General features: G+C 47.4%; 5 protein-coding genes across 6 annotated transcripts; 3 read left to right on the top strand and 2 right to left on the bottom strand.

The window, feature by feature from the left end:
- Positions 1 to 6097: 6097 nt before the first annotated feature.
- LOC115650608 (inner centromere protein-like) lies at positions 6098 to 36169 on the bottom strand. Its single transcript, XM_030560802.1, has 17 exons — positions 35794 to 36169; positions 34947 to 35057; positions 29746 to 30527; positions 23038 to 23089; positions 21183 to 21216; positions 19198 to 19294; positions 18439 to 18490; positions 16761 to 16878; positions 16538 to 16672; positions 12502 to 12611; positions 12301 to 12421; positions 11161 to 11283; positions 10204 to 10379; positions 9797 to 9905; positions 9428 to 9526; positions 7302 to 7461; positions 6098 to 6443 (listed from the first exon to the last, which is right to left on the bottom strand). The coding sequence occupies exons 1-17, from the start codon at positions 35928 to 35930 to the stop codon at positions 6229 to 6231; spliced, it is 2631 nt and encodes an 876-aa protein (XP_030416662.1). The 5' UTR covers positions 35931 to 36169; the 3' UTR covers positions 6098 to 6228.
- A 571-nt stretch (positions 36170 to 36740) lies between these two features.
- On the top strand, positions 36741 to 54714 carry LOC115650609 (inner centromere protein-like). Of its 2 annotated transcripts, XM_030560803.1 has the most exons (14): positions 36744 to 36893; positions 37220 to 37358; positions 38089 to 38202; positions 41828 to 42603; positions 43610 to 43661; positions 44603 to 44636; positions 46045 to 46162; positions 47095 to 47188; positions 48302 to 48440; positions 48516 to 48650; positions 50549 to 50560; positions 51689 to 51798; positions 52138 to 52258; positions 54628 to 54714. In XM_030560803.1, the coding sequence occupies exons 1-14, from the start codon at positions 36824 to 36826 to the stop codon at positions 54664 to 54666; spliced, it is 1953 nt and encodes a 650-aa protein (XP_030416663.1). In that variant the 5' UTR covers positions 36744 to 36823; the 3' UTR covers positions 54667 to 54714. The 2 variants fall into 2 exon arrangements, with proteins under 2 accessions (XP_030416664.1, XP_030416663.1); XM_030560804.1 differs by lacking the exons at positions 50549 to 50560; positions 52138 to 52258; positions 54628 to 54714 and having other exon boundaries at positions 36741 to 36893; positions 51550 to 51780.
- Positions 54710 to 66110, top strand: LOC115650610 (inner centromere protein-like). The gene is made up of 7 exons (XM_030560805.1): positions 54710 to 54816; positions 54890 to 54985; positions 55750 to 55913; positions 56125 to 56212; positions 56534 to 56635; positions 64678 to 64837; positions 65491 to 66110. Exons 1-7 carry the CDS (start codon positions 54763 to 54765, stop codon positions 65703 to 65705), a joined length of 879 nt encoding a protein of 292 aa, XP_030416665.1. The 5' UTR covers positions 54710 to 54762; the 3' UTR covers positions 65706 to 66110.
- Positions 66111 to 101445: 35335 nt separating this feature from the next.
- FTH1 (ferritin heavy chain 1) lies at positions 101446 to 107561 on the top strand. Its single transcript, XM_030560808.1, has 4 exons — positions 101446 to 101726; positions 103982 to 104128; positions 105437 to 105562; positions 107237 to 107561. The coding sequence occupies exons 1-4, from the start codon at positions 101616 to 101618 to the stop codon at positions 107399 to 107401; spliced, it is 549 nt and encodes a 182-aa protein (XP_030416668.1). The 5' UTR covers positions 101446 to 101615; the 3' UTR covers positions 107402 to 107561.
- A 1322-nt stretch (positions 107562 to 108883) lies between these two features.
- BEST1 (bestrophin 1) lies at positions 108884 to 128314 on the bottom strand. The gene is made up of 10 exons (XM_030560806.1): positions 128115 to 128314; positions 122798 to 122957; positions 120963 to 121057; positions 120561 to 120794; positions 117591 to 117745; positions 116833 to 116910; positions 113847 to 113999; positions 112822 to 112902; positions 111338 to 111489; positions 108884 to 110764 (listed from the first exon to the last, which is right to left on the bottom strand). Exons 2-10 carry the CDS (start codon positions 122947 to 122949, stop codon positions 109549 to 109551), a joined length of 2316 nt encoding a protein of 771 aa, XP_030416666.1. The 5' UTR covers positions 122950 to 122957; positions 128115 to 128314; the 3' UTR covers positions 108884 to 109548.
- Positions 128315 to 141532: the final 13218 nt, after the last annotated feature.

Raw genomic sequence — 141532 nt, forward strand, 5'->3', positions numbered from 1 at the left:
AGCCACGCTCCACAGTTCCAACGACGATCACGGGCGGTAAGAAGGAACTGAAAGGCCGTTGGGTCGGCAGGTGTATATATCCGGTGCCATAAGGGCGCCACTCCAGGGGGCGACCCAGCCGCCCCACCAAGTGTTGCTAGGGTAAAAATCTTCTGACGATCATGCATGCGGTGCACGCACACCTAATTGGAATCGATATGAGCAAGCATTCGAATAAGAATGTCATTTTCTTAAACTATCCTATTAAAATCTCCTGGTTTGCTTTCAGTTGTCCTCGGGAGCCCGATGCTGATTCCAGGAGTCTCCAGGCCAGTCCCAGAAGGTTGGTGACCCTAGCCATAGGAGGTGCATTAGAACATTCGAGACCATTCCCTTATAGTAGATGGGAGGTGTAGTGCAGGTGTGGTCTTGGGGTTTCAGTCTCTGTCTGGAGCCTATTTAGATTTAATCCATTCCAGCTCAAAACAATTCCAAACACTGGTGTGCTGTGTTAAACCTTGTTAGGGGTTGAATTAAAACCTTGTTCGAGCTGATGTGTGAATACACTCTTTACTTAAGATAGTTCTAAGACATGCTTACAGGGCCCATATACCCATAACAAAGCCGGACAGTCTCCCCAGAAACTAGCACCATGTGGACAGGGGAGTTCCACTGCATCTTGTGACCTGGTAGAGTGGGAAAGAACAAACAGAACTGGGGACAGACAATAACAGAGAGCAGGGCAAAAGCTGAGCAGTAGCTTGTGAGCACAGTGTGACCCTGGCAAAAGTGTGAGAGCTTTTGGATCTGTTGGCTAATGAGGTTTGGGGCTGTAAGCTAATAAGCTTCTGCTTTTGTTCTTGGTTCCTCTCCCATTGGGGGTAGCAGGACTTTGTACATTCCTTGTAAGCTTGTTTATTTACATCAAAGAAAATAGCAGAGTCCATCAATTCCAATGTGAACATCCTCAGGGCCCTGAACCTTGACTGGCTGCTTGGGTTGAAAAGGGGCAACAATATCATCCCTTCCATCTTTAGTGTCCAAAACCAGATGGGGAAGCATCACCGTGTGGACATTTACCTATGTGATTTTTGTGAAGGTTTTGCCTGTAATGTGTTTGATATTCTCAATGACAGAGTTTACTTTGTTTGAACTCTAGGTCCATTATCTTTGCCTATAGTTAATGTGTCCTGGCCATTCACAAGTGGTCACTGTTTCTCTCTCTTGTCCAATTAACATAGGGCAGGTCTCATTTTCCTTTACCAGAGGGTTACAGTATGATTTAGGTAACAAAAAGGATTATTTCAAATCCTAAGGCTATTCTAAATCTTTGACTGCTGCAGATTGTCTACTGCAAACACACAACTGCTAGTGTGGGGATCTCTCCTCTGTTCTTAGAACCAGCTAGACTCAGAGAGCTGGATCTGGAGAGAAACAAACTGGGATACTCAGGGGCAAATGACTTTGTGAAGGAGTGAAACATGCAAACTGCATTAAATGCTTGCTTACCTTTTACAATGGTTGTATTTCAAGATGTATTGCATATATCCATTACACTGCAACCTCAACTCTGCCGCAGTAGGGAGGCTAGCCTTCCAATACTCCATCCTCGGCTCCCCATCGAGAGACTCAGACCAGCTTCCCCACTCTCACCTATCCCTATTCCTTCTGTGCAGTTCTGGAAAGTCACACTTATTAATGTTTGGGAAATAGGTGCCTGGAAGGCTGCCATCCTCACTAGGGCTGAGCTAAAGCTTTGTGTGTGTGTTTTCTGTGGCTCTGTCTGGAACGTACGTCCTGTCAAATGCCTTAGCTTTTCATTTCCTTGCTTTTCTGCTTATTATGTTGTGTACAGTGCAACCTGAACCCATACCGGCCAATGCAGTGGTTGTGGATTCATGTCCCAGTGTTTGTAGCTTCAAAAAGGTTCTCCAGCCTACATGTGGTTACTTTCACAAAAACTGAGATCTTTGTGAAGCCCCGCAGCTGGCAGCAGAGCTCATCTTTCAGGGCAGGGCACTTTCATAAAGATACTGTTCTTCATGAGACCAGACACTGCTTTGTCAAAGGCCTTCCTCTATGATACAACATAAATGCTGCCCTTATAGAAAAACTTGAAGAAAAGACTAGAGGATTTTTGTGCACAAGATAACTATTTTTAAGGTGTATTAACCTCCATAAAGGGGAAGAGACATTAGTCAATAACGTTCTTCTCTCTTCTCTAGGTTGAGGAGCTGCTATTTCAAAGACGCTTGTATGAGAGACTTATCACTTGCTCTTAGTATAAACCACTCCCTGAATGAGCTGGATCTACAGTTTAACCTCCTGGCCTTTCCTTTCGTTACTTATCTTTATAAGGAGCTGAAATGTCGCAGAAGCAATCTAAAGATAATAATGTAAAACTCATATGTTCTAATCCATTTGCGGATTGTGGGATGGCTATTCATTTAAGCAAATGCCATTAACATTTGGTGTCATGACAAACAGGCAGAGTGAATAAAATCAATGACTCTATTTAAATCCATGTTTAGGAAATATATGTTTATAGTTTCAGAGGTGTAGCCGTGTTAGTCTGTTTCAGCAGAAACATTGAGGAGTCCTGTGGCACCTTAAAGACTAACAAATATATTTGGGCCTAAGCTTTCATGGGCTGGAACCCACTTTGTCAGTTTTAGTTGGTGTTTGGTCCTGCTTTGAGCAGGGCATTGGACCAGATGACCTCCTGAGGTCTCTTCCAACTCTAATCTTCTATGATTCTAAGACCTTGTCTACACCACAAAGTTGCAGCGCTGGTGAGGGAGTTATAGCGCTGCAACTTAGGAGGTGTACACATCTGCAGGGCATCACCAGCGCTGCAACTCCCTGTTTGCAGCGCTGGCCGTACACCCGTTGAAACTCGGGTGTAGAGGATCCAGCGCTGGTGATCCAGCGCTGGTCATCAGGTGTAAACACTCACCAGCGTTTTTCTTGACCTCCGTGGAATAAACAGGTATCCCAGCATACCAGAGGAAGCCTCTCTGGTAATCAAGCAGGTCTCCTTCCCCGCGGTTTGCAGGGGGGTTCGGGGAACGCGAGAGCAAACCGCGGGGAAGCAGGTCTCCTTCCCCGTGTTTTGCTCTCGCGTTCCCCTAACCCCCGTGCAAGCAGATCTCCTTCCCCGCGGTTTGCAGGGGGGTTCGGGGAACGCGACAGCACACCGCGGGGAAGGAGATCTGCTTGCACGGGGGTTCAAAAAACACCGGAGCAAACCGCTGGGAAGGAGACCTGCTTGCAGGGGGGTTCGGGGAACACCGGAGCAAACTGCTGGGAAGGAGACCTGCTTGCACAGGGGTTCGGGGAACGCGACAGCACACCGCGGGGAAGGAGATCTGCTTGCACGGGGGTTCAAAAAACACCGGAGTAAACTGCTGGGAAGGAGACCTGCTTGCAGGGGGGTTCGGGGAACACCGGAGCAAACCGCTGGGAAGGAGACCTGCTTGCAGGGGGGTTCGGGGGACACCGGAGCAAACCGCTGGGAAGGAGACCTGCTTGCATGGGAGTTCGGGGAACGCGACAGCACACTGCGGGGAAGGAGACCTGCTTGGGGGGGGAGGTCGGGGAACACTGGAGCAAACCGCGGGGAAGGAGACCTGCTTCCCCGCGGTTTGCTCTCGCATTCCCCTAACCCCCCTTGAAGCCGCCCAACAGCGCTGCAGTGTGGCCACATCTAACACCACTTGCAGCGCTGGTTGCTGTAAGTGTGACCACTCTGCAGCGCTGGCCCTATACAGCTGTATTAATACAGCTGTAACAACCAGCGCTGCAAAACTGTAGATGTAGACATACCCTGAGTGGGTTCCAGCCCACAAAAGCTTATTCCCAAACAAACTTGTTAGTCGTTAAGATGCCACAGGACTCCTTGTTGTTTACATTTATAGTGAAATTTTAAATGATGCCAGCTTATATTAAGGGCTAAACTGATTACCTTAATAAAACAGTATGATGTACTGCTTGAATGTTGTTTTGTTAGTGTTTTTCAATTTGCAGCCTGTGGGCCAGATCTGGCCCATGAGGGCCTTCTGGACATTAGCTGTTGAACCTGCTCCCCTTGGGGGCCCTGCTGCCTGGCTCCAGGTCTGCTGGGGACTCTGCCCTTGGCAGCTGCAGCATCCCCATGCTGCCTCTCCTGAGCAACCCCCTTCCCTCCCTCCATCTAGCACAGAGGATGCTCTGCAGCTGGGGAGTGAAAGGGACCAGTTCGTATGGGAGCACAGGAACAAACTGGAGCCAGGTAGTTGGGCTGCTCAGTGCCCTTATAATAGAGCCACTAATAGGGAGGAAACCAGCTAATGTCTAGCATGCCCTCAGAGGCAGCTCCAGCCTGTGTGCTCCCCTGCCAGGCAGCCCTTTCCCCTTTGGCTGCAGAGCATCCTGTGAGCCTGCAGGGTGGCATGCTCAGAGGCAGGTTAGCATAGAGGTGCTGCAACCGGGGCGCACAGGAAGTCAGAGCTGAGTGGCTGGGCCATCCTTACAGCAGAGTCTCCAACTGGGAGCAGGAGCAAGCCCAGGCAGGGATGAGCTCTTGGGAGTTGCTCCTGCTCCTCTGGGTCTCCCCCAACTCAAGCAGCATGGAGGCTTCTGTTGCTGCTGCTACTCCTTCTCCCCCCTCTGGGGACCAAAAATCCCAATTACCCAACTGAGCAGGGGAAGCACACTGCTCATTTGGATAATCAGGATTTTCAGTTCATTGAAAATTGGATAAATGGCCTGTATAAAATGTGCTCAATTGGATTAGCAGTCTGTGCCACTCAGAAACCAACCCACCATCTTTGACACATGCCATAGGTTGCCAATCCCTGCCAGTTAAGTGAAGAATTAGTGTACCTGCACAAGAGAGAAAACACCTGAACAGCCCTCTGGTCCACCATTTGAACATTGTCTTATCCAGACCCCCCGAATTTGTAACTGAATACCACAGCAGTACATGTTTGCAGACAACATTTTAAAGTCAAACCACTGAACTTCTCTAGCTAAGCATGTGGAAACAGTTTGAGGTGCTAAACCTTTTGTCAGCATTAGCTTCTTCTGCAAGTGCAGAGAGAACTAAACAAAGTATTAAATCAATTTTAAAATGCATGTTTTGATAAATTTTTCTATATTTTATCCAGCCTATTTAAGGAAGTTTTGTTTAATGAATAGTTTTACAATTCCAAGTGCCATCTAAATGCAGTGCAAAATAAATCATGCTTTAAAAATTAACTAGTAAATAAATGCATAATTCATCACTTCAACATAAAATTAATCTGAATGTATGTATATAGTGTATCTTCCTAGTCTGTAAACATGTACTACCTAATTATACTACTCAATGTGCATTAGCCTCTCTTTGGTAAAGACTAAGGCATACCAGTGCAAATTCAATCCACCTTACATGCAGGGTGGTTTGTCAAACTTGCTTTTCCTGGGGGGCAATGGTTTTGGTAAGGAGCTGTGCTTCCATTAAGAAAAGTGTCAACTCTTTTGGTTATTAAACTGCTGAATGTAAATTAAGTTTGTACACTACAACATCTTTTTTCCTGAAACACTGAAGAGGATCCTGGGATGGGGGAGTCACAGGTTAAAAACGTCTGTTCTACCCTATGATGAGGCATGGAATTAGTTTTAGATAGATACATTTATCTACTAGACAAAGCTGTGTTCATTTTCAGTTCCTGTCTTGTGGACCTTGTGTGCGGTCATCAGTTCATTCCACTAAGAACTCTTTCAGGCTCTATTGCAAAATCTTGCATTTGGTTTTTTAAAAATGACTTTTATTAAAATTACAGTAGTCCTTTGTGTTGAAGTATTTCCATAGTAGAGGGTCTGCTGGAAAGTGCGGAAGAAAATTAGCCTAATGCATATACCTGTATCTTTGCAAAATTCTGTAAGGAGAGAGCTAAATCGGTGTTTCCTGCAGTTTAGTTAAGGATACACCTTGATCTCTCCAATGACTGAACATGCAGTGAGTCAAAGGTGTGCAAAAGAAGCTAGTAGTGTGCACCAGAGGGAATATCCCCTGTAGGTTTGGGTCTCTCCCCCACGTCCCCACTAGAGAAAATTCAACAAAAATCCCATGTGCGAAAAACATGAAAAGCCCCAGTAACAATCTGACCTTTATTCATCTACAAACATTAAGAGATTTACAGAGATTGAATATTATAAAATCCTTTTTCTTCCATAGACAAAAAGACTAAACCCCCACTGCTCCATAGGAGATACATTCCTCCATCCTCAGTATTTTTTCAGGCTGTAGGGCAGGCCTAGCACAGCTTTGGCACCTGGAAAAGGTGGGGAATTCCAGACAGCAGAGCTGGTGCGCTTAAAGTATCGCGGCTTGTTCTTGTAGAAAATGTTCTCCAGCTTAGGGCTTATGATGGCCCCAAAGAGCGTGGTGACATCAGGAGGGTTATAGTACTGGTGGATGACAGCTTGACTAAGCTGAGTCCCTGGAGAAGTAAGAGTGAACAGTTTATTAGACTGATTGAACTGGCCTATAATTCCTTCACTGAAACTTAGGTGCGTTCAGACTGCTCTGGAAGCTGTACATCCCCATCCCCCTATCGCCTCCAAGACTGCAGATCCCTGGGGAGGAGCACCTTTGCCTCGGCCCACTAGGAAATCAGAACCCTGGCATGGACTTCGGTAGCACAGAGGGTGAACATGCTAAGCATTAAATTGTGCTTAACAAAAGGATCTGCAGTAAATCGGGGAAGGTGGAGAGAAGACTTTGCCTATCTCTCAGGAGAACCCCACACCTTCTCTGAGAGAGAAAATTAGGGTTTCTATTTATTTAGTCCTGTTCCAGGTATCCCAAAAGGGGGTTAATAAGGTAACTGAGTGAGATAACAGAAGTGTAAGAACAGTAGCCAGCATGGAGCTCAGCTGCAGAGCACAACCTTAGAAAGCTGCACTCAGAGGGAATGGTGGCCTGGACATTGGTATTACCCCTACAAAGGAGCACAAGGTCTTTAAAAATAGTCACCGGCAAGCAGGTTTAGGCCCAAAATGTAGGTTTCAAAAACGTACATGAAAATTCATCCTTTCGCTATGTGCTAAGGCTCCTAGTTCAAAGGAAGTGATTTGTTATCTTGATGCTGTCCCATGCGCCTCCAGAGAGCCTCAGTACATCTCGGTATAACATTCCATCGGCACAGCTCTAGGCTGGCATCTTTAACAGCACAACATCTCATCTCCCTATGCCACAGGCAGAGAAAGCTACCACCAAGTCTCATTAAACAGTCCAAGGGACCCAGCAGGGGTTTCTGAATGGTCAAGGATAGATTTCACAGTGAGCTGGCACATACCATTGGCCCAGGCAGGGATGGGCTTGCGGGGCTGGCTCTCATCGTCCGTAGAGTCGTCGCTGTTCAGATCCATCCCGTAATTATTTGGATTGATGGTGGGGGGCTTAGGCCCTTTTGGGCCCTGCGGGGTCATTTGATAGGAGTTACAGACAGGGGAATTCTAGAAACAGAAAGTAGATAAGCAGCCCTAAGCGATCATAACAGCACCACACTGAAGAGTTCTAGTGACACGCTGAGCCCCAGGAACCCCTAACATTGCATCTTGGGTGGTAGACCAGACTATCTGTAAGGCTCTGTCACTTGTGCATTGGCCAAGGCAGCTGGCCCAGGAGCTGCCCTGGGGCAGTCTCGGGCCACTCCACCCCCCAGCAACAGGAGTTTGGGTGTGGAGGGGCTCAGAGCTGGGGATTGGGGTGTGCTTACCTGGTGGGGGGACTCCCTAGAGGGCAACAGAAACTCCTCTCCCTCAGCTCCTAGCTCCACATGTTGCCTCTGGCCCACAGGCACTGCCCCCATAGCTCCCATTGGCCTCAGTTCCCAGCCAATGGGAGCTGCAGAGTCAGGGCTTGAGACGGAGGCAGCACACAGAGCTAGGAGCTGGAGGTTACTACTTCCCAGGAGCCAGGTAGGAAACCTGCCCCAGCCACAGCAACCCCCCAGACCCCTGCAGTGCCCCCCAGGCTACGCCCTCAGGGATTCTCCCCCAAGCTGCCCCCCTCTCAGTTTTAGTCAGAGGTCTATAGTAAAAGTCATGGACAATGAATTTTTGTTTACTTCCCGTGACCTGTCCATGACTTTTACTAAAAATACCCGTGACTAAAACGTAGCCTTAGTTATTTGTATTAAAATGATAGGATCCTAATGTGAGTGTTTTGGTACAAACAAGGTTTCATGTTCCCTTCTCTAACTTAGGTGAGCGTCATATTGGTAAGATAAAGCTAGAGTGTCTAATAGATGGCTGCAGCAATTCTACACAGTAAATAAGGTTTAAATCACAGATGACTGCTCTCCTCTCAAAGCTAGGGGTGATTTTAGGGTGCAGACTATTTAAACTGAATATTCATTCTTCTTCTCCTGTAAGACTGAAGTTGAAGTCTTGTTTGATTATGTTTAAAACTACACATACTTAATCACAACCACATATGCAACGTTTATAGTAGGGGATTTATGTAAAGACAGTTACTGGAATGCGGATAGAGACAACTAAACTGGGGAAGGTGTAGCTAAGAGGAAGAAGCCTTAATTTAACCTTTAAAAAAAATAAAAAGGTACTAACCCATTGACAAACATTTTTGTCAGTCCTTTCCTAGGAGAATTAAAACCTCCTGTTTCAATCAAAATTCCCACCCCAAGCAAGTGGGGAAAGAAAATTTGTTCCTTACTTGAAGCCTCAACTTCATTAACTTTTGTGCATTTAAAATTTGTTTTAAAAAAGAGCCCCACTCTAGAAAAACAAGCATGTACTTCAACAGTCTGTGTGCTCATTTTAATGTTTCAGCCACAATCATTCCCCTCCAGGATCAGACCAGGAGGGAAGCACTTGAGGAAAGGTCAGCAACTCACATGAGTTTTCAGGGGCAGTTTCTCAGCCACATAGTTGCAGATGCTACACTATAGGACAGACACCCAGCACCATCCTATGGCTATTTCTCTTATTTAAAGCTTCCGTGCTTCACCCTTATTTGATAACATTCCTGCTCTCTGTGGGGCTCAGTCTCCTTCAAATGGAAGAATTCAGGGAAGAGTGAGAACATCAAGAGACTCCTCCCTCCCTGCATCCATCATGGGCTGAAGGTCCATGACAAACACTGATATTTTTCCTTAAGGCCTTTTCATTGAGAACCTCAAAGCAATTTACAGAGAGGTGAGATGGTGCTCAGGTACCACGGTGATGAGCATGGCATACAAATCTAGCTCATCCCCACGTTAATGATGGGAGGACAGAGATTAAATGACTTGCTGTGTGATCTTGGGCAGGTCAGTACTGGCATCAGGAACAGAAGCCAGATCCCCTGCTGTAACCACTACCCAGCACCTCCCTTATGAAAACAAATGGAGACAGCAGGACAGCCCCATTCCTCTGAGTGCTGTGCTCAGGCTTGCATCTCACTGATGTCCCCTCTCACCTCCATGTCCATGGTTACATTCAGATGGTTACTGGCAGCAGCTGCAGCTTTCTTCTCTTGCTCCTGCCGTTCCAGCTCTGCTAGACGCTGCTCCTCTTGCTAAAGCAGAAATCACCAGTGCGTAAATATTAAGATTTTAGGAGTAACTAACCCCCTCTGTGGCATGGGTGGGCTGCCAGCTGCTATAGGGAACAAGCAGCACTGCCTGTAATGGACAGGAGAGCTAGGACTCTCCCAGAGATTAAACTCTATGACAATTTATTCCAGGAGCACCACAGCCCACCTGCGGCTGGTGGCCAAGTTGCTGCTGCTGGAGACAGCACTTGTTATAATGACTGCTTAAGCCAGATACATGTTGAGTCTCCTTACCCGTTTCTTCTCGTTTTCTTCCATCTCCTTTTGGAGCCGCTCCTCTCTAGCTGCCATCAGCTCCCTCTGTAGGCGAGCCGCCTTCTCCTTCTCTTGCCGCTCACGTTCTCTGGGAACCAATGAAACACACCAGGTCACGCTCAGAAAGAACAAGTGTGCAGACTGCATCTCCCCCATGATGCCTATTGCACTTCCTCCTTCGCCCCAGTGTCCAGGGCCTTCACCAGCTGCCAATCCCACTACAGGGCCCAGAACTTCTTCCTGGCTGCTCATCGCTCATCCTTCACTCCAGGGCTGTGCTGACAGAATATAGGGCTTTGCCAGGCCCTTTGACTGGGCCATTTAGCCCCTGCTCTTCTCTGCAGAGTCATGGCAGAAGCTTCAGGACATGGAGGGTCATGTTTCACCTCTCTGCCTGAATCCTCTCCTGTTCCTTCTTCTTCTCAAGCTCTCTCTCTGCTGCCAGCTGCTTCTCCCTCTCTTGTTCCGCCTGTCTCTGCTCTGCAATTTTCCTCGCTCGCTCTTGCTCTTCCTCCTCCCTCTTCTTCTGCATTCGCTCCTTGTGTCGGCGTTCCTCCTCCTCCTGACAAGCAAAAGGAAGCAGTTATCTCCACCTTGCAAGGGAAGAGGGGGACATGCAGAAAAGCACGAGGGTCAGCCTGCCTGATGTTTTTCTGCAGCTCATCACTACAGCATTGATGGACTGAAGCTTTCAGAGTAGTTTCTGCTTCCATTTCTGAGATGCACAGTCACTTACTTAGCTCTCCCCATCCCACTGGCACCGGAGAGTGATAAACGACTAGGTCTCAGCTCTGTCACCCTGAATGCCGATGGCCCTAAGCCCCAGGATCACAGTGGTTCCTGAGTTCTGATCCTCTGTTAATTGCAGTTGAGATTCTTTATAGTTTATCTATGTCTGAGATCTCCTCATTTACATCCTGCCCACCCCAGGAACCGGGGAAGATGGATTAACAAGCACTGAGCTCCCCAAAACACTATGACTTTTGAGGATGTGGAGAAGAATGAAGCAGCTCATGGACCATGTGGAAGAAATGGTTAGAAACTCATGAAAAGCACAGAAACTGGTCTGTAGTGAAGGGAAGGATGGGGTGGCAACAAGGAGTCCCAAAGAGACCCGAGGGACCTTGGGGGACAGAAGACTGTACTTTTCCCTCCTGTAGGCCAATTCTCCCTCAGCTACTCACTGTATAGTCCTGCCCTCCTCCCCATGTATAAGGACTGTGACAGATCAGTGTTACTCTGGCTGCTCCCCTGCCATGTATAGGGCAGAGTGCAGCATTGTCACCACACCCATTCCCCCAGCCCACCTTCCTTCCTGCATACAGGACCCCAGCACAGCTCACCAGCTGCAGCGCTTTCTGTTTTCTGGCCTCCTCCTCTTGTCTACGCCGGGCCTCAACATCTCCCATCTTCTTGGCAGCTACCTTCTTCTTCATCTTTTCCTCTGCCAGCCGTTCCTCTCGCACCTGAGACAGTCACACATACATCGGGTCTGGACCTTGCTGTTGCACATGGGACAACTCCCCAGTATGTATTACATCCTCTCTGGCACATCAAGCTCATCGGGGAGCCAGGGACATCTCTCCCCAAAGGGTAAAAGATGCCCTTCCCTGTACCAGAGTCTAGAGGCCCAGTGGGTTCTGTGCATATTTCTTGGAGCATAAGCTCGTTGGGGCAGTGACCTTGTCTTCCCCTGGGTCTGCTCAATGGGATTCCAATCCCAACTGGAGCCTCTGGGTGCTACCTTATCTTAAAGGCAGGCAGCACCCAGTGCTGTGAGTCCAGCAGCACCTGGGACAGTTCACATGAGGAGAAGCTCTGCAGAACACACAGAGCATATGTGAAATAGAATGAGTGTCACTTAGCAGAGACTCTGGCAGCTGCATTGCAAACCAAAGGCCAAGGGTAAACCAGTTTCCATCTGGTTCAAATTAAAGGTTTCCTAAGAGGGAACATGGCCCATGGTGGCAAAGGGGACAGAAGAGAGCAGGCTCCACAGACAAGGCTGCTCTGGTGCTTCATATCTATCTGAATGGCCCTGCCCTATTTGTAATAGCCTAAGACCCTCAGACACAGGAGGCTAACGGGGGAGATGGTTTATCTGCGCACATTCTTTGGCTATTAACCAGACTGGGTATTAATTGACAAGACTGGGTATTAATTGACAAAGGAGTCTCTGCTGACCTAAATGCACCTTCCCCTGTATTCTCCCTCATCATTCCAGCCAACAGAGACTCCTATCAGGATTAGTTATAATCCCAAAACAAAGCAGGAACTCAAACCCCCTTAGCCCCAAAGTTCAAGTCAGACCTTTAATGAAAGATTTCCCCATTGGTTTCCTGGGTCTGAGCAACCTCAGTCCCCTTTGCCCCTATACAAGAGAGGACATGACCCAAAGTGAGGTGACCCCTTCTCCACCCTACCCACTCCCATGAGAAAACCATTGTCTCAAGAGGCTCCATGGTCAGATTGAGCCCACTCACCTTCTCACTCTTCTCATCAAATTGAGCAAGTTTCTGCTCAATCCGCCTTTTCTTCTCCTCCTCCATCTGCTCCACCCGCTCCCGAGCCTGCAGCACCTTGCGCAGACGCGCTTCCCGTTTCCTGTAGGATACACAGAGAGCCAGTTAGAAGCAATTCTGAGATGAGCCAGAGATGGAGCAGCTGGAGGGACAGTTACTCACAGTTTCATCTCCTCCAGGCGCTGTCTCTTTTCCTCCTCCAGCTTTTGTTTTCGCTGTTGCTCGGCCTCCTGTTTCTTCCTCAGGCTCTCCAGCCGCTGCCGCTCCTTCTCCTGCAATGGATGGGAAGCTCAGATTATACCCACCTGCTGGGGCTCATTTCTGGTGCAGTCTGGGTGGCCAAAGGCAGCCAAAAACAACACACCAGGGAACTTGCAGTTGCAGCCAGAGCCAATACAAACCTCCCTGGAAGGGGGCACAAAGGGCCCCAGTACCACAGTGGGTCAGCAAGCTGGTCAGCCCAGCTGCAATGGGAGAGACAAAGCAGCAGTGCTAATTCAGCCACCTCATTTTATAGGAGCAGGAGAGTAACTGTGAGGCACTTCTTGTGTGTCAGAAGCACTACCCCAAGATCAGTATGTTACTGCATAGGGTGCATTTGGGCAAGCAACACTGTCTGATTTCTATGCTGCATTCACCACAGAAGTTCAACTGTCACTAGCCAGCGTCAGTGCTAGACTTCAGCATGAGATAAGAGAACAGGTGATGTATGAGGTAATCCTCTGCTCAGGGCCGGCGCTTCCATTTAGGCGTCAGGATTTGGGAGGGCGGCAGAGTGCTCCGGTGGACCTCCTGCAGGCGTTCCTGCGGACGGTTCGCTGGTCTCGTGGCTCCGGTGGAGCATCCGCAGGCACGCCTGCTGCAGGTCCACCAGAGCTGCGGGACCAGCAGACCGTCCGCAGGAGCGCCTGCAGGAGGTCCACCGGAGCCACGGGACCAGCGAGCCAGCCCTGCACCTAGGGCACCAAAAACCTTGGCGCCGCTCCTGCCTCTGCTCACGTCACACCCCAAGATTCCCCATTGCCCCTACTTTCCACCCAAAGGTTCTCTCAAAGATTTGAATTGTGGCCTCCATGCTTCCTGTTGAGGCAGACTACAATGGACTCCCAATTATAGCAGTGAGCTCCCTACAGCAAATGAATAAATCAACGCAGAGCACTCAGTTCCCCTCACACACATCCCACGTGACCCATGCTGAATGTGCTGCCAGGATGAGGGAAATGGAGGCCACTAGCAAGGCCGTCCCTAAGGTGCTGCAGGGCCTGGGACAAATCAGCCTCCCCACCCCCCACATATTCCTCCCCATTGCTCACCTCCCCACTAAGTCTCTTCACCATCTGTCCAGCACCTCTCCTCCCTCTCTTCCTTGATATTCGCTTGCCACCTGCCTCATCCCCCTCCTTCCCCCCCTGCTCTCCTCCTTGCTGTCCACCCACCCACCTCCTTGCTAGTCTCCTTGCTGTCTGCACCCTCGTCCACCTGCTTCCTCAACCCCTCCCACCTGCCACTCACCTCCCCACCCCACTCGCCCCCCCGCCTCCTCACCTGAATATCAGAACAAATGGCATCCCGATTGTACATCAGTTGGGATGTGGGACAAAGGGCTAAATATCAGGACAGTCCGATTTTGTCAAAGTGCGGAGCCCAGGGCAGTCACCCTGATTCACTCTACTCAAGGGACGGCTCTGGCCACTAGTTCCACAAGAGTCTTCTCATTGTATTAGTGTCACAGTCCATCCCAGGATGCTTAGGTAACGCCTCTGACCCCTCCCTGCTCTGACCCCTCCCTGCTCTTGTGCCAAACCATCTGATAAAAGGGAGGACTCTCTGGACAGGCAACCTGCCCTGTGGGGGCATTGTTTAGACTTGGGGAATCCTGCATCACCTTTGGCTGTGACTGGAGTGAAGCACAAAGTAGCATAGCCCAGGCAGGAATGACAAAGCATTCACCAAGTAGGTGAGTCATAGATTCCCAGAAGGGACTATTGCGATCACGGGTCCGACTTCCTGTATAACACAGGCCAGAGAACTTCCCCAAAATATTTCCTACATCGGAAAAATGGGCAATCCACCACAACCCATGGTAAATGGTTCCAATGGTTAGTTACCCTCACTGTTAAAAATGTACACCTTCTTGTCTGAATCTGCATATCTTCGACTTCGAGCCATTGAATTGTGTTCTAACTTTCTCTGTTAGATAGGAGAACTAGCACCCCCACAGAGGTACTTCTAGACTGTAATCAAGCCACCCTTTAACCTTCTCTTTGTTACGTTAAATAGATTATAAATCACTGTTATGGCTCTTCTCTGAACCCTCTCCAATTTATCCTTCTTAAATTGTGGACACCAGAGCCGGACAGTATTCCAGCAGTGGTCACACAAGTGCCAAATACAGAGGTAAAATAATCTGTATTCTCCTGCTCAAAATTCCCTTTCATGCATCCAAGGATTGCATTAACCTTTTTGACCCTTTGTCACACTCAGAGCTCATGTTCAGCTGATTATCAATCACAATCTCCAAATCTTTTTCAGAGCTTCTCAGGACAGAATCCCCCCACCCTGCAAGTCTAACCTATATTCTCTGTTCCTAAATGTATATTATTTCATAAATACCGAGTGATAAATTGTTCTCCTTAACCACTGAGGCCAGGACAAGAAGCTTAAATTGCAGCAAGGGAGTTTCAGGCTAGACATTAGGAAAAACTTCCGAACTGAAGGGTAGTTAAGCACTGGAACAAGTTACCTAGGAAGGTTGTGGAATCTAGTTAAGTACCTCCAATAATGAACAAGTTAGACAAACATCTGTCAGGGATGTCTAGAAAATACTTAATCCTGCCTCAGTGTAGGGGACTGGGCTAGATAACTTAAGTCCCTTCCAATCCTTTGTTTCTATGGTTCTATTGTTTGCCTGCCCCTAGTTCGCCAAGCAATCCAGATCACTCTATATCATCGATCTGTCCTCTTCATTATTTATCATTCCCTCAATTTTTGAGTCAGCTACAAACTTTATTAGTGATGATTTTGTGTTTTTTATCAGTGACCTGGAAGAAAATGACAACTACCATAGGGCCAAGAACAGATCTCTGCAGGATCCCCCTAGATACACAACAGCTCGATGATTGTTCCACATTTATAATTACATTTTGAGTTCTACTGGTTAGCCATCTTTTAATCCATTTAGTGTGTGCCAGGTTAATTTTATATCATTCTAGTTTTTTAATCAAAATGTCGGGTGGCACCACCATCTGTGGAGTAAGCTTGTGTGTGTCATTAGCAGTACACCAGGGAGATTAAATCCTTCACTACTTGTGTGGAGAAGAGAAGTTCACCTTCAGAGTACAGCAGAACCTACTAACTGGTGCAGGCCCAAAGATTCCCAGCAACGCACTAGCAGCTCTGCTATCTGTTACTGGAAACAGGATGTAGATGACAGACAGGATTCAGTGGTCTAGGTTTCTGGAAGCAAGACCTGATTTCATACAATTTAAATTTTAGTACTTTCAATTAATTTTCGGACAATGGAACAAGTGACCATCCCAAGCAGACCTCCTGTTTATTTTTAAGTCACCCTGTATTAGCGAGCATAAGCAGAAGGCATGCATCCATGGCACCCTTGCCTCTACTGGGCATTCCTGTGAACCTGATCCCTTTGTACTTTACTGATGTTCTAAACAGCTGTGACTTTGGCTGGTTCCTGCTGCCCTTTGAATGAGGACCTCTCTTCTCACTGTTGTAAAGCAAAAATATTAGGACTGTGTGCAGGTAGTGAGCAAACTAAAAAGCACCCACTGCCTATTAGTGATGTGAAACGTGCACCTACTGTAAGCCCAATCTATGATTAAGGAGATTCATTACTTACGACAAATTCACCCTATGTAAACAGAACATTGAGAAAAACAACAGTTACTCCCTTTGGAAATCACAATATAAACCTAGAACCAGGCCTTCTTGGCTCATTTAGGTGGCTGCAGGGGTCTGCCTCCAGAATGCCATTGACTTCGAAGGTGGAGGGCAGTAAGTGGCCCCACCTGGATTTAACTATCCATTTGCATGGAGCAGTTTGCAGAATCAGGACCCCAGTCCCATCATTGCCAGTAGCTGGTTACAGTTACCACACTGCATTGAGACCCACCCAGGCCTTTGCAGCCACTCTGGCTTTCTCCCCTCCTATCCCACTAACAGAGGGAAAGGGCTTTACCTTGGGATCAGTTCGGAGTGGAGTGTTGTGTTTGATGAAGGATTTCTTTATACTACTTCGCCCCACTGAACATGGGGTCATCAGCAGCTGGTTCTTCTGCACAGTATGTAAAAATGTCTTAAATGGACGCACAACCTGTGAAGAGAGCACAGAGAGTACTGGTAGCTCAAGGAAAAGGGAAGAGTCCTAGAGGAAGTATGCTGGGGCTGGGACTCTGTCTCACTTTGCTGGCTGGACAGAGTGGTGATGGAGTCTTTTTTCTTGGAGGGGAGAGCCCGCCTTCTTCTGCTTGCTGCCCATCATACAGCTCATCCACGGCTTTCTTGTAACTTGGCTTTCTCCTGCAAAAGTTAATACATATCTATTACACAGCGACCCAGAGGAAATTCTTCTCCTGATCTTAGCAGCACTCATGATTCACACTGTCACAGTTCCAGGGTTAACTGCACCTCAGTATCCTTTGTGGTCTCAAGAGCACCCCCCTGAGGACTCAGACCTCTCTCGTGAAGGGAACATGCATGGCTCTTCCTCCAGACCAGACTTTTAGGGCTGCAGTTCCCTTGCAATCTGCTATGTTTATCCCACCAGATCTGACTTTCATTTAGCACTTGCAGTTCTCTCTCAGGAATAATGACAGTTAATCAGTGACCAGACAGCTTTCCCAAAGCACAAAATGTTTATTAGGGTAAAACAGGGATGGGCAAACTACGTTTTAAGCTGGCCCACAAGCTCCTCCTGGGGAGAGGGGTGCCAGGTTGGGGGCCACACCACACGGCTCGGCCCCCTCTAGCGCTCCAGCCAGGGGCCGCTCCACACGGCTCCCAGAAGCCACGGCACGTCCCCGCTACAGCTTCTACACACTCCGATGGCCCCCTCCGGCGCTCCAATGAGAGCTTCAGAGGCAGTGCCTGCAGATGGGGCAGCGTGCTGAGCTGCCTGCCCAAGTCCCAGCATAGGAGCCAGAGAAGGGACATGCCACTGCTTTCGGAAGTCGCTTGAGGTAAGTGCTGCTCAGATCCTGCACCCCTGAGCCTCTTCCCACACCCCAACCATCCACCCCAGCCCTGATCCCCAAGTCCCTTGATCCCAGCCCAGAGCACCCTCCTGCACACCAAACCTCTCATCCCCAGCCCCACCCCAGAGCCCACACCCCCAGCTAGAGCCTGCACCCCTTCCCGTACACCTACCCCAATTTTGTAAAAATTCATGACCTACCACACAATTTCTATTCCCAGATGTGGCCCTCAGGCCAAAAAGTTTGCCACCCCAGGATAAAAGCATTACTCAGAAAACAAATTAACAGTTTACATGCATGCTAAGCTCTACCAGGTATTACCCATCAGCCACAGAAAAGTTTGTCAGTTCCGTGTTCCACAGCGAGTCTGTCGGAGTCAGACCATGCTGACTCTTTATACAGTTTTGGAGGCTCTGTCTCCAGGCCTCCTGATCCAGGTTTGAAAGAAATCAGTCAAGCGCACTTCCTCCAGAAAGCAAAGCGTCAAAGGGATGAGTACCTGCATAACTAGCACTGGACATCTGCATTAATTCCCTGAGTCATTCCAGATTCCATGGGAAACTCTCCCAATGAGGCAGGAACAAAAAGCTACCTAGAGACTAGTGTATCAATAACGCTATGAATATCCCATAGGCAAAGCAACATATTTTAAATCTTTCAAAAATACATAGCCACAAAACTGTGTGTATCAGAGCTTTTAAAAGCAATTGTCTGCTGATCTGGTACAATTACCTGGCTAATGAGGTATTATAACACCATGCTAGGAGATGTGGATTAAAACCCTTCTTCAGAGATACAGACAAGCTTTCATTGAAACCCTATAATGTTGAATGAAATCAGTCCAGCCCACCCAGACAATTTCCCCTTCCCTCTGATGAGAATGTACCTGACACTCTGGGGCTGTTCCTGAGCCTCATCACTCTTATCGGAATGGCTCTCTGCAGAGAAAGAGTTACAGTTAATTCCATCTAAAAGGTTCCCTTTAGGAGAGTCCAAAGCCAGAGTCATCAGGCCTAGCAACTCACCCACTAAGTACGTTGCTGGGAACCTCTTCTGCTGTTGCCATGAACTTAACAGAAAGTGAGTTAGCCATCTCTAAACCCCAGCATTCTGACCAATACAAAGTGTTATCTTTACAAAACACTGTAGGGAACAGCCCACGAATGTTGTCTGTGGTACGCACTATGCTCTGGCCTTCTGCATGTAGATCCACTGAGATAACAGCCTCCATCAAACCATAAGAGGTTTCAGATCCTCCTTCCCTACCCATGTAAGATATAACAATCCTCCAACCTTCTAATGGGAAAGCACATTTACCATATTGCCTGAAGGAAAAACTATAACAAAAGAGTCCAGCACGGCCAAATGTCACTTGGTTTGAGACGGGGCAGTGAACTGGCAGACCGTAGGCCACATCTGGACAACCAGACACTTTTGAATCGACCACATCATTTTATTTATTTATCATCATTATTGTTTTTGCCATGTGAAAACTGTTTCTGACTACTCCCAGTTTGAGAGATCAGACAGTTTCTTGCACAAGGAACCTGGTTAATAGAATGTGAGACAAATTAACCAACCCTCAAAGCAGAGTCTTGCCCTTTCCTGAACCTCATTCAGCAATGGGGGTCTGGAAGAGAGTTACCTGTACTGTTCCCCTCCTGCTGCTCTGCCTGGACAAGGTTGCCAACAGCTGTCTTGGCATTCCTAGGACGAAGGGACATCCCGGGGCCTTGGGGATCCTGCAGAAAAGGCAACTGGATTTCAGTGTGATGCCCACAGAGAGAAATAAAAACTCTGTCAGCATTTTAAAGTATTCTGTGTCCTACTGGCACTGGGAATACAACAGGTACAGACCCTTTGAGTGAAGTCCCACCCTGCAACTGTGAGAGAGAAACCAAGCCCCACCTGAGTAACAAGCTGCAGCACTGAAGTAAATAGCAGCTGTTCGCATGGAACACAAGAGTGGCCACAACATGCAGGGATTTTTTTGCTCATATTGAGCTGGCTGAACATAGGCCATCTGACACCCAAGACAGTCAAGGCTGGATAACTGCTGATTGCAGCCTTGTCCAGGCAAGGGCAGATCAACATTCCATGTGGTGATTGTGTGCCTGTTACTTCAGATATCTAATTCCATGCTAAGAGGTTGGAGGAACATAGAAGAGCTCTATTTTATTAATATGACGTGTATCTTGCTGTCTGCTACATGGGTATGTGTCACAGGGTGTCCTGGGGCCTTTAAGAGGGAACTGGGTCAGTTCACCTGTGTTTCATTAACAGGCTCACAATGGAGCCTGACAGAGGGCAGCTGGTATCTACAAAGAGCCAGGAAGGAAGCTGCAGAGTGTTAGCAGGCTCCAGCAGCAGCATCTGACACACCAGGGAACAAGACTGCAGCCAGACAGAGCTGGGAGCAGGGAATTGAGTTGGCCTGGTAATTCTGTGAGCATCCAGTGGATGAGGAACTGCTTACAGGAGTTTGGGATTATTATGTACAGGTTTGCTATAGGCACATAGAGTGTGAGCTCTGGAAGACAGTGCTTATGCTGTCAGAATGCTGCTTGTTTCAGGGAGCCCATCTACAGCAGGCACAGATGAGATCTCCTCAGACTAAACTAAGCGTAGGTGGTGGTGAGGTGCCTCACGTCCTTGGATAACTCTGGGAAATGTCCCAGGGAGGCAGGTCTGCAGAGAAACAGACTAACCTGGTCCTCAGAAGAGCAGGAGCATGAGGGATAAGTCAGACCTCCCTAACAGTTAACATTTCCCTCAGGCTTTAGTTAAGACAATATGCCTGTAGGATTTTTTTTTTAATTGTTTTAATCCTTCTGATTCCTATATTCCTACGGCAATTGGAGAAAAATACTTCGCTTTGAAGAGATTGTTCAGAATCACTACATTTTCATACTGACCACAGGCCACCAAAGGGAAATCTCTGGCAGGTACCAAACACTGTTGGTAAAGGGGGATGCTGTAACCCCACGATCCAGTCTAAAAATGGGGTGAATCACAGGATTCTACTCTGAGAAAAGAGCTGGTGCTGGGCCATGAATTTAACGAATTGAAGACGGCTGAGGAAAGAGCAAGTGATTCTGAAACAAGCGCTCACACAATCTTGAAGCTTTTCCTCATAAGACCAACTGAAGGGAGCACAAATCAGGGAGGGAGTGGTTTCAGCCTACATGGTAGTTACAATATTCAGTAGTTCTCTAATATGCAGAAATGGACAAGCCCTTCAATTAGACCTAAATATTATTTAAAGGTCAACCAGAAAGTTCTGAAAGCTGCACTCTGTTTAAGTTCTCAATTTAGTAATCGTGTACAGACTGAATAACAGTTCAGTAAAAACACTTTCCACTACCATGAAAAGTCATTTGTTTGCCTGCTGAGGCAAGGGCTGAAGATTCTGAGTTTTCCCACCAAGTTTCTGATCACCATCAGCACATAAAACTGAACCAGGAAACAGGAGCCAAAAGTCTCCCCCTGCCCCAATCCGTGCTGTGCTCTGGAACAGTTATGCCATCAATTTGTCCAGGACAAGTTGAACTAAGGAGCTGATGGACAAAAAATAACTTTTCATAGTTCTCTCCTAGTATTTATGCTGCATTAGCCCTACCCGGATCTTACCTCCTTACAGGGGTTGGTAGATTCCAGCTCAGACCTGGAAGAAAGAGTTAGATGCTTAGTGGCAAAAACAGTACCAACTCAGACCTGTCTGCGGGCAATAATACATTTTATGCCAGGATAACTATTGAAGAAATCCTCCAACCGTGAAATTCAATGCATTTATTTATGCACAAGAACTCCACTCCAAGCAGACATTGCTTTTAAAATAAGCCACCACAGAAATCTTCCCTTTCCCAAACTCTGGAAGAATGAACCAGGTAAGAGCACAAATGAAGGAGTTACTCAGCGCTCTGGAGCAGGGGGTCTCAACCTTTTTCTTGCTTAGGCCTCCCTCAACATGCTATAAAAACACCAGGGCCCAGTGGGGGGGACATAACTCAGGGCTCCTCGCTGGGGTGCGACCCTTGAGCATAGGCATAGTTTTACTTCTATTTAGGGGAGGGGGCAAGAGCTGGCAGGGCTTGAGCCAGCTCCACACAGCGGGGTCCAGGGAGGGAACACCATCTCCATCCCCCTGACTCACTCAACAGGCCACCCAGGCTGTGGGGGGACGCAACCAAAATATATAACTCAAAGGGGGAGACTCAGTTTAAAAAGTCTGAAAACCACTCAGGGTGCAGGAGGGGGTAGCTAGGGGCGCAAGCAGGGGATAGCTAGAAGCTGTGTATGTGGGGAGGAGACTGGGACTCCCAGAGCTGCTCCCAACTTCGGGAAGGGGGGCGCTGGGGCTCCTGGCTTCAGCCCCCGCTGCTCCTGGCCTGGGGAGAGGAGAGCTTTGCCAGCTTCAGCCCTACACCGTTCCCGGCTTCAGCACTGGGGCTTGGGACACTGGGTTTCAGCTATGAGGCTCCACGGCCCCCCTGAAAGGGCTTATGGGCCCTCGGTTGAGAACCACTGCTCTGGAGCATCAGATATTTCTTCCTCTAGAGCAGGGATAATCAATTATTTTTGTCAAGGTCCGAATTCCCTGGTCAAGGTATAGTCAAGGTCCAGATTCCAGAGAAAATACAAAAACAATAATGATAATAATAAGTGAATAAAAGGTGCCCTGATGCAGAGGACTGATCTGACTGGCCTGAATCTGAAGAGGCCCCTATCCTTCTTAGGACCCTAAAATCCACAGAACTCAAATGCAACTGGGGGATTCTTTGCTGGGGCACCTTTCTCGCCACCCACCCTCTTGTAACTGAGAGCTGCTTTTCTCAGCCACAGTCAGACTCCAGGACCTTAGCTGGCAGAACCCATTTTATTAATTCCTTATGGAGCACCTTTGCTAGAGAATGAACCCTTTTAGCTTGGGATTCTTCATCAGGCTTCAGCTCTCACACAGGCTTAGAGATCACCCTCCCTGAGTCCAGAGGCTCCCTTTCAGAACAGCATTTCCCAGAACCTGTTGGAGGAGCAGGCTCTGGAGCAGAGTGTTATAGTTCTTTTGGGCCCTTTTTGAAAAGGCTTTACAAACATCACAGCCTTTAGCCAAATGCCTTTCTCTAATGCCTAAATGGCACTTTCCAAGCCCATCTGAAACCGAGGAACCTTGTGAGGCAAGGAGAACATCTTGTCAACCCTAATTTCTTGCATGGGTTTGCACCCTTGGCCAAAACTGAAAGCAACAAAATGCAATGAAATGGTAAGAAATCCACTATACTAAAATTTAGATTTAATATCAGGTAGTTTAACTATTTATACTAGACTCTAGAAGCTCAAATTTGAGAGAAAAGCCTGGTTCTGTAGTCGCTCTGGCTAGTAAGGAACAGGAAGACCACTAGAGCAGCTTCTCGGGATGTGGCCTGGAGAGGTGGATGGGCCTCAAGAATATTTGAGGAATGGAGAAACCTTGCATGAGTAGCCTTACCTGACTTTGACGTTTTTTTCTTCATCCGTAAGGCTCTCCACAGAGGTGTGACCTGAGGGAAAAAAGAGCGTGAAAAACAAAATGTAAATAAACAAGTCCCAGCAAAGCCTATTACTGTCAATCAGGCTCAGAACCTGGGACCTGCACATCTATCAGGCTAGGGTATTTTGAGAAGGTTCCTGCCAAGTGTGATCATATTTTAATAAATGCAAGCAGCCACAGGATTCCACAAATTGCTTTACAAATGGGGTGAACTAATTCTCGAACGACAAGAAGACTGCCTTCCCTTATTGCCTCAGAAATGGATAAGCTCCCCATATCACTCAGATTTAAATAGCAGACTCTCTTAAATCAAGACAACAGCCTAACTTATATATAGGTCTATGAGTAAACTACTGAATAAAAGCTTTTGCCTGCCCCAGCAACCGATGTATTTCTTTTTGTTGTCATTGTGAAGCACTCATGAACATGCAATACTCGCTGACAGTTATGAATCAGATTCCCATAGTGCAGTTCTCTCTCTCTAGAATGGTACAAGCAAAGTACATGAACATAGATTGGCTCGGCAAAGCAAGATCTAGCTGCTGCCAACCCCCCATGCCCACACTGAATATTTACATCAAACAAAGTGTTTAGATTTGGACATTCATTGTGGAAGGCCCTGTCCAACCTACATGGATTTTTAAGCCATTTTACAGATGCATTAAGAGCAAAAACCCCTGCAAGAGGCTTATGGTTTACTGTGCTGAAGGACAAATTGTCAGCAATGGATTCCAATTGATGACAACTGTTTAAGTCAGGGGTGGGCAAACTACAGCCCATGGGCCAAACCTGGCCCACCAGCCATTTTAATCCAGCCCTCAAGCTCCCACTGGGGAGCAGGGTCTGGGGCTTGCCCCACTCCAGCCAGGGAGCACGACTGGGGACCGCTCCACGCGCCTCCTGGAAGAAGTGGCATCGGCCCCCTCCAGCTCCTATGCTTAGGAGCAGCCAGGGGACTCCGCTCTGAATGCCACCTCTGCCCAAAGCACTGCTCTCACAGCTCCCATTGGCCAGAAACTGCGGTCAATGGGAGCTGCAGGGGCGGTGCCTGTGGACGGGGCAGTGTACAGAACCACCTGGCTGCACCTCCGTGTAGGAGCCGGAGAAGGGCCATGCTGCTGCTTCCAGGAGCTGCTTGAGGTAAGCGCCACCTGCAGCCTGCACCCCTGAGCCTCTCCCCATGCCCCAACCTCCTGCCCCACCCCTGATTACCCCAGCCCTCCAAACCCCTCAATCCCAGCCCAGAGCAACCTCCTGCACCTCAAACCTTTCATCCCCAGCCCCTGCACTCCAACCCCCTGCTGCAGCCCTGATCCCCCTCCTGCCCTCCAAACGGCTTGGTCCCAGTCCGGAGCCCCCTCCTACATCCCAAACTGCTCATCCCCAGCGCCCACCCCCCCCCCCGCCTGAAGTCCCCTCCCGCACTCTGAACTCCTCATTTCTGGCCCCAACCCAAAGCCCGCACCCTCAACCAGAGCCCACACCCACTTCCCACACTCCAACCCCAATTCTGTGAGCATTCATGGCTTGCTATACAATTTCTATTCCCAGATGTGGCCCTCGGGCCAAAAAGTTTGCCCACCCCTGGTTTAAGTGCTAACAAACTGTACAAAACTGTTTTCAATAGTGGCCCACGGAGATCCATGCTGAGAATATTGTCAGCACCGCTTCCATCTCCTTGTCTACAGAGTGCTTTGGGCAGAGTCTTTGCTGCAGAAATTTATACAGAATTCTCCAGATTCTGCTGAGCCATTGTCAGGACCCATGAGAACCTCACTGTAGACAAGGCCACAGTCTCTAGCGTCATTCTAAAGAAATGGTTTAATTGAAACAATTTAGCAGTTGTGTTAATGGTGCATGTTAAACTGTGAAAGCTCTTCTGTTTGTGCTACAGATCTATCTTCAAGAGTCATGAAAGTCCTCAGCTAAAAAACATAGATCAGTGGCTCCCAAACTGAGGGCCATCAGCAGTGACCCCTGTGCGGAGGACGCCATTTTGCTTTGCATAGTGTGTCCTCGCACGTATGTTGCATGCAAGGTCATGATACGCAAGGGACACCATTCTGCGCTACAAAACTGAATCCACTATGTTCTCTGGGATCCGCACAGGAAGTACTTCATCAAAATAGGGTTGTGATGGCAAAAAGTTTGGGAATCCCCTGAGGCAAAACAATAGAACTGAAAAAAATGTTAGTGTAGCAGCCTTCTCTCTTAGGCTTGGGTATTTGATCAGTTGAAAAATAATTGGTTAATGGACCAGTGTAATACTGTCAAATAATGTCAAAATATTCATATTTTAAAGTACTAATTTATTAGAACAGTAACTAAAGAGTAAGGACTTTAGTCTCCAGCAAGCATATAGCCTTAGATACTTAAGCCTAATTACAAAGAACAAGTTACTTAACTGAGTTGTTTTAACTAAAAAATGCAAAACACAATGAAATGCACTGTAATGCAATCAGAAAAGGTCACCACCTACATCAGAGCATACTTGCTGGAATATTTGGCGATATTTGATCACAGTCAAACAGGCAGTAAACTGACCAGCCTGCCAAGTCTATTCTTCCTGTTTTCCACAATTAGTCTCATCACACAGCTTATCTCCAAACCTTCTTTAGATGCAAGGGAAAGACTGTGGTGTTTACACTTCAGGATTCTCTTACTCATTCACCTGGTGTTTGTTTACTTTTTGCATTTCACTCAGCTCCATAACTGAGCCAGAAAGTGAAACTCCTGCACTAAAACAATGTTTGCTTCCCAGCAAGGCAAAATGGGGATCTTTAAAATCCAATTATTCCCCCACAAACATCAGTTCCCATTGCAAGTTATTAAAATTATATATATTTTCATGAGAACATTTCTAGTCATACTAGGTCTTGAAAACTCCAGCCCCTCCTTGCCTTCCCAGAAAACGGGGGCTCCAAAACCACGGGCCAGTTTCTGTTTAAGTGACTGGGTCACAAAAATAGCTACTTTGTTTCCAGGGGAAAGGCACAGGTCTTGAGGAGAGCCCACACCACCTGTCAAGCTACTGGCAGCAGCAGTTTAAAAAGGGGAATCACGATCATTGGCTTTTTCTGCAACTTTACAACAGCAAGAGATTACAGAGGAACAGATACCAGGACTAAGGCTTCATAAATCACACTCTTACCATCTACACCAGGGGTGGGCAATAATTTTCGCAAGGGGGCCACTCCACGAATTTTGGTAAGTCATCATGGGCCTCACATTTCTACTATATTAATGGAGGAGTGTGGGGCCTGGGAGGGAATTTGGGTGCAGGAAGGAGCTCTGGGCTGGTGCAGAGTGTTGGGGTGCAGGAGAGGGTGAGGGGTATGGGCTCTGGGACGGAGTTTGCTGCAGGAGGGGGCTCTGGTGCAGAGTGTTGGGGTGCAGGAGAGGGTGAGGGCTCTGGGAGGGAGTTTGCTGCAGGAGGGGGCTCTGGGGCAAGGGAATGGGGTGCAGGAGGGGTATGAGGTATAGACCATGGGTTCTCAAACTGGGGGTCAGGACCCCTCAAGGGGTCATGAGGTTATTACATGGGGGTCGTGAGCTGTCAGCCTCTATCCCAAACCCCACTTTGCCTCCAGCATTTATAATGGTGTTAAATATATAAAAATGTGTTTTTAGTTTATAAGTGGTGGGGGGTTGCACTCAGAGGCTTGCTATGTGAAAGGGGTCATCAGTACAAACGTTTGAGAACTACTGGTGCGGACTCTGGCCGGAAGGTGCTTACCACAGGCAGCACCTGGCCGGCGGCACAGCAGGGCTCAGGCAGGCTGCTTGCCTGCCATAGCCCCATGCCACTCATAAGAACAGCCATACCGGGTCAGACCAAAGGTCCATCTAGCCCATCTAGCCAATGCCAGGTGCCCCAGAGGGAGTGAACCTAACAGGCAATGATCAAGTGATCTCTCTCCTGCCATCCATCTCCATCCTCTGACAAACAGAGGCTAGGGACACCATTCCTTACCCATCCTGGCTAATAGCCATTTATAACCACCATGAATTTATCCAGCTCTCTTTTAAATGCTGTTATAGTCCTAGCCTTCACAACCTCCTCAGGTAAAGAGTTCCACAAGTTGACTGTGCGCTGCATGAAGAACTCTCTTTTGTTTTAAACCTGCTGCCTATTAAATTCATTTGGTGACCCCATGTTCTTGTATTAGGAGAATACGTAAATAACTTTTCCTTATCCACTTTCTCCACACCACTCATGATTTTATATACCTCTATCATATCCCCCCTTAGTCTCCTCTTTTCCAAGCTGAAGAGTCCTAGCCTCTTTAATCTTTCCTCATATGGGACCCTCTCCAAACCCCTAATCATTTTAGTTGCCCTTTTCTGAACCTTTTCTAGTGCCAGTATATCCTTTTTGAAGTGACGAGACCACATCTGTACACAGTATTCGAGATGTGGGCATACCATGGATTTATATAAGGGCAATAATATATTCTCAGTCTTATTCTCTATCCCCTTTTTAATGATTCCTAACATCCTGTTTGCTTTTTTAACCGCCTCTGCACACTTCATGGACATCTTCAGAGAACTATCCACGATGACACCAAGATCTTTTTCCTGACTTGCTGTAGCTAAATTAGCCGCCATCATATTGCATGTATAGTTGGGGTTATTTTTTCCAATGTGCATTACTTTATATTTATCCACATTAAATTTCATTTGCCATTTTGTTGCCCGATCACTTAGTTTTGTGAGATCTTTTTGAAGTTCTTCACAGTCTGCTTTGGTCTTAACTATCTTGAACAGTTTAGTATCATCTGCAAACTTTGCCATCTCACTGTTTACCCCTTTCTCCAGATCATTTATGAATAAATTGAATAGGATTGGTCCTAGGACTGACCCTTGGGGAACACGACTAGTTACCCCTCTCCATTCTGAGAATTTACCATTAATTCCTACCCTTTGTTCCCTGTCTTTTAACCAGTTCTCAGTCCATGAAAGGACCTTCCCTTTTATCCCATGGCAGCTTAGTTTACATAAGAGCCTTTGGTGAGGGACCTTGTCAAAGGCTTTCTGGAAATCTAAGTACACTATCTCCACTGGATCCCCTTGTCCACATGTTTGTTGACCCCTTCAAAGAACTCTAATAGATTAGTAAGACACGATTTCCCTTTACAGAAACCATGTTGACTATTGCTCAACAGTTTATGTTTTTCTATATGTCTGACAATTTTATTCTTAACTATTGTTTCGACTAATTTGCCCAGTACCGATATTAGACTTGCCGGTCTGTAATTGCCAGGATCACTTCTAGAGCCCTTTTTAAATATTGGTGTTACATTAGCTAACTTCCAGTCATTGGATACCAAAGCTGATTTAAAGGACAGGTTACAAACCTTAGTTAATAGTTCTGCAACTTCAAGTTTGAGTTCTTTCAGAATTCTTGGGTGAATGCCACTGGTCCCAGTGACTTATTAATGTTGAGTTTATCAATTAATTCCAAAACCTCCTCTAGTGACACTTCAATCTTTGACAGTTCCTCAGATTTGTCACCTACAAAAGCCAGCTCAGGTTTGGCAATCTCCCTAACATCCTCAGCTGTGAAGACTGAAGCAAAGACTCCATTTAGTTTCTCCGCAATGACTTTATCATCTTTAAGCACTCCTTTTGTATCTCGATCATCGAGGGGCCTTACTGGTTCTTTAGCAGGCTTCCTGCTTCTGATGTACTTAAAAAACATTGTTATTAGCTTTGGAGTTTTTTGCTAGCCGTTCTTCAAACTCCTCTTTGGCTTTTCTTATTATACTCTTGCACTTAATTTGGCAGTGTTTATGCTCTTTTCTATTTGCCTCACTAGGATTTGACTTCCACTTTTTGAAGGAAGTCTTTTTATCTCTCACGGCTTGTTTTACATGGTTGTTACGCCACGGTGGCTCTTCTTTAGGTTTTTTACCGTGTTTCTTAATTTGGGGTATACATTGAAGTTGGGCCTCTATTATGGAAGCGGCTGCGGCCAGCTGCTGCTGGCATGTCTTTGCGTGCCCCTTGGGATGAGGGGAGAAGCGAGTCTCCATGCGCTGCCCTCACCTGCAAGCACTGGTCCCGCAGCGTCCGTTGGCTGGTTTCCAGCCAATGGGAGCTGCGAGGCCAGGGCGGCGGGAGCAACACATGGAGCCACCGCCCCCCCCGCCAGCAGCAACTGGCCTCTTCTAGGAGTGGCTTGGGCCCACAGCAGGCAGGCAGCATGCCTGAGCACCCCGTTGCACTGTGGGACTTTTAGCAGCCCAGACTCAGAGATTGTGAGGGGGCAGAGGAGGTCAGACAGAAATATTAGTCATGGCAGGCTGGACAGAAATGTTAGATGGGCCAGATTTGGCCCGTGGGCCGTATTTTACTCACCCCTGATCTACACAGATATTCACTATTTAAGTGACCAGTTGCTGGCTAGAAGTGCTGGCTTTTGTGAAGTTAACACTGCACTATAGTTGTCACACTCAGATGAGTCTCTCTAGAACTGGTGCTTATTTTTAGCAAGCCCGTTTAAACACATTGACATTAACTGAAACGTATCTAGCCCAAGGATACCTGCTGTATCCACATTGAAGAACTAACTCTATACTATAGCTTTCCAGTGCTGAAGAAAAACAGGCAGAGTGCCTGGGAACGGAGCAAAGCAAAACTGCCTTGTAAACCTGAGAAACTTACGGATCACGCAGTTGGAGGCTAAAGATGATTGACGAGCTGCAATTCTCTTGGACCTCGCCCTGCTGACAGACTTCCGGATCATGCTTTCCCTTTTGCTGGCCAGAGAGTACTTCTCCGCCAATGAGGTCCGGCAGCTCATGGAGGTTCTGCACACCAGACTTCGACGAACAGAGTGACGGCTTGATTTGGAGCCTGTAGGGGTCCCCGTGCCAACCTTTAAATCCTGGGAAAGTTCCTTTACTGACCCTTGGTTACCCTCTGGTCCATGAGCAGAGACATCCATCTCCACAGTGGCAGGCTCCCTATTTACAGTGGCTTTGCTAGTGGCTGTATTTGCTATTTTTAATTTAGATGCACTCCGGCCTTCTCTTGCCCCCTTTGGCTTAGTAGTTTCAGGAATCAACAGCACAGAGGCTGCAGACATAGGCTGAAGTTCTACCATCCCAGTTTTCTTGGGAGAGTCATCATCTGAGCTCAGGACAATGACTTTGGAGACCATAGCACCTGTCTTGGGCAGATTTCTCTTCAGATGCAACTCAGCGCTATTGCGATCATTGACACTGATATCTACTAAGGGGACCCTGCCTTCCACTGGCTGGACAGCTGACTTTTCAGGGAGTGCCATAGAGTGCATATCAGAAACTACAGCCCGGGATCTTGTCACCCTTCGAGGCGGGGAGGCCTCTTCCATCACAGCCCTGATTATTTCCAGGTCCTCTTTGCTTCGCAGTCTTCTGGAACATCGTTTAGCAGATGCTCGCTTAATACTCCTCCTTGATAACCTAATAATAGAAACAGTGAAGCAAACTGGAGCCACATAAAAGCAAACATTTCATTTACATTTGCAGGTTAGAGCTGGAGATGACAGTTTTGTTTTGTTTTTTTTTTAAAATCAAAAAGCACCTTTCTGTGGATGATTCCATGATTCTTTACTCCCGAGGCATTTACGGAAAGTTGATGTTGCTGTGAACACATTTATGTGTTAGTGATGTGTGGTTTGGGGCACTTACAAGACAAAATTGAGATGCTATAGAGAAAAGCAGGAAAATTAACAGAAAGAGATGGTGTCTGTACCGCTATATGTACTCCTTTTACAAGACTATCATAAAAGTTTTACAAAGTATACCTTGAGGTATCATTTGAAAACTCATGATTTGCTGATCATTACTGTCCTGTTGCACACATTTCAACAACACTACATGTAAAATTATGAGATTTTGCTGTATGATGGTTACTAAAATAGGTTGTATTTCTGGGTAACACCCACAAGCCAATTTCTCAGACACAAAGATACCATGCCAACAAGATGTTAAAGAGCCATTACCTACTTAAATAAAAATGGCCATACTGGATCAGACCAAAGGTCCATCTCGTCCAGTATCCTGTCTGCCAACAATGCTTCAGAGGGAATGAACAGAACAGGTATCAAGTGATCCATCCCCTGTTGCCCATTCCCAGCTTCTGGCAAACCAAAGACTAGGACACCATCCCTGCCCATCTTAGCTAATAGCCATTGATGAACCTATCCTCCATACTTAACTGGACATTCACCAGCCCGCAGGGGAGGGGCCACAAGTATGTACAATTCACCTGAGGGATAGCTGGCAGCTCACATACCTAATGGAACTGCCTGACCCCATGACCCAGCAAAGACTCTTCCAGTACAAACGGTTGGAGTATAAGAAGGCAGGGGGAGGGGGAAGGCCTCCTCTCCTCTCCACCTTATATCTCTCTGCTGATAACATCAATGAATATCTGAAGAACATTGAACTAAGGGGACTGGTCCCAGGCGGAAAGAAAATCCAGCCTGTGAACTGCAAACTATGAAAAGACAGTTACCTGTTATGTAACTGGTGTTCAAGATGCATTGCTCGTGTCCATTCCATATATGGGGTGTGTGCTCATCACATGCACCGGTGCTGGAAGTTTTTCCCTCAGTGATATCTGTAGGGGACTAGTTCTGGTGCCCCTTGGAGTGGCACGTCTATCCCGCAGTATAAGGGGCACCATTGGCTCCCTCCACCCTCAGGTTGCTCCCAGCTGGCCTGACCTTTCTCATTCGTTAATGGTCACAACTACCAGGGAGCTTGGGGCCAGATGGGTGTATAAACATTCATGACCCTTCACCAGCACATAGTATTTTCGCTCTGCCCTTCTTGAAATAGGGTAGGCAGGGATGAGGGGGTCTGCCACAAGGAGTTAATAATTTTAGATTCCCCCTCATATAAGGATAGCGCCACCCTAGCTGGTGCCATAAAGCAGAGGATGTCGAACAAGGAGTCCTATGTTTCCTCCAGCTCCTCAGCATGGATCCACAAGCTAGAGGCAACGCGTTTTAATGGTTCCTGATGCGCCTTAGCGTCATCTTGTGGAACTGGGGGGAGGGGAGGCAGGGGTAATCACTTCATCGGGGACGAGGAGGATGAGGTCGATCGGTACCATGGGCTCCACCACCTCTGGTAGTGGTCCTAGCGGCCATTCCTCGGGATCCAGGTGGACCTGAGTGGTTTCCCCTTCTGGAATAACTGTCTCTGGATGGGGGCGAGACACAGTAGCCGATGGTTTTTCTGAGGCCCCTGTCATCAATCTGGGCACTTGTAATGGGGAGTGGTGCTGCACAGATGGGGACTTGCAGAATGGTCCCAACGCAGATTTCCCCCTGGATTGTGGTACCACCATTGATGGTGTGGGTGGCACTGGTAGTGCCATGATATCTTGTGCTGCCTGCAGGGCCTCAGGTGTTGAAGGGACATCCAGTTGCCTCAGGCCCACATCACTGTCCAGTGATGCAGACACGGTCAGGGAGGGCTAGCCCACTTTATCTCTGAGCTGGGACCCCACACGCAGGAGGAGGATCGGAGCCATCCGCCTTGAGTCTTGGCTTATTTCCCGCCATCTCCTTGCCCTTGCGATACATAGGAGATCTTCCTTTCCTGGTCTTCTGTCACTTGGCAGGTGCCAGGGAGGGAGATTGGCACCGGTCCGTCGACGGTGCTGGTGAGGGGCAAACTCCACACCAATGCCGCAGTGCTGGGAGCAGAGTCAGACCCTAGCTGCTCTGGTGCCAGAGTTAGCACAGACTCCACTGGAAGCGCTCTGAGACGGATGTCTCACTCCTTCTTTGTCCAAGGTTTGAAGGCCTTACAAATTAAACACTTGTTGGTTATGTGGGACTCACCCAGGCACCTCAGATAAGTGCTGTGCGGGTCACTGATGGGCACAGGTTTTCTGCAGGAATTACAGGATTTGTCGCCTGGGAACTGGGGCATGCCCCAACCCCTGTCTGAGTCCTGTTCGGCATTAACTTTTTATCTAACACTAAGGGTTTTCTAAAACTAACCGCAACTATTTACAACTTTTTTTTTTTTTTTTTAAAGAACAGTTTGCTAACTACTGAGCAAGCAAGAAAGCTAGCCTAAGTAGAAGATGTTCCAGCACTGTCACTGGCAGGAAGAAGGAACTGAGGGTGGAGGGAGCCAGCAGTGCCCCTTATACTATGCCATGTGTGTGCCACTCCAGGGGGCACCAGAGCCAGTCCCCTAAAGATACCACTGAGAGAAAAAACTTCTAGCATCACCAGTGCATGTGGCAAGCGCACACATCTAATATGGAATGGACGTGAGCAAACACTCCGAGAATTGCCTGGAGCATCTGGTGTAGAGTAAGAACAATGTTTGTTTCCAATCTTACTTAGCTTGGTAAAGTTTAGGAATTAGCTTGTGGTTTTATCTATTTCTTTTGTAACCAATTCTTTTGTGCCTTACCACTTATCACTTAAAATCTGTTTCTCTAATTAATAAATGTGTCTATTGTTTTACCTAAACCTGTGTGTTTGGAAAACTCCACTTGGGGTATCAAGGCTTGTGCATATCATTTTCTATTAATAAAGGACAGACTTAATATGAGCTTGTATTGTCCAGGAGAGTGCTTGGCAGCGCAGTCTGGGACTGGAGAGTTTGCTGGTGTTGCTCTGCAGTGTAATTCATGAGTGGCTGGCTATAGCACTCATGCAGTGTAACTGGGAGTAATTTACATGCTGGAGACTGTGTGAGAGCAGACCAGGAGTGGTTGCTCTTGCTGCAAAGCAGTGTAAAGGCATGCCAGGTTGGAGAACTGAGGGGACACAGCTTTTCAGCAAGTCAAATGTACGTTGCACCATTGGGAAAATGGATATTCATGGCATGTCTCCAACTCTGTCCTGAGGTAGTCACAACTGATTCTAGGTGGGTAGAGAGCAATGTGAGTAAGGGAATTAATGAAGCAAGATCCTGTTTTCACACAAGTTCTCATGCAGTAGTTAAGACCGGTTGCTTGGCATGAATTCTGAGATTTTTGTAGTTTAAAAAGTCACAGAATCTTAGATGCCCTTTGCGCAACTTCTTGAGCAGTCTAACCAGCACTGCTATGTTACAGAATACTAGCAGTGCATGTATAGTTTGTTTAGGGCTGCTATAGTTAGAGAATATTAACAAATGTGCACGCAGAACATTGTCTGTGCAGTTCAGTATTGTACTTTAAAGCTGCCTTTTTCAAATGTGGCCACCAGGGGTTTTTGTTGTGGCCACAACAGTCTCCTGGCTAGAGATGAAGGAGGGGGAAAAGCAGCACCCCTCCCTGCAGCACCAAGGGGTTCGGGGAAGGTCTTCAGTCCCATTCCCCTGTCCCATCTTCAGCTGCAGGTCTCTAGGGCTGGGCTTCACACACACACAAGATTCAGCCAGAGGCTCCGGGATTGGGCTTCAGCTCCACTGCCCCAGCTTCAGCCATGGGTCTCCGGAAGCAGGCTTCACCCTCCCTCCCTTCACCCCCATCTTCAGCCGCAGGACTCTGGGGATGGACTTCACCCCTCCCCCACCTCTGCGGCTTCAGCCTTGGGGCTCTGGCAGTGGGCTCTGGGATTCAGCCCCTCCCTCCCCATTCTAGCCATGGGGCTCCTGCTCTGGGCTTCACGATGGCTGGCCTTACTGGATATCATGGCCAAGAGGAAAGGAGCAGAGTGAGTTGGGGTGTAAAGCTGCAGAAGGGAGCTCATGGCAATGGTGGGCAGGAGAAGCAGCAGGCCTGGGGGGGGGGAGGCAGGGAAGGGAGATGGGGAGTTGGCTGACAGAGGCAGCAGGGACAAATATTTTTTTAATGCACAATCTCTAATATTCCAAATCAGGAGAGTCTACTTTAACACCTGCAGATACAACCTTTCTCACCTTTTCCTGATTGGGTCTTTGTTCTCATCCTGAACACTTGAAAGTTGCCTCTTTGGACGATTTTTCTGTGACGGTGTTTTTGGCATCAGCTCGGGCTCATCGCTGCAGCTGCTGTTTTAACAACAAAGTGGCAAGGAAGAGAAATCAACATCACCAGGGCAAGATACTTGCACCTGGGCACATCCCTCCGGGTAGGTCTCCAGCTGGCGAACAAAAGGGATGGCCACAAAGTCTTGCCTCTACCAGGTGAGGAGCAGGACCCATGTCCAACAGGATACTACAGGTCACGCAACAGGCTTGGCTCCAGCCAGTCACAGAGCCAGCCACTGGGCACCAGCTATGTAGCTGAGTCCCTCAGGGGAGTTCTCTGTCCGTCTCTATGGGGGTGGAGGAGTGGTCTCTATATGTCCGATCCCTGGGTGGGAGAGGAGGGTCTCTTCGTTTGTGTATCTGTCTCTATCTGCGGGTGTGCGCCTGTCTCTGTGGAGGGTGGGGATCCTCTCTCGGCGTCAGTCTGTCTGTGGGGTCTCTGCACATGTTCGTCGGTCTCTATTTGGGGAGAGGAGGGGCTGGCGGGGTGCGGGGACAGGCTGGGCAGCAGGGGAGAGCGGACAGCACTGCCAGCGTTCACCACCCCGGTGCGCTTCACTGTCCCTGGCCAGCGCCGGACTAAACTCGTCCTTCCGTGGCACGGCCAGCCCCGCCCGGCCAATCCTCCCACCAGCCCATCCATTCCTCCCCCGCGAATTGGTGATGGATGAACTCCCCCCGGCACACTCCTACCCCCGGTTCCGGATCAACCCGCCCCGGGCTGGACCAGATCTCCCCTCCCCCAGCCGGCTCCTACCTGCTGAACATCTTAGCGGCCTCCTCGCGGATCTCCCGCAGCCAGACCATGTCGATGGCGTCCACCTGCCGCAGGAACTCGGCCAGTTTGCGGTTACAGACCGCGGGCAGGTGCGCGGGGCCCGACGCTGCCTCCATGACTCCGTCCGTCCGCAGCTGGCACTCTCCCAGGGCAGGCCCGTGGCAGAAACCCTCCTTTTCCTGGTGCGCGGCGCGCTGCTACCCGCCTCGATTTTCAAATCTAACTGTCAGCCGACACGCGTGTCGTCACACCCCTCCTACCCAATCACATAGCGTCTTACGAGGTACGCAGCCCGCATCATAGAGACCAAAACAGGCCTTTCTAGCCACTAGAGTCTATGATGTGGAGCCTCTGGGAGGAGCTGGCTGGTAAGTAGCGGTGGGCGGGATCCTAGGTCGATCGCCCCCTCCCGACCATGACGGACAGAGACGGAAGCCAATGAATATGGCGCTCCGGCAGGCGCTTTGTGATTGGTGCGATCTCGGATGACCTCGGAGGGCGCGGCGCGTCCCGGTTAGTGAGCGGCTCTCTTGAGGCGTCCGGAGGCTTGGGTGGTGCCTGATGGAACGTGTTTCCCTTGAAGCCCCACAGATGCCGCTCTAGCCGTCCTCTCTGTGGTCTGGAGGTCTTTGCGGGAAATGCACTAGCTGCTGCCCGGACTGCGGGAGGGGAGCTGTGGGAGGCGAGTACCTGTGGGGGAGGGGAGCTGCCTGCAGGGGGCGCCATTCGCCTGCCTGTGCGCGCGCTGTGGGGCTCTGCCCCCCCCCCCGTGTCTGAGGCAGTGGGTAGGGCAGGATGCAGGGCCGGCACTACTATTTAGGCAGCCTAGGCAATCGCCTAGGGCGCCAGGATTATTGAGGGGGGCGGCATTTTGCCGGGGGTCGGCAGGCGACTCCAGTTGACCTGCCGCAGTGGTGCCTGCAGAGGGTCCGTTGGTCCGTGGCTCCAATGGAGCTGCCACAGTCATGCCTACGGAGGGTCGGCTGGCTCCGGTGGGCCGCCCACAGGCATGACTGCGGCAGCTCCATCGGAGCCACAGGATCAGCGCGGGGGGCGGCGAAATGGCTGTGCGCCTAGGGGTGAGAAATCCTGGTGCCGGTCCTGGCAGGATGCCTGGGTCCTTTTTTTTTTTTTTTTTTTCTTTCTGAGCAGGGAGCTGGAGCTGCTGTGTCCTGCCCCGCACGTGAGGGCTGGGGAGCCTTGACAGCCTGGGCCTAGCCCAGCCCCAGGGCCTGGCACGGGGGTGGGTGCCCTGTGCCTCCAGTGTGGGCTGAGACAATGTCTCGTTGCCCCCCTCTGGGGAGTAGCTGGGGGTAAGCGTGGGTGGCTGTGACATCCCAGGTGAATGGTGCTGCAGGCAGGTGCTAATGAACACCTGCTCCCCCCCCCCACCCCCGTGTTTCAGGCAGAGCCATGGCGGAGGGTCCCACTCACCTGCTAGAGGTTTGCCGTCAGAAACTGGCCGAGTTCTTGTGCAATGTCGAGCACAAGCACTTGGCATGGCTGCGGGAAATTGAAGAGGAGGCCATGAAGATGTTCGATAGGTAGGACCATAGGGGTGGCAGAAGGGCTCATTCACAGGCTGTTCTGTCTCTCTCAGCTGTCAGTACTATGGATCCTTCTGATGTGTGCAACAGTGCATCTCATGAGTCTTGAGCCCATCTGGGCAAATGCGCCCCTGTGAAAAGCAGCCTTTGCTTGACATTTTCCTCCTACTGTTTTGTAGGATTAGCCAATGGGAACTTTTAACCATCGCAATGGAGAGTTCTTAGGGACTGGTTTATAATGCCAGTCTCGGTGGGATTTAAAACTAAAGGCCACTGGGGAGCCTGGCTTTTCCAGATGCTACTATAGTAAGCGGAAGCAAAAAGAAATGTTAGTGATTTACCTTATCTGTATGCTGGGCAGTTTGTTTTAGCCTGTAGTGTTCAGTATCTGTGGTCTTGCTAGAATGTCCCCAAGCTGGTGATCAGAAAGACTTCATAGAATCATAGAAGATTAGGGTTGGAAGAGACCTCAGGAGATCATCTAGTCCAACCCCCTGCTCAAACCAGGACCAACACCAACTGAATCATCCCTGCCAGGGCTTTGTTAAGCCAGGCCTTAAAAAACTCTAAGGATGGAGATTCCACCACCTCCCTAGGTATCTTGGCCTTTTGGCATCACTTGGCCTTGCCCCACTGTAATGAACAACGTGCTGCTGCTAAGGGTTGAACAGCATGGTGTTCAGGCAAGGAAATAAAGTCCTTCTCTTGTGTTCTGTTTTTTGAACAGCAACTTAAGTGCTGAACCTGAGCTGATGCCCAAAACACCATCACAGAAGAAATACCGTAGGAAGAAGCGCTCCTTATCTCTTAAGGACGAGAACAATGAACTGACCAGAAAAAGGTAGGTGGTTGCCTTGGATCTCCTGTGCCAACGGACTACAGAACCAAACAAGCCAGAGGAAAAAGTAAACTACCCATTTCAAAACAAAACACAACACCTGTATCAATAACTAAATAGATGTGCTAACTTAAAAATTTATTAGTTTGCTTACTGTGACACTACCAGGTCAGAGTTAGTTCAAAATCTCCGTTTTATATAAACTTGTGGTTTACAGTAATGTAAGACAAATAGAAATCTTCCTAGGTCTTTTTATCCTAATGAATTCTTTTTTAAAATATATTATTTCAACCGTTTGCAATCTAATCCTTTGTGCTAATGCATGATAACTTGAAAGTGAAATTTTTAGAAACTATAAATTAAAAATGAAACTGACTTTTCTATTTTAATTGTCCAACGTGAGAGAAATGCAAGAAATATTCAAAGGGCATGGATTTAAATTTAAAGTAGATTTTCAGGATCCACTTTTATAAGCTAAGTGTCTAATGTAGCTGATCATGTTTGGCTTTTTAAATATCATTTTTAATTAAGGTGTGATTCCAAAAAAATATAGGAAGAAGGGTTTTATGCACCTGTCCTTCAAGATGAAAAGTAGTTCCTAAGAAGAAAACTGTGGAGAAAGCTAACATCTCTTCCTAAATATTGTTAAACCTAGGGTACGCTACCAACTTAACTATCAATTTCTACTAGTCTTCTTTAACTAAGGCTTTCTCAGTTTGTTTACTTTGTGTATTTGACAGCCTCTGTGTATAGTCGGTTTCACTATTATCCTTGTATAATTTGTCAGTTTCTGCTGTTGATTGCTCTGTGGAAGGGGAAAAAACCCACACACCACAGAGGGAAGAAACTCTTGAAAATAGGAAAACAGATGTTAGGGGGCTTATTCCTTCACCCTCTTATTTCCCTGGTCCTTCTCACATGAACAGAGAGCAACAATACCCAAAGTCCAAAGGCGCAAACAATTCGATGTTTATTGGGGTGAACTTCCAGCAAGCACAATTCCAGTTTTCTTCCTTAGTGTCCCCCTTCCCAGCTCTGACACCACAGATCCTTGCCTTTGTCCCTGTTCCTGTTCCCATCCCCTGTTCCCATTTCCGCCTTTAGCAAAACATGATCCCAATTCCCCCATCCCCAGTCCCTGTTCCCATTTCCCCCGCCCCTTACTTCCTGATTGACTGTAGACTATATAGTCAAACCTGCGTTTTGCTTAGCTATTCCTTAACCAATCATTTTCTTGAAATTTAACTAACCAATTCTAACATACTGTAAAATAATTATTTAACCAATTATATTCCACCACCTTCGTTGGTTTACACCCAACAAAATTAATTATACAGCAGGCAGAAACAATCAAAGAACCAGACAGAGACCATGCAAATAAACATACAAAACACTACAGAAGTGAGTATTTTACAACTACATCTATACAGACGTAAGGGTTCTCCAACTGTGTCTATTGATAAGTGAGTTTTTGCCGGACAGGATGTGATCAAACTAAGTTTCCTTTTACATCTTCTAGGCTCTTCCCTTTCTCTGGAGGTGATAGGAATATCAGGACAGGATTGTATTCCTAATAGCCCAATAGCACCTTATTTCAATGTGACTAGTTTGGAATGCGAGGATGTGACCATACACTTCCCAGCTTATAGCTGCCTAACTACGTCTTAGCTGAAGGCCTTAGCCTGTCACAGTAAGAGAAGGCCATTACACAGACAGTGATCTGATTCTTCCTTTTATACCTCTATAACTAGCCAAGTGATAAGAATACACCTACATTCTTAAAGTATAGGCCTTTGCAGATAGGCCTGAATATCTTTATCCTAACAACAGAGTCAGGAAGTCTTAGTACCTCAAATATTTGTCTCATCCTCTTTATGGCCCAACAACCATTTTCAACTTGCTTTCTGATGCAAAAACTAAATATGAGAGTTGTAAGTAGGATGTTTGCTGTCTCCTTGCTCCTGCCTTGCTGTGCCCTCTAAATTATCTTATTCACTCTTTTCTCTATCACTCCTTAGGCCTGGAACCTCTCCTATACCTTGTTTGCAAAGTACCCATCATTTCTGTTCAGATCTATCCTTCCAATCCACTTCTATAAAGCTCACAAAGTTAAATTCATCTGGGATAGATGTGCTGTCTGATACCTGATGTTTGAGGAGCATGTGTTTTTAATGATCTGTATACAATAGGAAAAAACTGCCTACTCCTGACAAGCTGTCCGCACTGTATGCAGCTGTATTGCTGCAAGCATAGGATACCTTGTGCTCAGTATTGTTTCAGTAACCACAGTTAAACCCATAGGGGAAGGAAGGGAGGAGAAATTTGAACTAAAAATGAGGCAGAAACTAGGTGGTTAAGAATGGACATGTTCTCCTCCCTCCCTAGAGCAGGGAGGAATTATAAATGTCTAGATAGAAACTAGCTGCTTAATTACATTGTTAGCCCCCTCCCACCTTCCAAAAAAGAATGGTGTCTTTAAGAAATTCACACCTCCCTATGCTTAGTCACCTAGGCCAAGATTTTCAAAACTGACGTGATTTTTTTTTTGGTGCACATCTTGAGATCCCGTAAAGGGTTCTCTTTCTCAGAAGTGCTGTAAACCCACCTTCTCAAAATTAGGCCTCTGTCTAACAGGTGACAAATTGGGCATTCCAGAAACACACTCTCCCACTTAAAGAAATCTCAAGTTACATGAGGAAGTTACCCCTGAACTCTGAGTCTTTCCATTTAGAAAAAGATCTGATTACATGATGCTAGGGATTTTTGTTTCTCTCAAGTTACACAAGGACACTTGGGTGTGGAATCAAGATCTCATTTAAGAGGTTCACTTAATGTACAGAGCAAGCAGTGAGATCGAGTCAGTTGTGATTAATTTAATTTAAGCCATGATGCTGGAGACACTTCCTAATCTCACAGATCTCATTCTTCAGGAAAAGCTTTTTTGATGATTCAGGTAAAAAATCTTTAGGCAACTTCATCCTATTTGTACTTATTCCTCCCCCCATACACAGCATTGCCACTTCAGATACTGCTACATCATTTTATGTTCCCCTTTCCTGTCCAAGCTCTACATATTTAATTCTTTGGAGTCTATCCACTTTGCTCCTTTCTAGCAAGCCGCCCCATGTTTCATGGTATCCCCAACTGGGACTCCTGTGTATCAAGATCCTATCTGCATGGTAGTATTCCTAGTAAAGAGTGAGAGAATGATCCAGGAAAAAATAATGAGGTTTTAAATGGAATGATAGTTTCAATTGCTGGAGGTTTTTGGTATACAATATCTTTCTAAACACTTGATAGTAATAATATCTAGCTCTTATCATAAATAGATCTTAAAGTGCTTTATAAAGGTGATAAGTATCATACCCATTTTACAGATGGGGGGTGGGAACTGAGCCAAAGGAAGGCCTTGCCAGTGTTGCCCAGCAGGCAGAGCAGGGAATAGAACCCAGATCTGAGTCCTGGTCCAGTGTTCTATTAACTTAATCTCATTAAAAATAGTTGTACCTGGACAATAAGCATAGCTGCATGTAAAAGAGTTATGTCTGCAGTCAGTGATGTCAATTTTAGGTTCTGAAATGGCCAGAGAGAAAAATCCTGCCTCATTTGACTTAGTCTTTGTTTTAAGGTTATCGAGAAGGAGAAGCAGCCTCAAGCCAGCATCCTCTAAGCAAGTTTCCCAAAGGCTCCGAAGCAAAGAGGGACTGGAAAAACCCAGTGATGTTCAAAAGGAAGTCAATGCTTCTTTTTCAACAGCAAGATTCCACTCCAAGGTTGAAGCTGAGTTTTCTCCTCCATCAGAGGCAGTGGCTAAGACACCAACTATCTTGTTAGTAGAAGGGCAGGTTCCCTTGGCGGAAATCGGTGTTGACAACCAGAGTGGTGCTGACTTGTATTTGAAGAGGAATATGCCTGAAATAATAGACCAGACCTTGGAGATCATCTCCCTGAGTATTGATGACCAAGCTCCCAAGAAGCCTAAGGTTACTGAACTTCAACCTATGTCTGCAGCCTCGGCACAGGTGATCCCTGACACTCCTGAGGCAAAGGAGACAGGAGAAGACCAGGATGCTGCCAACTTTAGAATAGCAAATACATCCACGCCAAAAGCTGCTGTAAATGGGGAGCCTGGAGCTGAGAGTGATGTTTCTGTTCAGGGGCCAGAAAAGGAGCTTTTCCAGGACTTAAAGGACAGCACAGGGACCTCAACAGTGTCCAAATCGAGCCATCCGTCTGCACGCAAAAGCCAGAGGGGTAAGTCCCATAAGCACCGCAGGACCTCGCTAGCAGAGAAGTATTCTCTGGCCAGCAAAAGAGAGAGCATGATCCGGAAATCTATCAGCAGGGCTATCTCTAAGAAGAAGGCAGCTCGGGAGTCCTCTTCAGCCTCCAGCCACGTGAGCTGTAAGTTTGTGAAGTCTGAAAAGCAATTTAATGTGTCCTTTTATTCAAAGCCTCTCTGTTCTGTCTGTCCTTGAGTGTGCTGTTTGACTTAGAGGGGCTCGGAGCCACCTGCAGTGCTGCTTGTGGAGGGGTATTACAACTGAAATTTTTAAATCTCACCTTACAGTGTCTTAAAGCTTCATGACACACCAGTTCTCTTGTGTCTCCAGCTCAAACTCCTGCACAGTCTCTGGGTTCTGACAGTGTCTGCTGATATTCCTTAAACTCTCTTGCTTGTAGAAGCAAAGTGGCTTCCAGCTGGGTCAGTTAACTGCTAAAGCAGGTGGATTTTAGGCAAACAAAATTTAAATGCCACATGGCACGCTGTCGTCATACAGTAATAGTAAAAACTGTAATTTAAAAAAAAGGAAACCTAACCTATGCTTGAAACACCGTGGAAATCCAATTGAAGTCAAAGCCGTGTGTAAAGTGATGGGCAAGAGAAACACCAGTCCTGAAACTTCAGGTAGTAGTTGCTGAGTCCTAACCTACTCAAGTTACTTGTTAATGCTGCAGAATATTGAATCTGCCCCCAAAGAATAAGTACACAGTTACCAAAAATACAAAACACGCTTACTTTCATCCCTAGTGAGGATTTAAACCCCTTTTCTAACTGAAATACTCCACAGCTTCAACTATGGAATTACTAGTGACCTCTCCATAATACAGACCTGAGTTCGTCTTTCTGTATTTCCAGAGTTACTCCAGCTGATGTGGAAGGAAGCTTGGGAGGTACTGAAATGGTTTTTGGGCCATTATGGTGGTTAAGTTCATTGCACTGTGTAGCAATTTCTAGCTGTAGAAAGTCAAGCAAGAGTGCTTTGAGCTCATATGGAAATCTATGGGTGGGAATGCAATGTGTCCCTTGGAGAGAGGGGTTGTATTGCACAGGAATAGCTGCTTATAAGATGCATCCGATTAAGACCACCAAGCTAGCTAGCGTCTTGCTTTATCCTTTTCCTTCCAGGCCACAGCTCCCTGGAGGTATTTATGGATGAAGATGCAAGCAGCAATGTCAGGTGAGGCTGCTCTGTCGAATAGGCAGAAACTATAGAAAATCTTGCAGAATACTCTACAAGTTGTTCCTGTGCCCAGTCACTAAACTAATACTTTGTGCTGTAACTTTCACCTGTGATTGGGGTTGGTAGTTAAACTCCTCACGCTACGTAGTTGTGGCCCTTCCTCAGACCCTGACCATCTTGCAAGCCTCTCCGACAGCAAGGCTGGTGTATGATCTCTGTTCTTCCTCTCAGATATCTGTACAGTGCTGATGCGTTGTTTTCAGCTTGTGCAGAATATGTCAGTGCACTGCAAGATATTGGCCAGCTTGACTAAGAAACTGTTTCCTTAGGCTCTGTCTGTGAATATTTCCTGTTTGCTGTGTCCCATGTGTCTTACTAACTTTCTGAACCCTGTGAACTAATGTCCCTTTCCACCCTCATCACCAGGTTGGAGAGGTGTGCAGTTTGTGGTCTCCAAGACTTGCAGGGTAGGGCAGGTTCACCTGTCTGTGCCCCAGGGCTGTGGCTTATTCTACCTATTGACCTGAGCAATGCTAAGACCTTCTACAAGGGGCATAAACTCACTAGCATGTATATCAGCAATTTACTGTGCCACCCCCATCTGGCCTGTTCAAACAGGGTTATGTCTGTGGGTTTCATGCTGAAGTAAATTCACTCTCTGCCTGAAGATTGTAGAGTTAGACTTCAGTGCATGAGTCTTGACTCCAGCATGTGCAAACAGTTCCTCCATTGAGCAGAATGAATATCTTGTCCCCACTACACTTAGATATAATTAATATACTGAAGTAGACTGTCAGATTGTGGTCTTGGTCACCTGTAACATGCTTTTCCAAGGTGCCTAGAAGCCTCTGACAGAAGCACCACAAGAATAAAACCCATAATTTCCTTACTTCCTCTGTGGGAGCAGATAACTTGTCAAAACACCTCTCTCTCTTCAGGCCTGAACTGGAACCAAATGCTGAATGTGACAAGGTAAGGCCCAGGTTGGGCTTTCCTAAGACAAATGTAGTAAGTTAACTGTACTGCTTCTTAGCTGCTAGTCCCTGAGTCTAGCGCTCTCTGCTGAACTGATAGAATCACTGTCACTGAAACTGGAGAATGTGTCTGAGAGTTTGTTCTGTCTCAGCTGTCTGAGAAGTCAAAATTTCTAAGGAAGTAAAGACCCTTCAACTTGGTTCTTGGTATATTATGTCACTAGACTATGAGACTTCAGAGACCTGGTTTCAAATACAAGACTTTCAGTATTATCTTGGGTGAGTCACTTAGGGACAGATTTTTAACGATATTTGTATTTAAAAATCTGGCCCTTATCCTCAATGTCTTGGTTTCCAATCTTCTGCTTTTATGTTGTATCCCTTTTTTCACCCTTCTGTGTCTGTTTACAATGTCAGCTTCTTAAGGCACAGATTCTTACTGCTCTACTGTTTTGTACAGCGCCTAACACAACTGGGCCCCAGTCTCCATTGCAATCTCTAGGCCCTATCGTAGAACATGAGTAAAATTAAAGATTTGTATCAGAACATTTTATAATTTCACTTCCCAAGTCAGCATCATTTTACAACTTGCTTCCATTGAGCTTTGACGGACCAGTCTGAAGACCTGTGCACCCAGATTGTGTAGGCTTCTGGCTGAATCACTCACTTTCCTCCCTTCTCACACATGTCTATGCAAGAGAGCTGTGTGCATTGGGAGTTACAGTGCAGTGCTTGGTTTGTAAGGAGAAGAGAGGTGCTAATGCCTATGGAGTTTGTGCCTTTTCTAATCCTTCTGGGGCGGGGAGGTTGTTGCCCCCCTAGTAGCTGGGAATCGCTTGCAGCCTCAATCTAGGGCTGTTTAAAAGTGATGCTTAAAGGTGCTTAAAGGTGCTTGACCAAGATTTTCAAAAGTGACTAGTGATCTTGGATGCCTCAGTTTGTGGGTGTCCAACTAGAAACTCTTGAAGGGATCTCCCCACCACCACCCCTTGAAATTGCTGAGCACAGACTGAAAATCAGATTTCTCTAGGAAGTTTGGGTGCCCAGCCTGAGACAACTTAGTCAGTCTAGAAAAATGTTAACCTTAAAGTCCCAGTGGAGGAAGGACAAATCTGACTCCTTGAGGGGTGGTGTCTGTAACACCCCCTCCCTGCTGTGCCTTTGCTCCATGAGCAGGCATCCTGTGTCCGTAGTAGGCAGAACATCACTCAGTGGGTCTGCCCTCCTGCCATTACAAACCAAAAAGAGCAGTTCCTGGCTTGTTAGCAGCAGGGCTGCAGTCAGTGCAGAGTGCATCCAGAGTCACTGGCTTTGCAGCCTTCCTTTCCCCCTTTCCCAGGACACAGAATGCTTGCTGAACCCCTGTTTCTGTGGAAGGTCTTGCTAAAGTCTGCTTCCTTCTACAGGCTCCAAAACACCTGCAGAAAACCTTCATTATTCCAAATGAAGGCAGTCCTGTTGCAGGACAGTCAGCTCAGACTGAACCACCAAATGAGGCAGAGCAGCAGGCAGGAAACTGTAAAGGTAAACATTGCTAAAACTCTGTTGATGAAGCGCAGGGAAGCATGGGACTATGGAAGTCCCTTGGGGGTTTATGAAAGATCTGATAGTCTGTCTTGCATCTTTGCCACCTACTGACCTAACTTACCCTGCAAGGGCTCTTTGCTGTCTCCAGAGCAGAGTAAGATTTGTCCTGTGCTAGATCTTTCAGCAGAGTTTTTCATAAATATGCAAGATCTAAATGAGAGAAATTGGACAGTCCGTACAAACCACTTCAGCCCTGCTCACCAGAGGTAAAAGTAACTTAAAGGACTTATTGGTACTCCGGAGTCCTTAAGAGGGGGAGGGACATCAACTGGAAGAGGCCCTTCCAGTCGAGGTCCAGGGTGGGGAACTGTAGAGCTTCAGTTTGGTTCAGTGTCTAGTGTTCAAGAGCAAAAGTAATTAGTGTTTGGACTAGTAACACTATCTTGAGATACATGAAACAAACTGAGGAGGAATAAGTGGAGATTGCAGCCCCTCCCATCTCCCTCTGCCTCAAAGTGAGGAGCTATGAGACGGGATCAGCTTTCACTGTAGGAAGTGTGTAATCCCATAAGAGGCATTGGTTGGAGGATCCTCTTAGAATGTCTTATTGGGGTGGGGATGGAGTGTCCAGAGTCCTCTCATGGACTAACGTGCTATCTATCTCATCAAGGGTCTCATACAAGGTGCATACTCTAATGCTATTCTTTGTGATGTTGGTTAATGCACAGATACAAAACTTGTGTTTAAAATAGCTAGTGTGCTCCTGTTTATCTGAGTATAAGGTTTCTGATTGGCACAACTCTTAGCAGTAATGTTCTGCAGTATTTTTATGAGGCTTGTCTTGGGAGCCATGAAGACAAGAACCTCTGGCATTGGACCTCTGCTGTAGGAAGCCTTTCATGTGGAACTAACTGTAGCATTCTTCACAGAGAGCCATTTGAAAAAGAGGGGCACTTCTCAGAGCAGTGGGAGCAAGGAGCAGCCCCAGAATGCCAAGCCACTAGAACAGCCCTCGAGTATCCGGTATGTTCCTCCTTGGCCTCAGGCTGGGAGAGAGAAAAGAAATAGACTAGTGAGCTGGAATGAATAAGTTGTTATCTATCAAGCATCTTGGTTGAAAGCTTTGGTATGATTGATCAAAGGGGATTTCAAATCCACATAATGTACCAACATTTTTTGATTATAGATTTTCATCAGTTTAATACAAAATAGGTCTCTTGAAAGGCAGCATGGCCTGGTGAATTAGGCACAGATGGACTAAACCCTAGATATAAATGTGCAAGTCACTTATGTCTGCTTTCCACCGTCTTCCCCCCAGGGATGTAGTAAGGAATTGTTTGTAAATCTCTAAGTGCTGCTTGGAGGGGAGGAGTAGGGTGGCTAAGGATGGCTGCGCAGCAACTTCATAGAATAGTTTGAACAGATTGAACAGACTCTTATCTTAAGTGTCTAAAATATCTAATGGCTTGGCTCTTTCCATCGCTTTTGCATCTCCTGATTCTCCTACATACAGAAGAGAATGGTAGCGAAAGATCCACCAAAGCCAATTTAAATGCAGTTGTTGCTCTCAGTTCTGTCCTTTTTCAACCTCTTGTCCCCCTGTTGAGGCTCTGTTTGATCTTGTGAAATCTACAGCATCTCCTGTAGTTGCGGGGGAAAAGTGGCAACAAATTCTGGCACTACAAATAAGCTAATCAAAGCAAACTAAACCTTTCACATGGTGTTGGGTATGGACAGTACACAACACGCTTTCAACTATGCCGTGTGCCCTGCCTCACCTTGCGTTACTGATGCTGGCTGTGACAAACTGGTGTCTATCAGAAACTCGCATCTATCACTTACTGAAGCTGGGGCTGGAGAATAACATTTGTGGTTGCTTAGTAAAATAGGCTTTATCTCAACTATTATTGTTTTGTAAATCTAGGAACCCTCCATCCTTCGCACCTCATCCCATCCCCTTTTTCTAGCATCTTCATGGCTGCGTGTTCTGAATATGTGGTGTGTTCACATAGGCATCACAGATCACTTGATGGTGCTGAGTAGGCAGGAAGGGTTGTATAAAACAAAGGCTGCAGTGGAAGCCAGGAGTGATGTTTCCTGTGCCGCTTCGATGTAACACACCCTTTACTCTTTCAGGAGACAGAGTTATAAGCAAGCAGTGGATGAGCTATGTAATGGGCAACAGCTAGAAGACTGTGACCGCTCTCCTTCATATGATAAGGCCACTTCTTCTCCTGTAAGCAAGACTCTAGCCTCGCCCAGCCCAGCCAGCAAGGTGAGTAGATTCCATGGCCCCACATCACTCTGCCTATTCTGGATCCTCTTCTGATGCCCTCTGCTCTCCTCATAGGTCGTGCGTCCATTCAAACACTTTTTACAGACGGTGCAGAAGAACCAGCTGCTCGTGACCCCAGGGTCCACAGGGCACAATAGTGTCATGAAAAACCTTATCAAACGCAACACTCCTACCCGACCGGATTCCAAGGTAGAGACGATCTCTCTTCCCTTGAGGGTGAGAAGGGAAGAGCAAATGTATGGGGCAGGGTTGTCTGCTTTGAAATGCTCACTGCAAATCTGCATCACAAGCCGCTCAAGATTCCAAATGAGGAACGGTACCAAGGAGCAAACTTAAATCACAACTCTTCACATTCTGATATGCTTACTGAATGTCCGATCCAGCACCCAAACTCTCCTCTCAGTAGTCTTGGCAGAGAGGCTAAAAACTGAATGGGCTATGAAGATTACTTTCCCCTTTGATGTCTGGAGATGCTCCCTCCAGAGTGAGACATGCTGGTGTTACGAGAGAGCAAAGTCTTCTGTCCCCAGCAAGAGTACAGCATAGGCTGTGTCAGGGTAAGGGGTGCATAGGAGTGCATTGCCATGCTGGTATCTTTCATCAGCATTAACTTGACTGCCTGTAGTCTAGCTTAATCCATTGAAAATCCTTTTGACAATCTCTTCCATGCCAAGTACTGGGTTTGGATAGTTTCCCCTGTAGCAGTTGTCTTTATGGTTGCCTGGTAGGTTTACTCCTGAGGGAATTCTGTGGCAAAAAATTACAAATTCTGTGCACAATATTTCAAAATTCTGCACATTTTACTTGTCAACAACACTATATAATCATGCCAGTTTCAATTATTTTGATAATTTATTTCAAAATTACCAGTCAGCAAGTATGTGTGTGTGTTACAGACGCACGCACGCATGCATGCATACATACATTCCCCTAGGATAGGGTGACCAGGTGTCCCGATTTTATAGGGACAGTCCTGATTTTTGGGTCTTTTTCTTATATAGGGGCTCCTGTTACCTCCCCTCCTCCAGCCCCCATCCCGATTTTTCACATGTGCAGTCTGGGTCACCCTACCCTAGGAGTAGAGAGTTAAACTCCTACGACAACCCAGTTCCTGCTTCTCTGCCACCTCCCCCACAGAGCCCAGTTGGGGGTCAGACACTCACACTCACTCCCTATCTCCCCACCCCTGGAGCCCAGCCATGCCCCACCTCCTCCCCAGCCCACACACTCACAGACCCTGCCTTCCTAGAGCACAGGGATCCAGAGGGAGAAGCAGCCTGATGCTGGGTCCTAGGCTTGCACAGTTTCCTGTGCACCACCACCACGTCCTTTCAGGGTCTGCTAGGAACTGCAGCTTCTGGGAACCCTCCAGATCACTCACTCAGCCACCCTCTGCCCTTGTCCTTTTGCGAGCTGGTCCAGCAGCCCCTAGTGGTGGCCAACATCTCTGCAGCTGATTTCAGGGGGAGGGAATTCTGCATGCCCAACAATTTCTGCAAAATTCTGCATTGCACAGTGGCACAGAATTCCCTCAGGAGTATAGGTTGGTCCTGGGGTAGTGGTGGCATCAGCTGTTGCATTGAGGTGAGGGGTAGATCCTGCAGGGAAACAACCGTTTGGATGTATGTTTGCATGTTTGAAAAAGTGCATTTTTATAACCCCTTCATGGTATTAGGAGCACCTTAAAATCATAATGAATCTGGTCTTCCATTACCCCTATCAGTTAGCTAGTATCAAAGTCTCAACACATATTGTGACCTTGAACATCAACTCCTTAAAGCTTTCCTATGCATGTAGAGAAATCTTGGCTTCTCCATCACATTCAGCCCAAACTCATCATATTCTGGGATTGCCAAACTCTAGGATGGTCAGTGGACACTTCTGAGAATTTGAAATTGGGTCTTTGCTGCCCAACAGGCTGCTGGACAGTTGTAAGACAAGCAGCACATTGAGAACCAAAGCTGTTTGATCATCATAACTAACCACTGAGCAAGATGAGACTAGAGTCCAAAGGTTGTGGTTCTAGGGTTTACTTGACTAGTTCCAAAAGCAGTAATCCTTGTTTCTCCTCTTTTCTTTCTAAACAGGGGGATTTTGTTGTAAGTAACGACTCCTTAATCACAGGGTCTGTGGGCTCATATTGGGCACATTTATTACCTCTCTAATGGTCACTGGCAGCTCTTTACCCTCACCACTAACCTGCATGCAGACCTAATATTTCTTCTGAGTCTCATCTGAGAGCGAAATGATGATGTACTGGGCAGCATATGGAGAGTGTGTACACTAGGCAATGAGTAGAATTGTTCAGAGTGGCCCAAAGGGGATCATAGAATCATAGATTATTAGGGTTGGAAGGGACCTCAGAAGATCCTTTAGTCCAACCCCCTGCTAAAAGCAGGACCAATCCCCAACTAAATCCCAAAATGGCCCCCTCAAGAATTGAACACTCAACCCTGGGTTTAGCAGGTCAATGCTCAAACCACTGAGCTATCCCTCCCCCGCAAACTAACATCCAACAGTACCTGCATAAAACTTAGCCATAACAAATACAAACTGAGAATCTCTGATGAAGGGGATTACTGTTGGACATCTCATGGTGTATAAAATGCTTTCCAAGGGAAACAGTGGAAGTGATACTATTTATGTCACTCAAACTAGGCTGGCCAGGGCCCTGGAGAATATACTGTAGGGAATAATCATTCTTTGGCCACTGGGAATGAACTAGATGACTTAGAAGGCCTCACATTCTATCTTCTAGACTAAAAACCACGTGTCTATAAAGGACGCAAAGGGGTCCCCTTCAGGGCTCTGAAAAGAATGGAGGAATTTTCATGTTTGTAGCACTGACACTGGCTAGTGCGGTTAGGTGGTTTGTGGTGAATATAGCAACACGGTCACTGATGGTGTCTTTGCCTGAATGTGTCATCTGCAGTAACTGTTTCTGCTTGGATGTTGGGCCTGAGGTGTCTTTTAGGAATTGCCCCACTCATCCTCCGAGCTACTTTTCTTCTTCAGGAAATGGAGTTGTTGAACTGGCACTGCTGCAAAAACAGCACTGTCTCTTTCCTAACACATGTGCTTATTCCAGAGGGAGTGTGAATGTGTCTCTGACTGAAGCTGCAGTTCCTAGGTGTGTTGTCTCTGGCTTCCTGTGCCCAAATAACCTGGGGCAAAAACAAGATTATACCTAGCAGCTTGGTATAAACTGAGCTTCCTGCCCACCCCAGGAAAAGGAGCGGCAGCGGCTGGAGAGCCTGAGGAAGAAGCAGGAGGCCGAGCAACAAAGAAAACAAAAAGTGGAGGAGGAAAAGAGACGGCGCCTCGAGGAGATGAAATTGTGAGTGGCTGCCCCTCCAGCTGCTCCTTTTCTGGCTCCGTTCTGAAGCACTTCAAGGTCTTGTCTACACTGGTGACTTGCCCTGATTACCGCCATTGGTAGCTAGCTACAGCTACATTAGTGCAAACAGCTAGTGTCGGTGGTGTACAGCTGCTGCTGGTGCCAGTGGAGCTTACCCCAGTTTGAAGCAAGGGTAGGCTGAGCTAATGCAAGGCTCTTACACTCTGCAATAGGGGGTTGCACCAGTGCACTAGCTGCTCCAGTGCTGGGGCCTTGATATCTGTAACCAGGGCAAATCCCCAGTGCAGCCAAAGCTAACTGTCCCCACTCGTTCCCCAGGAAGCGTGAGGAACGTCTGAGGAAGGCACTCCAGGCTCGTGAACGGGTGGAGCAGATGGAAGAGGAGAAGAAGAAGCGGATGGAGCAGAAATTCTCTCAAAGTGAGGAGAAGACTGAGAAGGTAAGAGGCCCAACCTGGAAACAGAGCCCATAGGGAAAGCTGGGTTTTCTCACGGCAATGGGCTGTGAACCTGTAGGGGGTAGCAATGGATTGCCTCACTGCATGATAAACATGTCGGCAGTTACTAAAATCCTTGATGCTAGTGACACTGACCACAGGGGCCATGAGTGGATAATGAGGCCCCCTGGTATTTGAGCAAAAAGAGTCACTTCAGGGCCTATTCGTAGTCTTCTGTTCAACAGAGGAAGACTCTGCTCTGTCAAGTCCATGCAATAGTGTTTACTCCTATCATGGATTTCAGTCTCTATGGTATTCTAAGCTCTTTGAGGACTAGTAGTGGTGTCTTATGTTCTCCTGATCAAAGTCTTATCAGGAAGGCCTGTGCCCTGCAACCAGACTACAAGTGTTGAGTGGGGTGTTCAGGTTTGGGTTGGCTCAGTTCTCATCCTCCTGCCTGTGCGGTCAGCCCAGCACTAGTTGTGTGCCCCAGCTGCCACCACTTCACTGTGCTGTGTGCGCACTGCGAAGTGACAGGCCCTGCAGCTCCTTGGCGCACTCACTCCACAGCACACAGTATGCAGCTATGGGTGTGCTTGGTCACCACAGTGCTGATCCTGCTGAGTCAGGTAGTAACTCAGACGTAGGTTAGGGGTTTGTTACAGGAGTGAGTGGGTGAGATTCTGTGGCCTGCATTGTGCAGGAGGTCAGACTAGATGATCATAATGGTCCCTTCTGACCTTAAGTCTGAGTCTGAGGTTCATGGGAAGGGTTGCACTTAAGTCAGAGAACAACTCGACTCTCTCAGGCTTGGATCAGGTGAGCTTGGTTCCAGTCCTGGTTGGTCCTAAAATTAGGTCCAAACAGATCTGTACTTGGAGCAGGGAGGTCACTCTGTTCACACTGCACTAAAGCATGTGGGCTACTCCTGTAATCCACCTTCAGTGCAAAGGCCAATGCCCCTGCACCTAGATGAAATAGTTCCTAGTAGAAGAACTGCTTTTTGATTCCAGCCTGCTGACAACCACGCACAGCTCTGCTGAAAGGTGCATGTGTGACAGATGTGTCTATTTATACCACTTCTGTGAGGCACACTGTTGCAGGCTGTTCATATGACAGACCAGGGAGAATATGCAGAATACTCCAGAGTTGAATGTTGCTTGCTTCCAGGGTATTGCTGCTGTTCTTACACTTCATCAGTAGGTGCTGCCGAGTTAGAGATGTGCTATCTGGTGTCCTAAGACACTGGTTTTCAATCCGTGGTCACGACCCAGAACTGGGTCGCAGAATGGAAGGGACTTGGTCACGGCAGCTCTGATCATTAAAAGTCCCATCGGCAGTGCTGCCCGGCTAAGGCAGGCTAGTCCCTACCTGTTCCGACACTGTGGAAGTGGCGGCAGCAGCAGGTCTGGCTCCTAGGCAGGGGCGGGCCACGGGGCTCTGCGTGCTGCCCCCAACCTGAGCACTGGCTCTGCACTCCCACTGGTCAGTTCCAGGCTTGTGCACCTCTGCGTAGGACCTGGACCTGCTGCTGGCAACTTCCAGGGCACAGTGTGGTCTGCGGTGCCAGGACAGGCAGGAAGCTGACCGGGAGCCGCCTGAGGTAAGCCTGCACCCCAATCCCTTGCCCCAGCCCTGAGTGCCCCCACCCCCCCACACCCCAGCCCAGAGCCCCTTCCCATACCCTGAACCCCTCATTCCTGGCCCCACCCTGCAGCCCTCACCCCCACATCCCAGCCCTGAGCCCCTCCCACACCCCAAACCCCCCTTATCCCCAGCTTCGTTGAGTCACAGGCATCAACAATTTTCTTCAACTGGGTCGCCAGAAAAAAAGTTTGAAAACTACTGTTCTAGGGGCAACCCAAGAGCCTGGGGATCCAGCTTGGTTGGTCTGGATAAGCTCTGGGAGAAAGTTGTCATTCACTGAACCCCTTTGCTTCCTCCTTCCAAATGAGGACAAAAACTCAACAAGCTACAGAGCTTGTTCCCATTCTGGGTGATGGGGCATAAAGCAGATCTTTTCAGGATCCATCCTTCAAGGTTATGGGGAAAGACTAAAGGACTGTATCTTTCCCCTGCACTGACAACCAGAACCACATACAGTCCTCAGTACTCTTCTCCCAACCATGTGTTCCTCTCCACATGTTCTTGATTATTGCTAGGCCACTCAGCTAAAGTGAAGGAATCTTGCATTTGTGGTTTTACCTCCATGTCCCCTGTTCATTTTGCTCATCAGTTTGCCTGCTAGAAAACTGTACCTCAAGCAAAAAGGAAGCCTGCTGGCTATCCCTTGTTCTGATGAAAGGTCACGTAGCAGTATGGCATTCTATAATTTGGATTCTGTGTAACTCTGTTTCATGTACTCTTTCCAGTCATTCCTGGTGATGGTCTTCTCATCCTGTGAACTCTGAGGCTGAACTCGCTGCACTGGGTGCCATCTGCCTTTAAAATATGTACACGCTTCACTGGGGCTTTGGACTTTCACTCCACTCCAGACATCTTCCCCCATGGGATGTGATGAGCCCCCTACTCCTGAAGAGCTCCTGACTCTTCTTTCTATGGTAGATAAACATGTCAAGACTGGCCTGTGTGAGGCTGGGCAGGGTCCAGACCTGATGTGTGTGATTCTCTCAGGTGCGAGAAGAGAAGGTGGTAGAAGAAAAGATGAAGAAAAAATTAGTTAAGAAGACTGGGGATGTGGAGACCCGAAAACAGAAAGTGCTGCAGATGGTAAGAGCAAGATTAGGTCCCATCTGTAAGGAGAAGAGTTTGCATTGGAAAAACAGAATGATGGGAAATCTGCACAGTGTGCTTCATATGGGGAAGAGAGCAGAACAATAACTAGTAAATAGCTGTGGGAGAACAGGCCAGTGAGTGTGTCAGAATAGATTTATCTCCACACACACATACAGAGAGAGAGACGCGTGCACACACAGACTCTCTCTCTCTCTCTCTCCCCCCCCCACCTCCCCAATTTCCTACTGCTTTTGTGACCTGAAGTGCCTTCTTTACTTCCCAGTGAGGGTTGGGTACGGTCACTTTCCAAGTATGTTCTAATGCAGCTCACCATTATGAGTTGCATAGCACCATAAATCTGCATGGTGTTTTTTACTGACTTCTCCTTCATAGACACTTTTTTCCATAGGGCTGAAATTTTCAGACGTAGGTATTAGTTTCCAAACACTCAGCCCTCCATTTCCTCTAAGGGACTAGGAAAGCTGAGGTGCATAATTCCATCCCAGACTTCCTAGCAATTCCATGACTAAATGAATTCTGGAGATGGGTAACTTTGTGCTGTCCCCTAGACACAGGTCCAATAGGTGCTGGGGGCGGTGATGTCCCTCTTTCTATAGCAGCAAATGTGGCGGGCAGGAAGAGGGGCTGCACAACTAAGATCCAAGACACTAATGGTGATGAGGATGGGTCAGAGTAGGTTATGGTTTAAGGCTAGGAAAGGGCACTTGACCCATAATTCACCCACCCTCCCCATTTAGCATAGAAGAAGTGGACTTGCTTTGCCTTCCCAGGAGGAGGATGAACACAAGCAGCAGGAGCTACTGCAGAAGAGGAGAGAGGATGAACAGCATGACAAAGAGAGGAAGATTATGGAGCTGAAGAAACTGGCAGAGCAGCAACAGGTGGAACAGGCAAAGGAGAGGTGAGAGCTGGCCTGTTTCCACACTCCTGAGAAGAGGGAAGGGGGCAGAGTGACAAGAATGACAAAGCAGATCTTGTCAGTACTAGGAGAAGGGTGTGAGCGATGGGCTATAGTGGAGGGTTCAGGACACAAAAGGCAGGTATCGGAGCATCCTGGATGGGAAGTGACCTGGGTCCTTTGTGACTCACTTGGTTATGCTTTGATTTACCAGGAGTCACAAACAGCAAGAGAAGGGGAAGGCCCTTCACCTGCAGATGGAGCTTGCAGTGGTTACAGAGGAGGAGGAAAACCAAAAGAAGGTGGGGAGTTGAGACTGTGTTGTGCAGTGGACTTTATTCTATTTATGTCTCTGGCCTTGAGCATGCCTTTAGCTTTATCAGCTGCATTCTCCTAGTGAAGGGTAGCAGTGAGGCCTATAATCTCCAAGTGAGCAAGAGGCTGTGTTGGAGTCTAACAAAGAATTGCTGCTGTTCCTCCGTTGTGGAGAGAGTGTCTGGGTAGTGTCCCATCCTGCTGAGGGAGGGGATGAATGGGAGACTAGGGCTTCTCATATAGGACAAGTCAGATTTGAATAGAAGTGAAAACAGGGTGATCTGTTCATAACTTGGACTTGTTAACAGGAGGAACAGAGTCCAGAAGAGCAGGAACGGCGGGAAAATAAAACCAAGCCACTTGAATCTGTTGCTATTGTTCCTAGTAAATGGCTGAATATAACAGTGGAGGTGAGTGAGCCAAGAGCCTGAGCAAAGACAGGGGTTCCAGTATCTACTGGGCTCTAATTTCCTGGGTCCATGGAGGCCTTTCCTCTTTGTTTGGGTCATTCTCCTTCAAAGAGGGTGGGGATCTCTCTTATCTGAGCAGCCATAAGAAACTTGGCTCAACAAAGAAACAGTGGAGAGAATTCCTTTGTTTGGAATTTAAAACAAGTGATAGGAAATGGCCACACGATGGCACTGGATCCTGAGGAATCCTGGGAGTTGGTGCTGCATTGTAGCCTCTCACTAGTCACCCCAGGTAGCTGAGAAACTTCCATGTGTCTGCAGCTGCTTTAAACTCTAACTACCACTCATTGGAGTTGAAACACCACTGTGTTTCTAGCTTAGGCCATGTCTACATCTAAAATTTTGCAGCGCTGGTTGTTACAGCTGTATTAGTACAGCTGTATAGGGCCAGCGCTGCAGAGTGGCCACACTTACAGCAACCAGCGCTGCAAGTGGTGTTAGATGTGGCCACACTGCAGCGCTGTTGGGCGGCTTCAAGGGGGGGTTCGGGGAACGCGAGAGCAAACCGGGAAAGGAGACCAGCTTCGCCGCGGTTTGCTCTCGCGTTCCCCGAACCACCCTGCAAACCGCAGGGAAGGAGACCTGCTTGCTCGGGGAACGCGAGAGCAAACCGCGGCGAAGCTGGTCTCCTTTCCCGGTTTGCTCTCGCGTTCCCCGAACCACCCTGCAAACCGCAGGGAAGGAGACCTGCTTGCTCGGGGGTTCGGGGAACGAGAGAGCAAACCGGGGAAGGAGACCAGCTTCGCCGCGGTTTGCTCTCGTGTTCCCCGAACCACCCAGCAAACCTCAGGGAAGGAGACCTGCTTGCTCGGGGTTCGGGGAATGCGAGAGCAAGCTGGGGAAGGAGACCAGCTTGATTACCAGAGGCTTCCTCAGGTATGCTGGGATACCTGCTTATTCCACGGAGGTCAAGAAAAGCGCTGGTAAGTGTCTATACTTGATTACCAGCGCTGGATCACCAGCGCTGGATCCTCTACACCCGAGACAAAACGGGAGTACGGCCAGCGCTGCACACAGGGAGTTGCAGCGCTGGTGGTGCCCTGCAGATGTGTACACCTCCTAAGTTGCAGCGCTGTAACTCCCTCACCAGCGCTGCAACTTTCTGATGTAGACAAGCCCTTAGATGTGTTTGGTGAATCAAACTGAAAAGCTAGACTTAAGGCATAATGGGATCAGCTTTGCTTTTTCAAGCAGCCAGCTACTGCCTCTTCCGTAACTTCTGGTTGTCTGACGCCTGATACCATCTGAAACTTGACTTGTCTTGTATTCTGTGACTGTATTTTATAGCTCACTGGAAAAACGAGGGACTCTTTATTGGGTTCACATGGGAAATGTCCTTGCAGCAGGTGGTCGGTCTCATTTTGACATGCTGTCTCTGCTCAGCCATGCTGGAACAAAGCCCTTATTTTCTGCTCTCAGCAGTGAAATTGGCCTAAGTGACCGTCTCATGGGTTCTTACGCTTATTTCTAAAAATGACTAGGTGTTGCACTTACCTGTAGTCAGGAGTTGAATGTTAAAAACTTCATGTTGTCTTATGGCTTGTATTATGGCTAGGAATTCCTGTCATAGTCCCACAGTACTAGGCTCTATACAAACAAGTAACACTGTGACGGGTTAGATCACAGAACCCCCTTTGGGAGCTGCCATCTGATGTGCTGAAGCTACCTCTGATCCTGTCTTCCCTGCCAGCTCAGGACTCCAGCATCCTGTCTTGCAGAGCCAGACACTCCCATCTGCTCCAACAAAGACCCAGGGTCTGAATTACTTGCCCCAAAGCTGCAGGTTTACCTGAAAACAGCTAACAGAAGTGTGCTTGTCTTTAACACTCAGATGCCCAACTCCCAATGGGTCTAAATCCAAATAAATCGTTTTACCCTGTATCAGTCTTATGCAGGATAAACTCACAAATTGTTCACCCTCTATAACACTGATAGAGAGAGATGCACAGTTGTTTGCTCCCCCAGGTATTAATACATACTCTGAGTTAATTAATAAGTAAAAAGTGATTTTATTAAATAGAGAAAGTAGTATTTAAGTGGTTCCAAGTAGTAACAGACAGAACAAAGTACGTCACCAAGCAAAATAAAATAAAACACAAATTTTATGTCTAATCAAACTGAATACAGATAATCTCACCCTTAGAGATGCTTCAGTAAGTTTTTTCTCAGACTGGACACCTTCCAGGCCTGAGCACAATTCTTTCCCCTAGTATAGCTCTTGTTCCAGTTTAGGTGGTAGCTAGGGGATTCTTCATGATGGCTCCTCTCTTCTTTGTTCCACCCACTTATATATAAAATCTTATGCATAAGGCGGGAATCCTTTGTCCCTCTGGGTTCCCACCCCCTCCTCCTAGATGGAAAAACACCAGATTAAAGATGGATTCCAGTTCATGTGACCTGATCACATGTCACTGTAAAACCCCAAACCTTCATTCCTCCCAGGGCTTGTCTACATCAGAAAGTTGCAGCGCTGGTGAGGGAGTTACAGCACTGCAACTTTGAAGGTGTACACATCTGCAGGGCATCACCAGCGCTGCAACTCCCTGTTTGCAGCGCTGGCCGTACTCCCGTTTTGTCTCGGGTGTAGAGGATCCAGCGCTGGTGATCCAGCGCTGGTAATCCAATGTAAACACTTACCAGCGCTTTTCTTGACCTCCGTGGAAGGAGGAAGCCTCTGGTAATCAAGCTGGTCTCCTTCCCCAGCTTGCTCTCGCGTTCCCGGAACCCCGAGCAAGCAGGTCTCCTTCCCTGCGGTTTGCAGGGGGGTTCGGGAACGCGAGAGCAAACCAGGAAAGGAGACCAGCTTCGCTGCGGTTTGCTCTCCCGTTCCCCGAGCAAGCAGGTCTCCTTCCCTGCGGTTTGCAGGGGGTTCGGGAACGCGAGAGCAAACCGCGGCGAAGCTGGTCTCCTTTCCCGGTTTGCTCTCGCGTTCCCCGAACCCCGAGCAAGCAGGTCTCCTTCCCTGTGGTTTGCAGAGGGGTTCGGGAACGCGAGAGCAAACCGGGAAAGGAGACCAGCTTCGCCGCGGTTTGCTCTCCCGTTCCCCGAGCAAGCAGGTCTCCTTCCCTGCGGTTTGCAGGGGGTTCGGGAACGCGAGAGCAAACCGCGGCGAAGCTGGTCTCCTTTCCCGGTTTGCTCTCGCGTTCCCCGAACCCCGAGCAAGCAGGTCTCCTTCCCTGCGGTTTGCAGAGGGGTTCGGGAACGCGAGAGCAAACCGGGAAAGGAGACCAGCTTCGCCGCGGTTTGCTCTCCCGTTCCCCGAGCAAGCAGGTCTCCTTCCCTGCGGTTTGCAGGGGGTTCGGGAACGCGAGAGCAAACCGCGGCGAAGCTGGTCTCCTTTCCCGGTTTGCTCTCGCGTTCCCGAACCCCGAGCAAGCAGGTCTCCTTCCCTGCGGTTTGCAGAGGGGTTCGGGAACGCGAGAGCAAACCGGGAAAGGAGACCAGCTTCGCCGCGGTTTGCTCTCCCGTTCCCCGAGCAAGCAGGTCTCCTTCCCTGCGGTTTGCAGGGGGTTCGGGAACGCGAGAGCAAACCGCGGCGAAGCTGGTCTCCTTTCCCGGTTTGCTCTCGCGTTCCCGAACCCCGAGCAAGCAGGTCTCCTTCCCTGTGGTTTGCTGGGTGGCTCCGGGAACGCGAGAGCAAACCGCGGTGAAGCTGGTCTCCTTTCCCGGTTTGCTCTCTCGTTCCCGGAACCCCGAACAAGCTGGTCTCCTTCCCTGCGGTTTGCAGAGGGGTTCGGGGAACGCGAGAGCAAACCGCGGCGAAGCTGGTCTCCTTTCCCGGTTTGCTCTCACGTTCCCTGAACCCCTCCTTGAAGCCGCCCAACAGCGCTGCAGTGTGGCCACATCTAACACCACTTGCAGCGCTGGTTGCTGTAAGTGTGGCCACTCTGCAGCGCTGGCCCTATACAGCTGTACTAATACAGCTGTAACAACCAGCGCTGCAAAATTTTAGATGTAGACATGGCCCCAGCCTGACTCACAAGAAGGCCTGCCCACAAACAGCCATTCAGTCAATTGCTCTGGTTAATGAGTCATCAAAATTCCAGACCACCATTAATGGCCCACACTTTGCATAATTACACTAGGCCCTCAGAGTTATTTCATATTTCTAGTTTCAGATACAAGACTGTTACCTTTATACAAATAGGATGATCACACTCAGTAGATTATAAGCTTTGTAATGATACCTTACAAGAGACCTTTTGTATGAAGCCTATTCCAGTTACATTATATTCATTTATTAGCATATTTTTATAAAATCATATAGACTGCAATGTCACAATCACTCCGTGCTCCAGAGAGATTACAGTTCAGGGGTCAGATTGGACATGACAGGTGGACAAATGGAGAGGGTGAGGGGAATGAAGTTACACAGTGAACAGAGATTATCAGAAAAACGCAAGTCTCTTCTTGGCATTTGCCTCTCCCGTGCCAAATGGAAACAATTTGTAGGCATTACAGCAGAGTGAGACTTTAAGAAGGGATTCAAAGGTCAATAAGTGGGTGGCTCTTCAAATGTTGACTTTTGTCCCATATGCGTAGTATCTGACAACTAATGCAAGACACTTACCTTCTCTTTGTGTGGGGAAGATGTGTAACCGAGGCCTTGTCTACACCACAAAGTTGCAGCGCTGGTGAGGGAGTTATAGCGCTGCAACTTAGGAGGTGTACACATCTGCAGGGCATCACCAGCGCTGCAACTCCCTGTTTGCAGCGCTGGCCGTACACCCGTTGAAACTCGGGTGTAGAGGATCCAGCGCTGGTGATCCACTCACCAGCGTTTTTCTTGACCTCCGTGGAATAAACAGGTATCTCAGCATACCAGAGGAAGCCTCTCTGGTAATCAAGCAGGTCTCCTTCCCCGCAGTTTGCTCTCGCGATCCCCTAACCCCCGTGCAAGCAGATCTCCTTCCCCACGGTTTGCAGGGGGGTTCGGGGAACGCGAGAGCAAACCGCGGGGAAGCAGGTCTCCTTCCCCGCGGTTTGCTCTCGCGTTCCCCTAACCTCCGTGCAAGCAGATCTCCTTCCCCGCGGTTTGCAGGGGGGTTCGGGGAACGCGACAGCACACCGCGGGGAAGGAGATCTGCTTGCACGGGGGGTCGGGGAACGCGAGAACAAACCGCGGGGAAGGAGACCTGCTTGGGGGGGTGGGGTGTTCGGGGAACACTGGAGCAAACCGCGGGGAAGGAGACCTGCTTCCCTGCAGTTTGCTCTCGCGTTCCCCTAACCCCCCTTGAAGCTGCCCAACAGCGCTGCAGTGTGGCCACATCTAACACCACTTGCAGCGCTGGTTGCTGTAAGTGTGACCGCTCTGCAGCGCTGGCCCTATACAGCTGTAACAACCAGCGCTGCAAAATTGTATATGTAGACATACCCTGAGTCAGCGACTCCTTCCCTTGGTTTGAAAAAGGTCCGACTCCTGAAGCACTTTGTGGTTGTATGAAGCCCCTTAGGTGTGTGTGCTTTTTCAGGAGATTTTGATGCTGTAGAACAGAAGCGCTAAGCAGGCTGCGATAAGTAGCTTCCTTGCCTCTGCTGCTGTAAGGAGGGAGTGAGATGGAAGGAACAGGACCTGTTCCTTCCATCTTCTCACCTCCTACCCTAAGAACTATCAAACAGCGAGTGGTGCTCAGTCCTGTATAGTGTACTGCATAGACAAGCATCAGTGAGTTTACAATCAGAGTAATTGTTGTTGCTACTTTTAGTTGTACTTTCCAGCCATATTATTCCTGTTGTATGAAAGATGGCGCTGCTGAATACCAATAGGGTGAAAAAACAGGGCAACTTGCTGCTTTTCCAAGAATGATATTGTTGATGTTGATCTTTTGATTGTATACAGCTCATTTTTTTTAAAAAAAAAATATTTATCAGCAACACATGGCTTTAGATGAGTCTCTGCACTTAGCTTGATATTTTTTTTCAGGTTAATTATAGAATAGCAAATATCTGACATCAAATGTGACTCAGATAAACTGAGTAAACCGTGTTGTATACAGCGGTCCTGTAGCTGAAAATGTTACACTTCAGCACAGCCTGGTAGCTTACTATGTGAGGGCTTGTCTACATCAGAAAGTTGCAGCGCTGGTGAGGGAGTTACAGCGCTGCAACTTAGGAGGTGTACACATCTGTAGGGCACCACCAGCGCTGCAACTCCCTGTTTGCAGCGCTGGCCGTACTCCCGTTTTGTCTCGGGTGTAGAGGATCCAGCGCTGGTGATCCAGCGCTGGTAATCAAGTATAGACACTTACCAGCGCTTTTCTTGACCTCTGTGGAATAAGCAGGTATCCCAGCATACCTGAGGAAGCCTCTGGTAATCAAGCTGGTCTCCTTCCCCAGCTTGCTCTCGCGTTCCCCGAACCCCGAGCAAGCAGGTCTCCTTCCCTGCGGTTTGCAGGGTGGTTCGGGGAACGCGAGAGCAAACCGCGGCGAAGCTGGTCTCCTTTCCCGGTTTGCTCTCGCGTTCCCCGAACCCCCCTTGAAGCCGCCCAACAGCGCTGCAGTGTGGCCATATCTAACACCACTTGCAGCACTGGTTGCTGTAAGTGTGGCCACTCTGCAGCGCTGGCCCTATACAGCTGTACTAATACAGCTGTAACAACCAGCGCTGCAAAATTTTAGATGTAGACATGGCCTGAGAGATCCATGTTCAAGTCTTAATTCCTCCCTTCACAAACCCTCTCATTGGCATGAATTGGAAGCACAGCCAAAGCAGCCTGCTCAGCCACAGCTTGCTCAGCTCCTACAGGGTGGGTGGGTGTGCATGCGTGGTGGGGAGAGAATGTGCTCTTTTTTTTTTTTACCATACAAGGATCTGCACTGGCGTATGGAGTGACTTTCTGTGCTGTAACATGCAGTTTAAGACTAGAGCTAAGCTTGTAAGCCTTTTCTGGGTGGCTACAGAGACTGCCCTCTGCAGTTACAGGGAAGCTGCATTTTCTGTAGGTCATTGCCCTATAGCAATGGTATTTACATCTCAGAAATGCTCTGCTGTGTGCGGTTATTATAGGACAATGCCCTGCAGTATTGCTTTTGGAGCATGTGGATGCCAGTCTAGGGCCATGGCTGCACTGGTGCTTTACAGCACTGCAACTTTCGCGCTCAGGGGTATGAAAAAAACATCCCCTTGAGCGCTGCAAGATACAGCGCTGTAAAGCCTCAGTGTAAACAGTGCTGCAGTGCTCGGAGCGCTGCATGCTACACTTGTAGAGGATGTGGAGTATGTGCAGCGCTGGGAGAGCTCTCTCCCAGCACTGGGGCTGCGACCACACTCGAAACTTCAAAGCGCTGCCGCGGCAGTGCTTTGAAGTGCAAGTGTAGCCATACCCTCAGTTCAGTTTTTATTTATTTATTTTTTGTAAATGAGCTTTGACAAGAATCTAAGGAAGCCGCTTAGGCTCAATTGAAAAATCTCAGCCCAAATTATTTAATCAGTATATTTCTTCTGACTTATCATGTGACTATTGTTGCCTTCCCATAAATGGACAGGCGTGATCTCTGGATCTGGTGTTTTGGAGTGGGATTGAAGATCAGGTGTAAACATGACATTGACTGCCAGAGTCACACCATTGCCACTTCCTGTCTTCCGGGGCTCATCTTTGTTCCCTCCAGGGCAGAGTATCTGTTTCATTCTCCTGCCCATGGAGACTCATGGCAGAAGAGTAATGTGTGATTCAAACCTAGTGTTGTATGGATAGCAGCAATGCTGTATATATTGATAAACTTGTTGGTGCTGACACTTGCTGTCCTACCACTTGCTTTTGGCACCAGTGATTCTTGGAGTACACAATGTAAATCTCCTTCTCCTAGAACCTGGAATATTTCTATCAGAAATAACTAATAGACTAATCAAAATCAACAGTGGGTTCTTCCCAGAAACTCAAGCTGTCTCATCAGCAACACTACGTAGAAGTATCATTATAAGGTAATTGGGTTGTTTGGGGTTTTTTTAAGGCTATATATCTAACTTTTCTATATGGTTACAGAAATCTCCTGTCACTGACTCCTATCAAGGGCCCCCTTTAGGCTCAAAAGAACCCAGATTCCCCAAGGTAAATCCAAATAACTATGGGCTGGATCTGAACAGTGATGACTCCACAGATGATGAAAGCCAGCCTCGCAAGCCCATCCCTGTCTGGGCCTCTGGTAAGTGCAAACCTTGTTGTTATACTCACTGAAACTTCATCTATGAGAATTTGGAAGACCCTAGATTTCTCAGGGAGTCTTAGAAGTGGAGGAAGCCACAGTTTAGGCTAGAAGTCCATGAGACTTCAGCTTACTGCAATGCCATATGGTATTAGCTTTGAATGGTAATCTGAGCAGGAGCTGCATTCCTGCAGGCACTCTTGTTTGAATGTTAATTCGGAATCCCTTGTGCCCATCCCTAGAACTGAAGCACTTTTGCAGTGTCTGAAAACAGAAGGCTAGGGACTTCATCAGTGCCTTTCTTTCAGTAATGGGTTTTCTACAGTATTTGGGATACCTGGAATGTGAAAGATGCCTTGGAAACCAATTATATTCTTTGCATGAGGGGGAATGTAAGATTCTATATGAAGCCAGGCAAAACCCTACCTTGATCCAGTACTGAGAATTCAGTATCTGCTATGTCCTCCCCAGATCTCTTCCAGGACTGGCTCTGTGGGGCCCTTCTGCAGGGCGAGAGAGCCTGGAGGGTTGCTTTTAGATCTTGGCTTTCATGCACTGATTCGCAGTAATCATGGTACCAAGGGACTGAGGTTTAACAGGAGCCATGAGATGCTACTTAGATTGCTTGTGTAACATGGTGGTTATTTTCCCAGGGGCTCGGCTTAATCAAGCTGTTACATACCAATATTACAACCCTCCAAATATTGAGACGCTCTTTGGGCTGATCATAAGCCCTAAACTTGAGGACATTTTCTACAAGAACAAGCCACGGTATTTCAAACGCACCAGCTCTGCTGTCTGGCACTCACCACCCCTTCCCGGTACCAAATCTACACTGGGCCTGCCTTACAACCTGAAAAAGTACTGAGGAAGGAGAATGTCCCTCTTCTGTCCACCTGCCATTTCAATGTTGTCCTGGTTTTTGTGTAAAGAAGAAAAATCTTTAAGATCTGTTTTTTTAATATTTGCAAAGAATAAAAGCTTTAATAAAAGTTCATGTTAAAATAATCAGGGCCACTTTCTTTCCTGTCTGGGGTGGGTTTTTGTTGGCACATAGCTTATCTTCTTGGGGTAAGTGAAATGCCCAAATAAAAGAGCTGCATGGAAGATTATATCTCAGATGAGTAGGACTTGCTGTCTTCAGGGCCTGAGCTCTTCACTTGCTCCTTAGTAGTTAAAATGTATGGCTTTTATAGTGCCCTCTAACTTTGATCTGAAATCTTCATGCTTTGTCTTAGGCTGGAAGTGACTTTTATTTGGAGTGTTTGATATGCCTGAATGGATTTTTATCACTCAGTGTTTTTGTGTTTTTTTAAAAAAAAAAATAATAAACTAAATCAAATTTCAGATGCTGCTCTTCCACTCAACTCAAAAGCAGTTCTACTAATCTGTATATATCAACTGGGAGCCTTTCCTCTTGACTTCTTTCCAATCTGTAACAGCTGAAGGAGCATCTTCAGAGTTACGTTCCAGTCAGGTACCAAAGTGAGACATCCTGAGTGTGTGGCAGTCCATGCAGTTAGTCTTACCAGTTACTCCTGTCTGATGCACTGGAAGAAGTGGGGTGGACTGAACCTGTGGACTTCTTCAAAGGGTGGATTTGATTTAAATCACTAGTCAGGAAGACTGGATTTAATCATAGTTTTCTACATAAAAGTGCATTCATGCAGTTATAACCTTAATACATATTCTTCACAACTCAGATATACAAGTAGGTTTCATTTTTAGAAGGTACGCACTATACATTTTTAAACAGATTTATTTTGAAAACTTTTCAGATTCGTTTTACAGCTATATCAGAAAATGAATGATTGTTTGGTTATTTCATTTACCAAAGGTAATTGAAGCAGATAGTTCAGCTCCCAATGACCTCATTAATATCTCTAATTCATCAGGTTAATCATTAATAGTTGGAGGATTTTCTTGTTGTGCTGTATTTGGAAGAGAACATCACCAGCGAGACATTTAAATTGTTTTGTTTAACTAAAATAAATATTCTGGATTTTTTTCTTCAACAGCAAACACATAATATTTTAACAAAACCAGCATATGTTCCTCGCTTCTCACATTTGTCTCCAGACTTCTCCTTGTCCAGACCTATTCCACCCCCAACCAACCTCTATTCATTCAACTTTTTGAAACTGCACTTTTTTAGAGAGAGACTCTGTACACAAATTTGCAGAGGGACAATAGAGTTAAGGAGGTATTTCTCACATCTCTATTTTATTTATTTAAAAACATTATTGCTGTTAATAAGCATGTTATCTCTGGAGACACAAATCCACAGTTTGAGAACTGCAAAATTAAGCATCTCTGATGGTATCTTCTAGACTAAGTCCCATGGAGTAGATAGAAAGATTAACCTAAATAATCTGTACAGAAGCCCTGGGAACCCAATAATCCATGAACTATTGGAACTCATTTACAAAACTTTTCTTAAACATTACATGAATATATTCTTATACATTAGAATTTATAATCCCTATTCCATGATGAGAGATCTTTGAGCTATAATGTATCTTAACTAAAACTAGGTTAGGGTTTTTCCTCAAAGAGCATTTTATAAAAAATCTGATTTTTTTTTTAAATCATTGATTTTTATCCACCCTGCTGCTTCATATGTCCCCTAAGGATCTTGATTTTTTTTTTCTACTCAGCATGAGCCCTACTCAACAATACAATACTCAATGCAGGACAGTAACACCCCTCAGCTCTTCAACTTGTCACCTGCCCACTGGCTGGATCTAGATCACTGAGGTTACAGCAGATGAGTAAGTACCCAACAAGCTGGAAGTGAAGACACCATCACTGGCTGCTGTGAAAGAGTGGAACTGTGCTGCTGTGAATGTACCCGAGCTTTTGAAAGTTCTGTACCACTGGGCCAGGTTCCAATGTGGATGTTGGAGCAAAAATCATTCAGCAACATACAAACCTGTGTCCAACAGCTTGTTGCTTATACAGTAGCTGATTCTAGAAAAATTTGTTCTCTATACGTAGCCAAACTCCTTTGGGCTGCAGAGGTTACTAAGTCTTATTGGAAGCTTTCCCTGCCACTGTCTGTGCTGCCCCTGGGGCGTGGCTGGCAGACAGTTTGTTCTATGCTTCAGAGGAGGAAAATACTGAACAAAACCTGCCGATTCTATCTCTGCACAGCCCCTCTCCCAGTCCCCTGTACTTCACAGAGGTAATTAAAAGCTGGGAACTGTCAAGCTAGATATTCAGATCTGTTTCAGAATCTCACGCTATATCGGCTCAGATTTGAAATACTGTAGGAGAATGGCAGAGCCCGAGGGGAGGGAAGGGTGGCTCAGTCATGTTACTGAGGCTGGCTTCATTGCTCAGCATCACTTTGCTCTCCCTAAGTTATCTTGACATGTGACTCAGAGATACAAAGCTTTAATGACCTTCTGTTTGAATGCTGGCTGAATGTTTCATTAATAAGCTAGAGACCCTATGAAAGGGGAACTTTCCTGCTTATCTAACCCAGTTGCCAGCTTACACAGTTGTGAACTAGATCATTGAGTTCTGAGTTATAGACTGTCACGTGGTGGGAGAGATGTATAGGGTCGTCCTTCTACAGAGCATTGGGCAGCCAAATGAAAGAAGCATTTAAATCCATTCTGCTAGTGAAGTGGAGGGAAGACAGAAGTGGGGGGATAATGTCCTTTTAAACTTTAGCAAAGCAGAGGGTGTCTTTGGAAACACAGATCTTTGCTTTAAAAAAGCCTTATCTATACTAGGGAAATACAACAATGGTGGAAAAACTTGTAAATACTACTTCACCCAGCACTGTTGTTGGCAGTGGAGGAACGGTAGTCTAGGTCTGTTTCCACTTTAATTCTTTCAAATTCCATGCCTTTAAATCCTGCTCCAGCTAAGACAAATCACCCATGGAGGAAAATGATGGCAGTTGCAGGAGCCTTGTCTACACTGGAAGTTTCTAGCATTGGTGGCACTAGTGAAGCTCAACAAGTGTTAGTGGTAGTAGGAAAGTGTTGGTAGGAAACTTCTGTAAAACTTTCCCTAGAGGAGCGAAGGCTATGATGCATTTTTGGAGGTGGGGGAGTTCTAAAGAGCCATCCTGCCTTGAGCTGTGTAATACAAGCTAAGTGCTTTCAAATGGAAATCTCATGACATGAAGAAGTGGGCAGTCCTTGTCTCTGAGATGATGTGACTAAGTAGGGGGAGAACAAGGGGAGAGTGTGTGAGAATGAAGCAATCTCTCTTCTTGAAGGAGGAAGAGAAACCAGGAGCCTTCATTGGCTTCCTGGTACACAAGTCATAAAAAGAGAGGTCGGAGGTGACTGCTGTCTTATCCCCAAGATCTGCCCTGGTCTGGCAGAAACCCCTTGATTCCAAAGGAGATAGGAGGTGCATGATCTCAACTTATTGTCCTAGAAGTGATTACAGTATCAGTCGGTAGTGCCTTCAGGAGTGAAAAAGAGGAAAATGGGCTGGGCATAAGAGGATGCCCTTAAACCTGCATCTCTTACAAGCAAACAAATCCTAGTCCCATGATGCTACTGCTCAGCAATATGACTTGCACTCCGGGCTGCATCATTGATTCTGTTGCTCTTTCAGACAGTCTTAATTACTGTTAAGTTCAGTGTGGTGAAGTTGACTCCTTTAGGGTTTTCTGACTCCAGAATAGGCTTAACAATGAGACTAAGCAATTCTTTCCCATGTTTTGAATTGAAAAGAGTAAAATTGTAGGTGTAAAATATGAAGAGAGTTGGGGGCAAGTATGGTTGTGATGGTGGGCTGGAGTAGCAAAACTTCCCTCAGTGTTTCACAATAATGGCTATGTCACCTAAATGAAGAATAGAGGTGATGAACCCTGCCTGAGCAGAGAAGTTTTCATGCTTAGCTAAACCTCTCTCAGACTACCTGTGGGAGGTGAGGAGCCCCCTGGTCCAGTCTGTATTCCACCCTGGTCCTACAGCTTGACTGGGACATTCATGGAGCACTGCTCTGTACCTGGCACGGTTCACCCCGCTCCATGATGTCTACCCCTTCTGTGCTGTGAGGGAGACCCTGGTGCACATTTACCTCAAGTATGCCAGACCCTTTTCTGGCTTCTCCAGAACCTTCTCCTTAGGTTGTGGCTGCACTTTTCCCCGCACCTCCTGATTTACACACACCCCATCTGTGGCCCCAGAAGTCACAAGACCTCATCAGCCGTCTCCTAGTGCTTGCCTAGGTGCCCATCCACCATGCCAGGAGGTGGATGCTAGACGGGGAGGTGCTGTGCTACTGTGGTGCCTATTTCTGCTCCTCCCTTCGATCACGCTTCAAGACAGAGTTCTTCTGGGCTGCAGCCGCTGACTCCCTAGACACCTGAGAAGAGCACTGGGTGCTATCCACGGTTCTCTGCTCAGTGTCCTCCTCTGTTTCCCTGCTTCCAACCCTGTGACCCTCACTTCTGTCCCTGTTTTATTATTTGTTGCCACCCTAACTTGCTTGAGCCCTGAGTTCAGTAGCTCCTGCCCTTAGGCTGGGGGAGGGGCCTTTAGATGTGGGCAGGGCACTCGCAGGGACTTTAATAAGTATACCTCTGTCATTTTCCCAGGCAGACAGTTGCTTGAGCTAGCCACGTTTTGGCTTCCAGTAAATGCTGACAGCTAGTTATTTTGTGCAGTCATACTGAGAATCTCAGCTTCTTCGAGCAGTGGATATTGCTGACATCTCCTCTGGGTTAAGAAACAGTGCTACTGTTCTGGTTTGTTTTCATGTGATTTAATTGCAGAAGTTTTATCTATTTGCACATCCTGTCCTCCTGAGCAGCACAGCATGCACTAGGAGACTGCATCATTTCCCACCTCCTGTTACTTCAGCTGATGCCAGTGCTTAGCCAACTGGCACCTCATGACTAATGAGAAAAAAAAAAACTTTTTGACTATTCAAGCAGCCAAATAGTGCTTCAAAAGTGTGCCCCTTTCTCAGTACAATCGCTTCAGGGCAAAGGCAGTTAAGATCTGAAGTGAGAGTAGTTTTAAAAGGTAGCTACAGTTCTTTGGGTTCTTGAAAACTAAATGTGCAGTGTGAATGCTCTACTCGAGATTGGCTGTGGATCTTTTCACCAGCCTCAGTTACTAGAGATTGAAATGTATTGAATGACTGTTCAGTGGCCAATAGGGGGGAACTGGAGCTTCAGTCCAAGACTTGGTGGACAACTGTCCACCCTAGTCACCAGATCCCTCAGGACAGGCATAAGGCACTGTGAGGGAAGATTCCACTAGTTGAACTGTTCCTGTTCTGGGGATAAGGATGTCAGTCTCTTGGGCTAGCATTCCAAGCATTTGTCATGGACAGGGTCTGTCATGGGAGGTCTCCACCAGTGTGGTAGTAATGTCCTCTGCCAGTGCTGGTAGATGGCTGTCTAGTCAAAGGGAGACTATCTCCATGAGCAGGGACTCAAAATTCCTGTGGCAGCTTTTTCAGTTTCAAGTTTTCTCCTGCCTGCCTCATACTTATCATGCTCTATCCTGCTGTAGCTTGAGCCAGCTACTGCTTGTGCTGTCCTCAGTGACCAAAGGAAAATAAAGTGACACCTCTCCTTCTGAACAGGCCTTATGTAAGCATAATGGAAGGGTTAAAGGTGCTAAAAGTCTGTGCTGAATGTTTAGCTGCCTCAAGAGAGTGACATGAACACATCCTACTACTCAGTTCCCTGAGGCAAGGCCATTGCCTCCTGCATTTTCTGCTTATTCTTTGTTCCATATGCATTTTGAAAACATTGATACAAATGAATCCTTAGGGAAGTGTAAGTGCTAGCAATGCAGCTGAGGACAAGAGGAAGGCATCACAGACTATAACGCCACTAGCCCTGTGGTAACTGTACTAGTGCTTTGGTAACAGCTTTCAGAGTTGTGGAGGCTGATTCCCCACTCTGGCACATCAAGTGCAGAAGGTGGGGTCCCGCACGGATTCTAAAAATTAATACTGGCCACTCCAGGCTGGTCTTAAACTTCCAAGGTTACAGCTTTTCTCTGACCTTGGATGGGTAGATGCTGCCTCCACCCGTGTGCAAAAACCCTCCATTTTGAGAACCCAGGAAGAATCACTTCCTGTGGGAAGGAACCCTTTCACACACCCCCACCCCCCTCCAGGGAAGAGCTGAGAAAGAAAACAAAGGAAATCAGCTGTTACTACCAGCTAATTAAACAACATGTGCACAAACCTCTTAGGACACAAAAAAAAACCCACTCCTGTTCTTAAAAAAGGCAAATTTTATTAAAAACAAAAAGAAAGAAAATACATCTGGAATTTAGGCTTTTTGCTAGGTCTTAAAAAAATTACAAAAATTAAGCATCGAGCTTCTTGAGGTTCAGCTTAAAGATTACAAGCAAAACAAAAGTATTTGGTGGTTAGCAGGTTAGCACAGAGAAGTCCACAAGCCAACAAGAAATAACCCTAATCGCATCTTCCTAGACATTCCTGATCTACTTACATATCTAGGGTTTCCAAATAGTTCTAGGTATGATTTGATGATTTTTCATACCTGGTTTTTACAGCATTATTTCAGCCCTGTCCCTGCTTTGTCCCCTCTCTCCAGAGAACAACAGCAGCACCAACAAAGGGAAGTTTTTTCCCCAATTTTATAAAGTTCTAGCCCTCCCATTGGCTCTTTTGGTCAGGTGCCCACTCCCTTCTTTTTACCTTTACAGGTACAGCAAGTAGAGAACAGCTACTAACAGGGATTTTATAGCAAGCTGGCTGGGTGTCCATAAAAGGGAGCACCGCCAGGGCCGGTGCAACCATTGAGGCAAACTAGGCGGCTGCTGGCGCCTAAAAGCCCCCTCAGGCAAGGAGGTGGCGGTGAGCTGGGGAGGGTGCGGAGAGGGTTGCCAGCAATAATGAGGTGGTCGCACAGGGGAACCACTCCCTGCCCCAGCTTACCTCCACTCTGCCTCCTCCGCTGAGCACACAGCCCAGCTCTAAGTCTCCTCCAATCAGCGCAGCAAGCCTGGGTGGAGAGGAGAATTAGAGCAGCCAGATGTGCTCAGTGGAGGAGGTGGAGCCAAGGTGAGCTGGAGCAGGCTACTCAAGCAGGCTTAGCTGCTGGCAGGGGGGAAGGGAAGTCTCCCCAGACAGAGTTAGCTGCTGGGGGAAGAGGGAAGTCTCCCCAGGCAGGGTTAGTTGCCATGGGGAGAGGGATTAGCTGTTGCAGTGAGGGGGATAACTGCTGAGGGGGGGGAGTGCAAGGTAGAAGTTTCGCCTAGGGTGTGAAACTTCCTTGCACTGGCCCTGAGCACCACCCCTTCCCCCCCCACCATAATTTATCATGAGTCTATTTCAGCATAGTGACCATGAGAATAAAAGGCAAAGATGCAGACTGCAGTGACAACACCAGCCATGTTGTCCACTTCAAGGGTGTGTTGGATAAGTAGGGGACTCAGGGCTTTTTGCTGAAGAACTAGAAAGTTACTGATTAACTGTTCTCAACCTTCATTTCGTCCTTGAGCCTATACTAACCACAAGGGTGAGGATGGAGTGTCAGATTTCTCAGCCCAGACAGGAAAGTTGTCATTCCTGACCCGTAAGCTGGCTACTTTCTAGGAGCCCAGAAGGATAAGGGGGCTCTGACAGCCCAGCTGTTTGCTGGTTGTTTTCAGCTGGTGGCTGACTGAGTTTGCTGTTGATTATTTTGGAAATGTTTTTTGCTTTCAGTAGCTACTGAAAAGTTGCTATTTATGGGTCTGGTCTAATATCCATTGCACTGGATGGAAAGATTCCTATTGGCTTCAGTGTGCCTTGAGGCCTGAGCTAAAGCCTGCTGGAGCTAATGAAAGTCTTTCAGTTGACTCCAGTAGGCTTTAGAGTAGGGCAGAGGCCAAGGATCACGGGCTTAACAGCCTTTGCTCAATAGAGTGGTGACGTGCTCATGGGTGCGCCCTCCTTTCCCTCCCCCCTTCCTCCATAGACACTTCCCCCACAAGGAAACAATTTGCAGTGCCCTCTGTACCTAGCACAATGGACCCCTGCTTGTGGCCTTTTAGCACTGCTGTAATAAAAATATTAATAATCTACATGACAAACTTTTCCTCCTAAAATGATGCTGAAGCCTCATTTCAAAGGGGGGTTTCAATACCACTGGGAACAGTGTGGCTCAGTAAACACAGATTGTTTCTTCAATCATTGTCTCTCACCTCTGCAGGGCATGTAAATTAAGTGGTTGTTGCTTCTCTTTCCTGCTCTCAGATTACTGGAAGTAAAAGGGAATTTAGCCTAAACTCCATTCTGGGAAGCAGGAGAATGCTGATTAATTGGGGGGGAGGGGTGTTAATCTAAGAGCAGCCTCCATTAAATTTAGAACTTCAGGTCTTTCTTACCTCCAATTGTATGTGACTGTTGAGAGGTGGAGGAGAGACTTATGAGAGACAATCTTTCTTAGTGCATGTTATATTGATATGATCAGCTGTAATTTTATTGCTTGAAATCTGTCATTTGCTGCATCTCTCAGTGACCCTTGCCACTTCTAAGGCCTTTGGCTGACATACTGTGTGGAGGAATCAGAGCAATGGCTGGAGATGAATCAATGGTGGAAAAAAGATGCCATGGCTTTTGTCAAATCTCCATTAACTGACATACAGGATATATACTGCTGGCCTAGAGATGAAAATGGGAGTAGACTGTGTGTGAGAGAGAGGGGGGCAATTCCTGGGAGATGCCTGGGGCCAAGACACCACCCTCTTGATGCAGCTGCTGCCAGTTAAGCAGGCTTTGTGTAATGAGTGAGATGTGATTGCTTCTGATAACAGCTGCAGGTTAAAAAGTGCTGACTCAGCCTGCAGCAGGTTCTAGTCCTTAGCTCACTAAGTGGCTCCTCCTAGTCCCAGGTATTACCTCCACCTCTAAGCATGTATCAGTGGGGAAGTGCTAGGAAAATTAAGGTTTATCAGCCACCATGACCAGACTTCATGCTGGTTCCACCAAAGCAAATGGATGTTAGTCCAACAGGGGGATGAATAGCCCTCGCCTGCTGGTAAGAAAACTGAAGCTAGTGGATGTGTTTTAAGATGTGTGTTAATAATCTGTAAGTATAACAATGGAAGTGAACCCCAGGGCCTCTTGTCTTATATCTTGTTCCAGCCCCAAGTGGAGTGAGTCTGATGCTCTTTTCACTTCTGATCACAGACCTGCAAATTCCTGTGTGGTGGCAGCTTTCTGCTTGGGATGCACCTAGACCCAAAATAGCAGCGTGTGCTTCAGTGGCATGAGCTAAAGCCCATTTAAATCCATAGAGAGACTCCCACCAACTTCTAGGGGGCTTTGGATCAGACTCCAGTTCAGTAATGAGGTCACTGTCGGACATGGGGGATCAGAGATGCCTCCAGTCAGGAATTAGGATGTGTATGGTTGAGAAGTGCTTACAGTGTTTTGAAAAAAGAGGTGGGGACTATCATCATCTGGGAGCAATGGTTTTGGTAAAATTGTGTTTAAAGTATGCCCCTCAGTGACCTGCCTTTTTTTTTTTTTTAACCAAGTTTGTGACCCTACAGCCACCACTTTAAGCACTGGGCTTGGGGGTGAGATGTCAGGGAGGGTTACTGATCAGAAGGGAGGTGCAGCAGCAGACCTGTGCCAGTGACTAGGAGTGGAAGAGTAGGGCTGGTGAAGGTCACTGTTGGGGTACTTTGACAGAGCTCCATGAGAGGAACTTAAACAGCTCCTCCCCCACCCTCTTTCTGTCTGTCCAATCCCAGCAAATTCTTTTAGTAGCACTGCACTTCACTGTATTTGAACAGTATGCAGCTGTTATTTTATACCAAAGTTTTGTCCTAAAATGAAGTCAAAAGCAAAACTTCTGTTGATTTCAGCTGGGCTAGATTGGGTCCTAAGTGAACAGTACTGTGCCCATGTTGTCACAAGTCCAGCTAATAGTTCCCTCATGGCTGTTCACCACACTGTGGAGAGGGGATTTAGCTGCTGAATCCCCTGGGTGTTAAGCCACTGGAAGCTGAACGGAGTCTAGGCCCTGCATTAGCCTTGGGGTCTCTGGTTACACTCTTGGGGTTCAGATCCTCCATCTAGCACACTCTCCAGAGAGCTGCGGCCATGCAGCACACTGCTCCGCCTGAGCCCTCAGACTCGCCCACAGCTTAAATGCCTTCTCCCAGAACTCCAGCGGTGTGGCTGTTCTGGGCCCATACTTTACCTCTTCCAGGGGCGTGTGGTAGGTGTAACACACGAAACACGCAGACACTTCGCACAGAATTCTTACTCCATTGGTCTTTCTTTAATAGCATGAGAAATACACAAATCTATACAGAAATAATCAACCCTCCAGGCATTTCCTTGCCTCAGTTTCCTCACCACTCTGGGGCATTCTTTGGGCTGGGCCTGGATCCAAGTACTGTAGGGCTACCCAGACTATTTCTTCTGCAATGCATGGCTTGTGTTCAAAGACACGGAGCCGCCTTGAGCCCAAACTGCTTTCTCTGACTTCGGCTGCTCTGCCTCCTTGCTCTCTCCTGCCCCACATTTCTTGTGTGTGTTTCTGGGTCTTCCTCTTCTTGTGAGTCTTCTTTAAACCTCTGCTTTATGACAGAGAGACTCTGTCTCTGTGTCTCTTTTGGGAATTTTCCATTCTCCAAACACCAGCCCCCTGTTGAGGGAAGCTGGAGAGAAGTGATTTCCCTAAGATAACAAAGAGTCCTTGTGACATCTTAGAGACTAACAAATTTATTTGGGCATAAGCTTTTGTGCGCTAGAACCCACTTCGTCAGATGCATGAAGTGGAAAATACAGTAGAGAGATATAAATATGCAGCATGTGCAAAGATGGGAGTTGCCTTACCAAGTGGGGGAGTCAGTCGTTACTTGGTAAGGCAACTCCATCTTTGCATATGCTGCATATTTATATCTCTGTACTGTATTTTCCACTTCATGCATCTGACGAAGTGGGTTTTAGCCCACGAAAGCTTATGCTCAAATTAATTTGTTAGTCTCTCAGGTGCCACAAAGACTCCTTGCTGTTTTTGCTGATACAGACTAACAGGGCTGATACTCTGAAACCTGTTCCCTAAGATGGTTACTCTTTGTTCACCCCAGGAGCTGATAAGTCTTCAACTATCGGCTGTTGTCTCTGATCTGGGAGGCACATGTTTAAATGCTCGTCAGCAATGGAGACACAGAAGCATTCTGATATACATCAATTTTCATTATATCAACTAGAATCCATACATTGTACAGACACATTCCTCAAAGCAGCAAAGAATCCTGTGGCACCTTATAGACTAACAGACGTTTTGGAGCATGAGCTTTTGTGGGTGAATACCAGTGGGTATTCACCCACGAAAGCTCATGCTCCAAAACGTCTGTTAGTCTATAAGGTGCCACAGGATTCTTTGCTGCTTTTACAGATCCAGACTAACACGGCTACCCCTCTGATACTATTCCTCAAATCATCACACATATTCCAAGAGGTGAATAAACAGACAACAGGCTGACCTTTCCTTGGATGTTTTCAGATACTCCTCTATGTCATAGCAGGAGCCCATCTGGCCCACAGAGGCCTGGAAACTCCCCCCCCCCCCCACAACTTTTCTTCCATGCAGATTAAAGTGAGGAAAATGCCTCCCTCTCTCTTATCTTCTACTACATGAAGATAGCCAATTACTGATTTAATCCTCATAGTTCCTCTAAATTAGACATGACGTGTGCCAAAAGAGAAACTGCACAGGGGCAGTGGTCTGGAAGTTCCCATAAGAAACATTTCTTGGCACAGAGAAATTGAAATGTGGGTTGAAATTCTTTATTCAGTGAGCTGACATTTTTAAGGGAAGGACGTTCCATCTTTATGCTGCGCTGTTGCTGTCAGTTCCTTGAATAAACTTGTTTTCTTCAACATGCTTCAAAGAGTAGATCTACATTTAAGAACACCCAGCATTTGTCTCCCCTAGGTTTAGTGATATATATAAAAACACCTGTCCTGCCATGGAGCTACACAGACCATTAAAATACAATCCCAATAATAAACAATAATTACAATAACAAATATATGTGGTATGGGAGATTGGCTGGCTCGAGTGTTTTAGAATCACTAGGTCACAGCTCAGATCTACTCCCGGGCAGCAGTGTGAGTGTTGTGAAATGAATTGGGGGTCTCAGTTCATTTCCTAACGGACGGGATTCCCACGTTCACATACAGCCCCAGCGTCTTTGGGCTCAGCCCTGCTTCTTTGTGTATACAAACTCCAGAGCCTTAAGTCATGTTTGGGATATGAACTTGGAATGCTTGAGCAAGGCCCATACTCAGTCTCAGCAGAATGACTGAGGAGTGAAGACCATGGAGGTTTCAGTTCTCCCCTTCCAGCTAGAAGTGACACCACCAGGTTAGTGGTGAGGCATATTAGGGGAAGCGATGTGAGGAAGCTTGCCGTGCTGCAGCTCATGCTTTTCCTGTTCTATCAGTAAACCAGGGAATTGAGGCTCTGGGGTTATCATTCAGACCATGTCACAAATACTAGGTTTACTTAGTGTTCAAAGATAATCACACACAGGAGAATGATTTTAGGGCCAAGTCTACACTACAAAGTTAAATTGACATAACTGATGTCGGCACACAGCCACCGCAGTAATAACGTTACTTGTTCGTGTCTACACTTTGCTAGTGTCGGTGGTTCGCATTCTCACCAGGAGCGCCTGTATCAATTGTACTGTCAGTGTGGGGCATTGTGGGATGGCTCCTGAAAGCCAGTAACAATCGATGTAAGCAACGCAGTGTCTATACTGACACTGTGTCAACCTAACTACATCAACCTTGACTCTACGCCGCAAGCGGACGTGGAGTTATTAAGTCAGCATAGCTGGGCACTCACATTGACAGAAGTGAAATTTAAGTGTAGACACTTTTGTAGTTAGGTTGACGTAAGCTGCCTTGCATTGATTTGACTCTAGTGTAGACCAGACATGGAAGGTAATTTATTACCCATCTCTTGGACCTGCTGCCAATTTAAATTCGTATTGAAGTATCTTCATTTAATGTTAGTTAAAGTTGCTCTGTTACACTTTAATAACATTTTACTTCAAATGCTGAAACATTGAAGGTCATCAACCATGCATCTGTTTCTCATCTATGCTAATAATATCTGTCAACAACCCAAAGCTTCATAAACTGCCAGGCAGCTCTGATATACATACAATAAGGATGTTTATGTTTAAAGTTCTCTTTTTCTCTGAAATCCAAAAAGAAAACCATACCTTAAGGTATGACAACTTTAACATATGTGTTCTTTTATGTATGTTGGAGTTAAGGCTGTACAAGAAGGATATATGTTAACTTATTCTCTCCCTTTTTCAAAGAACTCCCAAAGCAAAAGCCTATCTGAAAAGAAGGATCTTCTTGTGTGTATGTTGCAATTAAAGCTGCACTGTAATTTCTGAAGTCTTGGATGTTAACAATGTGTAGTAGAAGGATAGTAATGGATAAGGGTTGATAAGTTCTATGTAAGTAGAGAAACAGAAGTGTGATTGTTGACCTTAACTCAGGGGTGGGCAAACTATGGGCCATATTTGGCCCACGGAACCGTCCTGCCCAGCCCCCGAGCTCCTGGCCCGGGAGGCTCGCCCCTGGCCCCTTGCCTGCAGCCTCAGCTCGCTTGCTCCACCACTGGCAGAGGCTGTGAGCTCCTGGGGCAGCGCAGCTCCAGAGCCTGGCCTGACCTTATCTCTGTGCTGCGTGGTGGTGGTGGTGGCGGCAATGTGGTCCAAGCAGTGCAGTAAGGGGGCAGGGAGCAGGGGGGGTTGGATAGAGGGTAAGGGAGTTCGGGGCGGTGGTCAGGGGGTGGGGGGGTGGATGGTGGTTGGAGGGGAAATGGGGTTGAATGGGGGCAGTCAGGAAGGAGAGGGGGGTTGGATGGGGTGGCAGGGGGCAGTCAGGGGCAGGGGTTCTGGGGACAGGGAGAAGGGGTGGTTGCATGGGGCAGGGGTCTCAGAGGGGCTGTCAGGAATGAGAGGAGGGGTTGGCTGGGGTGGCGGGGGTCCGAGGGCAGTCAGGGGACAGGGAGTGGAGGTGTGTGGATGGGGCAGGGACCCAGAGGGAACCATCAGGAAACAGAGGGGTTGGATGGGGCAGGAGTCCCGGGGGGGACAGATGGGAGGTGGGGGCCAGACCACGACCCCTTCCCCTAACCAGCCTGCCATACAATTTATGAAACCAGATGTGGCCCTCAGGCCAAAAAGTTTGCCCACCCCTGCCTTAATTGTTTCATTCCTAGCTTGTCAGCATTTGAGGGAATTTTTTTTAAAGTAGAACAGAGCAACCTTAACTAACATTAGAGTTTTTCTGCGTGAATTTCCATTGGTTTTTAAAGAAACTGGGTAATATGGAGATGAAAAATAAAAAGCAAATTACAGACTCACAAACAACAACGACAATCTAGAAAAGGCGATGGCTGCAGTGCATGTTTGGCTGTGAAGTAACATCAACATTAGATTAAATGTGGCCATTGCAACCTGGCGAATCTGCTGTTATGTGTAAAACATGTGGGACACTAGCTAGCACAGAATGCTGTCATAGTTAAAGTGATGCTTTCAAATCAGTGATGCTGACGTCAAAGTCAACATTAGATTAAAGGAAGCTGTTGAAATTAAATTAATTCACTACCACATATCCCCATAAATCACTGCCTAGCAAACACCATCATATCACTAATGTGGCACTTTAAAATTGGTGTAGCTCTGATCAGTTATGAAATAAAATTATTTTTCCCTTACTAACTCCAAAATGGAAAAATAAAAAAGTGGTATTTGTGTGAACTATACAGATACAATCGTCTACACTAGAAGTATAAAATCTCCATAGGTTTCTTTGCAAAAGGGTTCAAAAGAAAAGTCAGACTCCAGGGACCCAGTTTCAAAAACTATCTGTTTTTATTTACAACATATTTTTCCTTACATCACTCCCCTACAAATTCCAGCTGCATAGAAAATGGTAAATCCCTCCTACACTCTATTTTGCATGTTTGGGATTTTTTTTTGTAATAAAATATTTAGCAGATATTCTTGTTTTATTCCCTGCTTAAACAAAGTTCCCTAATGTAACTTTAAATACTGCTCCACCATAATAAGTTTTGGTTTTGAGCCTGAAGACTTTTTCCCAGGAACTAGAAATCCTGCTTGATGCAGCCTTTCATACTCTGCATATTTAATACGTATTCAGTGAAATGTATTGCCTAAAACCTGGATTCCCTGATGTGTAAATCTGCCATCTTGGAGAAACGGCTGAAGAATTTGCACAATAAAATCCACATATGCAATCAGTGTGATGGAAGGAGGGATGTCAGAGTACAGCCGGATATAGGAACTAGCTTAAAGAACAAACACAAACCCCAGATGTTCTACATAAATTACAGTCAAGACTGGTTTCAGGTTTCCACGGTCTTGTGACCAGCCTGTGAGCTAAGCTAGGGCTTGGTTTTGTGTTTACGTAAACATCTATGAACTGACTTGCACTGGTGTTTATGGAAAGGATGGCAATTCTCCAACGGGATAGTTAGTTGTAAATATTTTCACCTAGTTTACAATATTCTTGGTCTCATCTGTAAAAATCTCTCTGTATTTCAAAACCACAATACCTGAGGAGCCTACCATTTTCTATTTCTGACAGGACTTGACCAATATTTTATGTGTTGCTTCAAGCTCAGATCTTCCCTATCGTTATTTTATCCACTTAGCCAATGAAAAACTTATTTTAAAGCAATAAAGGAAGTTCTTAATTAAAACAAGAATTTGAAGCAGCTGTTGGGGGTGACATTTCATTTAGAAGTGACTGTAACTCTATAGAAGCAGGATCTAATCCTGTCTCAACGCTCTGCCAGCAGGCATCCCTAGATGGATACATTGTCAGAGAAGATAACCTGTGTACAGAATGTCAGCTGAGAGAATGCACCTCTGACCTGGAGATGAAGTGAATAATTTATTTGGTCCATGTATTCTGTTTCATAAATTGTCCTTTAGCAGCTTGTAAGTTGCTCACATTTATGTGTTGCTTGCAATTATTTACAGAATAATTTCTGTGGATAAGATATTGTGCATCAACAGTTCAGAGACTATTTGAAAAGGACCCCGCAGGCTATTGTGGGTTCTGATCCTGAAATGAGTTCTGTGCTTGCACAGGGGTCTGTCTACACAGGTGTTGCTACAGGCAGGGCCGGTCCTAGACCAAATGGCGCCCCCCTCCATTTGTTAATCTTTTGAATGCCTTATCTTTTATTGCATTTGTAGCCCATTTCACTACTTCGATGCACAATTCACATGCATGAGTGATCCCTGTCAGATACAATTATAAATTTGCACACTAGGCTCTGTAAATCAGCATTTATTCATGCCATATATAAGCAATTAAAAAAAATTCGTCTAAATTTATAAAAACTTTTTAACTTTAGGAATAACTGAAATGTACTAATATCAAGAAACTGAACTATGCACCAACATTGGGTGGACCAGTATTAAATAGTGGTACAGTACGTGACAGCTTTAGAATGTTAATCCTACTTCTTTAGTTCAAAAGGTTGCGTTTCTCGCCTTTGCCCTTGTGAACTGAAGCAGTGCCAGAGAGATCCAAAGACTGGTCAATGACATTTTCAAGCGATAAAATAGCAAGCGATGTCAGTCTCTCATCAGCCATTGTCAATTGAAGATATATTTTAATGAGCCTGAGCTTCAAAAAGCTGCACTCACCACTTGTGACTGTGACTGGCAGCATGAGCATAATCCTCAAAGCCATCTACACATTAGAAAAAGTGTCCTTCAGCTGTGATCGTGAATGAATTGGAGAACTTGGAACGGAGAGTGCTTCCCATGTTTCAGAATGTAATGGATGTTGTCCAACTCGACATCGAGGTCTTTATCATTGACATCCAAACATTTCCCATGTTTCACTATCCAGTGAAGGTCCATACCATTGTTCAAGAGTGTTTTCCTGTCTGCCAGCAACTTACTAAAGTCATACAACCCTTCCCACGCCCCCTCCAGGTCTTTTTGTGGTGCTTCATTTCTCCAAACCTTTCTTTGCTGGACACAAGCAGTGTCAACGAGTGAACAAAAAAATTGCCTCTTGAATTTTTCTTCCAAGCTTCCCATCACCTCATCTCTGCCCTTATAACCAAACTGTCTCTTCTTCCAATGAAAATGAGTTTCCTTGAAGACAGGCTCAACTCCTAACTTTTCCACCATTTCTTTGACAGCATTGATGGCATCTTCAAATCTGTTTTCTCTGGAGGCCACAACAAAATCAAGGCAACATCTCTTCAAAGTAGTGGCAGTCGCAGGGTCCATCGACTGAGTTTGTAATGCCTTGCTTACAACATTTACTTGGAACAGAATATCATCCCAAACCACAACTGAGACTAGAAATTTGAAGTCAGTGATCTGGTTTGCCCGGCTTTGAGCCTTGTGTTGGATTCTAGCCTCAGCTTTACTCAACTGCACTAGTTCCATCAGGGTGTCATAAACCTCAGTCACTTGATACCTCACTGGCCTTATACTGTCAATGTGGCTCTCCCAGCGAGTGTCACTTAGTGGCTTCATGGTCAGATTTGTAACATTGTCTGTGAGGATCTTCCATCTGATAGTTGATGCTGAAAACAAGATGTATGTTCTTTGCAGTACTCTGAAGAGAGATACTGAATCTAAAGAAGATGATGCTGCATCTGACACAATCAATTTGAGGGAATGACAGCCACAAGGCACGAAGAAAGCTCTTGGATTCAGTGCAAGGATCCTTGTCTGGATGCCACTGTTTCTTCCCTTTGTGTTCACACCATTGTTGTAGCCTTGGCCATGGAAGTCCTGAAGCTTTATTTTATTCTCATTCAAAACGTTCATAAACAGTTGTTCGGCCTTTTCCAGTAGCGTTGTCCACAGACCAAAAACAGATAAATTATTCCTTTATTTGGATACAGCCATCCTTGTCATCAACAAATCTTATTGTAAATGACATCTTTTCACTGTGACTATTGTCAGGAGTTCAGTTCATTATTACAGCATAGTACTTTGCTTTGCCGAGCAGCATCAATGTTATCAAGCACCTTCTTTGCCATAAGGCCAATCAATTCTTTTTTAATTGTTTTGCTGCAGTAATGTTCGATAACTTCTTTACAAACTACTTGACATACGTGCTCATGCATGACATTGTTGTATTTCCCAAGGAGCTCTACCAAACCGAGGAAATTACTGGTATATTTTGTGAACAACTTATATGAAGAGCCTAGAAAGCCAAATTATTCTTTGCAAGGAAGAAGGTAATTGAGATCAGATGCCGGAGCATGTTCCTCCTCCAGTGCTGGATTTCTACATTAATAATGTGCTGGTCTATGCATTTCTGCATCTATGCATTTATTCAGGTTGAGTCTGGGCTCAGCCTGAATCCATTTGGAGTTCATGTTGCATCAGAGCATCAGCTAAATTATGCCAGTAATTGTACCTGGAAAGTGCAAGTAACGATTTGGCATTCTTGTTAAATATTTTGCAACAAAAACAGAACACTTTGTCTATTGATTTTGAATAAACTAACCAATGTCAAGTCAGTTTCTCATTGTTCTCGAGCACTCTTGAACAGTGTGACTTTGAGAAGTGTTGCTTCTGCCCATTTACTGGCTATGTCCTATCCTTGATTTTGCCCGACCCATTCAAAATTGTATGAGCAATATCAGCAGAGTTTAGGATTGCTGGCCATAAAGCAGGATCTGATGTATCGATTTGTGGTGTTCAGTTTTTCTCACTGCTGTTTCTGTCATCATGAAAGGTTGATTCTTCTGTATTGTTTCTCTTTTTCATGTAAACCAGATTTTTCTTTGTCATTCTTCTTTTCATGTGAGCCTGTCGCAAGGTACACCACTCACCACCCGACTGGCGCCTCCTCCTAGTACTCTGGGGATTAGCTTGAGACTGATACGCCTCCACCCGCCCACCTCGTCCGTGGTTTGCACACTGTTACTCTGTCTCTGCTGTCTGCCTGCAGCCTCTCTCACAGCCTCAAGAACTGCAGTGTCCCCTTTGTGACTCAGCTCTCCGGCTGCGTCACTGTCCGTGTTCCCCCTTCTGGGAATTTAACTCCTGAATAATCCTAGGCAGTCCTCTCACTCACTGCCTCAGTGCCACTCACCCAGTGGCTGTTGGAGGAACCTGGGCCTGCCCTCTTCTCCGGGTTCTAGCTCAGAAGCCCTCAGCTCAGTAGACTGAGCCTTCTCTCTCTAGCCTCATTCCTCTATCCCTGGGTTTCTTCCTACTGTTGGTTCCCCTTCTCTTCCTGGGCCTACAAATTCCCAAAGTCTCCTCCCTCTTCCCAGGGAGTGACTGCAGCCTGCAGTCTCCACTCACTTCTCCCTTTCTCCTAGAAGTGTCTGCTATTTCCCAGCAGCCCTATCTGCTTTCAGTTTCTGGGCTTTATAGACCCTGCCTATTCCTGCTCAGCTGAGCCTCCTTAATCAGTTGCCTAATGGATTAATTGATCCATCTGGCCTGCATTAAACCCTGCAGGGTGAGTGTAGGGTAGTCACCCCATCACAGAGCCACATTCTTCTTTATCATTCCTCTCCTTTATGCCACCAGGTAAACTGGATGATTCTCAGTCACTTTCCTCACATTTCCATTCCTTATCTTCAGATTAATCTGCTAATTCCTTAGTATTAGGACTTCCATCATTTGCATTTCGCTTCTCAATTTCTTCTGCACTGGGACGAATGCTACTGCCTAAAGCCTGGTCTATGTTGTTCTGTTTCAGATATTTTCCTATCAAATTTGCCCCTTGCTGCAAATAAGATTTCAATTGAGCTTTTCACTTCCTATACTGAGCTCCTAAAGGCTTCCTCGGGGGCATCTTTTATTTTCTATGGAGGGAAATGGACAGTCTTAGGGAGAGCAAAAATTCTATGTTCCGCAGTCTTAGAAAGTCATCAGACATTATGTATTAAGCATGGCAAAAGTAGTAACGATACACCTCTACCTAGATATAATGCTGTCCTTGGGAGCCAAAAAATATTACCGGATTATAGGTGAAACCGCTTTATATCGAACTTGCTTTGATCCCCCGGAGTGCGCAGCCCCCCACCCCCAAGCACTGCTTTACTGCATTATATCTGAATTCATGTTATATTAGGTCACATTATATTGGGGTAGAGGTGTATTTCTTTTATATTGTTGCATAGGTAGGGATTTGCTAGATATCTCTGGCATTTTATTAAATATGTCCTTTATTAGTCGCTATTTACACTCTGCAAAGTCTTAAAAAAACAAGTACACTTTCACAATTACACAATAAAACAAGGTTCACAATAGCTAGGGTGACCATATTTCCCTAAACTGAAAACGGGACACTGGGTAAAAGATGGTCAGTGCTCCAGGGAGTTTACTTACATTACACAAAAAAGATAAGGCAGTTTCATATATATAATATATATATATATTTATGTCATGGTTACATATATTTTACTTAAAACTCAGTAGTTACTGGCATTGTTTCTTGTCTTGCAGTTCTTCAGGAAGTGAAGCTGCTCTGACGATGCTATTTTTCTGAGGGTTTGCTTGTCTTTCAGCAACTTGTCATAGAATGCAGTACAGTCTAGAGAAAAGTTAACTCGCACACACAAGACAGCCTTCATTCAGATGTGATTTTTCAGAAGACCACATATCATTCGTAACTGAAAAGACACATTCAACAGTTGCTGTAGTGCCAGGCAGACATGGCACAAATTTCACAGTCTTGGCTAGATTTGTGTATTGTACTGCATTTCGGTCCATCTCTCAAAAAATCTTCTGCCACCTTTCAGTGGTGGGCGTTCTCTGATGGTTCCAGTCTGAAAGACAACTGGAGACAAATGATTTTGCATTAAACCACTCGTCAAAGAGATGATTCCCATCCAACATATTTAAAGTGGGAATTCTGGTCTTGCATTTGCTCCCACTGCAGCATATTCCTCAGCAAAGCCTACTCAAACTTTTCGGTGCATTCAAAGGCACATCTCCAGTGCTTTATGTAGGAGAGGCATGTTGTGTAAAAATTGTCAACTACATTGTAAAACTCCTTTTCTTTCATTTACCCGCATTCTACAAGTGTGGGCAGTAGGTTCTTCACTTCTGTTGTGACAAATCTTTCTCCAAGACTCTCCAATAAGTTATCGTGCAGAGAATGTATTTGTAGTGCAGCTTCTGTTGCTGACAAATTCTTTTTCTCTGTCATCTCCATTATGTTTTGGAACATGGCAGTTTGCAGGCAAATAGAAGCCACAGTTGAGTGGCAGGATCATCAAAGAGCTTCTTTAGCAGTGTTGGGCATTTATCTTGAGAAAGAAAATATGCTCTAAGCCACTGGTTCCCAAACTGGGGGGCTTGCCCCCCTGGGGAGTCATGAAGAAATTCTAATGGGGGCGCGAGGCTGCCCGGCCCTTGAGCTCCCGGCTGGGGAGGCAAGCTCCCGGACCCTCGCCTCCTGTCCACCTTCCCCCGCAGTTATGCCACTGCGTGGGTAGCGCAGCTTGTGCCCGCCCACTTCCCAGGCTTTCCAATAAGCCAGTCCTGCCACTCTGAGTGGCCTGATAAGGGGACAGGGAGAGGGCGGGTTGAATAAGGGGCAGGAGGTCCTGGGGGGCAGTCAGGGGACTGAGAGCAGGGTGGGTTGGATAGGGAGTGGGGTCCCGGGGGGGTGGTTGGGGTAGGGGGTCCCGGGAGGGGGCAGTCAGGGGACAAGGATCGGGGGGTTGGATGATGGTAAAGGAGAGGTGGGGGGCATGAGGGTTTCTCAAAAATTAAAAAGGAGGCATGATGCTGAAAAGTTTGGGAACCACTCCTCTAAGCCCATCAAAAATTTAAAAAATCCTGTGTATTGTTGGTCCCAATGAGAGGAATCGTGTGCTCTAGGAATTTGGTATACTCAATTTCAACAAATCGACAGAAATCTTTCAGCTCTTCAACACACATCATGTAGATATGAAAGTATTTGTAAACCTTTACAGCAAAGCTCTTCACATCTAAAAGAAGACAGTCAACTGCAGTTTGGAGGCAGTTGGAGGTGAACCACACCCAATTCCAAAGATCTCCGTTCCTAAGTTGGCCTGGAGCTTTCACCACAAATTGCTTTTTCCACATCTGGCACCCCCAAAGTTAGTACTGGTGTTGTCTACATAAATTCCAACAATCTTGTCACTAAGAGAGTCCTCCTCAGTCACTTGCTGGATGAATGCACACTGCAAATCTGAAGTTTCTCCAGGTAGAGACGAAAAGTCAATAATTTTTGTGCAAACTCCACTCAGTGGGAGAAAATACCATATAAGAAAAGGAAATAGTTTTTACTCCTTTTTGTTTGATGCATCCAACACACACAGATCTCCCCCCCTGATTTCTTCCTCCCACCAATTCCCTGGTGATGCATCAACACTAAGCATAATAAAGGAACACTTGTCCAACTCAAGCTGCACTTCTTCAATGGATAAAGGGGCTAAGACATTGCAAACGATTGCCTCAGATTTTGTGCAAGCAGATGAAAATGTAGGTTAGTACAGTTTCCTAATTAATGTTGATGTACAGTCACCAGACCAGAAACTGTGTCTGTTCTGCACTGAGTGGTAAACACTCCCTCACTGGCAAAAACTTTCAGCTTCTGTGTCTTGCCTCAGAAAAAATCCTGAAACACTTGGTGTTAAATGCTTACTTGTATCAGCATCTCTGTGTTTCTCGCTTTGAAGGTGCTGGTGCTGGGTAATGTCATTTCGACCACAGTGGGCAATGGAGACGTGCTCCACATGTCTCGCATAGAGCTTTGCTGTTGTCCACTGTTGAAGTATCTGTTTTTAAAAACTTGAACTGTTTTTGGAGGTCTTCATTAAAATTACACAGATGTTTCCTGGACTCTTTTATAGCAAAAAATGACCATACACAAACTATTGATTCTTCTAAGGACACAGGTATGCACAGGCCCTCCCCTTCCAAAGGAACAAAAGCATCACCTGGCAACATCATGTGATTGGTAGCAGCACTGCCTTACAGCTGGGCAATGGAGAGCATCAGCTGCTTGCTGGGGTGCCAAGCTCTGAAGACTGTGCCCCCTCCCGCAGCAGCACAGAAGTAAGGGTAGCATAAGTCACTCTTACTTCTAACACAACCAGCCCTTGAAAAAGGAGAACGTGTGTGAAGGAACTGTCTATGCTCCTTGTAGGGATTTTTTGGATACATGATGCCAATCTGCCTCTGCTGGGACCCTGCTCCTGATAGCCCCATTTTACTGAATCAATTCCTTGTTATGGGTCAAGTTAATCTCCAAATCAAAGGGTTTACACCAGAGATCTCTATGGCCTGGTAAATCTGCTTCTGAAACAGGGTAGAATTGATTTGATTTGCAAGTGGCCCAGCATCTGAACACAGCACTCTGACTCTATGGCAGGCAGGGCTGGCTCCAGGCACCAGCCAAACAAGTAGGTGCTTGGGGTGGCACATTTCTAGGGGTGGCATTCTGGTGCTGGCCCTCATAGGTGCTGACTCCAGGGCATGGGGAAAAAGTGCCCCTACCTCCCCAGCTCTCCTCCACTCCGCCTCCACCTGCTCCCCTGAGCACACCGCCACTGCTTCGCTTCTCCCCCCTCCCTCTCAGGCTTGCTGCACGCAAAACAGCAAGGGGCAGCTGTCCCAGGTTGACCCAAACATAAGAACCACCTGTAGTGTTCAGTCAGAGAGTGGGGGCTGCTGCCTGGGGGGGACAACAGTTTTGAAAGCAGCGCCACCTGATAGCAGCAAAGTTCTCCAATGCTGCTTGTAGGCAACGCTGCCTACAAAACTGACCCCCAGCAGCAGCTGTCGCTCTCTGCTCTGCTTTGCACCTGGAGAGCGTGCAGCGGGGGCGAGGGGGAACACCGATTTGAAGTAGCACTTCTCCGGTGCTGTGCCTGCCTTCAGAGCTGACCCCGAGGCAGCAGCCTCTGCTCTCCGCTCTGCCTTGCAGCCAGAGAGGAAGGGGCTGCTGCCTGGGGGGACAGCTCTGAAGGCAGCACTGCATGCACAAATCAGGGACAAATGCCCAATTTTAGTGAAAAAGTAGGGATAGGCAGAACAGAGCTGAAAAAGGGAATTCTCCCGGCCAAAACAGGGACATATAGTTGTTAGGGGGCTTATTCCTTCACCCTCTCACTTCCCTGGTCCTTCTTGCATGAACAGAGAGCAACAATACCCAAAGTCCAAAGGTGCAAACAATTCGATGTTTATTGGGGTGAACTTCCAGCAAGCATGATTCCAGTTTCCTTCCTTAGGCCTGGTCTACACTAGTGGTGGTGTCAATGTAAGATACGCAACTTCAGCTATGGGAATACCGTAGCTGAAGTCGAAGTATCTTATCCCGACTTACCTCCCGCCCTCACCGTGCGGGATCGATGTCTGCGGCTCCTCCGTTGACTCCACTACCACCGCTCACTCCGGTGGAGTTCTGGAGATGACGGGGAGCGCGTTCAGGGATCGATATATCGTGTCTCATCTAGACGCAATATATCGATCCCCGATAAATCGATCGCTACCCACCGATACTGCGGGCAGTCTGGACGTACCCTAAGTGTCCCCCTTCCCAGCTCTGACACCACAGAGCCTTGACTGTGTCCCTGTTTCTGTCCCCATCCCCTGGTCCCATTTCGCCCTTTAGCAAAACATGATCCCAATTCCCCCACCCCCATCCCCAGTCCCTGTTTCCATCCCCCCACACTTCCTGATTGACTGCAGACTATATAGTAAAACTTGAGTTCTGCTTACCTATACCTTAACCAATCATTTTACTGAAATTTAACTAATCAATCCTAACATATTGTAACATAGTTATTTAACCAATTATATCCCACCACCTTAATTGGTTTACACCCAACAAAATTAATTATACTGCAGACAGAAATAATCATGGGACCAGACAGAGACCATGCAAATAAACATACACAACAGTACAGAAGTGAGGATGTCACAACTACATCTATACAGACATAAGGGTTTTCCAGCTGTGTCTATTGATAAGTGAGTTCTTGCCAAACAGGATGATATCAGACTAAGTTTCCTTTTACATCTTCTAGGCTCTTCCCTTTCTCTGGTGGTGATAGATCGGACCACCTTCCTAACAGCCCCAGATTGCCTTATTTCAATGTGACTAGTTTGGAATGTGAGGATGTGACATACATTTCCCAGTTTATGGCTGGCCTCTGCTGCTTAACTGAAGGCCTTAGGGTATGGCTACACTTGCACTTCAAAGCGCTGCCGGGGCAGCGCTTTGAAGTTTCGAGTATGGTCCCAGCGTTGCACGTACTCCACATCCTCTACGGGTGTAGCTTGCAGCCGTGCTCCCAGCGCTGCGGCACTGTTTACACTGAGGCTTTACAGCGCTGTATCTTGCAGCACTCGGGGGGGGGGGGGGTTCACACCCCTGAGCGCAAAAGTTGCAGCGCTGTAAAGCGCCAGTGTAGCCATGGCCTTAGCTTAAGAACCAGGCCTCAGACTGTCATAGTAAGAGAAGGCCCTTACAGTGATTTTTATTCTCTCTTTTATACCTCTATAACTAGCTAAGTGATAAGAATAGACCTAAATTCTTAAAGCATAGGCCTTTGCAGACAGGCCTGAATATCTATATCCTAACAGTAGTCACCCTAACAATGTTGCAGCTGGGCTCTCACTTCGCTTCACTTCGTTTTTATATCTCACTGACTGACTGGCGACGCCCTGCCCCTTATATACCTGCAAGGGCATGGCTGACAACATTCTAGGAGGTTCCAGGAAAATGTAGTTCTCAGAAAGTCTGGAAGGTTCCTCGAGATTCTACAAAGGTCCACAACATTCTAGGAGGTTAGTGAAAAAATAATCCACATATGGAATACCTGAAACATTTTACTTCAAACATTCTATTTTCCCTTTTGTTGCTAACAACAAAAACAGCAACCTGAGCCTGGTGTCCCCCAAGCCCAGCACTCCTGGCAGTCGCCTGGGTTGCCTGCCCCTAAATCCAGTTGTGGCTGCATTAGTGGGGACTTAATATTGCTGAGACACATGGTTACTTGTATGTTTTAGCTCCCTGACTGGATAAGACCAACTCTTTATATCTGGTTCCTATGTTTACAAGTTCAAAATTCACTTTCTGCAAATAGTCTCCAATATTTGCTTAAAATTCACAGTTTAAGCCAACATTCCTGCCCACAAACCCTTTCACTGAGATATTCACATCAAAGGGGGCACAGACACAGTCAAAATGAATTAGATCACATTAAAAACAGGATTGATTTTCATGGAAAGTTTTTATCAGTATTGGGCTAGGCCCAGTCCTATGTGCAGTTGTTTACCATAAGTGAGACGTGCTCCTCCCATAAAACTTGTTGAACTCTGCCCTGAGCCAAATAGGCTTGGCTTCTCTTTCATAACGTTACATTCCAGAGTCCAAAATGCTCCAGCGCAGCTGGTTATCCATAATCCCCACAGATGCAGGAGGACCGAGCTCTGCAAAAACAGGGCCCCAGCTGCCTTATGCTAGATACAGGTAAATTCTGATCTCATCCACCCAGTCCCGTAACCTAACAGCACTTTGTGTTTTTGTAGCACCGTTCATCAGAGAACCTCAAAGCATTTTGCACATATAATTAATCCCCCTCCCAAAAACCCTGTGAGGAAGCTAGGTGATATTGTCCTCAGAATTCCTGATGCCCAGTCCTGTGCTTTAACCACTAGATCACATTGCCTTCCATGCAAAATGGCTGAGCTATAAATAACAAGGGAGCTGGCGCCATTTGTCCAAAGGTACACAGGGGTCCAACAATCTGGTGCTTGTGTAGGAAGACCATACATTGATCTTGGCCTGCCAGCAGCATAGGAAATGGCTGCATCTCAGGCCAACAAGTCAATGGCATCTGCCTGCAGAAGCAGCCCATAGCCAAGGTGGACAGAAATCAATGAAGCAAGGGTACTCTCATGAGAAGTTAGCTCAGTCACTGGGGTGTTGTGATAATGGTCAGGTTACAGACTCCTTAGAAGGACTACATTTGGACTATCAGGTTCTTTTTCCTTGTGCACTCAGTAAAACACAACAGATCTATGTGGAGATTAAAAAAGAAATGCTGGCAATTGTTTCCAGTTGTGAGCAGTTCCATGAATACATTTTTGAGAAGTAATCAGTTAAGACAGAAACAGACTATAACCCACCGGAAACCTTATTATAGAAGCATTGTGAAAAGTATGCAAATGATAATGAAATTGCAGAAGTACTCATTAAATGTGAAATAAAGGCTGTTTAAGAACCTTCTTAGAGCACAATTGTTTTCAAGAGCTTCCATGAACAGTGAAAGCACAAGGCTTCAGGGAGAAGAGTCTGATATAAATATGACTCAAACACTACCCAGTTCTAGAACAGTATTCGGCAAACACAAATGAGAAACACAAACCTACAACAGTTTGAAAGATTATTTCTAGATAGATGGCCTAGGGAGAAAAAGCCTACAAACCTGCAAGCATAAAATCTACTGGGATTATAAATATGAAATTGCTGAATATGAAGGGATTCTGCACAAAGGGCATCATATTAGAAAAAACACACAGCATGAGGGTTGGAAATGCTACACTTACTTCATTGTGTTTGCCTGGATACCTGGCCAGGCATAAATGTTCTAATTAAATCTAAGGTTTACAATTGTGAAATCTACAATCAATACAGAAAACATAATGTAAAAGAACCGAGGAAACCACATGACATTCCTGATCACCTTTAGCCTAAGGCTGGCACAGAACTATCTGAGTTAAATGAGAAAGGTTATCTCTTAGCGGACTACTGCTCAAGTGTTTTTAAACTGAGCTGTTGCACAATGTTTCATGTAGCAACGTAATAACACATTGTAAATCACAGTTTGTTCACCACGAGCTTGTGGAAAAATAAATAGCACTGGCCCACAATTCACAGGTAATTCATTTGGGCAATTCTCTGTTATATAAGTTCAAATACACCATGTCATGCACAGTCAAAAGAATTAGCAGGCAAGTCAGTGCAAACAGGAAAGAACTCGATTCAAGAGAACCACCACTTCGTAGGTTCAACATTAGCATTTCTCGAATGTTGCCATGCACTGCACAAGGATTTTTTTAGGGTCACTGGTTTAGAGACTTATGAGCAAAACGAGAAAAACTTTAGTGTGAACATGTGGCAAATTTCTTGAGCCAAATATAACAATAAAAAGCCTGAAGTAGGTGCAAAGAGAGCAATATGGCAGGAAACTAAAGCAGGAAAAATACTGAGGGCTTGGCTACACTGGAGAGTTGCAGCTTTGTAAACCCACCACCAGCGCTGCAACTTACTCACCGTCCACACTTGCAAGGCACATACAGCGCTGCATCTCCCTGGCTGCAGCGCTGGTTGTACTCCTGCTCTGCCTCGGGTACAAGGATTGCAGTGCTGGTGATGCAGCGCTGCTCTGCAAGTGTGGCCACCAAAAGCGCTTTAATTGGCCTCCGAGGTATTCAGAGGTATCCCAGAATGCCTGTTCAGCCACTCTGCTCATCAGTTCGCACTCTACAGCCCTGGCCTCAGGTGACTCGCCCTTTAAATGCCCCAGGAATTTTAAAAATCCCCTTCCTGTTTGCTCAGCCAGGTGTGGAGTGCAATCAATCAGTGAATCTTTCCAGGTGACCATGCCTCCACGCGCCAAACAAGCCCTAGCATGGAGCAATGATGAGTTGATGGACCTCATCAGTGTTTGGGGGGAGGAAGCTGTGCAGTCACAGCTGCGCTCCAGCCATAGGAATTACGATACCATGGGCAGATCTCAAGGGCCATGCTGGAAAGTGGCCATGACCAGGACGTGGTGCAGTGCAGGGTTAAAGTAAAGGAGCTGTGGAGTGCCTATTGCAAAGCCCACTAGGGAAACCGCCGATCAGGTGCTGCCCCCACGACCTGCTGTTTTTACAAGCAGCTGGACGCGATACTTGGGGGTGACCCCACTGCCAATCTGACGACCACGATGGACAGTTCAGAGCGGGGAGAGGAGGATGAAGGGGAAGTGGGGGAGGAAACTGAGAGTGAGGGTACTGGGGTGGGGGAAGACACCCCGGAGTCCCAGGAGCCATGCAGCCAGGAGCTCTTCTCAAGCCAGAAGGAAGGTAGCCAGTCGCAGCAGCTGGAACCTGTTGGTGAAGAAGAAGCAGAGGAGCGGGTTCCCGGTAAGCAGATTTTATTTTCAGGATGGAAATATTTCAGGAGAGGAGGCGGGGTTATGGCTGCATGCATGCATGCCTAGAAGTGGAATAGTCCATTGATGTGGTCTATCACGTCACGGTAATCGGCCTTGGTAATCTCTTCAAAAGTTTCTGCCAGAGCGTGGGCAATGCGCTTGCGCAAGTTTATAGGGAGAGCCACTCTGGTCCTTGTCCCAGTCAGGCTAACACGTCCGCGCCACTGTGCCGCGAGGGGTGGGGGGACCACTGCTGCACACAGGCAAGCTGCATAGGGGCCAGGGCGGAAACCCTCCCTTGCTTCCCAGGTGACCTGCAGCAGTGAGATATCTTCCAGAATAAACTCCTGTGGAAAATGCTGGGATAGTATTCAGTGTAGGTCCCCCTACAGCTGTTTGCTTTCCCCAACTCACAGAAACCCCAGTACAGCCCTGAACCAATCAGTCCCCCTTCTCAGGTGACCCACAGCAGTGAGATATCTTCCAGGATTAATTAACTCCTGCACCCATTCCCCCTTACTCACCATTTCTTCGCTGCTATGGGTTCTGTGTTCTCTGTTTGGTATGTGAAAGTATGCTAAAGTGAGACTGTAAACTCCTTCACTGTGATTATACACAATGCTGCCTCTCTGTTAAATGTTTCAATTTTTGTCTTTCTAATAACAGTGTCCTTGAATTCTTGACTGGCTGTATCAGAGACTGCTGAGAGGCTACAAAACCTGAGGAAGAAGCCACGAAAAAGCAAAGAAGATATAGTGAAAGCAGTTATGAATCAGTCTGCCAGAGAGAGTAAAAAACTGCAGGACTGGAGGGAAAAAAAGCAGCAGTAGAGGGAAAGAGAAAGCAGGAGAAAGGCAGTGGCTAAGAAGAAAAGCACGAAGCAACTGATAAGCATCCTGGCACGCCAAACGGACTGTATCCAGTCACTCGTAGCCATGCAGGCAGAGCACTACCATGCCGCCCCCGCCCCCCCCAGTCCCAAAGCTCTTTCCCTTGTGCCCCAATGTCAGCTCAAAACCCTCTTCTCCAGGATCCAGGTTCTTACCACCACCAGCTGCCCCCAACACCTGTACGTTCACCTACCAGCCCTGAGAACTACGACCCTTACCCTCTGCACTCAACCCCCCATCACCATGCAGCATTTTCATCCTGAAGTGCAGCAGTCATTGCACAGCACTCCAGACAGGACATATTCAAACCTCCGACTGTATAGTTCACCACCCAACCCCTCTGCCCTTTTAGTTATTTTCTTTTCAATACATGAATTGTTGGCTTTTAAAACAGTTTTTTTTATTGCAGAAAGTGAAAGATACCGTAGCCCCGGAAAAAAACAGGCACTGCAAATCATTGTAACCACTGCACTTCACTCCCGTGCAAGGCACCAAACATTACTGTTGGTTTTCAGCCTCAAATTCCTCACTCAAGGCATCCCTAATCCTTGTAGCTCTGTGCTGGGCCTCTCTAGTAGCCCTGCTCTCTGGCTGTGCAAATTCAGACTCCAGGCGTTGAGCCTCGGAGGTCCATTCCTGACTGAATGTTTCACCCTTCCCTTCACAAATATTATGGAGGGTACAGCACATGGATATAACCGCAGGGATGCTGCTTTCCTCCAAGTCTAGCTTCCCGTAAAGAGATCTCCAGCGTCCTTTTAAACGGCCAAAAGCACACTCCACAGTCATTTGGCACCGGCTCAGCCTGTAGTTGAACCGGTCCTTGCTCCTGTCAAGCTTCCCTGTATATGGTTTCATGAGCCAAGGCATTAACGGGTAAGTGGGGTCTCCAAGGATCACAACGGGCATTTCAACGTTCCCTACTGTGATCTTCCGGTCTGGGAAAAAAGTCCCAGCCTGCATCTTCCTGAACAGGCCACTGTTCCAAAAGATGAGTGCATCATGCACCTTTCCAGGCCAGCCTGTGTAAATGTCAATGAAACGCCCACGGTGATTGACAAGCGCCTGGAGAACCATAGAGACATACCGCTTCCGATTAATGTACTCGGATGCTAGGCGGGGTGGTGCCAGAATAGGAATATGCGTCCCATCTATTGCCCCTCCATAGTTAGGGAAACTCATTTGTGCAAAGCCATCCAGAATGTCTTGCACGTTCCCCAGAGTCACGGTTCTTCTTAGCAGGATGCGATTAATGGCCCTGCAAACTTGCATCAACACGATTCCAACGGTCGACTTTCCCACTCCAAACTGGTTCGCGACCAATCGGTAGCTGTCTGGAGTTGCCAGCTTCCAGATTGCAATAGCCACCCGCTTCTCCACTGGCAGGGCAGCTCTCAATCTCGTGTCCTTGCGCCGCAGGGTGGGGGCGAGCTCCTCACAGAGTCCCATGAAAGTGGCTTTTCTCATCCAAAAGTTCTGCAGCCACTGCTCGTCATCCCAGACTTCCATGACAATGTGATCCCACCACTCAGTGCTTGTTTCCTGAGCCCAAAAGCGGCGTTCCACGGTGCTGAGTATTTCTGTGACTGCCACAAGCAATTTAGTGTCATACACGTCAGGCGACTCGATATCATCGTCGGACTCCTCACTGTCACTTTGGAGCTGAAGGAATAGCTCAACTGCCAAACATGATGTGCTGGCGACACTCATCAGCAAAGTCCTCAGCAGCTCGGGCTCCATTTCCCACAGAAATCGCGCTGCACAGAAACCGTTGGGAGACTCACAATGGCGCCAAACGTGGACGGAAAAACAGTGACTGCTGGGATGTGAAGCACCACGGGGCGTTGGGACAGGAAGCGAAATGACCCGCACCCTTCCGTCCCCTTCCCACAACCCACGGCGCCAAAATGGGATGAGGTGCTCTGTGGGATAGCTGCCCACAATGCACCACTCCCAACAGTGCTGCAAATGCTGTGAATGTGGCCACACTGCAGCGCTGGTAGCTGTCAGTGTGGCCACACTGAAGCGCTTTCCCTAAACAGCTGTACGAAGACAGCTGTAACTCCCAGCGCTGCACGCCTGCAAGTGTAGCCAAGCCCTGAGATGAGAATGTCAAAAAGTTACTTCTTTTACAAGTGGAGAAAAATGTAAGATTTCAAACAAGGAGTGGCTGAGACCTTGCCAAAATAATTGATATATCATCCACACTAAGGTCATATGTGATAACCATATCTGATGGTTAGTCCTACAGGAGGGACAGAAGACAGCTAAACAAAACCAAGAAGGATATTGGCTATTTCTTTAGGACATCCATAATGCCTTTGACCATATTCCTGTACTGACAGATGTAATACACACACACATCCAGTCATTGACAATGAAAAACATAGAACCATAAAAACATAGAAGTGGAAGGGACCTCGAGAGGTCATCTAGTCCAGTCCCCTGCACTCAAAGCAGGGCTAAGTATTATCTACCATTCTTGACTGGTGTTTTCCAACCTACTCTTAAAAATCCCCAATGATGGTGATTCCACAACCTCCCTAGGCAATTTATTCCAGTGCTTAACCACTCTGACAGTAAGTTTTTCCTAATTTCCAATTTAAACCACCCTTGCTGCAATTTAAGCCCATTGCTTCTTGTCCTATCCTCAGAGGTTAAGAAGAACAATTTTTCTCCCTCCTCCTTGTAACAACCTTTTATGTACTTGAAAACTGTTATCATGTGCCCTCTCAGACTTCTCCTCTCCAGACTAAACAAACCCAGTTTTTTCAATCTTCTCTCATAGGTCATATTTTCTAGACCTTTAATCATTTTTGTTGCTCTTCTTTGTACTTTTTCCTAATTTGTCCACATCTTTCCTGAAATGTGGCTCTCAGAACTGGACACAATACTCCAGCTGAGGCCTAATCAGCACGGAGGAGAGCAGAAGAATTACTTCTCGTGTCTTGCTTACAGTACTCCTGCTAATACACCCCAGAATGATGTTTGCTTTTTTTGCAACAGCCTTACACTTTTGAGTCATATTTAGCTTGTGATCCACTATGACCCCAAGATCTCTTTCCACAATACTCCTTGCTAGGCAGTCATTTCCCATTTTGTATGTGTGTAACTGATTGCTCCTTCCTAAGTGGAGTACTTTGCATTTGTCCTTATTGAATTTCATCCTATTTACTTGAGACCATTTCTCCAGTTTGTCCGGATCATTTTGAATTTTTATCCTGCCCTTCAAAGCACTTGCAACCCCTCCCAGCTTGATATCATCCGCAAACTTCATATGTGTACTCTCTGTGCTATTATGTAAATCATTGACAAAGATATTGAACAGAACCAGATCCAGAACTGATCCCTGTGGGACCCCACTCATTATGCCCTTACAGCATAACTGTGAACTACAGTTAACTGCTCTCTGGGAACGATTTTCCAACCAGTTATGCAACCACCTTATAGTAGCTTCATCTAGTTTGTATTTCTGAGAACAAGAAGTGAACTTTCGATCAGAAAAGCACCGAGTTTCAGTCATGGTGGTTTTATCAGGAGTCTCCTGATACTTGGTGTTTTTTATAAAGTCCCAGCTCCTATCATGAAGTTACCTGAGAATCTTAGCTTTCATTTTAAGAAAAAGGAAGTTTCCAGCCCTTAGCTTTGGTTGTGACCAGAGTGTGCCCTAAAGGCTCAGAAACCAGAAAACAAAGAAAGAAAACCCAAGATTTATTATTTTTAAAAAATCTCATGATTTTGGGGGCCTGGCTCATGATATTTGAACATGTGGGGTTGACTGTACTCAATAAGATGCAAAATATTCCCCCATCTGTCAGAGAGCTTGGATTGTCTACCCCAGTGGTTCTCAAACTTTTGTACTGGTGACCTCTTTCACATAGAAAGCCTCTGAGTGTGACCCACTTTATAAATTAAAAACACTTTTTTATATATTTAACACCATTATAAACGTTGGAGGCAAAGCGGGGTTTGTGGTGGAGGCTGACAGCTCACAACCCCCAAGCAATTACCCTGAGGGGTCCCGACCCCCAGTTTGAGAACCCCTCGTCTACCCTGACCTTCATCCATGACTCTTTATTTTAACTGACATGTTTTCCTGTGCATTTAATATAAATAAGGAAAAGAATATCCTATAGTACATCACTGGAGTTAGTGATTACTGATTCCTGTCATATGAAAAGGATGTTGAACTTTCTCACCCTGACCTAGGTCAAGTGACTTGAACCAGCAGATAAAATTTAGTTTCTTACCAGGGCTTGTGTGTTTCATACCATTATTATATCATTTGTCAGCTTTACCAACTTGTCCTCTTTCTCCTCTAAGTCATTAACATATAAAATCATGTGTCCAGGCACTGATTGCTGCAAGATCCTATCAAAGAATTCCCTTCACTTTGAGAAATAGAGATTTCTTACAACTCAATTAATCCCCTATCATTTGACTAGTTTGTAAGACCCACTGGGATTTTCACTGAAACTAGATGGTTATTTTCCTTAAGAGCCTTTTCTGGAAGACTCTGTCAAAAGTGTTTTAAAACCCTAGTAATCCTCCAATCAGTCATTCATAAATAGTCTTCTGTGGTTATCTGCCGCATGGAGTGAAATCGTGTCTTTAAACTGCATTGTCATTGTGTTACGTCCATCCAATCACTTGCCTGTTATGATATCAAACTTAAATTAGCAGCGGTCATTGTTATCCAATGGAGTATTTACACTCATTTCCTGTACAACTGGAGTCATCTGCAAACAAACTGACAGAAAAACTGTGGTTATGTATGTGATCAAAAAATTACTTCTTCCCAAAATACCCTACCCTAATTAATAGGTACTTCAGACAGTTCATATCAAAGTAGTTAAAAATTATATTATTTTTGCAGTTCTAGGAGACTATGCATCTACCTTTGAAAACACTCAAGGCCAAATTCTGCCTCAGTTTACCACTTGGCAACCCTACTAATTTCACTTGGGTTATGCATAAAGAGAAATTTGGCTTCAAGACCATTTTTATTATGGACTAGCAGACTCTGACCATTCTGTCTCCTTGGGTTTTATAACTAAGCAGATTCAGTCCCCAAAAAGATATCATCAGAGCAACGCCCATTTGTCTCACACCAGGAAACAAAAGTAATGTCTGGGAAATAAAATAAATCTAAGATTAAAGTGTTAAAAGGGTTTCTTGTTTATATTTTTAAATCAGCCCTCAGCAAGGTGCTAGTGAGCTAAACGCAATGATACCCACACATATTTGTAAACCAATTTACGATCCTTGTAGCTGAGAGAGAGTGTGTGTCTGTGTGTGTCTGTGTCTGTGTGTCGCCGGCTGGCTGCGTGCGGGCACGGGGGTCCTGAAGTGGGAGGTTGGATAGCTACAAACGAGGCCCGCTGCCCTTGCGAGGTAGCAGACACATCCCAGCCCTGGGCACGCCCACCAGCGGACCCTGCTGAGTCACGCTGAGCCAAGAGGCCCTAAACCGCCTTTACTGCGGCGGCCCCCGCTTGCGCGCGCGAGCGCGCCGGTTGGGCGTGGCCTCCCTGCGCGCTCTACAACGTGGCTATATAAGGCGGCGGCTCGGGCTGCGGCGTTCAGACCACGCGACCCAGACAGACCCGAGCCCGGAGGTTCCTGCTTCAACAGTGTTTGGACGGAACCGCCGCCGCTCGGACCCCCCCAACTCCGACCCTTGTATCCTCTCGGCTCCCGTAGCAGCAGCAACAACAACAGCGGCGCCGCCATGTCTTCGTCTCCATCCCAGGTGCGGCAGAACTACAACCAGGACTGCGAGGCGGCCGTCAACCGCCAGATCAACCTGGAGCTCTACGCCTCCTACGTGTACCTCAGCATGGTGAGCGCCGCGCCGGGCCTCGCACCTCAGGGCCGGGGGCCGGGCCTTGTACTGCCCCCTCCCCATGAGGGGCGCCGGGGGGTGCGGGGCTGTTTCAGCGCCGCGGGGCAGGGGGCGTGGCACGGCCCGGGGGGCTGGGCCTCTACCAGGCACGTCAGCAGCGTGAGGCGACACCGAGGATTCAAGGGGGCCCGGCCTGGGGCGTTGTGGGGCCGCTCGCGCTCTCGCCTCCTTTGTTGCCCGGCAGCCGGCGGGGGAGGGAGGGGGGGGTCTGCCTCGCTCCCGCGCCCCTGCCTCGCTCTCGTCCCCCGCCCGGGGCCGTGCTCGCCCGGGGCCGCGTGACGCAGCTGTTCCGGCCCGGTCCCGGAGCGGCCTGGCCCGCAGGGGAGGCGCCTCCTGGCAGAGCTGCGGCGGCGGGCGCGGCCCGTGTTTATCTACGCGCTGCAGGCAGCTGCCCCCGAACTGCCCCGGGGGGCTGTTATCGGCGCCAGCCTGTCCCGGGGTCGGGGCTGGAGCAGAACCTGCTGGCGAGGCAGCTACCGCACCTGGGCGGGGTCCCTCGCCCTAGGGCTCCTCCTTCTGGGAGGGGGTCCTCTTTGTAGAGACATGTGACTTTGTATGTAAAGGGCTTTCTCCCTGCTGGTGAGCCCTAGTATTGAGCTCAAGATGGTAGGTCACAACCTGTAAATGTGTATTTAACTCCTCAGTAATGGAGTCAGAGCTGCCCCTTGAGGTAAAGAGAACTTTAAACTACCTTTGATAGTAAATGGGAGTCTTCAGTGTACATCTGAGGTGCCATATGAATTGCCCCCAACAGAACTAGAAACTTCCAGGTATCTGCTAATCCAAATATAAAGATTCAGACTTGCTTGGCATTTGAAATCAGGAAAGAGCAGGGTTTTGTACATACTGCTCCCTTCAGTTGTGAATTGACCTCAACTAAGTAGGTGCCTACTGCTCTGTACAAACACTGCAAACAGTGATCCTTTGACCTAAAGAGTTCCCACATGCTCACCTTTCTCGTTTGCGGTGGCATCAAAGTTCTGTTATACTAGTTTTTAGCTTAGCTTTGTCATGTGCCCAGTGGCTTATAAAACTAATGGCTGTTGCAAAAAAAAAAAGTACACTTGCAGAGTGACCCATAAAGAGCTTCCCAATCTTCTCTGAAGTAGATCAGACTCTGGTATTTTTCCAAATGTCCCAATTCTGGTCATATGTTCAGACTTCTTAACCACACTTTGGTGTTCTTTTGAAGTTAAAGAACAACACACTTTTTAACATCTGACCTAGAGAAAACAAGATGTCAGACGAACATAGCACTGGGTCCTGTACAGAGCTCAAAACATAATTAAGTTTAGCAAAAAATGTTTACAAACATGTTCCTTTCTCCAAAAGTGAGACCAGAACTTTCTGCAACTCCCCTTTTTCTTAGTCCTTTTTTAAAGCACAAAGAAACATCAGGCCAAAAAAATCACTTAAGCAGAGCTGGCAGGCTCTGCATGGCTCCCCTGAAGCAGTGACATGTCCCAACTGTAGGAGGAGGAGGAACAGGCCGAACAGCCACAAGGCCTCTGTGTGCTGCCTCTGCCCTGAGCGCAGGCTCCTCAGCTCCCATTGGCTGGGAACCACTGGGAGCTGCGGTGGTGGTGCCTGTGGGCAGGGGCAGTGTGCAGAGCTGCCTGGCCGTGCCTCTTGCCTAGGAGCAGTGGGGACTTGTTGCTGCTTGCAGGGAGATGCCCAGATCTGGTACCCCAAAAACCCCTGCTCCAAGTCCTCTCCTGCACCCAAACTCCCTCCCTCTATTGGTAATAACTTTTACTTAACCAGCATTTTTGACACTGGCACCTCCCACATTCCCCCAACTTGTCAGATAACAGATTTTACTGTAGTAGTGGTATATAACAGAATTCATTCATGCTAAACTGATTTATTCAGTTTCTCTTCCTTTCTACTGTCAGTTTTTTAAAGTATGGTGCTCAGAAGGGAACTGTATGTATGTAGATTTCAAACCCAGGTGAAGGGGAGTGCAGGGGTGAAATGGCTGGGTGTGTGTGCACTAAGTCACTTTTAGGAGCACAGTATCAAGATGCAATCTGCTACAGAGTGAAAGTATTCCACACCCAAAGCCTGCTAACTTGACAGAGCTGCAGAGTGAAGGCAACAGTAGAAATAACAGAATTCAGTTGTTTGAGATCTGCATTCATAGGCTCCCAGACTGAAGAAGTCTTGATTCTAGTATCTAATTTTGTTTTCAGTCTTTCTATTTTGACCGGGATGATGTGGCTCTAAAGAACTTTGCCAAGTATTTCCTGCACCAGTCGCACGAGGAGCGTGAGCATGCTGAAAAACTCATGAAGCTGCAGAACCAGAGGGGTGGTCGCATCTTTCTGCAGGACATCAAGGTTAGCAGCTGTGCTAAGGAGACAGCTCAAGGGCATAAAGTGTGGTATGGTAACTTCCTCTTCTGATCTGCTCCCAGGCTGGAAGAGTGGGGCTATGAAAACCAGTATGGGCATACAAGTCACTAGTAGTGTAACAGTAGACATGTAGATATTTTGTATTATAAACTTGTGAATAGGCACTAGAAGAGAAATTGTGGGGCAGAGATTTGGTAAATGAGCATCCATGATAGTTTGATATTGGTACTAAGGTATAGTTAAGTCTCACAGTATGTCAGTCTTTCCTGTGATACACCACACATCTAGTCTAAGATGTATTTAGAGCTGGTTCTACGCTGTACAAAAATAACCACCTTCCCTGCTAGTCTCTTGCAGATCATATCAACCAGAGCACTCCCTCAACCCAGCTTTTGTTTTGTCTTGCAAGTGATGTTAGTACGCTTAGATTCATGGTTGCCAGGGAAACATGAATATTATGGTGTTTCCAATGGCATGCTATGCCTTCACTGCAGAATTCGATGGGAGCAGATTAGCAGAGCCTGTAATCAACACATCACCAAGCCAGTCTGGATAATTTTGTATTGGCCATGTGATGTAGACATGACTCTTTAAAGGGATTCTTAATTGTGAGTCTCAAATGTAAAGATGTTCAGGAGAATCCTGCTTCTAGAAGCAGTTGAACTGTTCTGTTTCTTTTTTTTAACATATCCCCAATGCTATAACAGGTGTCTTGAGCATCAGTCTGGTCATAAGACTGCATGTGTTGCAAGGCCTTTCAGAACACCAGTAATTATTTAACACTATCTTCACTTAAATAAAATCAGGGGTCGGGAGCACTGGCCCTTGCATAACGAATATTCTGGTTCTCACTTCCTCACCCCTTCTTTTGGAGACCTGGGTTGGCTTAAAGCAGGGGTTTATCTGGCTGAAGACCAGATTTTCCCTGTAGTAGTGAGCTGCTGGTGAGTCTTCTCGTGATACTTAATTTTCAGGCTGCACACTAGGTCACTTTTGCCCATGTATAGAAGCTTCATTTCTTGAAATCTGTTTGGAGGAGTACTATGCTGCTCTGGGGTTATATAGATTCTTGAACTGCACCTCCATGCTGCCATTATGGCAAAAACGTTCCTAACCATCTGGTATGATGGACCATAGTTCAGAAAGAAGATCTAAGTTTGGCAAGTTACCTAAGTCCAGTGTCTTGGTTCCAAAGAGATTCTGTCAGACTGAGTGTTCTCACTACCCTGCTGCTGTGTGTGGCCTCTGATGGCAGCTAAGCTGTAGTTATGTGCTTTCTCTTTCCTATGTTAGAAACCAGATCGTGATGATTGGGATAATGGGCTGACAGCAATGGAGTGTGCCTTGCACCTGGAAAAAAATGTGAACCAGTCACTCCTTGATCTGCACAAGCTTGCAACTGACAAGAATGACCCTCATGTAAGTGGAAGCTGAAGCTGTGATTGGAATGTGGTTATGCAAGCCTTTAAGGATGGAGGGTTGTTTTTTTTTTTTTGGGAGTGGGGGAAGGTGTCTGTCCATGCAATCTCTGTAACGCAAGCAGGGACTTTCCCAAACCTGAGGAAGGGATAGAATTCAGAGTGGAGCATCTTTCTTTGAAGGAGAGGGTCCTGCATCTTAGCCCCTTTACTACTGTTAATATAAACATCCACTCAGTCCTATGAAAAACATTGACAGAACTAATGGGTTGTTGCATTGGCTGATAGAGCACTGTCATATGCATGTGGGTGACATTAGGCTGTCTTGAGGGAGCTGGCTTGATCAACAGCAGAGAACCCCTGTCCGAACATATTTTCAGTGAGCTTTCCAGAAATAATGCTTAGCTAGAGTGATAAGCATAACAAGCTTTGTTCACATCTCAGTAGCCTGGTAACTGGCTGTGGATTCATTCTGATTCTCAGCTTAATATGACTCTAATAGCTCTCTAAGATGCCCATGAAGCTTTGGGCTGCTCTTATGCGTGGGAGGTAAAAGTAGCTGTGAATCCTGAATTAATGTCTGAAAACCAGCAGGTCTCCTGTGAATACTACAACTTTACGGAGACTCAAAGTTGGAAACTTAAACAGAATTTGGAGGGGAGTGGGAAGAGGTTGACTTCATGATGCATGAACATGTATCATGAAAATCTTCTGAGATTCAATTGTAGAAATTCAGGGGCAAGCAACAAGATCAGGGGATTGAGTAAATATACCTAGTTCTTTTAAATGGCTAAATGAATACTTTGAGTGTTCAAGTTGCCAAGGGCGTAAATAATAAAGATTGGAAATTCCATAGCTCGAATTAATTGAAGGAACAAGAGACCAACTCTAGCATATTTTTGGGTAGTGGTGGAAGCTGCTTTGGAGTTGGTTTTGATGTCATAAAACATCCTGATTCCAAAAATGAAGCTGGTGTTTATCCAGTAAACAGTGATTTCTGGTATCTAAGGGCTTTTGTGCATAGAGCTGTAATGTGGAGTACAGAGGTGTGATTACTTTGTGCACAATACAGTGTACTTTAGTAGTCTGTGTACAGCAAAGATCTTGCCTGAAACAGTACATGTTAAAGCAAACTAGGGAACATCATAAAGATTACACACATTACAGGAATATACTGTAATCAGCAATGCCATACTCATTAAGGTATATACAGAGCTCCAAAAACCTTGAAACTTTAGACATACACAACTCCACTTACTAAACTAACCCCCTAAAAATTGAATGAATGAACCCCTGGAAAACAGAAGCCCTGTCAGGCACTATCCCAGTGCCCAGTAGTGCACTATGTATAGGTGATCTGGGATCTTCCACTTGTGATGTTTTGGTGTGTGTCTCTAGTAAATCAAAGGCTTTTCTCCTTTAGTAGTTCAAGAGTATAACCCTCTCTCAAGGAGTTTGGGGAGAGGAAGTCCTTTTCTCCCCCTAGAAAAAACCATGTAGTATGAAATCCAACTTCCATGCCTAACAAACTGGCTTAGGAGGTAATGCCATGCCCCCCTTCCAAATCATACTCTAGAAGGTGCCAGAACCCAAGATCCATTCTTTGATTCTGTCAAAAACCTCCCCTTTGAATAAATACTGACATGAATTAAAACTCTCTCCTTCCCTTTTTCAGTTGTGTGACTTCATTGAGACCCACTACCTGGATGAGCAGGTGAAGGCCATCAAACAACTGGGTGACTATGTGACCAACCTGCGCAAGATGGGGGCACCCAAATATGGGATGGCAGAGTACCTCTTTGACAAGCACACCCTGGGGGATAGTGACAACGAGAGCTAAAGTCTCAGCATAGGCGACCCATAGGTTTTAGTAGGTCTCCTAGCTTGCCCAGCAGTGCATGCATCTACTGTTTAGATAATGTCATCCTGTACCAAAAAAATCACACCTTTTTGTTTCTTTGTAACACTTTACATCCAATAAAGTGACTTGTTTCATTTGCCTTGCACTGTAATATGTGAGTGAATCCTACATGTGGAGGTTTAAGAGTATATTCTTGACTGACTTTGGGATGACCTCTCAGAATGGGGGTCAGCTGTGTGAATACATTAGTGGGGACAGATCTTGAATCACTGACTGCACACTATTCTTTTGGGTTCACCACAGATAGCAGCCTATGACTTAACAAACTTAAGTGAATAGGGGAGGTGTTCCCTACCACTAAGATCTAGTGTAGGGATTAGTCCATGAGTACATATGCACTTGGTATGTAGAGAAGGCTTAGCTTAAACTACAGGGGGGGAAGATAATCATGAAGTGGCCAAAGAACAATCTTGGTTCTCTTCAATGTTTGTGCCCTGAGCTCTTTACAGATACCACACCCAGAAGCTTTGAGAAACCCCTCATGTTACTAGCTAGCTTCCTGTGCTGCAAAGGCATGGGGAAGAAAAGTGAGGCACATCAGTAGAGAATGGAAGAATTGTGAACTAATACTCTTCAGCAGGAGGTTCTCAGGCTGCCTCCAAAGACCTCCTTCTGCAGGGAAAGGAGTGCCTTGCTTACAGACAGCCCCCCAACCTCAAGCAAATACCAGCAACTACACACCACACAACACAAACAGTAACCGAGGAACTAAACCCTGCTACAAACTTCAGTGCCAACTCTGCCCACATAGCTATTCAAGGGGCACCATCATAGGACCTAATCACATCAGGCACACCACCTGGGGTTCATTCACCTGCACATCTAACAACGTGATATGTGCCAGTGATGCCCCTCTGCCATGTACATGGGCCAAATGACAGTCTCTGCACAAAATAGACAATCTGACATCAGGAATCATAACATTTAAACAGAATACTTCAATCTGGTCACTCAATAACAGACATCAAAATGGCAATTCAACAAATTCCAGTGTGAAGCTGCAGATCTGGAATTAATTTGCAAACTAGACAACATCAGATTAGGCCTGAATAAAGACTGGGAGTGGTTGGGTCATTACAAAACCTAAACTTAATTTCCCCAATACTAATTTCTCCCTACTGTTAACTCACATCTTGTCAACTGTAATGGACCACTCTTTTAGCACTTCAAACATTATTTCTCCTCCATGGGTATCCTGTTAATTGATTTATCTCATTAGACTGACTTAAAGAGTAAAGTACCCCAAATCCTTCCATGTATTTATACCTGCTCCTGTATCTTTCACTTCATACATCTCATGAAGTGAGTTTTAGCCAATGAAAGCTTATGCCCAAATAAATTTGTCAGTCTCTAAGGTGCCACAAGGACTCTTTTTTTTTTTTTTTTTTTTTTTTTGCCCCGGATATAGACTAACATGGCTACCACTGAAAACTGTCGTCATACTTCAATTTAGTTTGGATGAAGGGCAAGCAAAGTTAGTGAAAGCTTTGATGTATATATAGGGGAAGGGGAAAACAGTATCCTCTGAAACACCACCCCCATTCAGTGTAAACTAAGGAACTATGCATTGGGGCACTTGTTATTGGGTCTCTTGTGGCAGACACCAGCAAGGCTGAGTGCTGGTGTTGTTTTGTAATGGGTCAGCATTCCAGGCATATTTAGGAAACAGACTTCTGATTTCATGTGTATCTGCACCCAAGTTGCTGGTATCCTATGTTGCTCCATTCTAAGTACTTGCAATTAATGAAGAATTTTATAAAATCATTTTTTGCTTTAATTGTATAGGTATTCCCATAGGTGTGACACTGAAGTTCCATGAACTGTTCTTGTACACTCTATTGCATGAAGTTCATTGCTAGTAAACTGGCCCTGGGAACAAGTTCATGCCATCATCCATCAGGTACTGAAGCCCCAAACTTTGGCAGTACATGGCTGGTATGGTTGTATTGCTTCTTTGTAGAAGCTTTATGCATCTTGAGCACCGATATCATTTGGGGTAAAGACACTGCAGTATCCTAAGTAGGGGGGTATCTCAGCAGTCAGAAGGAATCAATTGGTCTCTTCATTTAACTGTATCTATCCACTTCATCAGACACATTCTCACTGGCTTCCATGATCACCTCCATCAGCCCGACGTAGTCACCATCTGCTAAGGAGATACCAGAATCATTAGGTGAGGGACTCTCTGCTCTCCTCTGTTCCTCAGTGTGATGAGCACTAGCATTTCCATTTCCTGTCTCTCTTCCAGTCCCAGAAACCTCTATGGAAGCCTGCACCAGGGCACTAGATGCATCATCTGAGCTTGGTCTAGGAACAGTGCCTGAGTTCCCTAAACGTGACCTCTCCAGCACTGGGGATGTCACGGGGGTGAATGAAAAGAAGAGGGGCCCACTGCTACCAGGGGTTCTCATGCTGGGAGTATGAAAGTTGCTGGGATTATCTGAGTTTGGGGTGGCTGCTGGTGTCATATTCTCCAGAGTTAGCCAGGGATGTCGGTGGCTTTTCAGACTCTTCAAGCTCTTGAAGCTGCCTTGTTTTTCATGGTCTGGAGACTCTGCTAGGAAGGGAAACTTGGGGCTTTCCGATACTATAGATTGAGGCCCTGGACTCCTAACAGGGGCAACCTCATTTGTTTTATTGTTCAACATGTTATTCTCTCCTTCCTCTACTGTCACCACCAGGGAGTCTGGGGCTTTGTCTTGCTCTCCTTGCCAAACAAAAGTTTCCTTAACTGCAGAACCAAGGGAGCTCTGGCTTTTGTCCACATCACTAGCCCTGGAAGGTGAGAGGTTGGCAAAGTTGTCTCTCATTGAAGTCGAACAGGCCACGATGCTGGAGAGAGCAGGGGGCTTCTTGCGTCCTGGGCGCCTGGATGGGAAGATCATAGGGATGGAGCTGATTGGTGTCTGTGGAGCACTATAAAAGCCAGGTCTCTCATAGAAGGGGATTGACACAAAGGCATCAAACTCTCTCAGTTTTCTATCTTCATTGTCCCATTGCTCCTGTGAACTGGAGCCTGGGTGGGAGGAGTCTCTCCTTTGCGGATTGGCACTGCAGGGGCTTCCAGGTTTCCCTACATCCTGGTACAAGTAATGAGGGAAGGGGGACAAAGGGTCATTCCTCTTGCGTGGCAGATTCATCCGGGAGGATGACCTGGAGAAACTCGGTGACTGGACCCCCAGCAAGCGGCTCAGATGTCCCAGCAGTGGTGTAGAGTGGTTTGCCTCCTCATTCTCTTTAATTTGCTCCAGCGGCTGGAATTCCATCTCTTCTTTCTGCATGCTGGGGAGAGGCAAAACAGGCTGTTATGTACAGTGACTCTGCGAATTCTGGAAGGAATTTTCCTCCAGAGTGTGTTGGAAGGGACCTTGATGAATGGACTTTTGCCTTCCACTAGAATAGTGAGTAGAGATCAGTGAAGATCAGGGGGGATGACTGCAGCACAGGGCAAGCACTGGCAAACTTCAGCCCCCGACGTCTTCCTCTATATTGCTATGGAGAGCAGTATCTGGCACACAGTTATGGGCACTCGTGTTGGAGACGGGCAGAGGCATCATTATACACAAAGGAATGCAAACACAAACATGTTTTGACTGAGGAAGTCGAATCTCTCTCTCTCTCTCTCTCTCTCTCAGCTATATAGACACAATCTCGTACCATGATTTCACATGCACAAGAGAGGATTTGAGCAACAGTGAACTCCAGAGGGGGGGCATTTGTGGCAGGGGAAGAATTGCTGCCTTCCTAGAAGAGCATTGGTAAAATCCAGAGATAATTTGACACATTGTGGCTCTGGGCTGGGGTGTAAATCTGGCCTCCATTGATAATTTCATATGGCAGGAAAGCTTCACTCACCTAATGTCAAAGGTTGAGCCAAGAAATGATGTCCGCTTATACTCAGCAGTGGCTGCAGTGTAGGGTGGCTGGGGGTAGGACTCGTTCCAGTACAGGTCCTTCTCCATGAGGGGCAGATCCTGGTGCATGTCATCCACAGCGAGAAGGGAGACCTGCAGGGGATGATGGGAATGTCAGACTGAAGGGGGTAAAATTATTATTCTGCATGGTACAGTATCTTCATTTAAGAGAACAAATTCTCTTCCACAGAGTTTGCAATATGACTCGGCCCAGGAGTAGGGAAGAGATACAACAGGAAAGCACCCAATGAATAAGCAGCTGGGTTTGGTACAGGGGTTGTTAGTTACTAGGGTTGTTCTTTATGTATACAAATTGGAATGAAGGGGAAAGTGAAGGAGTCACCATTTGGAGTATAGAACAGTGTGTTTTAGGAGGGATTTGAAGGTGGAGTTTGTTGCTTGGTCCCAAGTAGGATGGAGACTCTTCTAGGCCCAAGAATCAGTGTGGAAAAGGCACAAGGTAATCGATGGGAGAAGGGGGTGCTGGGTTTGAGATGGGGCAGGAATGGCACAGCACAATGCCCTAGTGGGAGAGCAGTGAGGTATAGACCGGGGCGGCTCTATATGTTTTGCTGCCCCAAGCACAGCAGTCAGGCAGCCTTCGGCGGCGTTTCTGCGCGAGGTCTGCTGGGCCCGCGGATTTGGCAGTGGTTCTGCAGGAGGTTCGCCAGCCCCGTGGATTCGGTGGAGGTTCTGCAGGTGATCTGCTGGTCCTGCGCCTTTGGTGTAGCCGCCGCCAAATTGCTGCCGAATCCGTGGGACCGGCGGACCTCCCACAGAAAAGCTGCCGAAGTCTGCCTGACTGCTGCCCTCATGGCGACTGACATGCTGCCGCCCCCTGGCTTGGCACCCCGGGCACGTGCTGGTGCCTGGAGCCGCCCCTGATATAGACAAGTCACATAAAGCCTTAAACATGAGCATAGGCCACCTGGGCTGAATAGAGAATGACACAGGAGGAGCATGAAGGGACGCAGCCCCTCACGCATGTGCAACTGGAGCAGCATACACAGAAAGTCACATGCTCAGAGGTGTGGTCCTGTAGGGACAGATCTTGTCCCATAATCTTCCATGCACGTGGGCTGGTTCCTCAGCTACTGAGGGAACGAGGAGCTGGGCTTTCTCGCGCATGCAGAAAGTGCTTTTTATCAAATCTCTGCTTACTCCTTCCCCTCCTTCTCCTTACTTTGACCCCTTTGTCTCCCCCCCCGCCCGCAACACTCAGGGCCCCACCCTAAAGTTATGCTATCTGCAGTGCAGAGAAGGAACTGGGGATGATAGAGAAGAGGTGCCATGTGAGTGCACCCCTGACCTCTCTCCTTGTGTTTGGAGACCTGGAGCTATGAGTCTATTCAGTCCTTGGGTGCTGCCCTATCACCGCTCTCATCTCTGATGGCCCTGTTGTTTGGGATCAGGGCCCACCATTACCTGCAGATTCCTATCAATGAGCCAGTTGGTTTCAAAATCATCATCATCCTCTCCGAATGGGTTGATGAGCTGTTCAGCCACCTGCGCATTGAGAGCATATGGCAAGGGTTCAAATCCCCTTCCCAAGAAAGCATCCTGCAGGGCCACTGGGACACTGTGCCCTAGCACTAGGCCTGGGAAGCACATTTCAGCTACATTGCTTCTTGCAATGAGCAGCAGTGAGGGGGTTAAAAAGGGAAGATTAGCTGCCATGTGGCTTCTGGGACAGTTAGGGTATGGCTACACTTGAAATTTCAAAGCGCTGCCGCGGCAGCGCTTTGAAGTGTAAGTGTAGTCGGAGCGCCAGTGCTGGGAGAGAACTCTCCCAGCGCTGCACGTAAGCCACATCCCTTACAGGTGTAGCTTGCAGCGCTGGGAGCCGTGCTCCCAGCGCTGCAGCACTGATTACACTGAGGCTTTACAGTGCTGTATCTTGCAGTGCTTAGGGGGGTGTTTTTTCACAACCCTGAGCACGAAAGTTGCAGCGCTGTAAAGTGCCAATGTAGCCATGGCCTTAGTGCTAATGTGTGTTTGCTGTTTACTGTGTTACACTCCATTAGCCTTGCAGCTGAGGAGGAGGAAGCCAGGCCTCCATCAGGTAGTCACTGCAACTCCTGGATTCAGCCAGAGGGGTGGCCACAGAGCAATTCTCTGCAGGGCCAACGAAGCCCACTGCCTCAGAGCTAGGGTGACCAGATGTCCCGATTTTATAGGGCTTAGGTGTGAATCCAGATCTCCTGCAAGGAGGTGCCCTCAGATACAGGGAAGTGCCCTCAGCCTCTCCTGGCCTAGACAGAGAAAGCTAAGCCCTGGGACTTGATTGTGGGCCTGTTGCATGGCAGCGCAGGGCCTGGATCACTCAGACAGTGGTATGACTCCCCCGAGTGATATGAGAAACTCTTGCCTGGACCTGGAAACAATTCCAGGCTTCCCATGTTGGGAAAAGGAGGCTCCCAAAAGGTCAGAGCATGTTTCCTTGGACTCACCTTTAACCAGCCAGCGTAGAAGAAGAACTGCAGGAGAGTAAAGACAGGCACAAAGAGATCCAGCTCATGGCCAGGATATTCCTTCGCTGGGTCCAAGAACTGCCGGCCGATCAGGCAGGCCAGGAAGAAGCTGTAAACGGCCACTGTGACCACCTGGGAGGGGCAGGGGGATGCGGTCAGAAACAGATCTCAGTTCCTAGCTTGCTTTCCTTGACATCCTTCCTTGGGTTCCCCTCCGACCGTTCCAAACTACCGCAGGTTGCTGAGGAGCTCTGTGGGACTGGTCCCTCTGCAGCTTTTCTAAGACTGTGTTTAAGAAGGCAAAGCTGGGCGCGTCTCTGGACAGGCACTGACCCAATCCACCTGCTTCCTCTCAGCAGGAATGTGTCTTTCTGCTACAGACATTTTTAAAATTGCCTCCCACTCCTCAAATTATCTCCCTGTTCCCTCAATGACCATATAACTCTTATCATTAGCTTTTCCCCTCTACCGCACCTTCCACCTGCAAAGCACATGTCTTAGGGGCAGTGAAGCCTCTCAACACCCCCGTGAGGGCCAATGAGGAAATTAAGGCACTGAAGGGTTGTGTGAGCTGCCCGAAGCTGCATAACAAATCACCAGCAGAGCTGGGAAGTGCAACCTGGTCTCCCTCTCCTGCCCCTAGGAAACTTCCCTGAGTGCCCGATGTCTCAGCTAGGTGGCAAAGTGCTGTCTTTCCTACTGGAGCAATGGGACTGTTGGGCTACTGGTTCTTGGGCTGGTTCTCAGCTGAAACCAAGAGATACCAGTGTGGACCAAATGCTGGAGGTTGCTAGAATTCCGAGCAGGGTGGTACCTGCAGTATTGCCGACCCCAAACTTTCAAAAATCATGAGTCTGGCTCCCAAAAATGATGTGACTGATTTAAAACTTGAGGGGTTTTTATACAGATCTATTTTGAATTTGTCTTCTGCTTTCCCAACCTCCAGGTTTCACTTGCAGCACATTTTTAAGCTTTTCTCCACAACCATGAGGGCTGGAAACTTCCTTTTCGTTTTATAATGCAAGCTGAGATTCTCATGCGATCTCCTGATGCCAGAAGCTGGGGCTTTCTGAAAAAAAAAAATACTGCAAGACTTGTGAGCTGGCAACACTGCCGAGTGACCTTCCACCCTGCTCTGGACAACCCCTGCACCCAAGCCAGGATGGCAAAGCTTCAGGGGCACTTGTGGACATGCCTGGCTCACAATGCACTTGGAGTTGGGCCTTGGGTCAGGGGACTGTGGCTGGATATCACTGACAGAACTCCCATTTCAGGCGACTGGAAGCAGAGAGAAACTGTTTCCATTATTATGACTGAGGAGCCTGCATGGGCAGATTCTTCCTTCTTGAGGGTTTGACCTTCCTCCCACCCAGGCAGTGCAGCCTCAGCAGGCTGGTCTTGCTCGGCATTCTGGCCCTGGATCCAAGGATCCATGGTGCATTTGGGGTGGGGGGGTCCACGACAGATTAGCAAAGTTGTCTCTCAGTGAAGTTGAACAGGTCACGATGCTGGAGAGAGCAGGGGGCTTCTTGAGTCCTGGGCGCCTGGATGGGAAGATCATAGGGATGGAGCTGATTGATGTCTGTGGAGCACTATAAAAGCCAGGTCTCTCATAGAAGAGGGTTGACACGAAGGCATCAAACTCTCTCAGTTTTCTATCTTCATTGTCCCATTGCTCCTGTGAACTGGCACCTGGGTGGGAGGAGTCTCCACTTTGCTGATTGGCACTGCAGGGGCTTCCAGGTTTCCCTACATCCTGGTACAAGCAATGAGGAAAGGGGGACAAGGGGTCATTCCTCTTGCATGGCAGGTTCATCCGAGAGGATGACCTGGAGAACCTCGGTGACTGGAACCCCAGCAGGTGGCCCAGATGTCCCAGCAGTGGCATGAATCCCCTGACCATGCCCCATTATTAACTGAATCCCCACTCTGTACTCCTGGGACACGGCTTTGGCTGTACAGTTCCCTGTTGTCTATGGATGCCTAGACACCCTGAAGAGCTGACCGCTGTGCGGAGCTGACATTGCTGGCTCAGGGCATTAGTGCACAGTGTGTGCGCGCATGAGGGTGTGAGCAGAGGCGGTGTAGCGCTGTGCCGTGCACTCCAGGAAAGTATCCTCTAGCCACCCGTAGTGACAGAGCTCCTGTGGAACAGCACTGTGACTAGCTGTGGCCTTGACATTCTCTTGCCTTTGATCCTAGTTTGCAGGAGAATCTGATTTGCACAGGACTCTAAATAAATCCCCCACTAACCTTTGCAGCCATCCAGAACTGGAGTTGTTCCTCTTTCACAGCAGACCACACTAATGGGAATGAGCATTGCCTAAGCAGCTGCATTATACAAGATGGGGCTGGCCTCAAGCTGTCTATCTGGGGGTTGCTGTCAGAGAGCTATTGAACGGTTAGGGTGAGTTGTGTCTAATGCAGATAAACAGCTTTCCCTGTCCACAGGGAGTGTAGATGGCACCTCCCACTCAGACCTGTGCTGCATTCTCCAGTGTCATCTGGGCTAAGGTACCATCATTGTTGAGTGGGGAGAAGCTGATGCATTTACAGGCTGATGAGCAGGTACTGGAGGGGTGTATATGTAGGAGGTATACATGGGAGTGTGTCTGGAGTTCATTTATATCTATGGTGTGTGTGGGGACACACGGGTCACCCACCATAGGTTTGTCCATGGATTGTCTGTCTATGAATTGATGAGGAATGTGGGTATGCATGCCTGCGACTGGTTTATGTGTGTGGGTAAGTCTGTGTATGCGGAGTGTGCATTGGTGGGGTGTCCATGTGTGGTTTTGGGGTATATCTGGGGGTCCATGTGGGCGGTGGTGGGTGTATGTGGAGAACCACATTTGTATTAAAGAGCCTTGCCTATTTCCCAGCACATTGTGTCTCTGGTTGCTGTAATTCACCTTGCAGAGGCCATTGGGTGGGGCAGTGGCTGCAGAGGGCCTCCTGCACTCACCTGAGTGTAGACCAGCGGGATGCTGATCCAGTCATACCCATAGAGTCGCCCACACTGGCTACGCAAGGTGTTTAGTTCCTGGAGTGGGGAACAACAGAGAAAAGGGAATGGCTCCCTTCCACAGAAAAGCTACCTCATACTAACACCCTGCCATGCTCCTTCCCCTCCAGACTGCACTTAACCCCATGCAGGGCACAGCTCCCAGGTAGAGCAGGGAATTCACTTTCTATGGTCATTCATTCCTGGGCTTTGCCCATTCTTAAATATTGAGCTTTCTGCCCTCCCCACTGCCACACTGGAGCACCAGTTGGACCTCTGGCTTGTCCTGAAGGGACCTTTTCTTTACTGAAGTCAGGAGGGGATTCAGGGCCTGATTCTCCTCTCACACCGGTGCAAACTGAGAGTAACTCCTCTGGAGTCAATGGCATTACACCCTTTGTAAAGCAGTGTGAGAGAAGAGCCAGTCTCCTTGTCTAAAGTCCTGGGCTGTCTCACACAATTGCCATGCTAGTGGACCCCACACCGTATTGGACTAACTTTCCATTTTCTCCCCTCCACTGACTGATAGATATGAGTGGGCATGTTTCTCATTGAAGTTAATGGAGTTATACCACGGATGTGATTGGTGCAGTCTCTAAGCCCCACCTCACCCTCCCTGCTCCCCTGGATGACCAGCAGCAAGTCCTTCTGCTCCACCCAGAGAGGAGGGCAGAGCTGGTTCCTTCTTGACATGCCCTCTGGTTGTCTCCAGAACTCACATTCAGGATGCCCTGGAGCAGCACACTATCCCGGATCCTGCCCTCGTTCCGCGCCTTCACAGCCAGGTTCGAGAACCACACACAGGGGATCCAGAACTTGTTGTGGGGAGAGTTCAGGCTCTCAAACTTCTTGTGCTCTTCTGGGGTCATGAGGCCTAAATGGGCAAAAGGAGATGGGGGACAGAAGAGACAGTAGAGAGCCTCCCCTTTCCAGTCTTTCCTCGACACATGAAAAACCCGCAGGCTCCTGTGGGTGGGTCTTCAGGTCACAAAGCAAATTGACCCACACATCAGGAGATCCCATGGTGTCAGGGAAGTTCTGCCACTCACAGGATGGCCCAGTCTCTTGTGGAAACTCATGTGCCTGTCCCCCTCATCTGGCCCTACAAATCATCAGGCCAGCTTTGGACCAAGGAGAAAGAGAAAGAATCAAGGTGCAGAGCCCTACCTAAGGCAGCAGAGCCTGACTGGAGTTCTGATTGTCTGGGGATTTTGCCGCTCACAAAGGTTTGGCATGCACCTCTGAGCTCTCCACGGTGACACCACCTCCTACACCGGTTGTATTCCATGTTCCCTGTCTAGAGGTCAGCACTACACACTCTGGGCTTGTCCTAAGAGTTCTCTCAGTGTAGAAAATCAGCTAATGTTCAAAGGGCCAGGCTCCCACTCTCTGTCTGATAGAGAGGGGCTCATTTTCTGCTGCCACAGCCTCTGTGCATCTGATCCGGTAGCTCTTTACACCTATATTGCACTCCATGGCCCAGATTCTTGAGTGAGCTGTGATCAGTGCAGGAACAGAGGGGAGAAGGGAGAAAGCTCTAAGCTGTCTGTCTGCTCTCCTGGTCTACGGCCAAACCAGTCCTGGCATAATTTTGAGTAGCCTAAGTAGTTCTTAGTTATGTAAGCTGGAGTAGTTCCAAAGGGCAGGATATCTGTGGGTAGGTGCCATCTAGAGGCAGGGTATTTGAAGACAATTACCCTAAGAGGGCAGGTTACTTCCAGGGTAATTTCCCAGAAGGGGCAGAGTATTGATAGGATGGGGCCATGGGTCAGGGTATTTCCAGGGAAAGCATCTGAAAGCACCAGGTATTGCATGAGGTGTTTAGAACAGAGGAGCAGGCTATTTACAGGGTCGGTGCCATGTAATTACAAACTCCTCTGGAGGAGACCGCAATTATCCTGTGTATCTAGTGAAGCCTGTCTAGGTCTCAGAGTACTCACGCCCTGAAACCTGGCCTCCTCCCTCCTTGTTCTCAATGCTGGGGCTCACTGTTGCTTTGTAAGAACAGGCTTTTACGGAAGCCCACTAGGGACAAATGTGTGATGCATTAGCTCTAGAATGTGTCATTCACATCCAGCAGTCATGCCTTTTAAAGAGGAATAACAGAAGTTCCACCCATGAAGCACCCCCATAACAATACTTAACACATCCCACACCACTAAATAACCCTCACAACACTCCTGATAGGAACTATTTTAATTCCTTTTGGTAAATAGGGGGAATTGTAGATGGGGAAACTGAGGCACAAGACAGCTGCGGCTTGCTCAAGGTCACACAGTCAGTATGAGAACTAAAACAACCAAATTGCTGGCTTCCGCACTGCTGCTCAGAACACACCTCTGACCACGAATACTATCTGGTCTAAATCAATATCAACAAAAGGCCTTTAAAGAGATGAAATCTATGACCACATCACTGCTGTCTGGGTTACCTGCATCTAAGCTGCTGTTAGAATTCTCTTTGCTATGAGCTGCTCTATGTTTGAAGTAAACCTGATGTTCAAGGTGCTGATTTTCCGACTGACAAAGACAAACCGTATTTAATAAAACCAGAGAAAACAAGGTGAAAAAGTAGAAAGTTGAATGAAAAGCAATGACCTTCAATGACCACCAGAGAGTGCAACAATCCGAGAATCAAGTCAAGAATGCATATGAGACTTGCGGTTATGAAGAGATTCAACTTTTATTTGTCTTTGTGTGCTTCTTTCATCTGTGTTATTCTCTTAATGTGTATTCCCCCCTTCCCCTCCAATAGTACATAAATTGTCAGTAGCCACCACTCCCATGAGCATAACTTACAATGCACAATCATGCACAGCAATTACTGATCATGGGTAAAATCCTCCCCAGTGCAGGAGGCCTATTCAAGTTCCACCACTTTGACTCATGCTGAAGGCTCAAGTAGTGCAGAGGACTTTGCTGGCCCTTTGCACTGGGGGGAGCATTTCACCGTGTCAGCACAGCTCATGAGCAAACCTACAATAATAAAGTGTCAAGGGGATCAATGGAAGCCATCTTGTTCTTCCCAATGACCCTACAGAAACAAACCAGACCCTGCCACTACAGCTTTCTGACGAACCCTACAATAAAGAGCAAGTGTATACAGCCTGATGTCCTCAGGAACAGCCCTGCAATAACAAATCAGAGTACCCAACCCCAAACCTGCAATAACCAACATGTGTGTGTGCTCACAGTACAGGAAAAATTAATTGTGATCAGAAACTAGCCTTCAGTTGCATTATTTCGAAGCTCAAACAACAAGAAAAAACATGACTGGCTAGGTCGATCTCAAAGATGCATTCTCTCCTTGGTAGCAGTAGTGAGGGGGCTAATGACACAGGGCTCAAGCCTGAGTAATTCCTGGCTGTGCTGGGAGTCCTTAGTTTCCTAGAAATCCCAGTGGTAGGTGCTTAGCACCTGCAGCAATCACTGAGCACTTTACAGGACTGTGTCCATAATGCTCATTGCCTGGCCCCTGCGCTTCTTGTTTGGGACCGATAGATTCGTTTGGATTTCCTGGCTTGTCCTCCTAGCCCTGGTCTCCTGAGCTACAAGGATTACAGTGGGTATATCTGTATCTCGAGGTCATGCAGTTGTTTCCACCACACCTGACCCAGCCAGCCCTTCCAGGACTGTAACAGTCTCTGGGTTAGGCTTAGCAACTGCGCTAGAGATGGAGAGGGCACCTACCTGCTCGCACGATGTGCTCTGTGCTGGGGAAGCGCTTGTAGACAGCGGTGCTGACAGAACGGAGGATCAGCACACTGCAAAGGTTGCTGTAGCGCATCAGGGTGCGCCGCAGGAGGCGCCCATACTCGTCTTGTCCATCCACATTACTGGAGACCAGGTTCATGATGCGGTCGGGCCATGGAATGCTCTCATATTGACCCCACCAGCGAGATACCACCAGGGCTACATAGAAACCTAGGGCGGAATTGGCCTGCTTAGTCCATCCAGATACCTGTTAGATACACCAGGATCTGCAGGGGAGGAGTGGCTAGTTATGTCCCAAGTGCATCCCAATGGCCCACAGAGCAGTGTCCAGATAGGAAGGAGTAGCACCATCCCAACCCCTAGCCCCACACTCCTTACCCAGCACAAAGGACACAGGGATCAGTTCAGCATAGTTATTGCAATACAGAGCCAACTTCTCAAACATCAGCCTTTGGCTTGCATTTAGGATCAGCCTGAAAAGAAAACCCAGAGGCACATTCTCACTATCAGCCTTGCAGAAGAGACTTCACCCTTCCCAGCCCTGCGTGGATGGGAGTCCATGAGCAAAGCCAATGAAACCACTGTGGTCTCTGATCTAGGAGATGTTCCATGGGAAACATCTTGCTTGTCAACCCAGGGGATGTTTTACCCAGGGGAAGCATCACATGAAATGTGTTGCCATCCCATCTAGGAGATGACTGTCCTAAAGAAAATGACCCAGTAGCCAACTCAGGAGATACTTCCGGGCCTGCTGTGAGGCAAACTTGCAACCAAACTAGGGCTGCTGGCTCAGGTGCTGCAGTGAGTGAGTCAGTCCTCAGGCATACAGTAGCAACCTATCACCAAGCAGAGACTACATCAGATGACCCCAGTCTCAGGTATTTCCACAACCCCAGCAGACCTGTAGAGCAGGTCAGTCTGAGTAACGGTGCTACCCGGTCAGAAGCCCTCCTGCTGCTTCGCAGTGCAGCAGACTATAGCTGCAGCCCCAGTTCTGCCTGAGCCCAGTCCTTTCCCTGCAGTAGCCTCACTTCAGCCACGTCACTGACCTGCTCCAACCTTTCTTCTGTCTTTGGATCTCCCTGCAACCCTCAAACTCTGACTATCCAATTTCTATCTTCAGCATATGTCTGCACTCTGGTATTAGCTTGTCTTGTCGCTGAACTCTGACCACCCAGCTTCGAACTCTGGCCTGTACCTGGACTCTGGCTATGGTTCCAATCCTGGCTACAGACTCTGATTTCGGTTTTGACTCCAGCCTGCCCCCAGATCTTGATTCCAGGACCATGCTTGGCTCAGGTCCAACCCTATGCCTAGCTGTGACCCAGGCTGCAGCCACTAGGCCTGACTATCGGAAGCAATGCCTGACACCTGCTGTCTGACCGTATGGGCAAAACACAAATGTCCAACCTAGGAGAGGCGTAGTGGCCAATACAGAGATGTTGTATGATACCAGAAATGTACCATTGAACTGGATTTAGCAGGGCCAGTTCTACGTTTTTTTGCCACACCAGGCAAAAAAAAATGTTGACTGCCCCCCACCCAAGCCCTGGGCTCTCTCTTCCCTCCCCTCCCCCACACTCCCTGCTGCCCCAATCATTCTGTCTGCTCCGTAAGAGACACCAGAGGAAATGCCACGCTGTGCAATCTAAGGGATTTCTTCCCCAAAACACCCTTCCGGGGTTATCCTCTGTATGTTCACTACCTAAGCCCAGAGAAACCATCTTCCTGCGGGATGGGGATGTCTCCTGTATATGCACATCCAGCTTATCTGCATTCATTTAACCATAATCTGCTCTTTTCTGGAAGGACAGGTATCCATCATACATAACTTACTTTCCCTCCACGGAGAATCCATCTAAGGAGAAGGGTCACCCTGTGTATATTTCACTAGTAACTTGGGAGAAACTCTAACCCCACTGATAAGGAAAAGCTGTCAGCTAGTAAACTCTATTGGAACAGTGAGGAAAGAGCTTTCCTCTCTTCACATCTCAGTAGATCCAGGGAACAAGTCTCCGCTGTTCTTGGGAAATGGAACCTCTGCAATGCACCATCACTGACACTGCTTCCCAAGGCTAGGACCTGTACTAAACATTTCTTGCCCAGTTCCTTTTCCCCAGTAGCCAGTATTATTGTCCCCAAACCCACACTGCCTGAATAATGGGCAGAACCTGGATGGGTCTCTCAGGGCTCAGGTGAAAGAGGAAACTTACCTGTAAGTGAGGCTGATGCTAAAGTAGAGAGTGATGAAGATGAAGAACTCACAGTAGAGGAGTTTGTAGATACTCCCTTTCCATCGGAGCAGGAGCTGCGAGAAGGTGCCCAGGCGTGCATCAGCTACCCGATTTGTGTATGTCACAGTCATCACACAGCCTGTGAGGAACAAAACATGAAGATACTGAGGCCATCAGGAAAACGGCTAAAGGGGTGGAAGGAGGCTGTGGTACAGCAAGTGTGACTGAGCTAGTAAGGGATTTCTGTGCAGTGTGGGGACACTGTCCAGAAACAGCAACACTAGGTGTCCATCCCAGCTGTGCACAGAGACTCATGTTTTTCTCTTCCTGGGGCCACCCCAAAGTCCATTTTAGGTAGGCCCAGAAATCCAGTTCAGAGAATCATGCCATGGCCCGTTTATCAAAAGCAAACACAGTCCAGAACATCAGGAAGTAGTGAGGATGGTCCATATCTGCTAGATGGAACTGGGCCTATTGAATTTCCTATGGTTTAGGCTGGAGTTGTGCCCTTGTTCTTTAATGAAACATCTGGACTGGTAGCCTCTGGCGGTGGAAGACTCAGAAGGACATATCTCGACTTTCCCTGATTTATCATTATCTATCTATCTAGGTGTTTATACCATGCCCATCACCTCTGTATCTAGGTGCCTGTAGAACTTGTCGATTTGCTGTCTCAGGAAAGATGAATCTTGCTAAAATACATGTTTCTCATAGTTTTTTCTAAGGAATCCTCAAAGAATCCATTGCAAAAAACCTGGATCAGATTGGTCTTGTATAAAAGATCCATATCCAGCAACCTAACCCATAAGAGCTGCCTTCTATAGCAGAGCAAACTTTGTTGCAAGCAAGAAGTCTGGCCAGTATCCCAGGGAGAGCAGAGGGCACTGGTGCTGTGGAAGCTGACGGGTGTCCAAGTCTCTTTGAAGAGAGTGCTCAGGCCTTTTTCCCTGATAAATTCTTCCACTTGTAACTGGGACATTTACCAATATAATCCAATCAGCTGCAGGGAGGGAAAAGGATTTGCCAGCTTTACCCTTCCTTCCTTCCCAGGATAATGCTTTGCAAAGGTCACTTTATGTTAGGATTGGTATTTGACTCTTGTCATTCCCAGCCATTGAACTGAGGCTCAGGAACAGAAAAGGGGCTCTGTCTTTACTATTATTTCAGAGCTCCTGGAAGATGCTGCATGGACAGCCCTGAGCATGGCCAATGGCAGTGCTAGATGCCCCTCCCAAAGCGTCTCTGCAGGGGCACGAAGGGAGCACAGACTCCATTCAGTCCTTGGTCTGTAGCTGACAAGGAGGCAGATTTGAGCCAGTTGTGATGATGGATTTTGACCTGTTCCCTGAGATCCAGGCTGGCAGCACTAACTCACGTCACATAAAAACAACGAGGAGTCCTTGTGGTTTTAGCCCACAAAAGCTTATGCCCAAATAAATTTGTTAGTCTCTAAGGTACCACAAGGACTCCTCATTGTTTTTGCTGATACAGACTAACATGGTTGCTACTCTGAAACCCGTCACGTCACATAAACCTCAAAGCAGCCACATGGTGGTATCAATATTCAGCCACTAACTGACCTGGTCTAGGTTTATACTGTGACCTAGTAGCAAAAGGCTCCCTTTTCATTACCAATTCCTTGAGCTCTGTAGGAACCCTTGGATGGGTGGCAGAACCAGCTTAAAGTATCTGAAGGCAGGAATGAGAGAGAAAGGGTCACACCTGCTGCTCTAGCAGAGACAAAGTGACTGGGACACAGATCTAGAGCCTGGGTGATTGGCAGCTGTAGTTGGAGGGGAAAAGGTCTGAAAGCAGACTCCAGAGAAGTGGTGTACAGCCCCTGGGAATGTGTGTAAAGGTGGAAAAAGAGAAGACAGAGTAAAGGAAAGAAAGAAAGGAAGGAAGAAAGAAAGAAAGGAGGCTCGGAGGGGAGAGAGAAAGGTAGATAAGACAGAAAGAGAATGGGGCAGAAGGAGAGAGGTAAAGGTGGAGATAGGAGATCAAAACGGGAACGGGATAGGTGTGTGGAGAAGGGGAGGAAGAGGGAGGGGAAGATGAGGGGAGACAGTTCGTTAAGAAATGTTTTAAATCAGGCTTGGGCACATCTCCAGGACTAAGTGGAGGTAGTTTAAACACATCAGAGAACAGCAAAGTGGGTTGATCCCACCTGCAAATGAATGCCCTGACTTGAATTACGGCTCTTTGATGAGCGCAAGTGGCAGGGAGTGGGGATGGGTAGCAGTGGTGCTGGCTGCGGTGTGGAAGGAAGAAGCCATCCACATCTTCGTGCCCCTCCTGTTCCATTCACGTCAGCTTTGGGGAGTCCTCCTCCTCCAGTGCAGCTTGCCCAAGGAGAAAGTGTAAAGGCTGGGAAGACAATAGAAAGCTTCCTGTGGCTGAATTCTCCTCATACTGTAGGTTTCCTAGCCTCTTGGGCTGTGGACCCCTCTTTTGAAGGATGGCTCTTCCTTGCATTTACGTCAGTGCTTGCAGTTTCTCAACATCACGGTTTACAGCTTTCCAGTGTTTATTTTATTAGACATTTCACTCTGCAGTTCTGCTGGGGGAGGTTTCAAGATCAAGACATCTCTGGAGTATGTTCCAAAGCAGCAGAGAATTGGCTCCTTGTTGGCAGCCTCAGCAGAAGGCTGAAAGGCCTTCAGTCCATTGACTTCAAAGGGCAGTGGATCAGGCCCTAGAAATGGTCCCTGCTGCCCAGAGCTGCTGCTCAGACAATTTTCCCCAGCACTAAATACATTTAGGAAAGATTCCCCTTGACTTCATGGGTTTGCATCAGGCCTCTGGGGAACTGAGGACAAATGAGAACAATGATCAGGCAGGGGAGAAAAGCATGCATCCCCCCAGGTGTCTAGGCTGTGAAGGGCAGCACTGCAACAGCACAGCATCTGTCCTATTAATGCTGGGCTCAGAAGAAGGTGCATGTCCACATTCTCAAGGATGGCACCTTCAGCAAGGCCATGTCCCCGACACCACACTGAGGGTAGCAGATAGCACCTCTTGCAATAATGTGCTCTAACACCATGCTGAGGAGGTGGATGATTGTGTTGTCCAGGGTGTGAAGGAAAGTGACTCCAGCAGCACAGTGGAAAGAGAAGTGAATAGTTTGCAGCAAATAAGAGCATCACCTTTTTTTTGACCAAGAATTGCTTGTGAGCTGTTACAACATTCTAGCATTTATTTGTTATGCAACGTATTCACTGAACCATTATCAAGAAGTTGTCTCATCTCATTAGGACTCTATGATAGTCAAAATTCAAGCCGCATTGGTTAGTTGGACTGGACATAGATCCTGTGTGATATAGTTTCTGTTCCCTAATTGGATGAGCCTAACTCCTAGAATCAGGTGTTTATTGTGAAGACTCAGGTTTGTGAATTCAAATTCTGCTGCTTCTTTTTGCAACCATGCCTGCCAGGAAGCTTGTTCCCAGAATGTTTTTGGAAAATGAACACACAAGTTGCAAGAACACCAGCAGAGTGATTTCTTTCACAGATTCAAATAAAGGCTAATGGACAGTATTTGCCTGCACTAGCTAGTGACAGCTACCCCTAATGCTGAGCTGGGTGTTGGGTGGATGGGTCTGTCCTGATTTTGAAAGACAGTACGGCACAGCAAACCCGGACACCACGCGTGAGTGCTGGAGATAGAGCATGCCCAGGGTCGGAAGAACAGCAATCCCAGCAACACCCCTCCAGCCATCAATTAAATCAGAATATTTCCTAATGAATCATGTTGAGGGAGGAAATGTGTTCAGGAAGTGAAATCAGCCCCCCCAGAAGCAGTATCTGTTAATGGCACTGTGAGCCTTAATGACTAGGTTTCTAGCACAACCGTGAGTGTATAATAATGATAATAATAATTAATAAGAGGAGATACACCACCATAAAATTGATGTAATGAAATATCAATTCAGAACCTGCAGGGCTCTATTGGACAGACTAATACAAGTTATACAGTTAGAGGTGTGCTTCTTTTTTCAAATTCATGAATATTTATCCATAGCTGAAGCTGCTAGCTTTTGCCCACTTGTAAGTGAGCGCACAAACACACACACACACTGTTGATTACAAGACAGTGTTCACTCCCAGCTGATGCTCCCAAACTGCAGGTGCACTGTAAAGCATGAAATCAACCCTCCTCCTGGGAAATGGACCTGGAAAGCTGCATTGCTGACCATCTCAAAGACCATCCTGACCCTCCATCCCAAAAGGAACACACACATATCCAGTGTTATTACTCTTTCTGAAGATGCTACTGCTTTGGCAGTACTTTTGTGTTGCATTTTCAGTGACAATTAGCTGAGTCTCAGCCCACACTGTGATATCAGAAACCTGCACAGCTGAGACCTTTGTCTGACAAGTAGATCACTCCTCTTGTAATGCCTTTTATATGCGTACATTTTCATATATGTTTCTAGGACTTAGAAGGCTGGTTGCAACTTTAACTGCTCTATAACCTGCACACATATAGGTTATATACCAGAAAGGTACACACACTTACATAGCTGTCTTGGGGACCTATTACACAGAGCGGGCTGGGTTGTGTGTGTTACACACCTCCCTTCATGTCTCAAAGCACCCAGGGAGACTCTTCCTTACATAACTCAAATGCAGAATAAATTTTTACCAAACATGGAAAACTTCAGTTCGTCTTTATGTAAATAATGGCTGTTTCCCACTTCCATCTAATTCCTCTGCTTAGGGCATAGTGCACGGGCCATTTCCTATGCTTTTTCCCTTTGCTCTGGATGGTTAAGGTAGTTTCCCTGCCATCCTGCCCATTGGGGTGGAAATGTTGCAGAATGGGACTACATGCGTGGCTTTCTCTGCAATTTGGGGCTGAGAGATGCAGCGTAAGGTCAGTGTAGGGACTGGCATATCGGGATCTGGGATAGACAAGCAGAAAGAGAAAAAAACACTCGCATATCATTTCTAGTGAGTCTGCATAACCAGATACCCAGCTGCCTGGCATTTTGTATGAGTGAGGTCTGTTCTCCCAGCATCTACACAGCCACTGCCTGGTTACTCGCTGAATAGTTCTGGTCATTCCGTTTGGATTAACAATCACATCCAGAAACTGATGGACATTAACCAGCTCTCACAGCCCTCACACAGACAGACAGACAGACTCAATCAAGTGTCCACAACAGAAAGACGGATGCTAATATACCATGGTGATCGGCACAGTATAATACTATAGATAGACAGATCAAACTAGCAGTCCCTGAGGGACTCTTTCCAGCCATGTGATAAAGCCCCATGGGGTGCGAGTACTTACCGGCACAGGCTTCTGGACTGCACGGGATACTTGGGAAGTTTGGTCCTGCATGTGTCCTCGCTGGGTCCTTTGTCGGCACACGCCACCTCCCTCCTCCCACCGCCCCCTCGGCTCATGGGGGATTGAACCTGACAGAGACGGGGTGCTCTAAGGAGCCTGAAATCGACTTGGGAGCTGCAGCTGGTCACTTGATTCTTTAATCCCACTCCCATTACAAAAGAGACTCTTGTCTTTTGCGCTGTTCCTTTCTAATCTTCTGAGTAAGCCCCTGTGTGTTTACAGAGGCGGCTGGGGGAGGGGGGAGGCAGGGCTGGCTGCTTGGCGGCTGCTGCTAACTCCTGGCACAGCCAAGGTGGCTACAAGAAGAGAGGCATTTTCCTCTAATTCTTTCCTGTTTGGTTCCTTCCTGTGTGTCACGGTTTCAGAGGAGCCCTGGGAATTAAGAGAGGTTGGAATTTTCCACAAATGCTGTAAAATACCTTTCCCTCATGACCTGCATGGCCCCGCCATGGCCCAGCTCATACCTTGGTGCAAGAGGGCAGGAGGCCTTGCCCCTGTGGACAAGAAGCTATATGGATGTCCCCACCTGGGGCACTGTCTGCCCCACCAACCCCAGTCTCTCTTTTAGCCTGTGATTCCTTCACTCCTGCACTGCCCAACACCACTGGAGAAAGTTCAGGGACCTGGGGCTTCCCCTACTGTAGAGCCATTCGCACTCTGACTGACTCCTGGCCCTCTAGCCCACAGAGATTCTCCTTGCCAATCCGCACTCCTCTCAAAGCCTCTTCTCATCCCTGTCCAGGGCCTTGTCACTGTCTCTTTCCTAGTGCCCACCTCTAACCCCTCCTCCCTCCTAATGTCTGAGTCCCCTCAGTCCCTTCCTCACTTCTCCTGCTACTCTCCTGCAGTCACGTATGTAATCTGGTAACCTCTGCTCCCTAGAAAGCCACCCTCAACCCTATTTACCTGCCCAGCTGACGCCTTGTTTCCCTCCTTCCTTTGCCTCTAAATTCTTTGGGTGCACTCACTATTCCCACTGCCTCAATTTCCTCCCCTCTAGTTTTCATGGTGCCCTGAAATCTGGCCTCTGCTCCCTCTGCTTTCCTGAAACCATTCTTGATCACCACTAACCTCTTCCTGACAGAGCCTAAGGGCCTGTTCTTTCTCCATCTATCTACTACATCATCGCCTTCTTCTCCTCCTTCTTCCCTTGCCCTCCCTGGGTTCCTTTGGCTCTTCTGGTTCTAATATCTCACCAACCTCTCATTCAATGTTTTCTTCAGTGGCTCCTCCTCCCCTCGTCTGCTTTCATTGATGTTCCTCCCGAGTCTCCTACTCTCTTTAACTTATCCTCTCTCCCTGGGTGACATTGTCTGCTCTACCATATACTATCTCAGTGCTGATGACTTTCAATTCCAAGCCTCTTCCCCTCTGCTCAGTCTTTCTTCTCTGCCTGCCTCTCCAACAGTCCTTCCTGGGTGTCCAACCACTTCCTTAAACTCTGCTTGGTAACCTGAGCTCCTCATATTTGGTCCCAAGACCTCCACTCTCCCTGCCTTGTTCATTGCCCTCCATAGGCCCTCTCTTCCTTCTCTCCTAGGTTTGCAACCACAATGTTGTTCTCAACTCTTTGGTCTTCTTCCTCCCACCCATATTTAGGCAGCCCATGTCAAATCCTGCTACAGCATTTTCTGCAGCATCTCTAAACCCTGTCTGTCCTTTCCCATCCCAGCCATGGCATGGCCAGCTCAAACCTTGGCTACTCCAACCTATTCTGCTCTGGCCTCCCTGGAGCTCACCTTGCTGTTTCTTTCCTCCCACAACTCTGTCCAAAATGCTGGTGCTACAGTAAACTCCTTGTTTGGGCTTGATCAAATCCCCTTTCACATTCCACATCAAGTCCAAGCTTCCCATGCTTACCTTCAAAATCCTGCACAACTTTTTCCCTTCTGGCATCTCTGCAATCACCCCCTCTCCTGAGCACCAACTTTGTGCTTTTCTCACAGTCCTGTTGTCATAAACTGATAGGTAAGGGTTAATGTCTCTTTTACCTGTAAAGGGTTAAGAAGCTCAGTAAACCTGGCTGACACCTGACCAGAGGACCAATAGGGGGACAAGATACTTTCAAATCTTGGTGGAGAGAAGTCTTTGTTTGTGCTTTTTGTTTTTTTGTTGTTCTCTCTTGGGACTAAGAGGGACCAGACGTACATCCAGGTTCTCCAAATCTTTCTGAATCAGTCTTTCAAGTTTCAAAATTGTAAGTAATAGCCAGGCAAGGTGGATTAGTCTTATGTTTGTTTTCTCAATTTGTGAATGTTTCTTTTTGCTGGAAGGATTTTACCTCTGTTTGCTGTAACTTTGTACCTAAGGCTGTGGGGAGGGTGTCATAACATTTTTTTTCAGATCTGGACCTTTCCCAGATCTGAAAACCTCCAAGCTTAGTTACCAGCTTGGACCTGGTATCGCTGCCACCAGCTAGGGATTATACAGTGCCTAGCTCACTGTGGTCTCCCCAAAACCTTCCCTGGGGGACCCCCAGACTCAGGTGCCTTGAGTCTTACAACAAAGGGAAATAACCCCCTCCCCTTGTTCCCTTGTTACTTCCTCCCAGGCTCCCCTCCCTGGATGACCCTAGGAGATTTCCTGCTTCCAGTCCTGGAAACACAAGTACCGAGAGAGCTAATCTCTCTTCCCCCTCACCCTGAGGGTATGCAAAGTCAGGCTTAGTAAATCTAACACAAAGAGATTTTCCCCCTGACTTCTTCCTCCCACCAATTCCCTGGTGAGCTGCAGACTCAATTCCCTGGAGTCCCCACTAAAGAAAAACTCCAACAGGTCTTAAAAAGAAAGCTTTATATAAAAAAGAAAGAAAAAAGACATTAAAAATAGGCTCTGTATAACGGTGACAATATACAGGGTCAATTGCTTAAGAAAAAAAGTGAATAAACAGCCTTATTCCAAAAGAATACAATTTAACACATTCCAGCAACTACACACATGTAAATACAAAAGGAAACAATATAAAACTATTGTTTTACTATCCTTGTACTTACAACTTGGAAACAGAAGATTAGAAAGCCTGGAGATAGAAAAATCACTCTCAGAGCCGAGAGAGGGAACAGACCAAGAACAAAGGACTCACACCCAAAACTTCCCTCCACCCAGATTTGAAAAAGTTTTGTTTCCTGATTGATCCTCTGGTCAGGTGTTTGGTTCCCTGTGTTAACCCTTTACAGGTAAAAGAACATTAATCCTTAGCTATCTGTTTATGACAGAGGGACCCTCTGGTCTATAGGAATCTGATGACCCTGTAAAGCATTTTCCATTCTGATTATACAGAGATAATTTTTACCTTTTCTTTCTTTAATTAAAAGCTTTCTTTTTAAGAACCTGATTGATTTTTCCTTGTTTTAAGATCCAAGGGGATTGGGTCTGGACTCCCCAGGGATTGGTGGGGGGAAAGGAGGGGGAATGGTTAATTTCTCCTTGTTTTAAGATCCAAGGAGTTTAAATCTGTGTTCACGAGGGAATTGGTGAAGTCCCTCAAGGCAGCCCAGGGAGGGGAAAGTTTTAGGGGGGACAGGTAGTGCCCCAGACACTGAAATTTCTGGGTGGTGGCAGTGTTACCAGATCTAAGCTAGTAATTAAGCTTAGAAGTGTTCATGCAGGTCCTCACATTTGTACTCTAAAGTTCAAAGTGGGGGAAAAAAACTTGACACCTGTGTTCACACCTTTTTGCAAGCTGCCCGTCAGGCTCAGAACTGTTTGTCTTCTCTCACCTCCCTCTCTTCCTTCAAATCCCTCTGTAAAACTCTCCTCTTCCATGAACCCTTGCAAGAGGGATACCCCTTGACATATCCACAACTTTGAACTTGCCCCATCATATGTACCTTGCACTATTACTATTGTATTTTGAATAGTACTGCATGTCTCAGTTTAAAGTAGATGGAAAGCTCCCTAGGGTCTTTGCATATTCTACCATCAGTGGGTGAATCCCCACAGCATCTCACCCCCAATTTTCTTTTGTGGCTATATCTATGGAAAGGGGCAATTGGGGCAAAGTATTTTAGTAGGACCAGGTAATGAAGCCTTGGGTCATTCTCATTATCTGCATTGTACAAATGAGCAAACCCCAGGCACATGGAGGCTGTGACTGGCCCAGGGTTCCCCATGGAAGAAAGATGGGTTACAAGGGGCAAATTCATGTTCAGACACAAATTTTTATATACCACACAGTGGCACTGAAAGGGTTAACTGGAGTTAGTGAGATCAATTAAGGCACATGGTTGTCCCTGGAGGGTGGGCCAGGTCCAGCTGAAGATGAAGCCTAGCTTGGGGAGGAGCTGGGTGTGAACATAAAGGGAGGAAGCCCTGATAAGAAGGAAGCCCCAGCCCAGGGAGAGGGTGGAAGAACTCTGCAGGCCTTCTCTGGCTGCTAGAGAGTGAAGGAAGGGCCTAGAGAGAGGCAGATATTCAGTAAGTGCAAGGAGAGCTGTGGGAAGGTATCTGAAGGAAGCCCAAAGTAGGGAGCAGATCTTAACTGCTTGTCACAGGGTTCTTGGACTGGAATGAGCCTGGGTCCTCCTACCAATCCACTGGGAAAGGTGGTGCAGAAACACCCTGACACAAGGGTGAGAAGGACTACTGACTCTGGAGCTGAGCCTCCTGGTAGAACGCCCTGGGAGGTGTCACTCCGCACAAGACCAGGAGGACAACCCACAAAACTCGGGAAGGGGTGAAGAGTCTGCAGAGGAATGATTCTGGGTGGGGGCAAAGAGCTACATTTATCTGAATGTTGTTTATTGGACTCCATGTTTACTCCAGAAGGGGAGAGATTATAAAGCAGTGGTTCTCAAACTTTTGTACTGGTGACCCCTTTCACACAGCAAGCCTCTGAGAGCGACCCCCCTTGTAAATTAAAAACACTTTTTTATATATTTAACACCATTATAAATGCTGGAGGCAAAGTGGGGTTTGGGGGTGGAGGTTGACAGCTCGTGACCCCCCCATGTAATAACCTCATGCCCCTCTGAGGGGTCCCAACCCCCAGTTTGAGAACCCCTGTTCTAAAGTGACCTAGTCAGAGGGCTGAGAAGTGAGACCACAGCAGGATAGGAATGACCGTCAGCAGGGGGCACTAGACATGAAGGAACTGCGACACCACATCCGGCCATGAGGGGGCACCCCTGCAGTGGGTGAACTATTGAAAAATAAACATCTCTGAAAACCGGAAAGAACCTGGAATCAGTTTTATTTTCTCCAGACAGGTTTTTGGAGCAGAAGAAAATTACAGGGTACAGAAGAAGCCATGTTGGCTCGTGGGTAGGGATTCAGGGCACCTGGGTTTTATTCCCAGCTCTCATCATGAGGTGCTGTGTGATCTTGGGCAAGCCTTTTCCCCTTGCACTGTGGCTGTACAGCCCCTAGGGTATTACTTGTGGACCCTATGGAGTCTTGGTCTTACTTGTGGTCTCTAGGTGCTGCTTTAATACTACTAGTAGCAATGAAAATTATTAATTGCCAGCTGTTACCACTGACACCTTCTATTCTCTGTAAAGAGGGTGTTGTGGTAACCTGGTCTACTCTACAGAGTTAGGTTGATGCAAAGCAGTTTACATTTGCCTAACTTTTTACTCCCACCAACGTAACTGCCCAGCTAGGCTGACTTACTGAGCCCATGTCCAGACTAACCCGCGCCATCGGCGGGTTAAAATCGATTGCTCGGGGATCGATATATCGCGTCTAGTCTGGACGCGGTGTATCGATCCCCGAGCGTGCTTACATCGATTCCGGAACTCCATCAACCCGAACGGAGTTCCGGAATCGACACGGAGAGCCGCGGACATCGATGCTGCGCCGTCCAGACTGGTGAGTACCTCGATTTTAGAAATTTGACTTCAGCTACGTTATTCCCGTAGCTGAAGTTGCATATCTAAAATCGATTTTAATACCTAGTCTGGACGTGGCCTAACTCCACCTCCATGAGCAGAGTCAACGTCGATGTAGTTAGGTCAATGCAGTGTCAGTGTAGATGCAGTGTTGCTTATATTGACTGTTATGGGCTTTCAAAAGCCTTCCCACAATGCCCCACACTGACAATACAGTCCATAGGCGCCAACTTCCCCTTAGCCCGGTGGGTGCTTGACACACCCCCGCCTCTGCCCCTGCCCTTACCCTGCCCCCATTTCACCAATTCCCCAAAATCCCCACCCCCATTCCACCCCCTTCTCCTAAGTCCCCAGACCTGCCCCATCTCTTCTCTGCCTCCTCCTCTAAGCACACTGTGTACCTGCTCCTCCCTCTCTCTCCCAGAAAGTCCTAAGTGCTACCAAACAGCTGTTAGGTGGAGGGGAGGGAGGCGAGCGAGAAGTGCTGGGAGGGAGGAGGAGGAGTGGGTACCTGGTGTGCTCAGGGGCAAGGAATAAGTAGGAGAGGAGGAGGCTGCCAGTGGGTGCAGAGCACTCTTTAATTTTTCCCCTGGGGGCTCCAGCCCCGGAGCACCCATGGAGAAGGCATCTATGATACAGTCGATACAAGCACTCCAAGTGAGGACATGCACTGCTGGCACAAGGAGAAAAGTGAAGACACACACAAGTGATGAAATTACTGTGGCGACTGTATGCCAACATAAATTAGGTGGACATAATTTTGTAGTGTAGACATGGCCTGAGGTACTACTGGAGACAAAGGCTGACCTTTAATATGTGTAACCAACTCTGCTTGGGCCAGCAGAAGGGGTTGACCCAGGGATCTCCAGCACAAAGCATGAACTGCTGCTGCATGAAGATTAGCTCCCCTAATTAGCTGCTATAAGGGATTCATAAACCCCTTATTAAGCACTAGAAGTGATCAAAGAGCCACGCTCTTCTGGGGAGGGTTTCACGTGCAGTCATGAAATAGATCCTTTCTTTGTATTTGCCAGTAGACAGGAAACGCTGCCTGAAAATAACATCATAAGAGAAACAACTGGTTCCAATAGTTCCCACAGTTAGTCGCATTGCTCCAGATTAATATCCTGAGAATATGGTCTTCCTTGGCAGCTTCTCTAGTTGACCACCAGTTCTGGGGTTGCATTTGCTGGGGTGGTACAGGACACTCACTGACTGCTAGTGTGGGTGAGGCTAGCTGAAGGGAAGGTGGCTATTTTGTTGTTCGAAAGGTAAAAAGGAGGCTGCCCATGTTTTGTCTCTAAACTGGAATGACACCGTATTCCTCTTTGTAAAACCCAGGTAATTGTTTCTGTGATGAGAGAAAGGCTGATCTAGTGGCTAAAGTATTAGACTGGGATTCAAGAAATTTGTGTTCTTTTGTGTTCTGCCACAGACTCTCTGTATGACCTTAGTTGAGTTATTTAATCCCTTTGTGCTCACTTCTTTTCCTGCAAAATAGAGGTGAATAATCCTTCCTTTCTCTAAATTTACACTGGCACAGCTGTGCCGCTCAGCGGTGTGAAAAATCTGCCCACTGAGCAGGGCCGCCTGCGGTGGGGCAAGAGGGCAATTTGCCCCGGGCCCCTGCCCACAAGAGTTTTTTGGGAGCCCTGGAGGGTCCTTCTGGCACTTCGGTAGTGGGTCCTGGGTCGGGTCTTCGGCGGCAATTCTGCAGCAGGGGGTCCTTCTGCCCTGGGACCTGCCACCAAAAACCCCAGTCCCCCTGAATCCTCTGGGCGGCCCTGCCCCTGAGACTGTAGCTATGCTGATGAAACCCCTGGTGTAGCTGCAGCTAAACCGACAGAAGAATGCTTCTGTCAGTCTAGCAACTGCCATTCAGGGAAGTGGAGTTCCTATAAAGATGGAAAATCCCTTCTGTCACCGCAGTCTGAGTCTACACTATGGGGTTACTGTGGGTATAGTGCTTGTAGGGGAGACATGGCCTAGATTGTAAAGTCTTTGAGACAAGAGCTGTCTATGTTTATTTGTTTTTACAGCACCTAGCAAATGGGGCCCTGATCTTGGCTGGGCTTTCTCTAGGTGCTATAATAATAGATGGGCTTTAAAAAGAACCCCCTCAAATCTTTTAGTGTTTTTGTTAAATGCTTGGAGTCAATGGCAGCAGTCTCTCCTCCTCCAGCAGCCAACAAACATATGGGTGCAAACATACCCTTACAGGCAGCCCTACACTGACAAACCCACCTGTGAAAGCCCTACTCCTCATGGGTGACCCTACAATAACAAACAAGTATGTGCAGCCCTAGCTGTCTGCAAATCAGCATGTGAAACCTAGCACTTAGAAGTGACCCTACCATAACAAAGCCGTGCAGGCAGCCCCAGACTAAATGAGGAGAACAAAATCCAAGTAAACTAAACTAACCTTCCTCCCAATTCCATGGGTCACCCTCCACAGCTCTTATCAGCGCAGCAGCTGTGCAGTGAGTCTGCCACCAGGAGGCTCCAAAGCAGCAGCTACTGCAAGAGTGGAAGGACAATAATTGTAGGTTTCAGAGTACAGTGGTAGCTGTGTAGTCTGTACAGGGCCGGCGCTTCCATTTAGATGACCTAGGCGGTCGTCTAGGGCACCAGAATTTGGGAGGGCGGCATTTTGCGGCCCTCGGCGGCAATTCGGTGGCGGGGGGTCCTTCTGCACTCCGGGTCTTCGGCGGCAATTCTGCAGCGGGTCCTTCACTCGCTCTGGGACCCGCCGCTGAAGTGCCCCGAAGACCGGAAGCACGGAAGGCCCCCCCTCCCCACCGCAGAATTGCCACCTACCGGGAGCGCGGAAGGACCCTTGCCTAGGGCGCCAAAAACCCTGGCGCTGCTCCTGAGCCTGTATCTGCAAAAACAGCAAGGAGTCCTTGTAGCACCTTAGCGACTAACACATTTATTTGGATATAAGCTTTCGTGGCCTAAAACCCACTTCATCAGCTGCATGGAGTGGGAAATACAGTAGGCAGGTATAAATATACAGCACATAGAAAGATGGGAGTTGTCTTACCAAGTGGGGGGTCAACTGTAAGGAGGCATTGGCAGCTCACTGGGAGGGGGGCAGCCGAGGGTGACCAGGTGTCTGGCATTGGACTGGAACACACAGTTAAAAAGAGATCTTGGCGGCTATGGTCAGCACCACTGACAGCCCCATTGACTGTCCAGTTGGTGGCGCAGCAGGGCTGGCAGGCTCCCTGCTAGCTGCCGTGCTGCGCCATGGTGGCTCCCAGGTCGGAAAGCAGCTGGCATGTTTGCCTTCTAACCTTAGGGGTTGCTGGGGTGTGTGGGCAGGTCTGCATGCTGCCCTGTCCCCTGCTGGCGGCAGGTGCAGCTCCCATTGGCTGGGTCAGGGCAGGGGAGGAACTAGCACCACTGGCGAGTGCTCAGCAGGCGGCTGTTGAGGGGTGGCATGGCGCATGCCTCTCCCGGTGCTGCCTGGCCCTTTTCTCCTCGCATTCCTCCTGTGCCTGGGCTGGAGCGGTGGCATGTGCCCAGGAGTGGGTCCAGGGTTTCTGACACCCTAGGCAAACGGCCATTTCGCCACCCCCTGCGGGTCCGATGGATCTACTGCAGTCATGCCGGCGGACGGTCTGCTGCTGGAAAGGCTCCGGTGGATCTGCCGCAGTGATGCTGGTGGCCGGTCCGCTGGTCTAAAGGCTCCAGTGGACCTGCTGCAGGCATGACTGTGGTAGGTCCACCTGACCCACGTGCCGCCTCCCCGGCAAAATAGCGCCCCCCCCCAATTCTGGCGCCCTAGGCCATTGCCTAGGTCGCCTAAATGGTAGCGCCAGCCCTGCATGTGCCCTGCTGCAAACTGCGGCATGTCTGTTGCCCCATCAGCGGCTCCCAGGAGTTGGAGGTATGTGCAGGTATGTGGGTATGTGCAGGTATGTGTGTATGTGCAGGTATGTTGAAGGTATGTGTGTATCCCTGTCTCCGAGAAATTGGAATGGGGCTGCACCCTCATGCCTCTCACTGCATGCCTCCCCTTCCCAACCCTCCCATCCCCGTCACTGCATCTCTCCCCACCTCCATCCCCCTCACTGCATTCCTCCCCATCCCAACACCCCCACACCTCCATCTCCCATCACTGCATCCCTCCCTGCCTCCATTCCCCTCACTGCATTCCTCCTTGTCCCAACCCCTCTGCAACCTCATCTCCATCACCTCGCACCTCCATCCCCCATCACTTCATCCCTTCTCACCTCCATCCCCCTCACTGCATCCCTCCTTGTCCCAACCCCCCGACGCCACTGTTCCCCCACTGCATCTCTCCTTGTCCCAACCCCTCCCATGCCACCATCCCTGTCATTGCATCCCTCCCTGTCTCAACCCCTGCACTCCCCATCCCCTCACTGCATCCCTCCCCGTCCTATCCCATCCTGCCTCCCACACCTACCCATCCCAGCCCTATACCTCTTACAGCACTCTCTCACCCATCCTGTCTACCGCCCAGAGCTGTCACCCCCATCTCCTTCAGCCCCCACATGTCTGCACCCCATTCACCTCCATATACTGCTGCACTCCCATTATGTCTCTATACACCTCCATAACCCCCCACATCCTCATGCACCTGTAGCCTTCTGCCTCCCCCTGCAGCCCCATCCACCCCACACCTCCTCCTCTCACCTTCACTGCCCCCTCTCACCCCCATCCTGCTCTCACCCTTGGCCTCTTTCCCTCCCCATCACCCACCCCCACCCAATCTTTTCCCTTCCCACCCACCCTCCTTGGCTAGGTGATTTAGGCAGCACCTGGAAAAGTGTACGAAAAGTGTCTCTGTGTAGGCAAGTGTGTGCATGCATGCATTGTATGTGTGTAAGAGACTATGTGTCTTTGTACAGGGAGGTACGTGTATTGCTGCAAGTTCGTATACCAGCATGAAAAAATTTGCAGCCTAACTTTTATTCCGTTTGCTGGCTTTTGCACAAACTGATGACATAAAAGATGTATGTATTCATTTCATAACAATTTTTGTAAAGAGAAGGGAACTCTAAAAGAAATGTATTATTTCTTAACAAGTGAATGTTGACTAGTAATTGCAGAAGAGCCAGTGTATCATACAGTTCTCTCCACCTTCGTCTAGCTACATTACAAACTCTTCATTGCAGCTTCTCTCTTTCCATGTGTATGCAGAGGTGAAAGTAAGAAGGTACGGGCCGATTTGGAGGACCGGTAAGAAAAGGGGACTGGCTGAGGGAGGGAGAAGCCTGCCCCCTGCATAAGAATAGTTTAAACTCAGCTGTTCCCTGAGTGATTCAGCCCTCAGGGTTAGGAGCGGTTTCTGGCATCCTTGTTAATTTCACCCACAGTAGCTGGGGGGCGGGGGAGGGTGTGTTTGACCATGGCAGGGGCAGTCCTTGTCTGCCCCCGGGATGAGGGGATCTTGTCTCCAATTCTACACAACAAATACAAGCATTTGGCTGCATAGCTTAAATCCAGAGCTAATAAAAGCAGGTGGAAGGGGAAAACTCACTGTCACATTGGTTTCTAATCTTCTCCCTCCCCCTCCTCCAGCCAGGCTGCAGACAAGGCTCTGTATTCCTCCCCCTACCCCACCCCAGCAGGGGTTCTCCTCTAGGCTCTAGCTTGCAGTAGGGACACTGGCTGAGATACCTGCTGCTGCTGCCTGTGTTAGAACAGTTTAAACTCAGCTGTTCCCTGCGCAGTTCAGCCCCCAGGGTTAGAAGCCGTTTCTGGCATCCTTGTTAATTTCACTCCCAGTTGGTGGGTGGGGGGGAAGGGTATGTGTGACCATGGCAGGGGCAGATCTTTTCTGCCCTTGGGATGAAGGGATCCTATACACAAAAAACACAATCAAAATCAGGAACCATTTCCAAGTTCAAATCTATCCCATTTCCTGCCCAGCAGAGGATCATGGTTGTGATGTCCAAATTGCTTGCAGATCCTCTTTGGAATGTTACTGAACCGCGCAGAGAACAGCTGAGTTTAAACTGTTCTTATGCAGGAGGTAGGCTTCTCCCTCCCTCAGCCAGTTTCTCTGCTCCTGGTGCAAGCTAGAGGGAAGCCCCTGCAGCTGCTGCTCAGTGCCACACAGGGAGAAAGCATGGAGCCTAGTGTCCGCAGCCTGGCTGGAGGAAGAGGGAAGACATGGAGAAAAATGTGACAGTGACTTTTCATTTTTTCAGGCTTATTCCAATAGTAAAGTTTTATTACAGAGAATACTGGTAGTAGTAATAGTAGCTTTATTTTCTCTATCTATGTCGTGCAATGGGAGGGATCCATGAAGTACGTAGGAGAGGTGCATTGCTTGAGACTGGACCATATGGGTAAGAAATGTAAATTACTTTCACCCCTGCCCAAACCCCAGGGCTCCCAGCTGCCTCTGCAGCTGGTAGCTCCGGGGGTGATTTAAAGGGCCTGGCTCCTAGCTTCAGCTGAATCCCCAAGCCCTTTAAATCCTGATTTAAAAGCTCTGGGATTTAAAGGCCCCACCTCTTCCGATAGAGGCCACGCCTCTTCCAGTTGAGGCCCCTCCCCCTCCCCAGGACTCTGGAGTACCGGCAAGTCCTTTAAATTACTTTCATCCCTGTGTGTGTGTCCAGCATCTACCACCTTGGAGCCCTGACCTTAGTTGAGGTCTCTAGGCACTAAACAGTTGTAATAAGTACATGTGTTAGTGCATGCTAGGTGTGTACACATGAATACACATGTGTATCTGCATGTAGGTGTGGGAGTCAGTTTTATAGGTGTGCAGTTTTGTGATTGTGCTCTGTGGATTTGTATTTGGGCTTCAAGCAGGGGCCTTTAATGGACCCATTGCAGCTGTGTTAATGTGCGGTCCTAATTCCACACATAAAATTACAATAACTTCAGTGAACAAAAAACACGGAGCTGGTTACAGAAAATGGGAAGAGGGAAGGGAAAGAATCATGAAAATCTTTGCAAAATTCAATTTTTTTTAAAATTACCCCTTTGGACTCTTTTGCTGCCAGCTCTAGTGTCCCGTAACAAATAAAACCTGATCTTAGCATAATACATCTGTCAAAACAATAAATATGCCTGTTTGGGCCTTGCAGTGAAAATAAGCACATGGGGCGGGGGGGCAGAGCAAGAGATGGATGGAGGGGGGAATGGAGTGAGCGGGGGCAGGGCAGTGGGTGGGGCAAGGGTGTTTTTGTTTTCTGGCATTAGAAAGTTGGTAACTATAGGGCAGCCAGAGAACAGGGCTGTGTGGGTGTGGGGCAATTCAGTGTCTTCGGTCACTGAGAACAAGTGAAGCTACGATGTGTGACCGGGCCTCAAATATGGTGTGACCCTACAATAACAAACCAGAGTACACTGCTTCAAGTCCATAAGTGACAGAGGGTTAAGATAATGGTCTGTAGAGGAGTGACTGTGGTAACAAACCAAGCCACCAGTGCATATGGCTGACAGTGAGGGGTACAGAGGATGTCACAGTGTCTGCCCCTCCACCCCCAAAGGACAGCTATATGAGAGCATGCTGCTGATGCCAAAGCACATACCACATCTTCC

This window comes from Gopherus evgoodei, chromosome 4 (genome assembly GCF_007399415.2).
Source record: "Gopherus evgoodei ecotype Sinaloan lineage chromosome 4, rGopEvg1_v1.p, whole genome shotgun sequence".
NCBI classification, from domain to species: Eukaryota; Metazoa; Chordata; order Testudines; family Testudinidae; genus Gopherus; species Gopherus evgoodei.

Excerpts from the sequence above, each read along its gene's own strand:
- LOC115650608 (XM_030560802.1), bottom strand. The coding sequence starts at position 35,930 with ATGGAGGCAGCGTCGGGCCCCGCGCACCTGCCCGCGGTCTGTAACCGC. Across the intron at positions 16,673-16,760 it reads CACTCTGTCCAGCCAGCAAA|GTTGTGCGTCCATTTAAGAC; the intron begins GTGAGACAGAGT and ends CTCTCTTCACAG. Across the intron at positions 12,612-16,537 it reads CACTCCGAACTGATCCCAAG|GAGAAGGAGCGGCAGCGGCT; the intron begins GTAAAGCCCTTT and ends CATCCATTGCAG.
- LOC115650609 (XM_030560803.1), top strand. The coding sequence starts at position 36,824 with ATGACTGCGGCAGCTCCATCGGAGCCACAGGATCAGCGCGGGGGGCGG. Across the intron at positions 47,189-48,301 it reads GAACAGCCCTCGAGTATCCG|GAGACAGAGTTATAAGCAAG; the intron begins GTATGTTCCTCC and ends TTACTCTTTCAG. Across the intron at positions 51,799-52,137 it reads CGCCTCGAGGAGATGAAATT|GAAGCGTGAGGAACGTCTGA; the intron begins GTGAGTGGCTGC and ends CTCGTTCCCCAG.
- LOC115650610 (XM_030560805.1), top strand. The coding sequence starts at position 54,763 with ATGGGATGTGATGAGCCCCCTACTCCTGAAGAGCTCCTGACTCTTCTT. Across the intron at positions 54,817-54,889 it reads TCCTGACTCTTCTTTCTATG|GTGCGAGAAGAGAAGGTGGT; the intron begins GTAGATAAACAT and ends TGATTCTCTCAG. Across the intron at positions 55,914-56,124 it reads GTGGAACAGGCAAAGGAGAG|GAGTCACAAACAGCAAGAGA; the intron begins GTGAGAGCTGGC and ends TTGATTTACCAG.
- FTH1 (XM_030560808.1), top strand. The coding sequence starts at position 101,616 with ATGTCTTCGTCTCCATCCCAGGTGCGGCAGAACTACAACCAGGACTGC. Across the intron at positions 101,727-103,981 it reads CCTACGTGTACCTCAGCATG|TCTTTCTATTTTGACCGGGA; the intron begins GTGAGCGCCGCG and ends TTTTGTTTTCAG. Across the intron at positions 104,129-105,436 it reads TCTTTCTGCAGGACATCAAG|AAACCAGATCGTGATGATTG; the intron begins GTTAGCAGCTGT and ends TTCCTATGTTAG.
- BEST1 (XM_030560806.1), bottom strand. The coding sequence starts at position 122,949 with ATGACTGTGACATACACAAATCGGGTAGCTGATGCACGCCTGGGCACC. Across the intron at positions 111,490-112,821 it reads TCATTGATAGGAATCTGCAG|GTCTCCCTTCTCGCTGTGGA; the intron begins GTAATGGTGGGC and ends CATCCCCTGCAG. Across the intron at positions 110,765-111,337 it reads GGCTCAACCTTTGACATTAG|CATGCAGAAAGAAGAGATGG; the intron begins GTGAGTGAAGCT and ends GCCTCTCCCCAG.